The 133,204-nt window shown below is 47.8% G+C and overlaps 2 protein-coding genes across 22 annotated transcripts; both read left to right on the top strand.

Annotated features, from left to right (window-relative positions):
- Positions 1-4,257: 4,257 nt before the first annotated feature.
- Positions 4,258-25,702, top strand: PSMD2 (proteasome 26S subunit ubiquitin receptor, non-ATPase 2). Its single transcript, XM_079977747.1, has 21 exons — positions 4,258-4,447; positions 6,047-6,103; positions 6,949-7,113; positions 7,557-7,678; positions 8,404-8,628; positions 9,963-10,121; positions 10,777-10,921; positions 12,710-12,770; positions 14,660-14,806; positions 15,898-16,004; positions 16,352-16,479; positions 16,562-16,649; positions 17,918-18,080; positions 18,201-18,302; positions 18,397-18,542; positions 19,821-19,904; positions 21,435-21,603; positions 22,575-22,669; positions 24,033-24,159; positions 25,057-25,175; positions 25,391-25,702. Exons 1-21 carry the CDS (start codon positions 4,289-4,291, stop codon positions 25,571-25,573), a joined length of 2,751 nt encoding a protein of 916 aa, XP_079833873.1. The 5' UTR covers positions 4,258-4,288; the 3' UTR covers positions 25,574-25,702.
- A 5,098-nt stretch (positions 25,703-30,800) lies between these two features.
- EIF4G1 (eukaryotic translation initiation factor 4 gamma 1) lies at positions 30,801-110,328 on the top strand. 21 transcript variants are annotated; one of them, XM_079977555.1, is made up of 35 exons: positions 30,869-30,958; positions 36,799-36,842; positions 50,367-50,475; positions 50,904-50,990; positions 51,419-51,451; positions 57,235-57,255; positions 58,540-58,713; positions 61,621-61,720; positions 69,826-69,926; positions 78,773-78,865; positions 79,799-79,865; positions 85,181-86,062; positions 86,960-87,045; positions 88,468-88,642; positions 90,155-90,288; positions 91,730-91,849; positions 92,158-92,331; positions 94,511-94,708; positions 95,630-95,776; positions 95,954-96,190; positions 97,153-97,257; positions 98,926-99,085; positions 99,931-100,031; positions 100,739-100,841; positions 100,943-101,045; positions 102,681-102,946; positions 103,055-103,170; positions 104,073-104,245; positions 104,388-104,513; positions 104,610-104,691; positions 105,715-105,813; positions 105,978-106,112; positions 107,221-107,302; positions 108,056-108,196; positions 109,151-110,328. In XM_079977555.1, exons 3-35 carry the CDS (start codon positions 50,401-50,403, stop codon positions 109,330-109,332), a joined length of 4,878 nt encoding a protein of 1,625 aa, XP_079833681.1. In that variant the 5' UTR covers positions 30,869-30,958; positions 36,799-36,842; positions 50,367-50,400; the 3' UTR covers positions 109,333-110,328. The 21 variants fall into 21 exon arrangements, with proteins under 21 accessions (XP_079833699.1, XP_079833680.1, XP_079833685.1 ...); XM_079977568.1 differs by having other exon boundaries at positions 50,901-50,990; XM_079977557.1 differs by lacking the exon at positions 30,869-30,958 and adding an exon at positions 38,820-38,887 and having other exon boundaries at positions 36,826-36,842.
- The last annotated feature ends 22,876 nt before the right edge of the window (positions 110,329-133,204 follow it).

Raw genomic sequence — 133,204 nt, 5'->3', positions numbered from 1 at the left:
AGAAGCAGGGGACTAGGGAGGTGTATGTGGAAAAGTACAGGCATTAGGCTTTAGAAATGCTTTTCGTTTTTTGCAAACCAGTAGGTAGGATGTTTATTAAATTATACACATATAATTCAGATTTTACTGAGCTACGCCATTTGGGGGGGGGAGGGAGAAGTTGCATTTTTTTAAAAAATAAATTTTTATTAAGATTTTAAAAATTACAGGGGAAAAAAGAGAAAATAATAACAATCAAAGAAAAAACGAAAAAACAATACATATAAAACACATATTAAAAAAATCATCAAAAACCAGAAAAAAACAGAAGAAAAAAGATAAAAAACAAGTCAAACCTGTACATCACTTGCTTACATTCACTTATTTCCTTGACCTCCTCATGCCTCCCATTTTTGTATTCTAATTCAATTTGTTATTTCAGCAAATCCTTCCAACCTTATTTTAATCTTAATAATTTGTCTTAATATGCTATAATTTTACATTCTCTCTTTCACCAACTCATTTTAACTTAATCCTTTATGTCATTTCTACTAAAACCACATAATTTTCTTTTCCCAACATCTTTCTAGCAGTCCTTAATTTTGCAATATTTTTGAAGATAAACTTTGAATTTTTTCCAATCTTCTTCCACCGACTCTTCTCCTTGGTCCCGGATTCTGCCAGTCATCTCAGCCAGTTCCATGTACTCCATCACCTTCATCTGCCATTCTTCCCGGGTGGGTAGATCTTGTGTCTTCCAATACTTTGCGATGAGTATTCTTGCTGCTGTTGTGGCATACATAAAAAAAGTTCTATCCTCCTTTCGCACCAATTGGCCGACCATGCCCAGAAGAAAGGCCTCTGGTTTCTTCTGGAAGGTATATTTAAATACCTTTTTCATTTCATTATAGATCATCTCCCAGAAGGTCTTAATCTTTGGGCATGTCCACCAAAGGTGAAAGAATGTACCTTCAATCTCTTTACATTGAGAAGCTGCATATTTTAATGCTCTGCAGTATATAAAACCTTGTGCACGTACAAAGGAGCATGTCAGAGAGAAAAGTCCTAGTCTAGCATTCTCACTGACATAATCACTTTTGTATGTACCGCTCTGGCATGCAAAATGCCACTGCAGATGTTAGTGGGCTTCAGATGCTGCCATCGCCAGCCAGCATGGTCAATAATTAGGGGAACTAGGAGATGAAGTCTAGCAAATCTGGAGGGCCATAGGTGCACCAGCCTGGCTTTATAAATAAGCCTCTTTCCTGATAAAAATTGGCTATCAGAGCCCATATGGAATATATTACCTCCCCCACCCCAACCAAGGCCATAGAAAGCATTCTGACTCCTGATGCTGATTATAGACCAGGGCTAGGGAACCTCTGGCCCTCCAGATGTTGCTCCATCATCCTCAGCTGGTCTGGCCAATGGGACTCAGGGCTGATGGGAGGTGTATTCCAACAATGCCTGGCCAACAGACCTGGCCTACAGGATCCTGCCTTGGAGCATTTAAAGGCACCAGGACGATTAACAATGGAGCGGTCAAGGAGAAGATGTGAATGGCCTTTGTCGGATCAAGGCCAGGAAAGTAAGCGTTTGCCAGATCTATTTCATGAGTCCATCAATACAAGCTGCCAAGGCTGGGGTGACAGCCAATTAATAAGTGCAGCAGAGCCAAACAGCCGAGCCAGCAGCAGAAAAAGAATGCCAGTGCTATGTAACAGTGTCTCGGGAAGCCAAGTCAAAAGTAAGGGCTTGCAAGGGAAGAGCTTGGGGAAACCAACTCCAGAAAGCAGGAGTTTGGGGTCAAAGAGTCATAGGATGGTGGACACAGAGGGATTATAAAGCAGACAGGGAGATTTGAACTTCAATATATAGAAGGTGAATCCTGGGATTCTTGGGGAGTAGCCTTGGGTAATCTGCTTTGCTTTTGCCTGCCTGAAATGTGTCATTGAACTCTGATGCCTCTTGCATATTTCAACCATGTCTTCGTGCACCATCCAGATTTTCCTGAAAAGTTTCTGTGGGAAGATTAAACTTGGCTGTCCAAAGTGGGAAGTTAACGCACACCAGTAGCTTCTCATGTACAATGGTTCCCAGACACTTCAATATCAATAATAGCTCTGTTTTAGGAGGAACACTCTGGGGGTCGATGCTGCCCCGACCCCAAAGCATCTGCCACCTGTGGCAGGTGCTGCTTTCTGGCTAACGGTAGGGCTGGCCCTGTACAGCTATAACATACAGCTCGGAACATATCCATGGCTTTGTGATAGCTGTATGCAGGGTGGGCTCACCCATGAGACAAGGCGAGGCAACTGTCTCAAGCAGCAGGATCTACAGGGGCAGCAAATCCTGTTGTTAATCTTTCTTTCCCCCCCATATTCTTGAAGTAAATCTTCTCTCACCCCTTCTTCCCTGGTGGGGAGGGGGATGCCATTTTGGGGTCTGCCTCAGGTGCCAAAATGTCTTGGGCCAGTCCTGGCTGTATGCTACCTCCAGGAATCAGTCTCTGGATACCAGTCACCTGTGGGCTTTCCAGGTGCACCTGACTGCCCTCTGGAGGTAACAGGATATTGGGATTGACATCATCACTGTAGTCCTTTGGCTACAATTAAACAAAGTATGGGCTTTAAAGCTGTGTGTGATTTACTCGGAAACTACAACTAATCCAGAATGCGGCAGCTAGACTGGTGACTGGGGGCGGCCGCCGAGACCATATAACACCGGTCTTGAAAGACCTACATTGACTCCCAGTACGTTTCCGAGCACAATTCAAAGTGTTGGTGCTGACCTTTAAAGCCCTAAACGGCCTCGGTCCAGTATACCTGAAGGAGCGTCTCCACCCCCATCATTCTGCCCGGACGCTGAGGTCCAGCGCCGAGGGCCTTCTGGCGGTTCCCTCATTGCGAGAGGCAAAGCTACAGGGAACCAGGCAGAGGGCCTTCACGGTAGTGGCGCCCGCCCTGTGGAACGCCCTTCCAGCAGATGTCAAAGCGATAAACAACTACCTGACATTCAGAAGACATCTTAAGGCAGCCCTGTTCAGGGAAGTTTTTAATGTGTGATTTTACTGTATTTTTGGTTTCTATGGAAGCCGCCCAGAGTGGCTGGGGAGGCCCAGCTAGATGGGCGGGGTATAAATATTAAATTATTATTATTATTATTATTATTATTACTGTTTCATTCATTAACAGTTTGGGGCCAGGTCCCCCACGAGATTGCCTTACCCCACATGTGCCCTCTCAACTTCTTCGATTGGCGAAATTGGCACTACTATAGGTGACACATAATACCCATTCCGTATTTGTAAGAACTCAGCTGCTTAGTGTGGCAGTGCCTACACCTTGGAACTCCCTGCCTATTGAGATCAAGCAGCTGCCCTTCACTGTACTTTTTCTGGCGCCCGTTAAAAACATTCTTGTTTAGACAAGCCTGTCCAGACGCTTAGAAAGTCAAGGCAATCTTAATCTGTTTTAGTATTTTAACGTTTGTGTATTTTAAAAAAGGGTTGTGAATTTTTTCTTGATTCTCTTGTATCTTTTTGTAAACCACTTTGAGAGTTTTCTTTGTTTACAAATGGTGTATAAATTTTATTAAATAAACACATGTGTTTTTATACTATACACTACCCTATGAGCCTCATTTCAAGGGCGACGTATTAATGTAATGAATGAGTATTTTTATGTCAAACTTCTTGTGGGCAAATATATACAGTATACATCTTTTATACCTTCTAAATGAAAGAATTTTTTCTTTGCACATATGCATAAGTACGCAAATAGGCTGCCGTACGTCGAGAATTTCCCGGACACATAAGGGATTCGCCCGTTGAAAACAGCGCCCGGGAGGATTTTCCGAAAGTCGCTTACAGTGTCCTTGAAAACCCGGGCGTATGGCAACCCACTTTTTTGGGCGAATTTCCTAAAAATTACGTATCTCAAAAACTTCATTTTTGAAACATGGCAACCCTGATTATACAAAACGCATCACGTGCTTAAAAAAAAATACTGTTCTCTAATTTTAGCCAATTGGAAGCGGGCAGCCCCCTGGAGGTACGGGACGATCTCCACGTGGTCTTCGCCGTCGCCCCGCCCCACTTCTCCGCTCGCCAGGCTCCTCCCCTTCCCCGCCTTCCTTCCCCCGGCTTTTCTGCCTCGTAACGTAACGCGTCACTCGGCGCGCGCGCCCCGCCGCTCTTTTTCATTTTTTTTTAACCTTACCGCGCCGCGGATTGGCCGGCCTAGGCCCCTCCCTCCTCCCTCGCGCCTGCGCAGCTCCCCTCCCGTCCCCTCAGAGGAAGCGTTCGGCGATGGAGGACGGTGGCGGCGGAGGGAGCAGCAGTTGCCAGAGGCGGTCTCAGTCGGGAGGAGGGTCGGGCCCCGGCGGCGGGGACGACAAGCCGGCGGCGCTGTGGAGCAAGGACAAGAAGGACCCCAACGCCTCGGCGGCGGACAAGGAGCAGGAGCTGGTGAGCGCTGCGCCGGAGGGAGCCGAGCTGAGTCACCGCCAGGCCCCGAGCCGGGAGTTAGCGGGGACGGCCGTCGCCTCGGCGGCGCGTGACGTCGGGCCCCGATCTCGCGAGGGGGCGGGTGGGCCACATGAAGCCCCCGCAACCCCCCCTCCCCCGCGCAGTTAATTCCCTTGTGGGCAGTGATTGATAGCCAGGGAAATGTCAGTTCCGGAATGTGGGAAGAGCCGAAGGAGCATGTGCAGAGAGAGCTCTCTGGCAAGCCTACTGCTTCTGAGCATGTGCAGAGCTCCTCACAGAGGCGAGTGCTTCTGAACATGTGCGGAATGCTTTTTTTTGGGGGGGGGGTTGCCTCTGACAGCCACAGCTGGGATGTGGATTTCATCCCTCTTTCCTCCCCTCTCCAGTTTTTAGTGTGAGTGGTTTATATTGTGCTTTTACGGCTTTTTTTGTTTTGTTTTGAGCTGCCTAGAGTGACTGGGCAACAAACAAACAAACAAACTAAAAATAATTACAGTGGTACTTCGGGTTACATATGCCTCAGGTTACAGACTCCGCTAACCCAGAAATAGTACCTCGGGTTAAGAACTTTGCTTCAGGATGAAAACAGAAATCGTGCTCCGGCTGTGCGGCGGCAGCAGGAGGCCCCATTAGCTAAAGTGGAGCTTCAGGTTAAGAACAGTTTCAGGTTAAGAACGGACCTCCGGAACGAATTCAGTACTTAACCTGAGGTACCACTGTAGTGTTGTTTCCGTGGGCACTCACAACCTGGGTTTTCCTGGTATGCCAAATGAGACCACTTGCTCAGTGGAGCTAGTAGGTGAGGTAATAAAAATGCTAATGACAATAATTAGTGGTACGTATTTGGCAATACTTTGGGATGGGTTATGTCTGCCACAGTAAGAAGTGGGCTTGCCCTCCCTCTGCTGAGAATATTATGATTGGGAGGCCCTCCTTCTGTTCCTAGGGGCAGGAAGGCTATTATCTGGACATATGAACCTGAGCAGGTATGTTAAGAGTTTGGGATCTGATGGTTTCTTCCTAGGTGAGCAAAATTAAAATGGGTTAGATATGGCATTATTCCTTAATAGGAAAGGGAATTGCACAGAATTAAGACTGGTCCCTCATCTAATTTAAATGAAAGTCTCCTCAAGTTGGTAGTCAGTCTAGTCCAGTGCTGGCAACAAATCTGTTTAACAACCTTCCTAGGTGTTTCAGGCAGTCTCAGTGCTTCCTGTCACTTCCCCCCATTTTCTGAAAGTGTTCATCAGCAGTTTTGCCCAGCAGCTGAGGATCTTTTGGGCTGGGAGAAACCGAGCACCCCCTCCCACTGCATATTGCTGCAAACATCAGTTGCACTTCAGAGCAACTGAAAGGTCTAGTTGATTTTCTAGTACAGGAGGAGAACATTTTGCATGGGGGTGTTGTTCCTGGCCCCTGCACGTGTTGGTAGAGCGTGCAGAAGCTCGCCCCTGTTCTGCCCTCTTCCGGGTCCAAAAGGATCCGCACATCGTCAATTGGACATGTGCAAAATGGTCTCCAACAGTACAGGTTTTCCAAGAGGCCTGAAGTTTCACATCTTTCCTTAATTCCTTACAGTCTGAAGAAGACAAACAGTTACAGGATGAGCTGGAGATGCTTGTGGAGCGCTTGGGGGTAAGTTCCCTGTTCTTGACTGGGAGCATGTGGAAGTTAAATAGTAAAGCATTATGCTTTTCTACATCAGTAGTATAGATCCCTGTGTGGTGCAGTCACACTCTGGAAAGGTAGAGTGCATGGTGGAGTCTTCAGGCTGTGTTGGTCACAGTCCTCATTCTCCCCACTCTACCTCCACCAGTCAAAACAATTTCTCTACTCTTCTCTTCTCCCAGGCCTTTGGCTAATTAAACAATGTATGGCCTTTGAAATTGTGTGTGGGGTTTGTTTGTTTCCTAGCTGCTATATTCTGTATTTTTATGTTTTGTAAACCACCCTGTGATCCTCAGATGAAGGGTGGCATAGAAATTTAATTAATAATAATAAAAAAGAAATATACAAATTAGTAGTAGCACTGAAAATGAAGCATCACACAATAAATGCTCAGGTAAGGAACAATCTATGTAGACGTCATCAGTAGAAAAAATTAGATTTTGCTGCATGTTGAAAGCTGCAGCAAATTAAAAGGTATAATCAACCTGTTACCTACAGTTTCAGATAAGGCACCTTGTAGTCCTTAAGTGTGGTATCGTTACCAAAAAAAAAAGCTTTCCCTGGTTGCCACCTGGATCACCAGGAGAGAGTCTGATGAAGATCTCAGGGCTTGGGCAGGTTCTTAAGAAGGTTATTGGCTGCAAAAAGTTAGCTGTGTCTGTTTCCAGTAACTGTATGTGGGTTTCTGGTGGCAAAGATGTGTGTTGACCCACATTGACACTATTACATATAAAGAGGCGGTCTTGGAAGTGGTGTTTGGGTGTTGTTGTTGGATCCCCTCCCACTCCTGATAGCAACTGATTTTATTGTAGGAGCATGACACCGCTCTCTATCGACCTGCACTGGAAGAGCTACGCAGGCAGATCCGCTCTTCCACAACCTCCATGACTTCTGTACCCAAACCCCTGAAGTTTCTGCGGCCACATTATGGCAAGCTGAAGGAGATCTATGAGGCTATGGCTGCTGGGGAGAACAAGGTATGTAATATTGTTTGGCCTGAGAAAGTGTTAGATGTCATCTCAAGTCTTGCTTTCATCTCTCCCAGTGCTGCACGAGCAAATGTGGATTGCAAGTGCATTAAATTTATTTGAAAAGAAAGAAGGAAGCCCTTCTGGTATGGATTGCAAGCCCACTTCCTATCTTTGCTGTGGGAGGACTAGTATTTAGTGGAGTTGGTGCTGTTGTTTGTTCTTTGGAAAGAAGTGAACAACCTTTACCTTGCCTTAGGTATTTGGTTGGCCCCTATGGGAACAGAGTAGTGGATTAGATGCAGCTTTGGTCTGATTCAGGGAGACATATTTTGAACTGGGGAAGATGCAAATTTTAATATTGTTTTCAATTCTGCCGTTCTTCAATTTATACCAACCATATTCATGGTTCACCATATGATGCATCTCTGACACTTGCTTTCTGCCCACAGCGATTTGCCGCTGACATAATATCAGTTTTGGCCATGACAATGAGTGGAGAGCGAGAGTGTCTAAAGTACCGGCTGGTAGGATCCCAGGAACCCTTGGCCTCGTGGGGGCATGAATATGTCAGGTAAGCAACAAATTGAGATATTTGACTTTACTGAAACTCTGGGGTGTATTTTTTTTGTATTTTAATTATTATTAACTGAAACACCACCTTCTGGGTAACCCCAGGAGGCATGCATAGGGTTCCCAGGTGATCTCCCATCCAGGAACTAGGTGGACCAGCTTAGCTTCCACAGAATTGCTTCATCAAATTCTTACAGCAGCTCAGTGCTGTTTTCCATTGCCAAGCTAATATGCTTTTATCAGCTCAAAGAGTTAATTATTTAATTATAAAATTTATACATTGCTTGATTGTAAAGCACACACAAAAGCAGTCTATGAAAAGATAAGACAATAAAATCAAGATAAATTTACACTTCTTTAAAACGTACAAAAGCTAAAATGCTAAAGCAGATTAAAATTACCTGAACTTTCTAAGCATCTGGGAATCTTTTTAGCAGGTGCCAGAAAGTGTAAAATGAAGGCACCTCCTTGATCTCAATAGGCAGGGAGTTCCAAAGAGTAGGTGTCACCACACTAAACAATATTTTTTTTTACAATAATATTTTTTTATTATTGTTGCTGTTGCTATAATTTTATTGGCAGTTTTGCTTCATTTGCAAACTGCTTTGAGAACAGCTGGTCAAACGTAGGTTATAAATCCTGCCAGAAACGAGATGAACCTGCCAGAAAAGAGATGAATAAATATTGCTTCTGTTGTGACTCTTCCTGCTGTTTTTCCCTCTACAGACACTTGGCTGGTGAGGTGGCCAAGGAATGGCAAGAAATAGATGAGGCAGACAAGACCCAGAAGGACACTCTTCTGACCCTAGTGAAGGAGATTGTGCCATACAACATGGCACACAATGCAGAGCACGAGGCCTGTGACTTGCTTATGGAGATTGAGCAGATGGACATGCTGGAGGAATATATTGATGACAACGCCTATGCCAAAGTCTGCCTCTATCTGACAAGGTGAGGGAACTGTGTTGTTTGGTTCTGTGGTCAGTGTGTCTGTGAGTTTGAGTCTGAGCTGCTCCCGGGGCTAGGATGCTAGGATGGAGACTTGGGCTTAAGGAAGTTGGTGTATTCAGAACCTTCTTGTCTCCACAGACTGGTTCAACTATTAAGTGGAGGACAGCAATAGTGAGATCTAGTTCTTTGGTTTGGTACCGCAGAGGATACCTAGTATTTTAAAAAAATCTGTGGAACTAAGAAAGCCAGCCTGTTGATCTTGAGGTGTAACTGCATGAGAGGCACCTGGTATGGCAACAAATAATTAGCCAAGACCCTGTAGGATCACACAGAAGGACTTGGAAAATGGAGGGGAGCAGCCTGATGAAGAGTGGTGGGTATGGCATATTTGCAGGTATAGAGGAGGCCAGAGAAGAGCATTCTGGAAAACAGCAGCTGAGGGCTAAAAGGAGATGAGCTTGTGCAGGGTGGGAAGTGCAAAGGTTTAAGAGAGTACAAGATGGAGAGCTTTGAAAGTGGAGGTATTGTTCTGTCACTTCACAGTCAGCTGATCTTTGCATTCCAGTTTTGATTCTGACACTGCAGTGCACTTCAAACGAAGGCTGGAACCACATGGGCTAACTTGTGTTTCCAAATGCCCACCCATCTCTCTACCTTTGCAATGAATCATTTGGTAGGGGACAATTTACAGGACTAAAAGGGCAATTGGAGGAGGGGGTTTAACCCTTGCTTACCTCTTTTCCTGTGCAGTTCATTCTATTCTCTACAGTTGAGCTTCCAAGTCTCTGTTGGTGATAAAATCCCACTGGGGGTCTTGTGGAAAGGTGATGGATGGAGGCAGGGTTAAATACATTTCTCCCATTCACTGCTTCACCCTCTTGTAAATTGTGCCATCACCACCTTGCAGTGGAAAATTTACAGTTAAACAATAGGAAATGTAAGTTGGCAAATAATGTGTAGCTTTGGCCTAAGAGTGTCTGCAGAGTGAATTGATCTCTTGTCTTGGCTCACAGAACTGAAGTTCTTGTTGAATATTCACTGTGGTGTAGCTAATCCATCTTTAAGTAAAGTGTTTTATTGTCACAATTTGAACTGGGATGCCCCTTGAGTCTGGTAACACTCATAAACATGGATCTTATTTACTAGCCATTGAGATTTCTGGCTACTTCAACAATGGGTGTGTGTGTGTGATGGCAAATATTTTGCTGTGCATACAGTTACGGTGTCCCCCCGAATGTTGTAGTGTTTGCCTTCTCATCCATTACTGAGGAAAGGGTTTGCCCACCATGTTGATACCACCCAAACTTCATTATCTTCCTCCCTGTCTCTTGCAGCTGTGTTAGCTATGTCCCTGAGCCGGAAAACTCTGCCCTCCTCCGCTGTGCCCTCAGCATCTTCCGAAAATTCAATCGCTACCCAGAAGCCCTGCGCCTGGCTCTTATGCTGAATGACATGGAACTGGCAGAGAACATCTTCATCTCCTGCAAAGATGTGTATGTGGGGACCTTGTCTAGGGCTGGGTGTTGTCACAGAGGTCCAGGTTGTTGGAGGAAAAGGAGAGCAGCAAAGTAGTAAGAAGGCCAGATGCAGTGAGCAAGGCTGGTGTGGTTATTCTCACTTAAATCACAGGTCAGGGCAGGGAATGGCCTTAGAACTGATAAGCAAGGAGTGGATGAACTGCATCCCACAGGCCACATCTTGGTTTCCAAAATGTTTTCTATGACCCTACCAAAGTTTTCATTTAGTTTTTTTAATTACCTTTATTTTTTGCTGACCGCTGACATTGGTCCCCTGCTGTGATTTTGTGATGCCAAAAGGTTTTTGTGAACCTTCCCCTCAAAGTTCTTCCAGAATTTGATTTTTTAAAAATTGGCCATGACCACTTAAATTGGCCATACCTGAAAGGTCCTAGTTTAATGGTAGAGCAACTGATTTGCATGCAGAAATTCACTCGTTCCATTCCTGGCATCTCCATGATGCCTTAAATACACAGATTGCTTGCTCTACACCTGATCTATAGTTCTTTTGTTGGCTGAAATCTAGGAAGATACTAGTGAGGTTTCCGCAAGCCTTGTTATGTGAGGAATGGAATGTTGCATGCACGGTTCCTTGTGCTCATATGCTTGCATTTTCTTCACTTTACTGCAGGGTTGTTCAAAAGCAAATGGCCTTCATGCTGGGTCGCCATGGAGTCTTTCTGGAGCTAAGTGAGGATGTAGAAGAGTATGAGGATCTCACAGAAATCATGTCTAACGTCCAACTCAACAGCAACTTTCTGGCCCTGGCCAGGGAGGTGAGTGCCCTGCAGACTGCTATGAGCTCACTCTCATGGATGGATTGGATCATGAGGGGAGCAGTTGTCTCTGGTGATTTGCAGAAGACACATTTAGAATGGAGTGGATTGGTGAACATTGATTGGAAATACCAAATTTATTAGAGATGTCTGGGAATGCTTACCGAAGCAGTGAGGTTTAATTCAACAGAAAACCATGTGAAACTTTGTTTCCTTTGTCTTTTGCAAACAAAAACTGAAATTTATTGTTCTAATAATAATAATAATAATAATAATTAATGATAATAATTTGTTATTTATACCCCACCCATCTGGCTGAGTTTCCCCAGCCACTCTGGGCAGCTCCCAATCAAATGTTAAAAACAGTACAGCATTAAATATTAAAAACTTCCTTGAACAGGGCTGCCTTCAGATGTCTTTTAAAGATAGGATAGCTGCTTATTTCCTTCACAGCTGAAGGGAGGGTGTTCCACAGGGTGGGCGCCACTACCGTGAAGGCCCTCTGTCTGGTTCCCTGTAACCTCACTTCTCGCACTGAGGGAACCGCCAGAACACCCTCGGCGCTGGATCTCAGTGTCTGGGCTGGATGATGGGGGTGGAGACGCTCCTTCAGGTATACAGGACCGAGGCCGTTTAGGGCTTTAAAGGTCAGCACCAACACTTTGAATTGTGCTCGGAAACATACTGAGAGCCAATGCAGATCTCTCAGGACCGGTGTTATGTGGTCCCGGCGGCCAGTCCCAGTCTGTTCTTGAGATGAAATGCCTCTTAATTAAGAGCCAAGTGCCTCATAGGCTATTCAGTTATCCCCTGTGACTAGGGTGTGTTACTTGAGAGACTACCTTATCCCTTAAACTCCCAATAGATTGCTGTGATCTGTGGGAGAGTTTCTCCTGCAAGTTTCAAAGGTCTCAGGAGCCTGTTCCGCAGTAACTCAGTGCAGGGCTTTTAGTGTGGCTTGTTCTGTGGAATAACATTATTTGTTTTATGTTTTTAGTTATTTTCAATGTACATCACCTTGAGATGGTTGTTTAGAAAGCAGTTAATAAATTGAGGATAATAATTATGGTAATGATAATAATGCAGCATGGGCTGCAGGGTTGTGTGGGCTGGGCTGGGATACAGAAGTCAACTTCAGGGACCCAAGCTCATTAGAGGCAGAAATTTTTCTTCTCAGTCCTTTTTTACATACTTTGGTCTCTGGATTGGAGGTTTTGCTGTGGTGTCTTGGGGAGGAAGAGAAGGCTAAGGCTTGCAAGTAGGTTGCTTGCACTGCAGAGTGACTGGGGTTAAAGGACTGACAACTTGGGAGGTCAAGTGAAAGTTTGCTTCGGTGGAGTGGGGTGGGTGGGTGGAGTGGGGTGGGCTGACCTGGAGCATGGCTTCTGAAAAATGGCATACAGCCTTTTTTGCAAAATGTGTATTATGGCAACTGATTGGTCCCCAGTGGAGATGAGCTATACAGTGGTACCTTGGTTCTCAAACATAATCCATTCCAGGAGTCTGTTCAACTCCCGAAACAGTTTGAAAACCAAGGCGCAGCTTCTGATTGGCTGCAGGAGCTTCCTGCACTCAATCAGAAGCCGTGTTGGGTGTTCAGCTTCCGAAAAACATTTGCAAACCAGAACACTTCTGGGTTTGCGGCATTCAGGAGCCGATTTGTTCGGGAGCCAAGCCATTCAAGTACCAAGGTACCACTGTAATGCTTTCCTGTAAAGTTAGGAAAGCCATGTTATGATGCTGCGGCATCATATGACTAAGAAGAATAACCTCTTCTTTTCCTTCCAGCTGGACATCATGGAGCCAAAAGTGCCAGATGATATTTACAAAACTCATCTAGAAAACAACCGTAAGTGTTCTACTCAGAGCAGTGGGGTAGCCATCCAGGCAGCTTCATCAGGGTCCTGATGGCAGAACCAAAGTTTATTCAAGTTACAGTAAAGGAATTTCACTTATAAAGTAAATAAAAATAGTTTCATGCTAAGTTACATTGATGCTTTTGAATTATGGTGCTGGAGGAGACTCTTGAGAGTCCCATGGACTGCAAGAAGATCAAACCTCTCCATTCTGAAGGAAATCAGCCCTGAGTGCTCACTGGAAGGACAGATTGTGAAGCTGAGGCTCCAGTACTTTGGCCACCTCATGAGAAGAGAAGACTCCCTGGAGAAGACCCTGATGTTGGGAAAGATGGAGGGCACAAGGAGAAGGGGGCGACAGAGGACGAGATGGTTGGATAGTGTTTTTGAGGTTACCAGCATGAGTCTGACCAAGCTGCGGGGGGCAGTGGAGGACAGGAGTGCCTGGCGTTCTCTGGTCCATGGGGTCACGAAGAGTCGGACACGACTAAACGACTAAACAACAACAACAAGTTACATATCTACAGTGATACCTCAGGTTACATACGCGTCAGGCTACAGACTCTGCTAACCCAGAAAGAGTACCTCGAGTTAAGAACTTTGCTTCAGGATGAGAACAGAAATCGTGCTCCAGCAGCGTGGCGGCAGGAGGCCCCATTAGCTAAAGTGGTGCTTCAGGTTAAGAACAGTTTCAGGTTAAGAACGGACCTCCGGAACGAATTAAGTACTTAACCCGAGGTACCACTGTATTAGATTTTGAATGAAAATAAACACATTAGCATGTACTTTATATGAATAAAGTACATGCTAATGTGTATATTTTCATTTGTATACTGCTATTGTCTTTAGGCACTCAAAGCAGCTTAGATACCAATATCTATAAAATATTGAGACTGATATCTCGATCATCATAGCAATTTCTAAAATTCACACATTGTAATATGTAGCACCTATTACACGGCATCAAATCAGTGAGCTTTTATCAGAGCTAGAAGAGACCTTATGAAATAGGCATGCTTCTAAAGCTCTTAGTAGAGTGGGCCTGGCAAACTTCCCTTGGGAGCGAATTCCACCACACAGATATCACTGCTGAAATGGCTCTGTTCTTAAGTAGATGCTAACTGTAAGCAGATGGTCTGGTTGAGTTTAGCTATTGCTACTGTTCATTGAGTTTGTATCCTGCCCTTCCTCCCAAAGAAGCCCAGGATGGCAAACACACCCACAATTTAAAAAGAAAAGCAGTCTACTCTACAACAGTTTAAAACATTTAAAAGCAGATTCAGTTAAAAACATAACTTTATCCAGTGATCTTGGGGTTGTCAGGAATAGTATGATTAAGCTGCCAACAGGTGCTTGCTGTAATTTTTGCACATTTATTTTGTGACGACTGTGGGTTTGGAATAAAAAAACTTAAGAATTAACTGCAGGCAGTGGTGGCACCTGGAGCAATGTCTTGCCTGCTTAGTTCATAGGGATGAACTGGTGTTATATGTAAGAGCTGGGGTATTCCAAACTTTTCAAGGGTTGTCCACGTGCAAGGTATTATGATAGTCCAAGTTGATAAATAAGTGGTTCTGCCCGAGCTCTTAGGCTCACCAAATCACTTGTGCTTTACTTCAAAATGCTGTGTCTTGTCTTCATTGTTGCATGCAGTTTTCTATATTAATCAAGCAATCATTCAGCTAGAAAGTGTAGGTGTCTTTAATAGCTGGTGACTGCTCATCCTGCAAAAATACTGTCTTTCCTTGACTGCCACGTGAGATGAATGGGAGAAGTGTGAATGGAGCGCTGGCTGAGAGGAGGACCTGTTTGAGTAGTTTTAGGCTGACGCTGGAGTCTGTCATCCTCAACTGGCTCCCTCTTGTGCGTTCTGCTCCTTCAGGGTTTGGCGGCAGCGGCTCTCAAGTGGATTCGGCTCGCATGAACTTGGCCTCGTCCTTTGTTAATGGTTTTGTGAATGCTGCTTTTGGGCAGGACAAGCTGCTGACAGACGATGGCAACAAGTGGCTGTACAAGAACAAGGACCATGGTGAGTCAGAAGAGGAGCAGGCAGCAGCTGGTCTGCTTGGGAGAACATTGTGGGGGTGGGGGGGATGGTGATCAGAGAGCTCTCCCCTACTATTTTTCTGTGGCAAAATTTGACTGAATGACCTTCTTGACAAGGGCCTTTTGTATGTTATACTTTCTAACTTGGTGCTCTTGACCAAGGACTTCATTCCTGAGTTTTGAATTCTTTTGGCTGTTATGGGCTTGGGACATTTCGTTCATTGGTACTGGGACTGCTGCGTGTGTGACATTTGCCCAGTTAAATTGGTTGTTTCAGGCCAAACTAGGGGTGAGGGGTTTATTTTCATATTTCATTTGTGGCATCTGCATGGATGATAGGTGGCCCAGGAATTGCTTTTAATTATAAAACGATCTGGCATAAAGCAGAGGGTGGGAAGCAAATTTTTACAAAGAAGTGTGTGCATAGGTGTGGAAGCATCCCCTGCTTTCTGTCCCCATCCTCTGTCACATCAGGCACTTTACTTCCCCAGTCTGGATCTCTGAACGTGGTACATGATGGTGCCTCACACCTTTTCATTTTAAGACTTAAGACCCCTCCCCCTACTTTATATGTGAACAGGAAAGGTATAAACGAATGAGATTGCTGCTGCCTTGCCAAGATTGCTCACTCCAACCCAGGCGTGAGCCATGTTTTCCTCTGGGTTAGTTCTTCAGAGTGTGAAACCCTCACCATTTGATGTGGGGTTGGTTTGACTTTGCACAGCTGAGAGTATTTGAGTTAGATCATGTCTCATCTGAAAGACATCTTATTACTGTGCCAAGCAGTGTCTTGATGTGAAACACCTAGCTTTGAAATAAGGGCTAGTCTCTTGACCTTTAAGGCTCTTTGACTTTAACACAAGGTGTTGTCTGAAAGCCTGGAATATTTTTGGTAACTGCTATCATCTGTTAAGCAGCCTTTGCCATAGCTGCTTGCCCCTCCTAGTTGTCCTGAACCCCTTTCTTCTTCCTTCCCAGTGTAAATTTCCATAACCCCAACGAGACATGCATCCTCTCATTCTCTTATAAGAGTGTCCATCTTCACCCTAAGAAGCTTTTACATTTATTTTATAGGGATGCTGAGTGCTGCAGCCTCGCTGGGGATGATCCTGTTGTGGGATGTGGATGGGGGGCTTACACAGATTGACAAGTACCTGTACTCCTCAGAAGACTACATCAAGGTGGGTGACCTTATGCTCAGCCTGAGTGTTAACTGCTCACAGCAATCCAGTCATATCAAAATAACAAGACAGACTCTTTTTAAGAGTATAGGAAGTTTCTTTACACTGAGACCACTAGTCCATCTATCTCCGCATTGACTCTTATTATCAGGTTGGCATGTGAGGCATCCGAGTGACAGATCATCTGCCCTGATTCATCCGGGCAAGGATTATATAACTTCAGTCTTTAACATAATGCCACCATCCTGTTGGTTTAGCCCTTTTGGCTTTCTAGGTGCTTTATAGGCTTTTCATGACATTCGTTGTACTTGACAGTGCCTCCCCACTTCCTATTTTGTGTCCTATAGTCGGGGGCTCTTCTGGCTTGCGGTATCGTGAACTCTGGCGTGAGGAACGAGTGTGACCCTGCCCTTGCATTGCTCTCGGACTATGTCCTCCACAATAGCAATACCATGAGGATCGGCGCCATCTTTGGGTGAGGACCTGCCTAGGCTTCCATTTCTTTCTCCGCAGAGCATCGCATATATCATTCTAAGTGACATGGTATTCTCTTGCAGGCTGGGGTTGGCGTATGCTGGTTCCAATCGAGAAGATGTCCTGACCTTGCTGCTTCCTGTAATGGGAGATTCCAAGTCCAACATGGAGGTGAGGGAACAGCGCCACAGCCATCTGGTGCTTCGGTCAGCTGCTTGCCCAGGGGTGGATGGATGGGGCTGTGTCTTTCATGGAGTGTAGATGGCAATTAGAAGCAGAGTTTCTGTGCTCTAGCTTGGAGTTTGTCTTTGTGTGAATGGCTGAGGGCCATTTAGTTGACTCAGACTTTTATGTTGTAATATTGGGGTGTGTTCTTCCCAGAGTCCAAAACAGAATGTTGGATCTAAAAAGTAAGTAACCTAGTAAAAGCCTGTTGGTCTGTCCTATTGATAATGAGAAGGCAGGTGGACCAAGACCTCTCCAAGTGACCTTGGGAAGGAGGAGGTTCATATCTCAGTGCCCTCAGCATGTTGCCCAGCAAAATCAAATTTTGATAGGAAGTTAGTACAACTTTAAAGATGCACAGGACTCCAAAAGCATCCATGTGGAGAGTCTTCTGCTTGACTCTTGGCTTGGGAGGATTAGTGAAAAGGTTTATCCATTTCTTTAGTTTGCAGAAACACAGACCCTGAAGTGTGAATGTCATCGCAAGCCACTTAAACATGTTTGCCATGCAGTAGGCAGTGGGCAAACAATGCTCAAGGCCAACCTAGGAGTTGTGTAACCTTGAGGTTCTGAATGTCAATATATGTCAAGTCTAGGTTTGGAAGATGATCTTGCCACTCTTCTTCTCACGTGGAATGTGTCAGAGTTCTTGGCTACCTGAAAATCCCATCTGTAGTGGTTTGTTCAGGGGCACAGCAAAACTATATAAACCTTGAGGAAACCAGGGAATGTTGAACCCGTGAAATGATGTGTTTCCTAGTTTCAGCTGCTCAGTCTAGTAAAGTGTGACTAGTTTTAATGGCTGCTTCAGACCTTACCCTGATAGATTGGTGGCTATCACTTGGAAAAAGGGGAAAGTTGCCATGCATATTCTTCCCTTTGTGTGCTGCAGGAAAATATCAATGAGCAGGTGTTTCAGTGATTTGACTCTTGGGAAGTAGCACCGTTTTGCAGGAATCTGGTGGATAACTTTCACTCTGTGGTCTCCTTCAGGATGCTGCTTACAATATGCCTCTGTCAGAAGCATTATGCATCTGAATTCCAGTTACTGAGAATCATAGGTGGGGGTAGGGCTGTCCTGCTTTGGGGCTTCCCACAGGCCACTGTGAAAACAGGATGCTGTAGGCCTAGTCGAGCCAGTGGCCTGATCTAGCAGGACCTTATTGTGTTTTCCAGCTGCAAGGATTTTGGTGTGACACTATTTTTCTCCCCAGGTGGCCGGTGTGACAGCCCTGGCTTGCGGAATGATTGCTGTGGGCTCATGCAATGGAGATGTTACCTCCACCATCCTCCAAACCATCATGGAGAAATCTGAGACGGAGCTGAAGGACACTTATGCCAGATGGCTACCTCTTGGCCTAGGCTTGAACCACCTTGGTAAGCACATTCACTATGGCCAGATCTGTGGGTGTCAGGCACACACTTGTGTAGGAGGAGGAAGGTCTCTGGTCAGTATTTTGGGCTTCTCTTGAGCTGCTGTTCTGATGTTTCCTACAGGAAAGGGTGAGGCCATTGAAGCAATCCTGGCAGCACTGCAGGTCGTGTCGGAGCCTTTCCGCAGCTTTGCCAACACGCTGGTAGACATCTGTGCCTATGCAGGTGAGTCTGGGCTCAGCATTGTTCTGGCTGCTTGTGAACTGGGTGTTGGAGGCCCCAGTCCCATTTTACTTGTGGTCTTGGGTTTTTCCTCCAGGATCCGGCAATGTGCTGAAGGTGCAACAGCTTCTCCACATCTGTAGTGAACATTTTGACTCCAAAGAGAAGGAAGAAGAGAAAGAGAAGAAAGAGAAAAAGGACAAGGAGAAAAAAGAGAACTCTGCCGACATGGGGGCCCATCAGGTAGGGTAAAGGTTCCAGGTCTAAGAAAAGGTGAGAGGTCTCTCTCTCTCTCTCTCTCTCTCTCTCCCCCCCCCCCCCCCCCCCCCGTCTTGGATGCTGTGAATGGGAGAACAGGAGCTTGTGGGCAAGGCAAACATGTGGCATGTGCTGTGTGTGCAGAGGTTCCCAGGCTCAATCCCTGGCATTTTTACTCGAAACATCAAATAGCCAATGATGGGAAAGAGCCTTTGCCTGAGACCCTGGAAAGCCACTGTCTGTCAGAACTGATTCTACTTGGTTGTTCAAACAGTTTGGCCTTGGTATACGGTTGATTCCTGTGATCCCAACCTAGACAGATGGGCTGAAAGCTGCATAGACAAAGGTGATTCTGCTCCTAGGCATTGGGATTGACTGTGCAACAAGACGACAACAAAAAAATGTTGCCTTGGGTTTGTGCTTGAAATGAAACCACCAGCTTAGTGATATGTTGAGAAATGATGAAAAAATAAATCCTGAACAAATGTCATTGGTTATTTGCTTGTAGGGTTGTATAATTGTATATGCATGGTAACAATCAACACCAAAAGCTGGTCTTAAAGTGTAGTATTGGTTGTACCAGCCCAGAAGTGTGGGCCCTTGTTCCTAACTGAGGAGAAATTGCTGATAATTTGCAGCATCAGCTGGTTGCAATGTCCTCAATTATGTCCTTTCCTCATCTTGAAATCAGCACAAGGGTGCTCTTTTACTTCATGGAGTATTTGAAAGCACTTGGTCATGGTTGTAGGAATATAGGAAGCTGCATTATACTGTGTGTTGACACACACTGGCAGTGACTCCAGGATTTGAAACTGGGGATACTACCAGCCCTAGTTGGGAGATACCATAGATTGAGCTTGTATGTAAACAGGTGCTTTACCACTGAGCCATAGCCTTTCTTCAAAATAATAGCTGCTAATATTTTATTGCCCAATTGGATGGTGTTGCCTTCCTGTTTGGCGAAATGTGAGTTAATTCTGCTAGTCATGGGGAGGGCCATACGGGGCACTGTGGAATAAAGAGTCCTGAACTAAACCAATGGACGGCAATCAGCCAGAATTGGACTGACAGATTTGAGTGTAAAGTTAGTACTAGCCTGGGAAACCTTTTTTCTTTCTTACTCTCACAATAAAAAGCTCTGAGGCAGTCTTAGGGAGGCCTTGCTTGAGGAAGTTGGGATGCCACATTTAGCTTTGGGGGAAATGTGTTTCATCCATATCACAAGGTATCCTGTGGTTTCAGAATTTGTATTTCCCTCTGCAGGGCGTAGCTGTACTGGGGATTGCACTCATTGCTATGGGGGAAGAGATTGGGGCCGAGATGGCTCTGCGCACCTTCGGTCACTTGGTGAGTAGGATGGTGTGGGGGAAATGTTCTCTCCATTTGGGGGCAAAGATTGCCACTTGGGATCCAGTGTGCAGCCAGGGATCGTTCTGTGTCATTGGCCAGCCCTGCCGTAGTCTGAACTGAAAAACAGAATAAACTTGCCTGCCGTTCCAACCCCTTGTCTGAATTCCTTTATCAGTGAATGCCACAATTTTGAAATAGTTTTGCAGGACTAATGGAAAAGAGAGAAGACCTTCCAGGATTACAAGCCATATTCTTCATTTAGCCCTACAAATAAGGGATTGGTCTGCTCTTAAATTTGAGCAGCACCTACCATTAAGTCATGACAAGGGAAATACTGTTTGTTGGAAGGGTGGGGTAGAGGAGAGCCTTTTGACTAAAAAAAAAAAAAATCTGTCTTGTGTGAATAATGCAGATCAGACTAGGTCTCTGGAATGTCCCTAGTTGCCTAGGAATGTGTTGCTTCAACATGCCTTTTTTTTGGTGTTTGTGTGTAATACAGCTAGATATATTAAGTCTACCCTGAGAGAAGAATTCTGAACTGGAAATGTGTCCCTAAGGGACTGCACTGACACTGGGGAACAAAGTGAAAGTCTGTTCTATCCCGTTCATTGCCTGCAAGTTCCAAGATCTACATTCCATGTATTCCAAAACATTTCTTGGCCCTGGTTCACATCACAGTTTATACAGGCTTGCTGGGTGGTCTGCACTCTGGTGCACCACTGTAAAGAGAGGGTGACTTCAGCCAAGGAAATGCTGCTGCTGCCGCCCCTGTGAGCTGCACTGCTCCCACCCCTAGTCTGCCAGCCGTATGCAGGGTGTGAGCTGTGAACCTAAATGAACATTGCATTCCTGAGAATTTAGGAGGGGCAGGAGTTTCAGTTTGAAACTACAGTGGTGCCTCGCAAGACGAAATTAATCCGTTCCGTGAGGCTCTTCGCATAGCGGTTTTTTCGTCTTGCGAAGCAAGCCCATTGACAGATTAGCGCATTAGCGCTATTAGCGGTTTAGCGGCTTTTAGCGATCAGCTGTTAAGCGGCTTATCAGTGGATCAGCTGATAAGCGGCTTAGCGGCTTAGGAAAAGGGGGGAAAAAGGGGAAAAAACCCGCAGGAACTCGCAAGACATTTTCGTCTTGCGAAGCAAGCCCATAGGGAAATTCGTTTTGCGAAGCGCCTCCAAAACGGAAAACCCTTTTGTCTAGCGGGTTTTCCGTCTTGCGAGGCGTTCGTCTTGCGGGGCACCACTGTACAAAGCTTTGCACTAACACATGTTGTTTTAGGGTTTGTTGAGACTTTAGCTTTGCTTTCTCTGTGGATAAACTGGGTGGTTGCTACATATTGTCTGTGTGAAGCCCTTCTGCTAAGAGTTTGGAGTTACTTTTTGTTACTCTGGCAGCTGGTGGATGCTCTGATGCCTCTTGGACTGCTGCTGCAACCCTCAGAAGAGCTGCATTTTTGTCTCTGGTTGCGTGTGTCAGAGTGTGCGTAGTGCTCTGCAATCCTGGCCTCACCTTCTCTTCCTTCTACAGTTGCGGTATGGGGAACCCACTCTTCGCCGAGCTGTCCCCTTAGCCCTGGCCCTCATCTCTGTCTCTAACCCCCGCCTCAACATACTTGACACCCTCAGCAAGTTTTCCCACGATGCTGACCCAGAAGTGTCCTACAACTCTATCTTTGCCATGGGCATGGTAGGCAGTGGTAAGCACGTTCAGAATCTTGGGTGACTGTGCAGGCCATGGGCCAATGAGGAATCCCTGCAGTTGGTCTGAAATGCCTTCTGACGATCCAGAATGCTCTGGTGTTTAGAATACAGCATTGACAAGTGCAGAGGAGAGGTTGGATTCATGCAGGCACAGTCTCCAGTTGCTTGGGGGAAAGCCCTGGAGAGGAGGGAATTTAGGTGGCTATAGGGAGGTGGGGACTTTCAGTCTTGGCAACTGATCCATGGGGCAAGACCTACCAGGGAGGAACCACTGTGTTCATTAGGCATGACAACCCGCCTAGTCTGTGCAGATTGTGTTCTTGCTGATAAAGAGTTAACTCCAACTTTGAATGGTGTGATTTACTGTTGGCTCGCTTCTGACACAGTGTTAAGTCTATTTAGGAGAAAGCGAGAGAAAGTATTTTGTGGCAGTTTAAAAACCCAAGAATTTATTTTGGCTCGGCATCATAGGAAGCTGCTGTACACGTGGTCAGACCATTGGCCTACCTGGCTTGGTCTTGTCTGCTCTGACTGGCAGTGACTCTGCAGGGTTTCAGGTGGGGGTCTCTCCTGGCCATACCTGCAGATGCTGGGCTCTTGCATGCGAAAACAAACTAAAATGAAAACTGAAAATATGTGGACCACAGTGCCCCTCTATACATTCACTTCCGTTTTTCTTCTCCCCCATTAAGCATGAGTTAAAATATGTGCAATAACAAAGCTAAAATCTTTTGGATCTTTCTGCGATGGGAGATTAAGGGCTGTACCACCCTGCAGGCTCCTTTACATGCCCTAAGTTGCACTCCCTGTGGAACCTCCCTGTTCATACCTTTTCATTTTGTCTAGTGGTAGGGGGAATCCCCATTGTTCGCAACAGCAGTCCCCTGTCCTACCCAGAAAGTGATTGTGGGAGCTTGGCCTTTTTCGGTTTAGTTGCTTCCTGATCCCTCCTTTCCGGACCCCACAGGTACCAATAATGCCCGCTTGGCTGCGATGCTTCGACAGTTGGCACAATATCATGCCAAGGATCCCAATAACCTCTTCATGGTGCGGTTGGCCCAGGTAAGTGGCTCAGCTTAAACTCTGCCCCAAGCTAGTGGATAGCATTGCTAACTTTAGAGTTGTTAAACAGCTAGATGAATATACCAAATATTATTATTAGGCTGTATCTGTGATTAACATTCTCAGCAGAAATAGTGACTTTTGATGAGACCTGAAATTTAGCATAGGTGGGTTTTTGCTCTGCTTTTGTACTGTGCCACTATTCCTAGGCAGAGATTTCACAGCAGCAGGACTATGTTAGGGTTGCTAATGGGCTTGCTTTGAAGTACGGCTGCAGGGTTTTGCAGCAGTGGCAGAAGGGGGGCTGCAGAGGTGTGTGTTCAGGGATGTCTGTATGGGATTGTTGTGTGTTTTGCTGTGCTGATGTTCATCCCCCTTGGTGTGCTTCCATCCCCACTAAATATTACCAGAAGACAGATGCATTTTTTTTCCTCAGAGGAGAGAAATGTATTTGAAAATCCCCCCATCTCAGTTTTGCCTCCATCCTGTTATTTTCCGAATAATATTTTTCCAATGCTGTCAGTGCCCATGGCATTTTAAAGAGTAACTGCAAGAAAAGGCAGTAAAATAATAATAATGCATCGAGGCAGTCTGTGACTTGTAAAAGATTGGGCAGATTTACAGTATTTTTGCACTGTGTAATCTGTTTATGTTCATAATTGGATGGAGCAAGGGGCTATGCAGAGCACCAAAGCCCCTGCTCTGAATCCTGGCGACCATATTCAGCTACACCCTTCAGTCTTTCAAGATTTCCACAAGCATTGCCCATGCATCAAGCACTTACAGGATCATGATGCATTTGCAACCCTGAATGGGAGTTTAGGGGGATGTATAGAAAAGAGCAATTAGAACTCAAGCAGCTTATCATCTTTCTGAGAAAGAAATGGGATTTGGGACTTTGTAAAAATAATAATAATGATGATGCACTATAGTACCGCATGGAAGCTTTTCAGTCTGTGAAAATTATTTGGAGTCTTGGGACTTGCATTTCCAAACAGTCCCTGCTGTGACCTGTATGTCTGTCATTGTGAGGAGGGTTGTCTTCCTGTAGAAGGAAGGAAAGCAAGAAGAGAGGGTGGAGGGAAAGGGAGCAGGTTTGCAAGGGTTGATGAAGCACCACCACCGGGTACTTGGAGCAGATCTATGGTAGCAATTTGGAATGATAATGCATACACGCTGCTGACTTCTTACACTCCTCACATAGTGACAACAAGTCCCGAATAGCCAAATGTTTGGTGTTTATTAAATGTTAGGTTTATATCCCACATTTCAGTTGAATGAACCTCAAGACTGCTTGCGAGTGGTCCTTTGGTCCCAGCCATGGATTTCCCCATCACCAATATATTTTCTGCTTGCTATGCAGGGCCTGACACACCTTGGGAAAGGGACCCTCACTCTCTGTCCTTACCACAGTGATCGGCAGCTCATGAGCCAGGTGGCCGTGGCAGGCTTGTTGACTGTGCTGGTGTCCTTCCTTGATGTCCGTAACAGTAAGTATTGGCCCCTGGAGTTGGGGAGTATAATTGGCTGGCCCCTCTAATGGTGAACTCTGGAATTAATTACTTTTCAGTGGTTAAGAGACTATTTCATTTTTACTGGAGGCAGGTGCCATCATTAAATGTTTTTGGCCCCTGTTTGCAGCCATCATTCAGATGTGAACAGTTGAGAGTAACTGGAGGAGTTCTAAGTGTCTAATTCTGGAACTCCTTTCCCCTAGAGATCCACATAGCTTCAAGGGAGAAGCTTTGGTACACAAGATCCTTAATTCAGTGCTCCTAGAATTCTCCTTTCTCTTTAGCCTGAGATGTTGGAGAGCTTTCGTAAGTCAGGCTTGACAGTTATCCAGTTCGGTGGGTCATTGTTCTGACATACATAAAGGATTCCTTCATATGTGTCTGAGCCTAGGCTTCTGGGCCATGATCCTGCTTCGGTTTTGTACTGGAGTATAGATGACAAAGTGCAAAATTCATGTACCCAGTGGCAGTAGAGAATAGCACATGCACATTTAAATTGCCACTTGGAAAAAGACAGAGAAATATGGTAAGTGCTCTCCTTTGTCTTTTGCTGAGAAGAGCTTGCTTGGCTGATGAGGACCATGTCCTTTTTGTGTTCTAGTTAAATAAAAAGTGAGAAAGTGCTGTTGATGATCAAAGGAAGATAATGATATTTCTGTTCTATATTACTGTGCATCAAAATGGTGGCTGAATCAAAAGACAGACAAGATTTTTTTTTTTAATGTGGTTCATTGATCCCTTGAATTCTGTCTCTGCCTTCTACTGGTGAACAGATTTAATCAAGTATGAGGGCACCTTTGGATTGGATAAGGGAAACTTCCTTAGTGGACCAGTCTCTGCAGGCCTTGACTTATGTTTTCCTTTCTCTCCTAGTAATTTTGGGGAAGTCCCACTATGTACTGTATGGCCTTGTGGCTGCCATGCAGCCACGCATGCTTGTGACCTTTGACGAGGAGTTGCGCCCCCTGCCAGTGTCTGTGAGAGTGGGGCAGGTAAGTAGGCTCTGAATAGTAGCTGGGAGGGTCCCTGCTTTGCTTGGGGATCCCATGGGGACTTTGGCTGTTCATGGGTTACTATGGGTAGCCTTAGTGGAGAATGGGGATCTGGGGCTCTTTTTGTTTCCTGGCTTCCCTGAAGGCTTGAGGACCAGAGGGTTGGGGAAACAACTTTCCTGTTCACTAGCACTAACCTCTGGCCTTCCTCTCAGGCGGTGGATGTGGTAGGCCAGGCAGGCAAACCGAAGACTATCACTGGCTTCCAGACCCACACAACACCAGTGCTGCTGGCCCATGGTGAGCGGGCAGAGCTGGCCACAGAGGAGCACTTGCCAGTGACACCCATCCTGGAGGGCTTTGTTATTCTTCGCAAGAATCCCAACTATGATGTCTGAATTGCCTGAGGTTTTGGGGTGGGGTGGGAGTGGGGAGTAGGATGCGGCACTGTGAGGAGGGACTAGCCTCCTCCATCTTTTTTGTTACAGAAGGAGCTCTTCTTAGGAAAATAAATTGACTGGAGTTAATTTGGCTTCCCGTTTGTTCTGTTCTGATCTTCCTATCTGTAGAACGGAGGTAACCAGAAATCCCTTGGCCTTTACGTAGGAATAGGGAAGGTAGACTGTAAACTGGTTGGGCTGTGCACAGGGCTGCCTGTAGTCTCCCAGGAGCAGCTGCAACCTGGACACTGTTATTAAGAGGTTTGTGTAGCTGACATCTATCATCGATGACTGAACAAAGTGTCTCATCTTCATCACTACACTTGAAAAGGGCAAGGAGAACTTGGGTGGTTTTTTCACAGATGGAAAACTATTTGGTGAACATTGTAATGCTTGAAAAGAAAGGATTTCCTCGAGAACACAGGCTACAGAGGTCTATAGATTACAACAAAACTGGGCAGAGGGCTGAAGGCCCCTCGCCATTGGAAGATTCCAAGTCTTATCTGTGTCCTATCCTGTCCCCCTGCTTTGATTACAGGGTCAGTCCACATTGCCAGCATGCCTTCTAGCTTGGTGGTAAGTGCAGGTATTTAAAAATGCAAGACTTGCAGAAATTGTTCTGCTGTGGCTCCCACACTACCCAGTATTAATTCACAGAATATTGTCAGATCCAGACCAATAAAGTGGCTGCATTTCTCTAGTAAAGAAAGGCAGCAGTTGAAGCGAAGGATGCAGTTTTTCAGTCATTTTGTTTTCTAACATGAATAATCAAAGAGATACAGAATGGCAGAATCACATTTCCAACCACAGAAAGGTATTTGGGGCTGAGGATCAGGAAGAAACAAGGGGAGACCATGTATGGGCGAGCTAGTAAACTGCTGTAATCTTTTGTGTGCTACATAGAAACTCAAGGGAAACTTGATTTGAAAGTCATATGGTGCTGCTGTCCTATCTTACATTTTTACAGAATCAGATGAAGTAGATTTGCCTGAAGAAATGTTTCTACTCAAAATGTGCTGGACTACAGCAGGGCTCCTGAGCACAAAGCCTAAAGGTCTTGCCTGGCCCTTGGTTGCCTCTGTAGCTTATGGCATCCCCATCTCCACATTAATTCATCAGAGAAGTGTTGAGGGGCTGATTTGGCATCGGCTTGTCCCAGCATTAGCAGCACAGGTGTCAAAATGAGGGCAGAGTGCTGTGGGTGGAAGCTGGCATCTTGGGAGGCTGATAAAGGCAAGATGATGCAAGATGGCACATCACATAAATACTTCTGTGCCCCCTGGACATTGGTTAGATGTGTGTTGGGTCCTCCAGCCCCTCTGAGGTTGAGACAGATGCAGTTTCTGAGTCTACAAGCATCATATAGCCATTTATAAAACTAATTTGGTGAGTTAGTTTTAAACAGATTGGCCAAACTTGGCCCTCCAGATGTTTTGGGACTACAACTCGCATCATCCCTAGCTAACAGGACCAGTGGTTTGGCCATGTCTGGATTAGACAATGTAAATGGGTGGATACCACCACATCTTTGAGAATACCATAGTTTAACTGCACCATGTGAAGAAGTACTTCCTTCGTCTGTCCTGCATCTCCCACCATTCTGCTGTATTGGATTCTAGCTTTGGAAGAGGGAGAAAAACCTACTTTCTCCATGCTATACGCTTCTATCGTGTCTCCCCCTCCCTTGCCTTTTTTTCTAAACAAAATAGCCCCCAAATGTTTTAAGTTCTCCTTGCAGGGGAAGTTGCTGCACAGCTTGTGAGTATTTTGGTTGTTCTTCCCTGCAACCTTTCCAGCTCTGCATCTTTCAAATTTAATTTGTTGTAGATTCATTTGATCAGGGAATACTATTTAAAACATGTATATATATCCCATTGTGGCTGTAAGTACTTTTCAGAAATCGCAATAGGATGCATTGCACCATTCTCCTAAATAGCCAAATTGTACCTTTATTTCACTATTAGAAATACACCAACTGAGGCATTTTTTTTTATAGCTGTAGGTCACAAGATAAGTCATCCTTGCTAACCACACAGCATTGTACTGATTAGAAAGTAAGCAGATGGAATCTCCTCTGTTATTCCCCTCATAGCTGTGGGGCTGGGGGACTTATTTCTGCTTCCTTTCCTTAAATCCTGATACTAACTATCTCAGTGCTATTATATATCTTGGGTGTCTACATTTCTTTTTTTCGTTTTTTAAAAAGTAAATTCAGGAGGACATCATGCCAAGGCTTAAAAATCACTTGCTATATAGCAATGCATGAGCCAGACATTCAGGGTGTAAGAAACCATATGTCGGGACAATTAAATGGTAGACACTCATTTTTTTGGGACCCTGGGGCGAGCTTATTCAGATTTACAGTCCACTGGCCAGGGAGGTGAAAAGAGGAGCAGGCAGTGCCTTATGAAGGCTCTTGATCCATAACTGCTAGAAATCTTACTTATTCCTTGTCTTTTGTTTGAAGAGTTCACCAGCCCGTCTGTATATTCTGAAATAGCCTGTGTTTTCTGTTTATCTCAGCTCTTAGGGGTCCTAATGCTGGTGAGTTTTCTTGAGTGTCTGTATACTGCAGCTTAGGTGATGAGTTCAGATCTTTTGCAAGAGCAATCTCTGGCAGCACTGCTAACAGGGAGGAAAGGAATGGTAGAAAAAAAGATACAAAGGTGGCAGAAAGAAAAGTCACATCTACTTCTGACGCTGCCTACCCGGCCCCTGTGGAAATGTGAACCCTCTATAGAAAAACCCCCCACCCCTCATGTTGTGAATGACAAAGGAGGAGTTTTTAGTGGTTGGGGACAGAACACAAACCTTACAAATTAAAAGGGAACAGAAAGGCACAGCAGAGGAGTGGGTTTCATATCTGACTCTGGGCTGTTTTTTGCAGAGGTAGTATGGGTGGCTGAAGGGAAGAAAAGGGATTTACGTGAGTCAGTGCTACAGGAAAGACTAACCGTCCCTCCTGACTTGAACACTGGGTGATGGTGAACAAGCATGATCTCATATGAAAGGAACACTTTAGCTCATTCATACTCAGGCTCATTTTGTGAGAGGATGGTGGGGTGAGATGACTACTGCAGAGAGTCTGCATAATTATCTGTCACCATAAGCAACACTTAACAATTATCTTGCTTGCTGACTAACCAACAGTGTGATTTTGTAGCATCTCTTGACAATTGGATTCAACTGCTGATCAAAGCCAGAATTCAATACGGATGTACTATGTTATTTAAAAAGTGTCCTTTCTGACTCTAGCTTGTTCAAATTCCAGAAGTGTCTAAAAGAACATTTGATGACTTTGGGTTCAGGCAGGTTCATGGCCTTTCCTTTCCTCTGCGTACAAACCTACGTCCAAGAGAGGGCACTTTTCAACATCTGCAAGCAAAGGCCAGCATAATATCTGCAGGGCACTTTCAGTTGATGTTTTTCATTACTGTCTGTTTCATTATGCCATTTTGACAGGTAGGTAGATTTTTCATATGGAACTCTCAATTATTATTTTTAAACCAACATAGTCATACATAGGATCTTCATCCAATCTTGTGGTCTTGGGTCAGTCAATCACCATGCAGTTTATTATTAGTTGGAGCTTAGTCCTTTTGAGCCTAAGTCATAGAGGTAAGTTGAGGGAAAAGTGAGGAAATGCCCCTTGAGATGATGTGTTTTTGAATAGGGCCAGGGACAGGTGGGAGAGGAACAAACTGATTTAGAAAGAAGCAATATTTGGAGGGAAGGTGTTAAGTGTGAACAGTTGGAAACAGAAGGAGATGGCCGCTCAGTCAGCATGCACTCAAGCCATTTAGAACTTTAGAAGTAATGACCAGCATGAATTAAGCTCATTTACAAACTGCCAACCAATGAGTGCAGCTGCTGTAGAGAGCCAGTGTGGTGTAGTGGTTAAGAGCGGTAGTCACGTAATCTGGGGAACTGGGTTCGCGTCTCCGCTCCTCCACATGCAGCTGCTGGGTGACCTTGGGCCAGTCACACTTCTCTGAAGTCTCTCAGCCCCACTCACCTCACAGAGTGTTTGTTGTGGGGGAGGAAGGGAAAGGAGAATGTTAGCCGCTTTGAGACTCCTTAAAGGGAGTGAAAGGCGGGATATCAAATCCAAACTCTTCTTCTTCTGCTGTAAGATAGGTATAATGAGCTCCCGTGCCCAAGCACCCACTTGCACCCTTGCTGCCACATTCTGTGCCAACTGAAGTTTTGAGACACACTTCAGAGGCATGCTCTATATGTTTTTGTCATCCAAGACCTGCAATCTGGGAGCAGAGTGCCTCTGAACCTGGAAGTTCAATTTAGCTCTTGTGGGTTAAACTTGATACAAAGGTGCCATGAGGAAATCCAGAGGCGGAGTGGAGGCTGTAAGGGAAGGGCAGGGACCACCGGCAGGGGCCTTACAGAATGTCAGTCAATCACTAGCTGGGAACGTCGCATTCTGAACCAGGTGGAAGAGAAGAATGAGCAGACGCCGCCCCTGGAAGCCTGAAGCCACCAGCACCTCCTGTTACTGCGTATGCTGGTAGGGCTAGTCCTAATGGAACACCGGTATATTTAGTATAATAATTATTGTGCATTTATTTATATCGCAGCTTTCCCCCAACAGGGTCTCGAGGCGGCGTGCAAATAAAATAGGAACAGCTAAAAACTTAAGGAGAAAAAATGATTAAAAACAACAAAGTATTAATAGAATAAAAACATTATTGCGCTCCGAAATTATTGTTGTATGTGTGTGTTTATAATATACATATGTACAAACACACTTATCTATATTGATTTCCCTGTGCTTATTCATGAAGAAGAGCGAGGAAACTACTCCGGGCCCGATCCCCTCCCCCACCACCCACACGTGTCACGAGCCATAGAGTGGCACCGGGCGGCGGCAAGAAGGCTTTTCGACAAGGAAAGGGGAAACGGAAGCTCCTCTCCCCGCCACGTGACGCAGGTGCGCGCGCCGGCCGGCCAGCCCGCCCGCCTGCCTGCCTCGCGTGGAGGTCACGTGCCCAAGAGGCCGCGCCGGCCGCGCGGGGGTCACCTGACCGCCTCTTTTCTTTCTCTCCCCTTCGTCCCCCAATACCAGAGCATGGCGCGAGCCACGTGACGAAGGCGGGGCGGCAGCTCACCCCACCCCCTCCCAATTCGCCCCACCTCCCTCCCTTCCCCCTGAGAGGCTTCAGGCGAGCCCCGCCCCCTGGCCGCCGTCCTCCCTCGCCCCGTGACCGACCCTCCTCCTCCCTTCCTCTTGCCCCGCCCCTCCCCTCGGAGAGCGGCTCCGGAAATGGTCGTGCTGGGCTGCGCTGCGGCTGCGTCGGGCCCCGCTCCCCGGACTGAAGGAGACTGAAGGTAACCGCGGTGGGGGGAGGGGGGGAAGGTGCGGCGGCGGCGGCGGCGGGGGGGGGGGCGAGAGAGAAAGCCAGAGTAGGCCGCGGTTGGCGCGGTGGGGGGTGGGTGGGAGGAGAGAGGCGGGGCCTCGCCGGTCTCCTCCCCCTGCTGCCCCCCTCCCGCGACGAGGGCATTCCCCCCCCCTCCCCCCACCCCCCTCGTCGCGCCCTGACTGGGCTCCGGCCGCCATTGCCCCCTCGCCTACCCGGCCGCCTGCCTGGCCCTCGGAGGCCTCGCCTGAGCACCACGTGGGGCGGGAGGAGGAAGGAAGGAGACGCCGGCCGGGCTAGGCCTCGTGGTCCCCGCGCCCGGGTGAAGGGCGGCTGCCGGGAGAGAGAAGAGACACCCGGCCTCTCCCCGGTTCCACCTCCCGCTGACTAGGCTTTCTCTGGGAGCGTGGAGCCGGCCTTTGTGCTCCCGCTTCCATCGGCCTGCGCAGGGTGCTCCTGGGCGCGTGCAGACGGCGCTTCTCTCTCGGCTTCCCCGCGTGCGTGCGCAGCGCAAGGTTACGGAAAGGGTGTTTCCGAGCAGGGGCGAAACGGGGCTTCCATTTCACCCGGGTCAAAGACCCAGCTTGGTATCTCTTCGCACGAGCATTTGGGTACACACACGCAGGCTGAGAGCCTCAGTGGCTCCCCGGGGGGGGGGGCTTCACCCGGGCCGAAAAAAGCCTGGCTAGCCCCCTCGTAGCTACGCCTCTCATTCTGAGGCTCTGTCTGCTCCACCAAACAAATCTTTCTTTCACATAACGCCAGTATCTTGTTTTTAAAACGACTCCGCACCTGGGACAGATGTGAGGTTTTTCGGTCCTGAATTCGAGCCCTTTCTCTCGCTCCCCACCCCAAATGCAGACTCCACAAGGCAGCCAAGCCTCCTGTAGGTCAAGCCTATGGTGCCTGTATTTTAATAAGCAGTAAATTTATTTTTTGCCCTGCATCTTACTCAAGCTGTGTTTTAAGGACGAGAGCTTTCCAAGCAAATATGCCCTTGGCACAGGCCAGTAGTGGGGGACAAAGGTCCACCCTCATAGCCAGCCTCCTTTCGGAGAAAGCCCTGAAACTTAGAGGAGCCTTTCCTTATCTATCCAGGTACTGAGGAGGATTTTGACCCTAAAACTTGAGCCCTTTATATGTGCTGCTGTTATAGGGCCTTAGTACAGGTACTAGGCCTCTCTCAAACTGCATATGAGCCCGGAAGAGAGGCCTGTGCTCTAGAAGTATAGCCAGTCTTGCATAAGTATCAGTAGGAACTCAAAACAGTGTCTTTCCAATGGGCAAACACTATAATAAAATATGTATAATAATTATGGAGCCCTAGCCCTTTCTATGCAAGCTTCTTCAGGGTTTTTGCTATACGTACAGTTAACTCTAGACTTATAACTGAACAAAGTCTGAAGCCAGTGTGCCATGAATAAAACATGACTTCCAAATAATTTTGCACTCTGAAAGTGTTAATCAAAATTACTGAAGAAACAGAATTTCCAGCTCCACAATCAGTTCTCTCCCACAAAGTATGGGGGTCAACAAATCCCTTCTTCCCATGAGTTGTGCACTGTTTAAGACATGAAATCACATTTTCTGAAAGGATACCTGAAACCAAAGAGGCCTTCTAGAGCTTAGTTGCATGACAACTTTGGCATGCTAGCGCAGTACTACAGTGTCTAAAGTTTAGACCAGCTGCTATCTCATATAATTCTATTTGCTGCTGAAACTATCAACTAACTCATTTCTGTACAGTTAGACCTTGTTAAAGTCCCCTCCCTGCTTATCTATAGAGCCCAGTATCTAGCACACACAGTATTTAGGGCACCATTTCCACAATTTAGAAGGAAGTGCGGAGCTTCTAAGGCCTCCAGCTACCCCTACATGCCATATTTATGATATTCGTAGCATTTGATGGAGATTGAGCTTTAATTTTTTGTGACTTGAGTTTAAATAGCTTGATGGTTCCCTTCTTGGCCAGTAGCCATGAGACAAACCAGGTCTATCCCAAAATGTTCTGGCAAGTTTGTATTTTATGAGGTTATGCTCTTCTGAGGCCTGAAATTTAATATCTTCAACTAGCCCCCACCCTATTTGGACTGTTAAAATACAAAACTGGACCTTTATAAGGTTCTTATAGGTTATTTCATTTCCTTATGTTTATTTCTCTTTGAGTTCCTTTACATCTGAGCCTTTTAGACTGCATCTGGAGGGTCCAATCCTGCTTTCCACTGAATTGTAACTTTGTCCCTGAAAAATCTTTTGTTAACACCCTCCTCTCATTCTTTCCACAATAGTTTTGTTGGTATCACTTATTAAAACGTTTCTACTCCACTTTTCCTTATAGAGTTCAAGGGGGTGTCCTTGGATTTACCACTATGCCTTTTTGGTAGTTTAATCCATAATCTAGCCCTTTTCTGAACTCTGTAAAGTAACATGGATTAAAATAACTTCATTAATGAACCTGGATAAAAGGGAGCTGAAAGCTGCATAACCTTGAGTGGACATCTGAAGATCTTCTGGCACATAAGCTTTTGTTCTCCTTAGTACATATAGGCAGGAATCAATTGTTTTGGTACATGCTTGTGACATTCCAGTCTCCTATTGTGCATGTATAGGACTGAATGTCCCCAGACAGAATACCTTTATTGAGAGGACCAGTCACCTCTTGGATGTTTTGGACTACAGTGATGTTTGTCCATGTTGGAGAAGGCTGATATTATGCAACAAAACAGCCACTCCTCTGAAATGCGCCTGCCCCATATAAGGCTGTGATGTGCCTGCTGTGATGTGTATACATTTCCTTGGAAGTAAAATCCATAGAACTCAAGTGATATACTTACAAGGCCTGCCTGCGTTCCTCTGCAGAGGTTTACCATGTGGTGGTGTATTTAGATTCCTGGATTCTGTACCCCGCTCCATATGCTTTGAAACTGGGGCTCAGATCTGCCGATAACTGCGACCCCCCCTCCCCGACCGCCTCCGGAGTTTCCAGTCCCAGTATACGACCTCCAGAAATGCGGCACTCCTCTCACCCTACCCCGCGTTTGAAACCTGCAGGGCTCTGGACCCCGCATCACCTGTGGTATCTAAGGTTACTGTTGTGCTTCGAAGGCAGTGTTTTGGTTCGTTTGGCATAGGTAAGCACCCCGCGCCGTTCAGAATGCTCCTGCCCTAAGTGCATAGGACCTGCGGGGTCTGCATTTATGGAACACGCTGGGAAATGTAGATCTTCGCTCTTGCATCCAAATATATCAGGGGTGCTGTGGGTGGGTGCACGCCTTAACGGGGCGCAGCAGCTGCCCGCTTTTAGGCGAAGCCGGGAAGCTTAGGATCGCCCCGTTCTGTAGTGGTATTGGGGCGTGGGTGCACCCTCCTCTAAAATTCCAAGCAGCCCCACCTGGTAGGGTCTCCCCTTCCGTGGCCTCTGCGCACGTGGGAACGGGGCGGAATCCGGGCGAGAGCTGCTCTGCAGCTGCGCGCCCACATCTGCGGAGCACTCGCCGCGCGCAGGGACCCTGCGGCGCCGGATCGGCCTTTCCCACCCCGCTTGTAGGCCCGAAGCCCGCCCGGTGCCTGCATCCCGCTGGGCCCACGTGTTCGCCTCTTCCTTGCTTGCTTGCTCGCTTCGCCCTGCCCTAGGCCGCCGTCGGGGCTGGCCCTGCTGCGGCTCCACCTCCTCCGCTCCCTCCACCTCCTCCCTCGCTGGCTGTGGCTGCTACCGCGCCGGTGCTTGGCGTCCGCCTCCGAGAACCGGGCCAGCCCCACGTGCTTGCGGCGCAACTCGGGTACGGTCGGAAGCGGCGGTGGGGGGACGGGGCCCCGGCCACGCTACGCCCGCCCGCCCGCCTGCCTTTCTCTCGCCGCCCGCCGCGGGCGCCCGGCAGTCGCCACCGCGTGGGCCGCGGCTCCCTCCCTCCCTCCCCTGCGGGGCCGCCCGGCTAGGACACGTGTCCTTGGAGCAGGCGGGCCGGGGCCTGGCTTCCTGCTTGCCATCCTGGCCGGCGCGACGCGCGGGGGAACCTCGGAGGGGAAGAAAGGCCACCCTCCCCCCCCCGGAGGAGGAAGGTCTCGAGGTTTGGGGTTCTCTTTTTTTGCGCCCATGTGCCACCGGCGGAGGTGCGTCCGGGTCCTTTCTCTCTCCAACCCCCGACCCAAATTCCCTTTACCCCTCGCTTTCCGGTTGTGGCTGGGTTTGGGGCTTTTGCTGAGCAGGAGAGGGGGAAAGGGGGCTTGGGGTGGTGGTGGGATCTTGGGGCTTTGTATTTAAGGCACCCCCTTCTCTGAAATATTTCCTGGCCCGCCCTTATTCGCCGGCTGCTGCCCTTTCCCCAGTGGATGGCTCTTCATGCTTGCCTTCCGGCCCTTTGTACAAAATAAAATAAATGCGGAGGGTAAATAAACCTTTGCATCTCCTTTGTCTTGTGCCCTCTGTTAGTTTTTGCGTGTGTTCCCCCCTCCCCACGCCCGCGCCCATTGGTTGTGCCTTCTTTCCCCCAAACATATGTTAGTCCTCTTACCGCCTAGAACAGACTTAAAAATTACTCAGCAATTTCTTAAGCAACCCAGTTTTACTTGTGCACATTTAAACTTTCAGATTTTGTTGTGTTGAGTTGTTGGGTTTTTATTTTGAAAACAACAACAACCCATATTAATCTGTTTGTTCAGTCCCTGAAAGGCTGCCACTTGTTTGCGCATTTTCCTTTTAGGAAGGCGGCTTGCTGTCATGGTGGGTTTGGATGGTGATTAAAGGAGATCTTACTGTGTGAAGTAACACCAACTGTCTCTGAAAGTGTGGGAGAGGGAGGACATCTTGAACCTCGATTGCACATTTCCTGGTTTTATGTAGTTTGCCCTACAGGGGAGGGTGGAAGGCTTGTATCTTAACAGTCCACGTTCGCATTTCATGCTAAACAGCGTTTCTTGGGTTGCTTCTGGCAATGGTGGTGGGTGGAATTTTCTGCTATTTTGTCTGGGAGTGTGTTTGTGTTAAGTGAAAGGGTGAGGGGAGTCAGGGAATAAGGGTGCTCAGTTCACATCTGAAGACTTGCTTCACTTTTCTTCATAGTTGAGTGTGGGGCCTTCTGTAATGGGGGAATACTGTGGCTCTTCTTTATAATTGCAGAACACATGGGTGTGTCCCTCAAAAGTAGGGCTAGGAAAATATTTCAAATTCCTAAGCTCTAGAATAAAAAATAAAAATAAAAAAATAGGAGCCAGCTCTGCCCAGGAGCAGGAAGTGTCAAAATGAAGAGGAACTACCACCATGTTTCCCTACCCTATCACTGGGCAAATGTGAGAATCACAAGTCAAACAGGGGTTTCCTAGTTTGATGCCTCCATTGTACTTCTGGGGCTATACTGTGGGGCAGCTGCTGGCCTTGCCCTCTGGGAAAGTGTCCCCTCTATCCAAAGCGGTTTCCCCTTGTTGTCTAGCATGTTACGTGTCCCCTGTGCTTATCTTCTTTCACTGTTGGCATTTGCAAGTGGTTACAGGATTAAGCTGTGACCCATGAAGCCCCTGGTTCAAATCTCACTCCACACAATCTTAAAGGCACAGGATGCCTTTCTGAAGGCAGGTCTGTATCAGTGCTTGGATGGAGGGCTACCTGAAAGTCCCTCATCTACTCTATTCCATGATGGATGAAAGGCAGAATATGAATATAATACATAGTTGCTTGCAGGGGAGGCCTTTGTCAAGCCTCAGACATTTGTGGGTAATGCTAACCTACCTTACATTGTTACTATTTTTGAAAAATACTGAGATAAAATGTGGAAAGGTGCTACATAAATACTAAATATTATTGTTTTCATTACGCAGTTTAGGAGCTGAGGCTGAGAGTGTGACTTCCCCAAGGCCATTTGGTGAGTTTGTGGCCAAGCTGGGTTTTCAGCCCAGGTCTGAATCCAAGGATACAAGTTTGTTCATTTTAACCACGCTACCTGTTATTCATCCGAGATAAAGATTTGTAATGGACAGTAGCTTCTGTGTAGAGAATCATATGTACCCCGGCACATAGTGGTGTGTGTGTGTTAGTTAGATGGTCAAGTTTTGTTTTTTATTGAGTCCACATGCAACTAAAAGCCTGAATTGGTTAGTCTGTATACTGGTGGAGTACACATGTGCTCATTGCATGCAGTGATGCCTGTAGAATTCCCTATACAGAAGTCCTAAAACACCCCTAAGCAGTTCAGAAGAGCAGTTTATATTCTCAAGACTTTCCCTTTCACCCGGAAAGGTCCTCCCTCAATTAACTTCCCTCAGAAATGGTGCCTGTTGCACTCTGTTCCATGTTCACTTCCTGTCACAGAGAAGAAGGAACAAAGTTCTGCCTTCAGGAGCAGTGCAAGGGACTAATGACAGGGTGGAGGTGCAAAATGCTTCCTCTTTCCCTTTCCCCACTTCGTCATCTGGAGAGAATCCTGCCTTTCCAGGTTTCTTTTATCTTCCCAAATCCCTTGTTGGAGAAGGCATTTCAGGAAAAGATGATACTGCCACAGGCAAGAGGCACAAGAGTGCTCCCTTGTAATTTGTGTTAATCTGGAATATTAACTTTAGCTACTTTGAGAAGTTGTGAAGCGTTGAGAGTAGAAGTGTGAGCCAGGAAGTCCCAGATTCAAAACTTACGCAAGCTAGTATTAGCCTCCCCTCAACCCCAAATGAGTGAACGATCTTCAAATCCAGCATTTTGTTCTCACCCTGGCCAACTGGATTCTTCCAGTGCCTACAAGTTTGACAGCCTTGAGTGTTCAGATGCAGGTTTCATATTGCAATGATAACTAATAGCCAGAGATAGGCACATCCTCCCTTAATTTGTGCCATCCTCTTGATTGTATATCTGCAATTTGCGGTGTGATAACTAACCTAACAGTTGTCAGGGTCACTTAAGGTAATGTATGAGAAGTGCCTAGATGTTTTTACATCAGTGCAGATAAAACAAGCAGCTTGAGGTTTCATATCTGCAGTCACCAGAACACAACAATACTCCTAGATCCTTGTTTTGCCCATAAACATTCTTTGAAAGGATGGGAGAATATCTGCTTTTGCTGGGAAAACAACAGCACAGTTGGCAGAGTAACTGAACTGCATTAAATGAACACGAGGACAGAGCATTGCTTTGGGATTCCCATACCATCATTCCCTTTTGAAATGGGGATCTAGGAGAAAGGACTTAGATGTTAGGAGATGGGACATAAGTCTGTTTAGATTTGGAGCAGGCTGCTTTTTGGAGTGCTTTTGTCGAAGGCCAGTTGGGCATCTGCTGAGAAGTTGCATAAAAGGGCACCATCTTGTTATACTTTTGTTAAGAGACGGAAGATATGAAAGGTTTAAGAATAATGGGTTGGAATTGTTGAATTGTAGAGTTGGAAGGGACTCCCAAGGGTCATCTAGTCCAATCCCCCCTACAGTGTAGGCATCTCAACTTCTTCATATGTGACAAATGGCCATCCAACCTCTCCTTAAAATCCTCCCAAGGAAGGAGAGTCCACCACCTCTCATGAGAGTCTGTTCCACTCTCAGACAGCTCTTACTCAGAGAGTTCTTCCTGAAGTTTAGTCAGAATCTCCTTTCTTGTAACTTGAAGCCATTGGTTTGGGTCCTACCTTCTGGAGCAGGAGAGAACAAGCTTGCTCCATCTTCCATGTGACAGCCTTTTAGATATTTGAAGATGGCTATCATATCGCCTCTCAGTCTCTTTGACACCCAGAATATGTGTGTGACTTCTGGTTTTGGTTGTAAGCAGCACTTAGACTTAGCATTAGAGAGCGCAATACCACAACTCTTAAGGACTAAATCATCCCCCTCCAGAATTAGGCAAAAAATTGTTGCTCCCTTAACAGGATTTACAAGCAAACAACGAAGGAGCAAAATAAGCAGGGTGCCTGTCTAGACATCGCAAGAACCCAAGGTAAATTGTTTCTTCCTGCCTTGTTTCTCTCAGTGGCAGCAGGGCACCATGCTGCTCATTCTCAATAAAGCACAGTAAGCTAGGAGCCCTTCCCTATCATGATGTGGTCGATCAAAAGTTTTAAGTTGGAGGCGTCAAAGGAAAGGGAGACAAGCAAGGTCTGAAAGGGAACAGTGGGGAGCAAATTTGATTAAATGTGCTTGGGCTTTATTTTTGTTAGGATAGGAGTTATGGTGTTAACCCAGCTTACTCCAACTTGTTGCCTTGTAGAGGTTTTGAACTGCAGCTCCCATCTGCTCCTGATAGCAGTGCACGTATCTCATATCTTACGCAGGGTTTAGGTTCTGGGGGTCCATGTATATAAATGCGTACTGCCAGGAATTTCCGGAACCAGGTTCCCTGCATGGTGGAGGACCCCTTGCCCAACTTCAGGAAATAGGCGGAAAGGGCTCTGGCAGTGTCCCAGAGCCCTTCCATGGCCGCTTTGTTGCGAGGGTTTTGGCAGGATCCTAGAGTCCTCCCACCTCCTTCTCAAAGCCTAGTAAGTGCTTGCCCAGCTTTGGGGAGGAGGCAGGAGGCATCTAGAATCATGCCAGAGACGTTGCACCACCTCCCCAAAGTCTGGAGCCTCCCTTTGCTGGCGAGGGCTCTGGGCTGCCTGGTGAGCCCATAATGGTGGGCAGGGAATAAATAAAATGAAGAATGGGTTTCCTCCGCTCTCCATTTTATTTTTAATTTCCCCCACCCACACAAAGCTAAAATACACAAGTAAAATAATGTAAGATTGTGAGTTACCTGTAGTCCTAAATATCTGGAGCACTCCAGGCTAAGGAAGGCTGTGTTAAGCAGTTGGCTTCAATGGAGAAAGGTATTTCTTTGAGAGGAGATTTGTAGGAAGATAGACTAGTCAGGGCAGTTGCAGTGCCTGCCTGAGCACCTGTGGAAGAAGTTTTATTGAACCAGTGAATAGGAAGCTGCTGTAAGCAGCCGCAAAACAAAGAGTACAATTCCTGCTTTGTCAAATGCTACTTACGAAGTCGTGGGCATCTTGCATTCTCCATCGGCCGTTTTCCATTTGTGGCATGTTCACCCACAAATGGAAATTCTGCAGTTGGATTAATTTCTGCAGCCTTGTTTCCTAAACTCCTATTGTACCAGTTCCTTATTGCCCATTTTCAGTGCTTTGAGGCAGAACTCTCAACATGCCAACGCCCATGTTAACCTACATTGCATGGGTTGCAACGCATGTAAGTGAAGCAAGATTGAATTTGCTGTCTGCTCGGTTTTAGCACAGCCCAGATGAGCCAAGCAAGTGAGCTAATTCAGTGTTCCCATGCAGCATCCTTGGGCAGCTGGCATGGGCCCCAGGGCCCTGGCATGGCCTGTCACCCTTAACGTCCCCAGGGACCCTCTTAATGCTCCCCCTTTTGTTCTATACTGGTGGCCACCATGTAAAATCCTTGGAATGGCCTGGAGTGATGCTAAATCAAGAGCATCATGAAAAATTGAAATGGTGGGAGCCTGGTGACAAATCAAAAGCGTGCCATCCCAGGCAGGAGGTGTTTATCAGAGTGCACCCTGTAAACAGATTATTCCCAAAATAAAACTTTCACCAGGGTAGAGGGTTGAGAAGGAAGCCATGCCATATCTCCTGAGCATTTGCAGTGCATTGGCGCCAATCCTCAGTAGATGGGTTGCTTGCTGTTTCTTACAGATCCTGGTGAAGCCAATTGCCCTGGACATCACAGTCCCCACCCCTTCCAAAAACTTAAGTCGTTTCTGAGGGAGCATCAGGACCTTCTGTCCGTCCTTGCTGTTAAAGATGGAATTCATTTCCTTGTTCCCCTCAGTCCTAGCGCAGAAACCTCCCCAAGTTTCGGGGTGGGCGTTGCAAGCTCTTGCAACACTACAGGCCTCCTTGGTGTGCTTTAGGTCATGTACTGTTCTCTCTGAGCCCCACTTTCCACCCGAGACTTCTTGCTTGTGCACCTGAAAATTTAGAAGGCTAGTGCAGCAGATGTGTTTCTCCCACGTAATGTTTATTGGGAGCCTGAGAGCTGTGTAACATGATGATGATATGATGATGATGATTTATTTATTTATTTATACCCCACCCATCTGGCTGGGTTTCCCCAGCCACTCTCAGTAACCCTGAGAAAGGAATTTAAAGTGGGGAAAGAGCAGAGAAATGTGCCCCTCTTTTTTATTTTTAAAAGGGAGGAGTCTGTATCCCTATTCCTAAACTTTTATGTTGACTGTGCTCTACCACCTTCATAGAGCCTTGCTCTCAGTTTCTGAAAACGTAAGTGGGAAATTCCCATACCATTTTACTGAAAATAGCCTTTTCTCCTGGGGATCATAGTTCTGTCCATTGAAGCATAAAGACAAGCCCCCTGGAGCAAGATCAGAGATGCCTTGCACCGCTTCCCCTCGATCGGCAAGTACTGATCATGATATATCAAGGTGAATTTTGGAACCTCACAGTTCATTTGGCAAAAGAAGATTCTAATGTGCCTGTCACCCATGCCCCCCCCCCCCATGGGGTGTAGTTTGTGATGGCTGCTGACCTAGTCCATGCAGACTGACCTGCTTTTGATTTGACAAGTTTGGGAGCGTTTGGGCAGCCTAAGGTCAGAGTGGCTATTGATTTTTGCCAGTGAAATAACCAGTGCCACTGTGGTCTCTTCCCAGAGGAGCTTGCAACATCGTTGGACCCCAACTCTGACAAACAGGTCGGGGAAGTTTCCTTTTCCCGCATGTGGGTGTTGTCTCACTTGCTGCTTTGCTTTGGTTGGCAATTAGGGTTTGGGTTTTTTTTTTTAAAGGAAGGGGATCTACACCAACAGCAAACCTTAGCATTTTTGTAAAAGTTTAGAATTTGGAAAAGGTGTTTTGCATTCAGCACCTCAGCAATTTTGCGGCAATCCTGTCAAGGTAGGCCAGAATTACTACCAATGCGTGGCTGATGGGAGGACTTGCAGAAAACGCAACAAATTCCTGGCACAGGTGTGATTTGGATCTGGTGGCAACAAGGTCCGCTGCTGCTTGGTCCCTGTGCTGCCCTTGCAGGGAAGGGCCAGCATCTGGAGACAGAAGAGGGGGAATCAGAGAATTGTAGAAGGCACCATGAGGGTCATCTAGTCCAACCCCCTGCAATGCCCAATGTGAGGCTCGAACCCACAACCCTGAGATTAAAGGGTCTCATGCTTGTGCCATACTGACTGAGCTATTGCTGGTCTTAACTGGACAGGAAGAGCCAGGATGTTGACAAGGAATAAAGAGGGGGGATGTGGCAAGTAGAGTTCTTAATTCCAAAGCTTGTTAGGAAGGAGGCGAAGCTCCAGTCATGGGTGTGGTGAAGCTGGGCGGAAAAAAGCATTCACAGCTGAGAAAAGGGGCTGGGGAGGGAATGGCTATCTGTTCCTCTCATTTGTTCCTTGATGTGCTAATGGACCCTGGAGCACAAGGGAGCTGCCTCTCTTAAGTCTCCGCCTCCCTGCTTTGGCACTCTTTAACCTTTGAGGTGTTTGTTTAATGGGCTTGGTCATGCTAATCGATATGCCAGCAGACCTTGAGTGGCTGAAGTCTTGGGTGCTTGTGAATTCGCCAGCAGCCAGCTGGCCGGCTTTTGTGGGGAGCAGTGTGTCTTTTCCTTCCAATACAGGAGAGAGGAGGACCCACTGCTTGGGGTAGCAGTTGGGTCAAAGTCCTGGAATAGCTCCCTTCAAAAATATGACCTGCGTATCCCTTTGACGGCAGTGATCTTTGTGAATTGGTGCTAACACCTTAATGGTTACCCTTGGTGATGGTAGTGGAGCCTTTTCTTCTCCTCCCAACCCTGCAATATTTTGGGCAACTTTTTCCATTTATATCTTGCCCTTCCTTCAAAGGATATCAGGGCTGCAAACACAGCAGCGATAAAACAGTTAAAAAAATAAAAGCATAGTTGAAAACGGTCGCCTAATCTCACAGCTGATAATTTCAGGGTTGCTGGGAATGTTATTTTTTAGCCATTAAATGCCTGAGTAGACTGGAGCGCTTTAAAATACCTCCTAGATGTGACTAATAAGGAATACCTACACTCCTCACCAGGAAGGGCACTCTCCAAATGGAGAAGTGCCACCGAGAAGGCCCTGCCACTGGTCAATGCCAACTGCATGCCACCACCAAGTTGGCTTCCCCTGCCAACTGTAGGGCCCCAAAGTGGGTGATACTGGGGCAGCCGCTCTTTAAAGAACTTGAGTCCAAAACCTTTTAGTGCTAACACGGTAGCTTATTGGTAGGCAGTGGAGGACTGGTGGCAAGGGTTCCCAACAGGCTGGACCGCTTGCCAACCTGGCAGTCACGCTCTATCCTGGCTGCAGTCTCTGGACGTGGGGCAGCCCCATATAGAGTGCAATGCAGTGGTTCAGGTGGGAGGTCACCTGAGATTGGGCTGGTCCAGGAACTTCCATAGCTGGTGAACCAACCTAAGTTGGGCATAAGCAGTCCTAGCCACAGAAGTCACTTGAGACTCCAGTAACATGTTGGAATCCATGAGTTCTCCCAGGCTACAAACCTGTTCCTTCAGGGTTGTGCAACTCCTCTCATAACTGGTTACCTACCTAATTCCCTGACACAGGAACCACCCACCCACAGAACCTCCATCTTCTTGGGTTTCTCCCAGACACAGGTCCTGATGTCCTCACTTTCCAAAATGTATTTAGTGTACTGTCTCTTGCTGCTCCTGAGTTTTTTGCCTTGCACCCTTCCATGTGGAGCTTGAATGCTCTAGACCTGAGATGTCTTAACAGGGACTCAGTGTAGTTGCAACCCAAACTGTAAAATACCTTAAGTCTTAAGTATTCAGATATGCTAATGAAGAACTGTGTTCTGAGTTAGGATCATCTGGTCCAACCCTCTGCAATGCAGGAATTTTTTTGCGCAATGTGGGGCTTAAACCCAGCACCCTGAGACGAAGAGACTCGTGCTTTATTGACTGAGCTACCTTCCCCACCTTCCCCAAACTCCCCTTCTTGGCCTCGGTTGAGAAACATTGGCCCATTCGATGGGACCAAAGAAAGAAGTGGTGACTGGCCATTGGGGAGAAAAAGAGCATTGTTGTCAATGCTTCAATTGTGGCTTGGGCTTTAGTTCTGTGCATGTGTGCAGTGTGTGGTGCTGTCTGTTTCATGCATTCTGTGTTGGGTTCAGGCCTAAAGCAGACTGATGTGATGTATTTGCAATGTTGATTCTGCTGTTTGCTTGTCCCTTTGTGTGTGTGTGTGTGTGTGTGTGTGAGAGAGAGAGAGAGAGAGAGAGAGAGAGAGGGGAGGTCTTTTGTCTCATGTGAAGAGAGTTTGCCTCTGTAAGGCATCGGGGTCTCAGGTTTTCTGTAGGAATTTGAGCATGGGAATGCGGCTTTCAGTCTTTCCTTGTGCATCTAATTATTATTATTATTATTGTTGTTGTTGTTGTTAATAATAATAATAATAATAATAATAATATGTTGCCCTTCTGACTGGGTTGTTCCAGCCATTCTGAACAGATTCCAACAAATCAAAACATCCAACAAAGTAAAAACTTCACTATGCAGTGATACCTCAATTTAAGAACAGCCCTGTTTATGAACTATTCAGTTTACAAACTGTGCAAAACCCGAAGTCCTTTCTTAAACTGAAACCGAGGCGCACTTTCCCTAATGAGGCCTCCTGCCGCTGGTGCTCTTCCACCGTTCATATTCCGTTCTTAGACTGAGGTAAAGTTTGCAAACTGGGACACCACTTCCAGTTTTGCGGAGTTTCCATAGGGAGGGCAATACTGCCGAGAAGCCCCTCTGCCTGGTTCCCTGTAACCTCACTTATCGCAGTGAGGGGACTGCCAGAAGGTCCTCGGAGGTGGACCTCAGTGTGATTCTGGGCTGAACAGTGGGGGTGGAGGTGCTGCTTCAGGTATACAAGGCCAAAGCCATTTAGGGATTTAAAGGTCAGCACCAATACTTTGAATTTTGCTCAGAAGCATACTGGGAGCCAGTGTAGATCTTTCAGGACTGGTGTTATATGGTCCCAGCGTCTGTTCCTAGTCACCAGTCTAGCTGTTGAATTCTGGATTAATTGTAGTTTTCAAATCGCCTTCAAGGGTAGCCCCGCATAGAGTGCATTGCAGTAGTCCAAACGAGGGATAGCCAGAGCATGCACCACTCTGGTGAGACAGTGCATAGGCAGGTAGGGTCTCTGGAGCTGGTAGACAGTGGCTCTGGACACAGAAGTGGACAGCTGTGAGTCCAAAATGATTCCTAGGCTACACACCTGGTCTTGAACTGTTGAAGCCTGCTTGGCTATGAGAAGCCATCTGTTGTTGGTGGGAGAAGGTTGTTTGAGAGAAGGCATTGAGAAAATGGTACCTTCTGGTAATTGCTTAAGTGATTCCTATAAGTTCCCAGAGCGTACGGCAGTCTTCTGTTGTGCAAGCCGGCGCATGGGTCGCTACTGTTCCCAGTTTTCAGATGGGGAACTGAGTCTGGGGGTGATCCTTGCCTGAAACCACGCTGTGTTAATAGTTGTCGTGGGACATGCAACCCCAAGTGTCCCAGGCCCAGCTAGTGAAGTACTGAGACAGGAGCTGCACCAGTCAACCCCCCGCCCCCCCAAAAAAACCCACTAGGGCTGCTGCTTTGCAAATTCCCTTAGCTGCTTTACTCCTCTCCCTCTTAAGGCAAGTGTGGCTGCCTCTTGCTGCCCCCTCCCCATTCCAGCCACTGCTGCTCTTCCTGATTTTGAAGGGCAGAGTCTGAAGGGTGTGAAGTTCTCTCTCCTTGGCCTGCGTCTTCTGCACTTCGGGATGGGGGTGAGGCAGGGCGCCTTCCCGGGCGCAGGGAGGCTTCCTGTGGGTGTAGGCACTGCGAAATGGCGCAGCACCCAGACTTCCTCTGCTGTCTGTCTCGTGCCTGCATTGGCAGCACAGGTGGGTGCCTGGTTGCTTGGTCCTGCCAAGAGGGAAGAGGCTGGGCTGGGCTGGGCCAGGAGCCTGCCTCCTTCCTCCTCTTGCCTGTGCAACGCGAGTGACTCAGGCGTGTAGGCGTGGGATTTTCTCCGACTGGTTTGGGCAGTGCTGGGGCCGAATGGCTGTGACTGTGGGTGGGGTTTTGGGTGCTCCCTGGTTCTCTTCAGCCTGCCTCTCTCCTCTCCCTGTCTCGGTGTCTCTGCAGTGCAGCAGACTCTGCGATCTGACACCACCGGCAGCTCCCTGCACTCATGTTCCTGGCCTTCCCAGGGTGGGGGTGGGGGGCTGTCCCCTGCCTTGCCCATGTTTGGCAAGCCCGACCCTCCATGCCGCTCCCCAGCAGGTTTGCAGGCTGATATTCTCCCCCCCACACTCCACCCCATCACCCTCTGTCGTTTTCTCAAAGTCTGGCAGATGAAAAGTCTCAGCTGCTTGCAAAACTGGCCTGGGGTTTTTCCTACTTAGGGGTGAGTATTTTGCATCTTTTCTGTGCATGTTTTGAGGATGGCGGGGTGAGGTGGGGAGGCTGTTCCACATTGAGACCTCGACTTTCTGCTTGCCCCCATTTTGGGAAGGGGGAGGCATGGAGCAGGGTGGGTGGAGGAAAGGAATTGCATAGCAAATATCTTTTCTTCGTTGCCGGCGTTGGTTTGGGTTGGGCCTGCTCTTCGAGAATGCCTCAGCCTGGGGAGGGAAGGGTGCTTGGCACGGGAGCTGGCCTGCCTAAAGAATTAACTGGGCATATTTGGAGCGCCGGGGAAACGACTCATGCTCGCAGTTGCCTCTCCCCAGACCTTGGGGTGGTGCTGACTGTCTGCAAAACTTCGCGTGGGCTTTTCAGGGGAGACTAGCTACTTCAGCTGGGCCTCCCCTAAAGCAACGATCTATCTTCCTGTACCTCCTCTGGGGCCTCTGGCTTCAGTTTTTTTGGGCTGGCCCCTTTTCTTTCTGGGAGCATGGCTGTCCCTGCAGTTTGGTTTTGCAATAGGTGTGGGGGTGCTTCTGTTTCCATGTCTGGAAAATTGAGAACCGTTTGGGGTGGTGTCTCCTGGTAGATGTGCCCCATCAGGCTGTGTGGAGCTGCTTCCTATAGGAAGGGCTGCTGCATGCTCCCTCCTTGCCTGTCTGCGTGATGCTGCACCACACTGTCTAGATGCTCAAAGGTGGGGGGGGGGATAATTGTTGCAAACTGTGCAGTTGTGGTCTGTGCAGCTTCAGCTGCTCCCCCGCTCCTAAATCTGCACACGCACACGCACACATACACAGAAAGGTAGTATGCACTAAATGCTGGTCCTTAAAAAAAACCAAAAGCGTATCCCGGTTTAGTAAGGGCTGAGGATACTGGGGAGAAGGGAATTATGAGAACTGGTGGCTCTAATTCCGAGCGGAGGTGAAGAAATTGGTGCTGATGTGCCACCCACACCCAGGACCACCACATATACTTAAGGGTTTTGTTGTTGTTGTTGTTGTTGTTGCTGTTGCTGTTGCTGTTGCCAATGCCCTGGGAAATTTTCAGAATCAAAAGGCTTGGGGAGTTAGGGTGCTCTCGGCGAGGCCCCCCACAAATATCTGGCCACACTGTTCTTGTGTGCTGAACTGGAGCCCTGCAGAAGCCTCCTGATCCTGTCTTGGTTTTTTGCCTCCTTTGCATTGCGTATGTTTCCTCCTCTCTCCCAAAGTCTTTAGTCGCCTGAAACGCTGACAGCAGCAGCCCAAGGGTCAGGTTACGTCAGGGCTCTGGGTCTGTTTGGGTAGAGTGGCTCTACCTTGCCTTGTGCTGGAGAGGGCACTGCCCCTGTCCAGACAAAAGGGATCCTATTCCCGTAAGGTTCCACAGGGCAGCTGTAGGACTGTTTACTGCCTGGCGTCCTGGAAGAAGTTCCCTCTGCCCTGCCAGCCTGGCCTATGCACCTTCGCCCATCTGCGTGTGCTTGTGAAAGCTGCAGCCAGTTAGCCCTTGCTTAGGCTGAGGCCTGTAGATCAGGGGTCAGCAAACTTTTTCAGCAGGGGGCCGGTCCACTGTCCCTCAGACCTTGTGGGGGGCTGGACTATATCTTTTTTGGGGGGGGAATGAACAAATTCCTATGCCCCACAAATAACCCAGAGATGCATTTTAAATAAAAGGACACATTCTACTCATGTAAAAACACACTGATTCCTGGACCATCTGTGCACCGGATTTAGAAGGCGGTTGGGCCGGATCTGGTCCCCGGGCCTTTGTTTGCCTACCCATGCTGTAAGGCGTCTAAACCCACCTTAGCCCAAGCAGGCACTTGGTGGAGCAAACCTGGGATGGGGCGGGGGTCTTTTCTTGTCCTGTGTTGGAGCTGGCTTCTCAGATGTTTGCTCCTCATTCCCACCCAGGTGAATTTGGCTGCTTTGTCATATAATACGATGCTGGGTGAGCTTGCAACATGGTTCATTTTTGACTTGGCCTATTGCACTAGGGAGCACAATATCGAGAAGAGCTGGCATAATACCTCTGCAGGAATGTGTGAGGGGCTCTCACTTGCCCCTTGTAGTGACCAAGAAAATGGGGAGGACGTGTTGCGAGGGGGTAGTGGGGATCACCATGGTGCATTAGATTTGTGTGTCTGGTTTGGAGGCAGAAAACGCTGTGGAAGTCCTTGGCTGGCCAGCCAAAATATCTAGAGTTGAAGCTCTGGGGTTGGCTGGAGGCCGTGTGGGGAAGTGGTGGGTGCTGCTGCACTACCCTGTGTGAGAGCTGTTGGACGGGGAGAATGAACAGTGTAAACAAAGTCTCTGTGTGCCTCCATTCTCCTTGGAGCTTCCCCCGTCCTCACTGGGCTCCAGAGAGGGTCTCCTGATGAACCCCGAGGACTCTCCTGCTCTCTCTCACCATTTCCTGGTATTCCATTTATTTATTTCCTGGCACCATGTGTGTATGCAATCACATGGGAGGTGGAGGGATGCCTGTATGGTGGAAGGCCCCAGAGCAAAGGCCAATGCCATGAAAATGGGTTGACTTCCTCGCATTATTTGTATACAGTCTAATGGCCAGCAAGAGTCGATAGTGAGTAGAGTTGGGGTCAATTCAGAGTCTGGGTCTTAGATGGGTGGTTCTCAAAATGGTTTCTTACTGTGGTCGCAAGTGGGGCCAGAGACATGCATGATAGCTGCCCTGATAGCCCCATGCATCCATATCCCATATAGATCAGTGGAACAAACGGCGGCACCTTAGCTGTTGCATTCAAGACATACGGGGGTCTTGGATAACCTCCATCCTTCAGCTTACCCGGAGACACTTGGCTCCGACGTTGGTCCAAAGGCATTCTACATACTGCACATCTCTAAATGTATCTTTTCATTGGGTGCCTCTTTGATGCGCTTTAATATGGATCTTTCATTGTGTGGTGCTGCTTTGCTTTCAAGGACTGGGTGGGATTGATCTCAGCTTCTCTGCTGGATGCCTTTCAGGTGAATTGGGATAGAAGAGTGCAGTTTACAGCCAATTTGAGACCCTTTTGACACTACCGCAGCAACTTTTCATCTGAAAGTTGTTGGGGTTTTTTGAGAGAGATGATTAACTTAGGGCTGAATGCAAGCTGGCAAGGTTCTGTGCCCAGAATTTTAAAAAAGTCAATATTTTCCCCGAGATACTGTGTTTGGGCAGGTGGGAGATAACTTTTTGAAAAAGCTTCTTAAGAAGCAGGAGACATAGAAGAAAGGAAGACATAAGCCATTCATCAGATAGCCCTATGTTTCTCTGGGAATTATGGGTACCCGCAGGGTTCAAAAGGTCCCCCTTCCTCATTCATAGTTGTTCCAGGCATGGTGGCTAGAAACTTGATTTTTAAAATAGATATATACATATATTATAATGTTTCAGTTGCAAATGGATACCTGCACTTCCTAGGTGCCCTCCAATCAGCCCCAAGTAGCACAACTGATGGAAGTTGTACACTAAAACAGATGGAGGAACCAGGTGTGTGGCTGCTGGAGGCCCATGTGGGTGTCTCTGTAGCAATACAGAGCATCTTCAGGTGAAATTTAAGCCAAGGTACTCTGCGCTAGATGAACATCAAGCTGCCTAAGGATGCACAGGCATAAGGTTAGGGAGCGAGTCTGCAGTGGGGGCTGCAGCACTAAAAAAGTGCGTACAAGCATAAAGGTACATGGGGTGGCTATTTATCTTGGTACCAAAAGATGCAGTTGCCTAGGAGTCCTCTGGGACTCTCATTGGCAACATCCATTATAGCCCCTCCCCTGAATTTTGCCTGAAGTTGCTGCTGTTTCATTTCTTCTCTGACCCAATCGTCATGCGGCGCCATGAGATCCGTCCGTGCAGTGGCACTCATGCTACTTGGAAGTGCGGTCTGGAGGGCTGACCATCCATCCTTGCTTGGGCTGCTTCCGTTTGCCCTTCCATTCTGCTGCGGGGTCCAGTTATAGCTTGGAATTTCCCCCTCCGCCTCTAGTTGTGTTGCGTTCCTTCCGTGCTCATTTTTGCCATGCCTCTTTTTCTCTATCTCAACAGGTAGCAAGGGGATCCTTATGCAGCACCACGTGAAATGAACAAAACTCCACAGCCCTCAGGAGGAACCCCATCAGCCCCACACCCCTCCCCCTCTCCTGGACTTCCACAGGTAAAAGGATTCTCCCTCCCAAGCTGCCATGTCCCCTTCTTTTCTACAATATGTAATAAAAACTATCATCTTTCCCTCATTCGCAACCTCCATTGGCTGCTCTGTCTTCTCTGGTGGCTCCTCTTCAACACAAGTTGTCCCCCCCCCACACACACATGCACACCTTTCTGCATTTCTCTTGCCTTTTGCTTGTGGGTCAGTTCTGCACTGTGGGTCCAAACAACCTTGCAAGGCAGGATTTGATTGGACGACCCTCTTGAGCCCCCTTTGCAAAGTTTGCCTTAGGCTCTCTGCGTGCGCCGAGTGTTCGCACAAATTTTCCACGCACCCCAATCTTGCTCTCTAGAGGGTGGGGTTTGGGTGTGGGTTGGGGGCAGCTACGGAAGCTGCTAACTTCCTCTTCCTCCCTTCTCCCCCTCCCCCAGCAGTCAGCATTTCCTCCTGGCCAGACGGCACCTGTGGTTTTTAACCCAGCGCAAGCTACCCAAATGAATACGCCTTCCCAGCCTCGACAGGTAAGGGGGTGGCTGCTCTTGCCACTGCTGCACTTCGGCCGTGAGATCTCTGGGGTGGCAGCCAGGCCTTCTCCAAGGGGCTGCCAAACAGGTTCTTCCATGTGGCTCGGGGATTGCTGGGCAAAGGGAGCCCTGGAGGCTGACTCCGTCTGCAGGCGCCGCTGACTCAGGAGTTCATCTGCAGCACATGCTGGGTGGATATGTCTGTTTGGGTGAGCGCAGTTGAGACAGCCATGAAGGCAGAGGTGTGGTGGAAATTGCCCTATCCTTGGTCCTCGCACAGTGGAGGGTTGTGGGGGTTCTGAGAAGGCAGGTAGGGTGACTAGATAACTCCGAGGAGTGAGTTGGTGGCGGGGGGGGGGGGATGCTTGTTTCTGTTAGTGATGTTCTGCTCTTGTCTCCTCTCCCCTCGCTCTTTCCTGTCTTAGTTTCCAGCAGGGCCTCGTGCTTTACATCAGCAGGTACTAACCCTTCTCTACTCCCTTCACCGCATGCTGTGTATGCGATCCGGGGCTGGGCTGGGGTGCATCTACGTTGGGGAGGGGGTTTCCTTGGACACTGCAGGGAACCTGGCTGGAGAAGTGTAGAGGCTGCTGGTCATTTGTCCTGGCTGGCAAGGCAAGAACAGCCTGAGATGTGTGGTGCACATGCTGTAAAAGACATAAGCTGTGAAGCCCCTGGTCCAAAATTTTTGGCTGCTGCCTGAGGTCGTCAGGTGGCCCAAGGCAAGCTGCACTCACTTGCCCTCAGCTCTCTGCCCCCAGTAAGAGGATAATGACACCAGCCACACCTTACAGGGGTGTTGCAGTGATCACACGATAATAGACGTGAGATGTTCCGGATGTTCTGAAGTGCTGGATGAATTGCATTCCTAAAGAGAAGCATTTTCAAGCACACAGAGAGGAAATGAATTAAGTCAAATAGGAAAATGAAACATGGGAAGGCAAATCTATATCTCAGGTGCTCGGCTGTGCCTGCTGATCCCAGGGGTGACCGGGCTGCTAGGGTCTGTTTGACTGCAGTGTCCAAGGCAGAGGACTCTCTCCCCTTCCCATGTGACTTGCATGACATGCTGACTCATGACAGCTGCTTCCCTGCTGCTACTTCTGCTTGCGTTTCTTCCTTGTTCTGTGCCACCCCTTCCCTTCCTGTGGAACAAGCTGCCTGTCTGTGCCCAGAGATTGGTTTTAGGACCATTTCAAAACGGCTTGCTTTCCTTTCTCGCCCCCCCCCCAGTTGCCCTTTGGGGTGCCATGGAGAGATGACGAGGCTTCATAGTGTTGCCCCCCAGACATTCTATCAAAAGCTTCAGTTACTGTTAACTTTAAGGGGATCTGACCCAAAAAAGGTTGGAGGTCTTATTCCAGGGGTGGGGAACCTCTGGACCACCAGACATAGTTGTAGTTCCCTCGTATCAGGGCCCATTCATTGGGGGTGATAGGAGTTTTAGTCCAGCAAAATATGTAGAGCCATAGATTCACTCATTCCCAGAAGTTACACATTCAGGAACTGTTTCCTGTAACCCTACATGCTTGGTTAGGAGTTTTTAAAAGGTGTCACCTAGGATTTTGAGTCTGGTCTCGTTCCTCCTCATTGGTTCACTCTGAAGAGCCCAATCCGCTTGTGGTCAAATAGCACCTGTAATGCTAACCGAAGAGATTTGTATCTTGGCTGCCCCTGTGCTAACCTTGCTGGACCTCAGATTGTATTCTCATTTGAAGCTGGTGTCCCAGTGCCTAGTCAGAACTCCTGACTCCTTGAGTCAGCCCTTGGCTGTGTGGGTGTCATACACACCCACAGTGGACAAAACATGGAGTATGGTTTTTCAGTAGAGAATCTGTGGGCCGCTTCAGATCCCCTACTACAGTGTTTCTCAAACTGCTGGACTACGGCTCCCATCATTCCTAGCTAGCAGGACCAGTGGTCAAGGATGCTTGGAGTTGTAGTTCAACAACAGCAGGAGACCCAAGAAACACTGGCCTACTGTGTCTCTTGCAAAGATACTGGGCTGGGAATGAGGAAATCTGGGCTTCAGGACTCACCTCTGCCATGATCTCTGTGTGTGACTTTAGGAAGTCACCACCTGTCAATATCAGAGAAGATGATATTGGCCTGTATTACAGTACTGTTGTCAGAGTGAGTGAGATTTTTAAAAAAATATTAGCTGGGAATACTTCTGTTCCACAGTTCAATTTCTGAAGATGACCTGTTAAGAATTATTGCTACTCTTTATCAACTCAATCCTGGTTCCCTTAGTTCAGAACTGATTCACTGTGTTAAATTACACCTTCTAGCAGTTTTCCAGTTTGCATGCCCAGTATCTTAAGGAACTGCAGAGTAAAGAGCACCTTCTGGGTGCATAGAGAGGATTGCCCCAAGGTGGCAAGTTGATGATGCAGGGGGAAGCAGCTCCACCTGACATCCATGTTGATGACTATCTAGAATAACCCTTGTCCTCAATGCTTGGATGGCTTTAGAGCAGATTGGACAAAATCCGTGGAGAACAAGGCTCTCAGTGGCTGCAAGTCTGGATGTCTGCATAGCAGCTCCAGTATCGGAGGCATTTTGCTCCTGAGTACCGGCTGCTAGGGATCAAGAGCTATCGTGCTCATGTTCTACTTGTGGCTTCCCAATGGTTGACCTCTTTGGGAAATTAGAGGGCAGGTTAGACTGGCCTTTGGTTTGATGCAGCAGGGCTGTTACTATTCTTCACGTCTGCCCCCTGCCCTCTGGGGACGTCATTATGGATCTGGCTGTTGCTAATGAAGCCCATGAGAAGTAGCTCGGCGAGAGGTTCCTTGTCACCGCGAGATGTGCTGGTGGGTCACTGGTAGCCCACTCCCATCTGTGATCTCCTCTTCTGCTACATTGCCCCTTGTCCCTTGGGGTTTGAATTCCCCTCTTTACCTATTCCAATTTGCACAGCACAGCCACTTTGCTAACCACTGAGGCCTCCAGCTGCTTTGGGTTCAAGGCTGTGCACATGCGCATGCAAGTACACATTTGCAGTTATGGCTCATTTGGGCTGTGCTTAGAAAGGGGTTGAGGGTGGCTTTGCCCTTCGTAACCACACATGGCCTCCTTTGTGATCCCAAAGCTTCCCCTCGCCCATCTTCCCATCTTTTGAGGGCCTGCCCAAGAGCTTAGAAAGCTGGAAAACTGAGATAGTGTTATGCACTGGCTCCCAGTTTGTTTCCAAGGACAATTCAAAGTGTTGGTGCTGACCTTTAAAGCCCTAAATGGCCTCGGTCCAGTATACCTGAAAGAGCGTCTTCACCCCATTGTTCTGCCTGGACACTGAGGTCCAGTGCCGAGGGCCTTCTGGCGGTTCCCTCGCTGCGAGAAGCCAGATTATAGGGAACCAGGCAGAGGGCCTTGTCGGTGGTGGCACCCGCCCTTTTGAACGCCCTCCCACCAGTTGTCAAAGAGAAAAACAACTACCAGACTTTTAGAATATATCTGATGGCAGTCCTGTTTAGGGAAGCTTTTAATGTTTAATAGATTATTGTATTTTAATATTCTGTTGGAAGCCGCCCAAAGTGGCTGGGGAAACCCAGCCAGATGGGCAGGGTATAAATAATAAGTTATGATGATGACGCAGGGAGCACGGCAGCTGAAAGGTGTTTCTTTCCTTCAGAAATGGAGCATGGGTTCCAGCAAGGAAAACCTGCTCATTCATGGAGGATAAGACTGCCAATGGTTATTGGGCTCATTGGCTGCATTCTGCCTACACTGTTGGAGGTAATATGCCTCTGAATCCTAGTTGCTGGTAAAGATTTTAGGGATAGTGCGATTCCACCTGGTTGCAGGTTTCCCATTGGTTGGCCAATGTAGGAACAGGATGCTGGACTAGATGGCTCTGTGGCCTGACCCTATAAGGCTCTTCCTATGTTCTTACATTTTAGTCATGGGGACACTTCAGGTAAAAGCAGTTAAGGCTTTTATTGGCTTCTCCTCTTTCTGCCCCCCTTCCCATTTGTTGGCATCCGTCTGTCTCAAGAGACAATGGAGTGCACCTATGGGGTGAAGTCAAACCACTGTGTTAGCAGCACCAAAATGACTTCCCTGGGGTGGAAGCCTGGGCAGAGTGTATGGAGTTCCTGGGCTGCCCAGATGACAAGACCCCTCTATTGGACTCTGATGTGGTTCAAAGGAAAGCAGAGCAAAATGTTTGGCACCAGCTTGGCTGCAGCAGTTGCTGGAAGGAGGCGTACAAGGTGCCATCATTTATTCCCATTTATTCATTACGAAATTGAAAGTATTCGTGCAAATATCGAATCATATACAAAGAAAAGAACCTTGCATTCAAATCTGTATACATCTATTTCCAGCAGTGCTGTCATTATATAATGCTCAGTTGAACTGCAAACATCTCCTTACGTTTTCATACTGTATCTGCTGGCCTAACCAAAATAAACAAATCCCATCACTTCCTTAAGCAATCACTTTTTCCTGGTGCAAAGATCACTTTCCAGTGTTGTGCAAATTCCAGTCAATGAGAGCAAACAGTGTTGGATCACATAAAGAGGAAAACCGTATTTGCACAGTTCAGCAGAAATAGAAAGTTCAAAAAATTAGATGAACCTTTCAGAGCAGTTCTACAAAAAGATTTTTAAAAAATCAAGAGAAATGTACAATACTTAAAAACATGCAAATGTTAAAATGCTAAAGCAGATGAAAATTGCCCAACTCATCTGTGTAGGCTTGTCTAAATAATGTTTTTTAGCAGGTGCCAAAAAGAGTACAGCAAAGGTATCAATAGGCAGTGAGTTCCAAAACATAGGTAATATCGCAGTAAACAATCAAGTTCTTACAAATGTGGAACAGATATTATGTGGCATTTGCAATAGTGCCAATCCCGCCCATCGAAGCGATCGAGTGGATATGTGGTGTAAGCCGATCACATAGACAAATTGGTCCCAAGTTGTTACGGGCTTTATATGCTGATACTAACACCTTGAACTTGGCTCAGTAGCAAATGGGCAGCCAGTGCAGGTTTCTGGACACAGTTGTTACGTGCTGACAAGGCCTCATTCTTGTCAACAATTGTGCTGCAGCACTCTGCACCAACTGCAGCTTCTGGATCAAGCACTAGGGAAGCCCCACATAGAGCGCTGTGCTGGGGTGCTACACCCAGATGCATATTCTTGTAGGACTTGTAAAGAACACTTTTGATTAATGTTTTCAGCAACTTCTATGACTCTTGAGTGCTGTCGGGCGCCCATCTTACACTGAAGTTCCCAAGGATGTGTTCCAAGTCAATTAACTGATGCCATTGGTGACATGTGCCATTTCCCCCTTCCTCTTTCCCGGTGTCTCCAATAAAGACATTATTATAAAATAGTTATTATTAGTGAATTCACACTGCCCTTCACCCAAACACCAGAGGGCAATTTAACAGCATTAAAAATCCAAAATGAAAACAAACCGTAATAAGAACAGCAAAAACTGCAATATTTTCTTTTCTAGGTTACAGGATTTGTTGCCTCTAGTATGGGAGATGCTGCGGATGAATCCCTAGTTCAGAGTTCTTACTCAGGGCCAACAGTGTTTTGGGTGCTGTGACAGTCTCTGCCCAAAGGCCAGAGCAGGAGATGCTAGGACGTGAGTGTGAGAAGGAGGCAGATTATATAGATGAGCTTGGCAGCCAGTGGGAAAGAGGCAAGGGGAAGGAAGACGAGTCAGAATGCAGAGATGGAGAAAGCTTTGCAAGTGAGGGCTGGACCACTTGCAAGTTAAATGCAGAGCATGGCAGTCAGTGTAAAGGAGGCCGGCACCATTTGTGACTCATGAGCTGATCTGAACGCGGTACAGCTGCACATTCTGGCCTGCCCAGCTGCTTGACAAACAACACCCTCCCCAAAACATACACACACACTTTTCTGCAGTCAGGTCCAGAGTTTCATTGAACCATTGGTGGAAAGTGCTGTAAGGACTTTGCAAGCAGAGTTGTTCCCCAGGATGGCATTTTCTTGCCTCTGGTCATGCATCCCAGCCTATTTCCCTTTTCTTCCTTGAGCCGCCTCCTCCTCCTCCTCCTCCTCCTCCTCCTCCTCCTCCCCCCCCCCCATTCCAGTTTCCTTCTCATGGCGCTGCTGTTGCTTTCCTGCTCAGCATTCAGCTGTTCCCCTGAGCCTGGTAACTTGTCTGGCTGTAGGTAACTCCTGTCTCTTTCTCTGTGTGTCTCTCTTCTCTCTCCCTTTTCTCCATGTGTGCGTGTGTGCGCGTGCGTGCTTGCTAACAGGGAGGATTCAGGTCTCTTCAGGTAATGCCTTTTCTATAACCCTACTCTGGTTGGGAGCGGGAGGGTCCGAGCATTGGTGCAAGTCACTTAGAGCCCACTCTAGTCTCCAATCCGTAGCTCAGTGCGCAACTAAAACAAAAATCAGTATATAGGGTCAGTCTTTGTGGGGATGGGGAGAAGCACAACTCCTTGGCTAGAGTACCACTTTCATTGTGCAGAGGGCTGAGAAAGAGAGTCACGTGAATCGGCGTGATCCATAATGGGCTTCCTTTGCATCCTGGCAAGGGGTGGAGATGTTCCGTACTGATCTGGCTGCCTCTGGAGCATCCTCTTGCTCTTGTTTAATTTCTTTAAAAATATTTGCTCTGTGGGTTGTAGAATTCACTGCTCTTGTCTTCTATTCCCCCGCTATCTTGCCTTGCCCATGTGATGTTGCATTGCATCCTGGGACTTGTATGCATATGCCGTAGCACCTCTAGAAACCCCCGGTTGGCTGCAGATGAGCTTCATGTGTTAGTTCTGTGAAATTCAGGAGAGGCAACCCAGGCCTGAAATTGCCTAGTGTTGCCAGTTCCTGTTGGATGTAGTCAACTATCATTTCATCTTGAGTTTTGAAGAAACTTGACCCATTTGTAGTCAAGGTAATTTGCATCATGTATCTTCTCTGCACATCTTGTATTGAGTTTGTTTTGTTGAGTTTTGGTTATGCTTATTTGATTAAGGAGGACCTACACACATAGAACAGTATAGCATTGAAGGTCTGCAACAGGAGACCCCAGGCTAAGTTGAACCATTTTCTCTGCCCCTTCAGCTATATTTGTTGACAAAGTTGTGGGCCACTCATAAGAGGTGGAAGTGCCAACCCACCACCATTCTCCTGTTTCTCACAGTGGTCCTTCAGGTAAACTAGGTTGCTGCCTAGGGCCACTGGAGGATTATGGTCTCTGCCATCTTATTATAGATACCCTGTAACCTTCCATCTGGAAGACCAGAGCAAGGAATGTGGAAATTGGCCATTTGTATTTCTTTGCAGCCTTCCAAGTCCCGAAACTTGCTTTCCTTCTTCAAAATAAAAACAAAAGCTTGGTTTCCAGAGAATCCATGTTTGGAATTGGCAGTCCCTGTGCCATGCTTTTATGGGTACAGGCAGATTCTTGTGTGCCACCTTCTCCACATAGCCACAGCCAGTGTCTTTGGGAGGTGGACACAGGACTGGCAGCTGTGTCTTTGGGGTTTCCTCAGGCCAGGCCTTGCTAACCAAGCATGCCCCTCTCTCTTCTCTCTCCCTCTCTCTCTTTCTTGAAGCATTTCTACCAGAACAGGGCCCAGCCTCCGACAAGTGCTTCCCGGGTGCAGAGTAATACGTCGGCTCGGCCTGGCCCACCCACTCATGTTTATCCAGCTGCTTCCCAGGTGATGATGATCCCCTCACAGATCTCCTACCCTGCTTCGCAAGGCTACTACATCCCTGGACAGCAGGTGAGGGCTAGAACGGGGCTGAGGGCAGACCTGGAGAGCTTTTTGCACTTTCCCAAGCGAGCCTTGTCTCCGGGAGCCTGCTGCTGGCTTGTTTTTCCTCGGGCCTCTTGATAAGAGTTGTGGGTCAGGCTTCGGACCCTCGCTCCTGGCGCCCTCACCTTGACTGCGTACCTGTTAACCCCCAGCACTCTCCTCCTGCCTCCAACGTTTCCTGTGGTTATTTATGGGCACTGCTGTCTTGTTTCGTAAAATAAGATTAATGGTAACCCCGCTTATGCATGTGCACACATTCCTGGCAGATGTGCTGGTCAGAAACAGGGCTCCGGCAAGCTCTGGGAGCAGCAGGGAAATGTCCACAGTCCTGATGAGAGGGGGCAGTTGCAGAGATTTGGCATGTCTGATGTGATCCATGTCCCGCTTATTGAGCGGTAGGAGCTTAAGAGGTAGCGAAACTGCTCTTGCAACCCTGCGTGTGAACTGTTTACTTCATGGGACGTGTAACCCACACTATCCCAAGGGCTTGGGGTGGGTAACCTGCTAATTATGCAGCCCTCTCCCTCCTCGTTCACCCCAAATGAGTTTGAATAAATATCATCTTGCACCATTTCAGGAAACCATGAAAGGCTGGGCTTGGGTGAGTCACCCAGAACTGAGGGATGACCACTGAGAACATTTTTGTGTGTGTGCACGCTTTCAGGCCAGTTTGATGCACCTATGAAGTCTGTATGGGCTGCGAAGTTTAATCAGTTTAAACCATTTTGATCAACTCAAAAAACAAAAAAGTGACCCCTGATTTTGTTAGGTAGCGGATCTAAAATGTAATGTTGGTTTCAGGGTGGATAAAAATCAATGATTAAAAAAATGGATTTTTAAAAAATTGGCTTTTTAAAATTTAAATCGAATTTTCAAAATAAAATGCTTTTGGAGGAAAAATCTTTCTAAAGATAGTTTTCTATTTAAGTTACGTTATAGTCCAAAGGCTGTTAATCAGGAAATAAGGATTTGTTTTAAGTTTTTCATGTGTGCTAAAACTCAGTCTAAGTTTTTTTTAAAAAAAGATTGTTTAACCACATCAGTTAACAAACATGGATACATATGCTATAATGTTATTGTTTGAGTTAAATAAATTGTTTAAATGGTTATTAATGAAATGATTATTTTTCTCCTTCCAATAAAGTACAGTAGAAAAGTTGTCCAAATATAAATAGTTAACTTACTAAACCTCACAATTTCCATAATTATCTATGTATTTCTAATAGTAAAACCAAATCAGTAATTTTTGATATAACTGTAAAAACTACCCTGAAATTTTATTATTCCAAAAATGAAACCTTCATCTGGTTGTAAATATTAAGATTATACCAGTAAGAATGAGTCTTTTTGTAAAAAAATGATTTAAATCAAGTCTTACTGATGTACTGGTTGGTTTTAATACAAGTCTTTTCAAAAGCTGCAAAGGGCAAGCCTTGTTTTTCAGAAAGCATTAACTTGTACAGGAAGGCGGGGGGGTGTCTCTCATTGGTGATGCCTGCAGCAACTCCTGGGCACACCATAAAACAAACAAACCGTGCTGCTGTTTTCTTTTGAACTGGTGTGTATTCTTGTGTGAAAATGTATACAGAGAGGATGTTGACAATTTATTTCACTCGTACTGTTTTTATCAATTTGAGATCTGATCCACTTGCAGCCCTAAGCTCTCCTGGGCTATGTGTCTACTATTTATTTAATTTCTATGCCGCCCTTCGTCCAGGGATCACAGGACGGTTTACAGTATAAAACCACAAAAAAACATAGGAACAAACGAAAACAACTCCTGCTCCCTCTACGTTTTAAAAGGCCATGGATCCTTCCACTCGCACATTTTCACCCCAGATGCTGGAGTGGAGAGGCTACTGATCTGGGGGTGTTGTTGTCGAATATGTGTGTGAGTAGGCTGCACATGTAATTCTTTCAGGTGATGGGTATCCAGCTACTGGATACCTTCCAGCCTCGCTTTATGCCAGCATCCATCATAAAAGTGGGAAGGAATCTCCCTGATTGCCTTGTCTCATGTCTAGGGTAAGGTACCCAGAGCATCAGTGCCATCTGAGCGTTTATTCAAAAGCAGATTCCACAATGCTAGACCACAGGTTCTTGATTTTCTGTCACTGTGAGCCTCCTGCTGCCCCAAAGTCAGGGGGTTGAGAGGGGTAATGATCTAGTTTTTAATATAGTACCCAGACATGGCTGGTGGAGCTCACTGCCACGGCACACAGATTAAATGCAGCATTATTTATTTCATTTCATTTCTATACTGCTTTATATTTTCAAGAAAAATCTCAAAAGTGGTTTATAGAATATTAAAATATCAATAAAACAATCTGAAGGAAGTCAAATGTAGAGTATAAAAATATAGAGAGAACATGAAAGCTGTGTGTCTATGGCTGCTTTTAAGCTCATGGGGAGAAGCTGCGGAGGATCAGAAAGGCTGTAGACAAATGGTATCAGGCGGCTTCTGTGTCAACCCTTATCTAGGATGGGGCATAGAGTTATGTAGTACTGGATAAGGGATGAATGAGCAGGTGCTTTGTGAATCATTAAAGCAGATGCAAAAGAGTCAGAATTTGGAAACGCCCCCTTTAGTTAGAAAATGCCTTCACCACCTCTAGGGAGGTTGGATGTAAGCTTTGGAAAGACACAGCTTGGTCTCTCCAGGTTCACGAGCCCCTTAGTGGGGTTGCTGGTGTCTTTTGTTCTCTGTGTTTATTGCGGCCTTGCTTATGGCCTGCCGGTTCCACTCCTTGATCTGGTGCACGTTACTGGGGCATTACTGCAACCCCTACCCCATTTGTGTCAAGTCTTCCTCCTTCAAGCTTAATCTCAGGCACTTACTTGCTACCCTTTTCTTCCTTTTCCTTTCTGACCCAGGGCCGCTCCACATACGTTGTTCCGACTCAGCAGTATCCTGTTCAGCCAGGTGCCCCCAGCTTTTACCCTGGAGCCAGCCCCACAGAATTTGGCACCTATGGTAAGGGGACGGGTATGACTGTCATTGTGTGGTGTGTGTGTGTGTTGGGGGGGGGAATATATCACTACATGTTCTGTTTGTAGCTTTGCAGGGGGTTGAACTTCCAGTTCCATTGGGGTCCCTTCCAGTTTTAAGATCCTGTGATTTTGGTGGTGCGCAAAATTGCAGGATGGGAGCAGCTTTTTCTTTGCCCGGCTGAGCGCTGATGGCATCCAGTGTGTTTCTGCTCTTGATCCTGTTCTGCAAGTTCCATCTATGTACAAGATTTCTCTGGGCTCGAGTCACCTTTGCAGTTTAGCCTTGAGCAGTGGCTTTACTTGCTGTGAAAGTGTGGAAGTCAACTGATGTTCTCCTTGCTTGATTAAGTTAGAATTCCTTTTGCCGCAGTCATTCTGTGTCACGCACAGTCAAGACAATCTGGGGTGGGGTGGCGTGGGGAGAGAGGATGTTGTGGGAGGGAGAGAAGTCTAGTTTGACTTGGATCTTAAACTACAAAATGAAAGGAGGGTCTCGATTGCAGAAAGCCTCAAATTGAGTGTGGTTAAGAATTTACTTCTACATCACTGTTTGTTACCCAGGTTAGGGACCAACTCTTAAATAAAACACAGAACCAAGGAAACTAATTCAAGTCCTGCATCTAGGAGGGACCTTCAATAAAAAGTATTTATTAAACATTTGGCCCAAAATTCTAGTTTTCTAGTTTTGCAAATTCACTGAATAGCAACCCAGTGTTCTGATTGGAAAATTATTATAAAACTAGTTCAGTTACAGCCCGATTCAAAATTGCTTCTGTTCTTTCTGATTGTTGATTTGCATGTGTGTGTGTGTGTTTTCCAAGTGATTCTCCTCTGCCCCTCACTCCGCTTCAGACTAAAATATGGAAGTGCAGGAGTATCTAATCACTGAGCAAAAGATGTTTTCAGAAGAGAAGGGGAGTCCCATGTAGTTGGATTCTTACCCCTGGACTGCTAGCCTCTATTCCCTTTCTGTGGCTGTGCTCTGGAAATCTAGCTAACAAACAAGCAAACTGAGTGGTGCAAGAGATTTTTGTTCCAGGAGGTTGAGCCTATGATTTTTGACAAGATTGTAGGCTGCGCACGATTGTAGGCTGTTCTCACTATCCCAATTAGTTGCAAGGTTAGACAAAGAGAGACGCTGTAGAAGGAGAGTATATTGGCTCAAGATTACACAGTAGATGCAGTTGCAAATAGGTGTGTCATTGTTCCACTTTCAGTAGGGGATGAGAATTAAGGGCCTTAAGAACAGGGTTCTGGGGAGGGCAGATGAAAACCTCCCTGTGTGTGTGTGTGTGTCAAAGAGACCTTTGCTAGTATGAAAGCAAAGACTGCAGCATAGTTATTAAGGGATTGAGCTATGAGACAGCAAGTTGCCCTGTTCAGATGTCGTCTCAGCCATAAACTAGCTAGATAGCCGATGGCCTGAGGCAAGCTGCTGTTTTTTGTTGTCAGCCTCTCTGCCTTTTTACAGGGCAAGGGGGAAGAATTGTGGCCTACGTTAAAGAGCCATTGTAAGGATCTCTGAGATATAATGTACGTGAATTGATGTAAAAGTTCAGAAAACTCTTAGCACTTTCCCTATAAAGCAGAGTTAACTGTGAGATGATCAGGTCTGTTGGAGTTCTGGACAGCACCATTTAAGATCACAAGAAGGTCTGAGCAAAGGGCTTTCTAGTCCAGCATCCTCTTACCTACAGCTGCTTGCCAGATGCACCTTGGGAGTCCTATCAGCTGGTATGAAGGCAGTGGCTCTCTCTTCCACAGTTGCCCCCCAGAAACTGGTATTCATTGTATGCTGGCTCTGATACCAGGACTTGAAAGAGTGCAGGGTGGGGCAGGTGTGTTTATGCAGTGCTTTTTTCCTAAAAACATTGTTTTGACTCAAGAAAAATCACCATTTTTATAGTTCAAATTGGGAAAAATAAATACAGTAAATGGACAAAAGTACAAAGATTCACAAAATGTTTAGGGGTATGCATCCCTCCAGAAAAAAACTTTTTAATGTGCTAGTTCTCACTACACAGAGGGAGCTCTTTGTATTGGAAGCGTGTTTGAAAAATGTATGATCTTCCACTGTGATTTTGAAGCGGTGTTTATAGGAGCAGGCCGCACGGAATTGGCACTACTACAGGTGCCGCAGAACACCCATTCCACATTTGTAAGAGCTCAGTCATTTAGTGTGGCAGCGGCTACGCTTTGACATCGAGCATTGACATCGAGCAGGTGACTTGATTTTACTCATTTTGGCGACTGCTAAAAATCTCCTTGTTTAGACGAGTCTACTCAGGTGCTTAGAAAGTTGAGACAGTTTTAATTTGTTTTCATATTCTGTATGTTCTAAAATGCAGTTGCCTTTTTTCTTGATTTTCTTGTTTATTGCTTGGGGGATTTTTGATTTTTTTTTCTTTTGTTTTACAATCAAGCAGTGTATAAATTTTATTAAATAAAGACGTGTTTGATAAAGATAAACATAAGCGGGGGGGGGGGGGGGGGGAGGGTTGCATGTGCTGGAAAGAGGCCTAGTCTAAAACTGATCGATTTCCAGTTTAATTTCCTCTCGCCCTCTTGCTTTTTACCAGATGTGCTGATTCTCACACTTCAAGGAAGGGAGCATGCAGTCCCAGTAATAAGATTTTTATTAAAGTTTTTCATAGTACAGTAAGATAACAGTGTGTGTGTGTGTGTGTGTGTGTGTGTGTGTGTGTGTGTGTGTGAGAAGTAGAGCCTTAGCTCTTGCTGGGGTGGCAAGCCTGTGTCTGGGCTGCGTCACTTCAGACTGCATGTGTGGGCTCAGGTGATCAGATGTTTGTTCTTACAAGATGTTGCATGCATTTTTGGGGCTGGTGGGAGATTTCATTGTATGGATGATTGTTAAATCATGGGAACCTTCACCTGCAGTCTAAAAATGTACAGCTGCTACCCAGGTTAGCTACCACAGCAAGAACTAGGCCAGAGAAATGGGTAGCAATGTGAGAATAAGAAACCCCACCACATGGGACTTCTCTGAGAGGCCTCCTGGTGGTACTGTTAAGAACAGGGGTGGCCTTAAAAATGTTCCACCACCCATCTGCTCACAAGATGGCTCAGCTGCCATGTAGGATGGCAACTGTAGACCAGCAACACCTGTGTGGATGCTCTCAGTTTCTCCATCTCTGGTCTAGAAACTCAGGGAGGTGTTTGGTTAATTGCAAAGCAGAGATTATTGGGAGAGTTATAGTGAGCAGGTAAGGAAATATATTTGGAGCGAGATGTAAAGGTGAAGCCTAACAGGAAGGAAGTGTTATGCCAGTCCTGAGCTGCACATTCAAATAAATAAAAGAAAACATGCAGTGGAATGGCAGAAGAATTGAAAAATCCAGAGCCAAGCTCCCAGGTCAATTTCCCCCTTGCCAGCTTTGTTGGTGTAGATTTTCTTTCCAATCCCACTATTGCCTTAGGGATACTTAAAGTCCTTAGGCACCCACCCACCCAAATGGTTTGGTCTAGATTTCCTCTGCTGATTCTGGACCGATGGCCGTTGTTAGTTATTGTCAAAGGATATAAGGCAGGGATGGGGACCTTGTGGCCTTCCAGGTGTTGTTGGACTCCAACTCCCATCAGCCCCAGTCAGCATGGCCAACGATCAGGGATGATGGGAGTTGGGAGTCCAGAAAATATCTGGATGGCTGCATGTGTCCCCGTTCATGGCGTAAGCCTGGGAGGTTCACACATTCGTCTCTTGTCTTGCTACCCCTAAATGGCACAGGAATGGGACATTTTTGAAGCCAGACTCCTGTTGGAAGTGATCCTGAGCTGCGAAACAATAGTTCTGATGGCAAACTGAGGCCGTGGTTGCCCTGGCAAGAGGGCATGGGAAGCAATCTTGCATGACATTCCCTCAGAGTGACTGAGAACTGTGCACACTTGTTCTCTTCAACTCCCGTTTGGTCTCAATACTTCTATTTGTTTTGAAATAATTTAGCCCGCGAAAATACAGTTCCAAGAGTGACTCGGCACTAGAGTGTTGGATCATGCCCCCTGTGTGCTTGGGCAGGTTGGGTGCAGGATCCGTCTCGTCTCATCTCTAGGGGCCCCTCTCCTCTTCTTTCTGGTTGGGTCAGTTTAATCTTTAACTGCCCTGCCAGTGGCTGTGCAGACTTTAGCCTCAGCCTGGCTTTGGATTGCTGCGGTAGCACAGTAAGAGAGCTGCGGGTTTGATAGCAGCCCCTGACCCAGTCACCCCTGAAGTGGCTTTTAGTCTTACGTTTCCAAGCCACAATGGTGGGTGGGTTTGCGCATGCGCAGCAGGGGGAGACAACACATTCTCAGCTCTGCCTTGCACAGATTTGCTGCTGTTGGAGTACACACACTCTCCTCACCACCCCAGGATTTAATATTTCCCCAAAGCTCTTCTGTCAAGTTGCCTTGAGTGTTTGGTCCTCCTCTTCCTCCCTCCTTCCCTCCCTCCTTCCCTTCCCCACATGGGGCTCACATGATCACTGAGCACTATTGCTATATTTAGCCTGGACCTGTCCCAGGCTGCTCCTGCAGACTCAGAAATGTGAGCTGAGGCCTCCATCCCATCCCAGTCCTGCATGTCATAGTTCTTTCAGTGCTGCAGAGGTTGCAAACCCCCCCCCCCTGCCCACACCCTTTCCCGAAAGGTAGGTGCATTCAGCTTCTTCTGAGGGCTGAGTTGCAGCGGGTGTGCTGAGCCTGATATGCTGCCTGCTCCTATCCCATCCCTTCCGTGCAGAGTTGGGGCCTCTAGGAGAGAAGCTTGTGTGTTCAGGACCCCAATCTGACTCCTGTGCCTTGAGACCTGGAGTAGCAGGAAGCAGTTGATCAGTGCGCAGTTTCTCCTCTTGCAAGCCTGCGGTGATTGGAGGAGGTGAGCTTGATGGTCCTCTCCCCTACTGCCCGTCTCCCACAGGCACTGGCAGCTTCCCTTTCCAGGATCGCTGCCTGCTTGGGCAGCCTCATGCCACGGCCGGCTTGCTGCGTGCTTCTGCGGCTGTTTGCTTCAGGGGTGACTGTCAGCTTGTGAAAGTGCCGCACTGCACTCCCCACCCATAAAGTTTATTAGGCCAGATGACTCAGCACAGGCAGCGAGCTGCTTCCATGTGCTCAGAACAGGCTAGACTAGTCAGTGCAGCAGCTCCTCTCTATGGTCTAGCACATGCAGGCAATGCGCAGGCTGCGGGGTTGGTGCTTAGGCGCACCTGTGGAACTTCGGGCATTCGGGGAGGAAACACCTTGACTATGGAGAGAGAGTCCCACAGGAGGTCTGGAAAGACACTTCCTCTGTAGCTCGTGATCATTTTTGCTTTGAATTTCTCCCACCCTTTAGAAATCCTTTGAATGCCTTCCTTTGTGCCTCCACTGGTCCAGGCTACCTTAGCTCTGACGATATGCATCACACCTCAAGGGTTTCTTGCTCCCACCCTCAATATTGTTCCTTATGATACCTGATTCACCTTGACCTGGTTGTTGGAAGGACTGAACCACGGTTGCCTGAAGGTGTGGGGAACCAGATGTTGCAGAACTACTGCTCATCTTAGCAAGCATGGCCAGTTGTCAGAAATGATGGGAGTTGTAGTTGAAGAACATCGGGGGGGGGGGCAAAGGTCCTCCACACTAGGGCTGGGAAATATCTGGTTTCCACCTTCATGATATATCACCAGTCAAACATTGTGATATACTGATACAGTGGTACCTCGGGATGCGAACGGGATCCGTTCCGGAGCCCCGCTCGCATCCAAGCAAACGCAACTAGTGATGGCACGTCTGCGCATGCGCGCGTTGCTTTTCGCCGCTTCTGTGCATGCACGTGACGTCATTTTGAGTGTCTGCACATGCGCGAGCGGCAAAACCCGGAAGTAACGCACCCTGTTACTTCCGGGTTGCCGCGGAGCACAACTTGAACACGCTCAACATGAAGCGTATTCAACCCAAGGTATGACTGTATATTACAATGTCTGAAATAAGGATGGAGCTATGTAAAGGCATTGGCTAGCTTCACAATTTTTTCCACATTGTGATTTTTGCATAGCACACATGCATGCGCACTCACACACACATACATCATGATTCACAGTATATTGTGAGGTCAAAAATTATGAAACCAGTATCGTGGTATGGGCTTGAAAATGGTTTTGGACACTATATTGATATATCACTCAGCCCTCCCCCATGCTGTGCTCCGTTGCTTCGGTTCTGTTTGAGGAAACCACAGCAATTAAACTGCTTTTGAAGTTTCCCTTGTAGCACAGTTGTAAATCGGAACGTTTTGTTCTGTTAATATTAATCAAGTTGGTAACCCCTTGGATGTGCAGGACAGCCAGGAGGTAAACACTAGCAGTGTCTGGTAGCTATGCCATCTGGAGTCTAGGTTCCTCCCAACCCAGATTGCCTGGATTGCACACAGCTGTAAGGGTGCTCAATGCCTAAGGAAGTGTGGGAAACATGACAAGAATCCCTGTCCCTGTTTTATTTTCCCCTTCTCTTCTCCATGGGCTCTGTTTTACCACAATCGTTAAAGGCTGTCCTCCCATCATTTTGCCCAAGCTCTGGTCAAGGCATAGTCCAGTTTCATGGTTGTCTCCCCTGCCAAAGGCACTCTGTCCATCATTACACCTTAGCATCACATTTATCTTGGGGCTTTCTGTCTGCTCAGCCCCAGAGGTCAACTAGGCGAAGCTTTTCCATTGCTTTCCTCACTTCGCATCAGCAGGTGAGATGTTTGGGAGAGCAACCTCGGAAATCCCTTGATAGTTCCTCTCAAGGCTTTGCTGCAAATGTCCATTGGGATTGGGTGGCCCACAGTTGAAATATCTCATTCTGCCAGGAAGATGTCTGTCTGGCAGATTTTGGGCGGCCAGTAAGAAAGTATATCTTCGTATGGTGCTTAATAACTTACGGATTTTTTTGCCATAAGCTGTAGGAGGTGAATCTGTCTGAAGTTGGCTATATGGTGCACCCTTTAGTAGTTCTGCTATTTGTTTGCTCCGGTTTTTCATGTTTTCTACGTATTGATGTTTTAAAATGTGTCGGTGAGTTTTTATGGCAACTTTTCTCCTTTTGAGTTTGCTCTAGGGCAGGAATGGCAAACCCAGTGCCTCCCAGATGTTCAGAGCCAGCAGGGCCAGAGGCTGGGGATGATGGGAAGTGTAGTTCAAGAGCACCAGCAGAGGTCACAGGTTCCACATCCCTTCTGTGGAACCTGTAATTCTCAACACGATTGCTTCTCCACTCATTTCTAGAACTCTTTGCCCTCCCCTAGACTCTCTTAAGTTTTGTCTCCCAGAGTCTTGGATTCAAAATAGTCTGCCCAATGGAGAGACTAGGTGGGTGCCATGCATGCTGGGCAGAAGATAAGGCCACGAAGCTTGGGAAGGTGGCTGGGGGAGGAGATGCCTAGAGCCAGTCCCTGCTTCTGTACAGTCTTCCTATCTCTCTTGTTTGCTGCTTACAGAGAGAGTTGGTTTGGAAGGAAGTTTGGAGAAGAGCTGAGGAGGTGGCCCAGGGAATTCTGGGGACACGCAGTTCTAGACCACAGCCATACTTTCATTCCTCCCCTCCTTGCTCCATGCAACCAGGCAAACAAGGCCACAGATTTAACTAGTTACAGCAGTAGCTCTTCAGCATGCCTTAATTTAAGATGGGGCAGCCTCAAAGCAAGGGGTTGCCCCAGGTGGGGAAGTGGGGTGGCTTAGGGACGCTCAGGATCATGGAGAAAGAATGCTGAGGTGTCGCTTGCTGAACAAGTTGGTCCGGATTTGACATTCCTGACCAGGTCTAGAGGCGAACGTGCCACCCTTGAGACTCCTGCCTCTTTGGGGAGTTCCTCCTGGGATATTCATTCTCTCTCTTCTTGTTCGTACGTGTGTGGAGGGGGAGCTGAGCAGTGACTTGCCCCAGCACTAGTCGGGGGATTATTTCCCCCACTGAAAAAGGTGCTTGGCAACATCACCTGATGGCTCTGCCCTGCGGTTCATTCCTTTAAGCTTGTGAGATGAGCTCAGGAACTACACCTGCAGATGCATGATTTGCCCCTTGCAATTCTGAGACAGCAGTTCCTTAACTTTCCTCCTTTCCTCCCCTCTCCAGCTGGTGCATATTACCCTGCCCAGAGTGTGCAGCAGTTCCCTGCTGCTCAGGTCATCATGAATCAGCAGCCACCGATCCCGCCAAAGCGAGAACGCAAGACGGTAAGATGGGAGTTGCGGGGAGGTGGCCGCTGGGCATGAGTTAAAAGTTTATGTTGTACAGAGACTGCATTTTGTTGGGTGGTTGATGCCTCTCATATCGCCCTCCCTCTAATTCTACCTAGTCTTGGGTTTGAGGCTGTTGAAAGAGAATCCCAGGCATTGTGGTTCTCCTGGAACCTAGGAATTTGATGCTGGCATCTAAAGTGCAAATTATAGACTTAGCCCGTGTCTGTGTGTTTATGTTCCAAGGGAAGTGGCTCAAAGTAAAGGTGAGCACAAGTATATGTGCCAGGCACTGGGATCTTGCATAGGTTTATTTAGAAGTAAGCTCCATTAAGGTCAATGAGACTTGGGCTCAAGTTGGGGCTCAGGGACTTGTGGCCTTCAGCTTCAAGATAAGAGAGTTGAGCAGCTTCTGCAAAATCGATATGTTACCGCAGTTAAACAGAAAACACACACAGCCTGTAGTATTACTGAGTAGGTCTGGGTGATACCTGGTTTTCAACACTGTGATACATTACCAGCTAAACATCACAATATACTGACATACCACAATGTCTGAAATAAGGATGAAGCTGTGTAGAGGCATTGGCTGGCTTCGTGGTTTTCCCCGCATTGTGATTTTTGCATGGTGCATGCACACACACATATTGTGATTCCCAATATATTGCCAAGTGAAGAATTCTGGTACTGATATCATGATATGGACTTAAAACCGGTTTGGGACAATATATCGATATATTGCCCAGCCTGATTACTGAGATTATGAGGGCCAGTTGGATCTTCTAAAAGGAGAATGCTGGAGTTCAGGTGCCAGAAAAGAACTGTAGCTCAGTAGAATAGCATGTGGTTACAGCATCCTGGCAAATCCAGCTGAAAAGATTTCAGCTAGCAGGTTTTGACCTGAGATTTGGAGAGCCACTGCCAATCAGGATAAAAAGGTAAAGGTAAAGGGACCCCTGACCATTAGGTCCAGTTGTGAACGACTCTGAGGTTGTGGCGCTCATCTCGCTTTATTGGCCAAGGGAGCCGGCGTACAGCTTCCGGGTCATGTGGCCACCATGACTAAGCCGCTTCTGGCGAACCAGAGCAGTGCACAGAAACGCCGTTTACCTTCCCACTGGAGCGGTACCTATTTATCTACTTGCACTTTGACGTGCTTTCGAACTGCTAGGTTGGCTGGAGCAGGGACCGAGCAACATGAGCTCACCCCGTCGTGGGGATTTGAACCGCCGACCTTCTGATGGGCAAGTCCTAGGCACCCACTTCGCCACCCGCGTCCCAATCAGGATAGGCGATCCCTATTTATATGGCTCAGTAAACTGACAGGGTCTGTGGCAGCATTTGATATGAGCCTATCAGGAAGCCATTCCCTCTGCCAAGAAAATCCTTCTTCTAGAAGGGTGCGGTAGTTGGCCTTGGTTGTTTAAGTGGTAAGGACATCTACTTGGAGCCATTTTATGGTTTCCTCTATTCTCTAGGTTTAGCCCTGGCACTGGCAAGAGGTTTCCTGTCTCAGCCAGGGAACAAATTTAATTCCTGGTTGACTTTCTCTTGGTAACTGTCTCCCTCCCTAGCTGGAGTCATGGCTGGCATTTTGAAATCTATTATGTTTTAGAAGTCTATCTAACCGTCCACACACACCCATTGCTGAGTTTTTGTCCAGTTATCTGAAGTTGCCTTCGTGTGGAGAGCTCGCTTCGCCTGTCCCCTGCCGCTGAATTACTTTTGCAAAACTCACGGCACCATAGGAAATAGACAGCTACACTCCCAGTTGGGTGCAAAAGACCTCCAGAATCTCTGTGAAGCCCGATGGAAAAGTGTAGCTGCTCACCTTTCCTCAATGGATTTTGTGTGTGTGGATTTGGCAGGGCAGGGGAGCAGGGCCCACCTCCGCATGCTCTTGTGTAATTTCCGGCCGAGGGGCATGTGGCAATCTGGGTCAGAGTTCAGCAGGGATCAGGAGTCCGGAATGCAGCTCGGCACAACGTTGAGAAATGGCAGGGGAGAGCAGGCTGGAGCTGTGCACAGGCTGAGGCTGTGGCTAGGTGTGGCTGCACGCACCCTGGGCTGGTTATCCTCCATTACTTGTGTGGTATGCTTCTACACGGTCCATTTCCACCCTGTGCCAGTTAATGTCTCTGGAGAAGAATCGGGTGAGAAGATTTCCTTTCTCCAAAGGAAGATGCTGGCTTAATAGTAGCTTTTGCAAGCGTCTCGTCCCTTCTCCCTGTGCTTCTGGATATCTTCTTTATGCCAAGCCAAGGTGATTGGGACGAGGGGTGGGGCCTTCTCTGTAGTGACACCCTCAGCACAGAACTCAGTCCCTAGACCAACCTCACAAGTAAATTCTTACTTTCTCTGTTTAGGAGGATGTCAAAGGGGATTTTCTTCTGGCAGGTGTGTTGGGACGTGGCATGACAGTTTCTCTTTCTCTTTTTCCTTTTAATCGAAAACTTTTGAGCTTACCGTAGTCCTGCCCATCTAATGCTATTGCTTTAGGTAGTTTGGTGGCAATATGATGATGCACTTTCATCACGTTTTTGAAGTTTGGTTTATTTCAAGCTGCCTCTCTGGAGCCATAATAGCAGGGTGAAAAATTGCAGCAGCTATAAATAAAAAGATGCATCACTGACAGGGGCTGTCAGCCATGCAGGAGCCACATCCGTGTCACTAGTAGACCCACCTGGTGCTCTCTAGATGTTTTGTACTACAATTCCCATCAGCTCCAAACAGCATGGATGTGTGATGCTGAGGCTGATGGGAATTGGAGTCTCAAAATATCTAGAGGGCACCAGGTAGGTGAAGGCAGCACTAGCATTAATACTTGATATTTTATTATGCTTTTATATGTGTTGGAAGCCTCCCAGAATGACTGGGGCAACCCAGCCAGATGGGAGGGTTATAAATAATAATATAAATTATTGTAGCATCATATGGATGGGATTGGAGCTTGCTTGTTCTCGGTGGACACCTTGCCTTCCTTCTCCATCGCACATTGCACAGAACATAACAGGTAGACCTAGAGGCACGGACCTTGTGCATGTAACTACATGTGGCTCGTCCTGTTTCAAGAGATGCATTCCATGTTCCTGGGGGGAGAGAAAGATGTCTTGTCGGAGGCGCACAGGCCATAGACCCACCTGGGCTTTTCCTCCTGTAAAAGTTTTGGGGAAGTGTGAAATGCGGGGATCTTCTGAAAATGTTCCACCCCCCCCCCATTTTGCTAGTCATTGTAACTGTCTTGTGAATCCTAGTCAGGCAGGGTGTCCAGCAAGCCCCTGAGCTGTTTATAGCTACTAAGGGAGGGGTTGTTAGAGCAGAGTGTTATGCTAGACACTTAAAATAGTAGCATTTGCGTGCAATGAGTTACGCCCGTGTAGGCGATTGGTTGTCGCGGCCTGTGTGCGTTGTGTTGACTGAGTCGGCTTTTCTTCCATCGGCTGATGATGGTTGTGTTTATGGGGATGTGAATGCGAACTTCACTTCTGAGGCTGTGTGATGTAGGCATGAAGCCCCTTTTTACGGGCTTTGGCAGCCGTTTTGCACACATCAGTGAAGGTGGCAACAGGGTGGGTCCCTCTCTCCCCATGTCATCCCTGCCTTTCAGTGTATACATATGTGTAGAGTCAAAGACCATCTTAGCTGGCTGCTGAGAAGCATTTACAAGCAGTGTTATGTATAAATCTCCTCCAGAACATGGATGTGGGAGCCTGAGACCTTCAAGAAGCAGCTGGACCACAATTTGTACCATTCCTGATGTTTGGGAGGGTCATTGCTCAGTTGAGAGGGTCATAAAGTAACTGAGACCATACCCTCCAACATTTCTATGATGAAAATCGGGACATCCTAAGGAAAAGCAGGACATTCTGGGATCAAATCAGAAACTGCGACGGCTTCTGTAAATCTGGAAATGTCCCTGGAAAATAGGAACACTAGGAGGGTCTGTGAGACCCGCCAGTCAGATAATGGTGGTGCAAGAGCAGAGCCAGTAACAAAATGGAGGCAGAGGTTGGCGTAACCAGCTGGCAATTGGAAAAGTAATTTTCTACTGATAATCTTCTCCTCTGATAGATCCTGCCATTCCCACCCCAACAGTTGTGGGGCAGCATACAAATGCCACTTAACAAATAACAAGCAAAATAACAAGCGAAATTTTTTATTTTTGAGTAAGCAAATTTGATTGGTGTGAGCTTGGTATAGCATCAATGTGCCTGGCATAGGTCACTGTGACTCTATTGCAACGTTTCTCAAACTTGGATCCCCAGCTGTTGTTGGACTACAGCTCCCACAATCCCTAAGCACTGGTCCTGCTAACTAGGAATTATGGGAGTTGTCCAACTTTGTGGCCATTGCTGCCTCCTGCAGCAGTGAATTCCGAAGGTTAACTATGTGTTGCAGGGGAAAGTACTTTATTTCGTCTTGTCACAAATCTTCCAACATTCAGATTCATTGGATGCCCCCAAGTTCTAGTATTTTATGCCCTTACCTTACTCAGCTTTTCTCTAAACCAAAAAACCCAAAACAAACCAAAACCCAAATGTTGTAAGCTTTCCTTGTAGGGGCGTGTGTTTGGTTGCTCTTTCCCAAACCTTTCCCAGCTCACCTTTTTGAAGCAATGTGACGAGAACTGTACACAGTATTCAAAGTGTGGCTGTGCTGTAGGTTGGTAGAACGACATTATAATATCAGCAGATTTATTTTCCTTTCCTTTGTTTATGATCCCTGTCAATGCATTTTTCACAAGTTGCCACACACTGGGTCAGCTAACCACCACAAACCAAGTGTCTCTTTGTTGGTCAGTTGCTGCCAATTCAGACGCTGCATATATATGTGAAATTTAGATATTTTGCCCCGAAATATCTCTTGTCTCCTCCCACCTCACCTCAGCTGACCCCTTATAAATGCTGGGTGCATTACTGTTAGGGTCTCTTTACGGACAGAGTCTGGGTTGCAGCCATCTGTTGAAGGAGCAGGAGAAAAACCGGCCCATTTAATCTTTCGTCAGCTCCTCTGCGAGCATTGAAAGGGTGTCTGAAGTGCCTCATTCATGTTGAGTCATCTGGAGTGCCATGCCCTGGTGTGAATTTGGCACATTGATGCTGCAGCCAAGAGTGTGCGCTCATTCAGAATCCAACTTGGTTGTGTGTGTTTTTTTAATTACTGTTTTATGTGTTAACTTCCTGGAGCTCTCTGTTGTTGCAAGTTGGGAAAATATCGCCATGGCACAGGCTGCAGGGGAAACGGGATCCTGTGTTGTCCAGGGCAAATGGACAGTCTGTCCTTAGTAGGCCAAAGTCCCTCCCCTGTACTCCCGGATGTTCCGTTCTACCAGAGGGAGATAATTCACTGCACGTAACCGCTTGCTTTGTGGGGAACTGTGCATTACTCTTGTGGCAAAGTGCCATTATCATTTGCAAGGCGTCATCAATGCTGCTGCCGAACTCTACACAGTGAATTAAACAAGCTGGTCCCTGCCCCAAGAAGACCGCAATTTAATTTCCAGGAGTGGAGCAGAAGCAAGCAGGAAAGGTGAAGGCAGCATTAGAAACTCAGATGTATAAGCTAATTGCCGAATGGCACTGTAAACCTGGGTTATGGAATGTCTAGGAGCCATTTTCCCCCTCATGGAATTTTTTATTATTCATTTCATTTATATAATGCTTTATATTTTAAAGGGGAATAAATCTCAAAGCAGTTTCAACTGACTAAGACATCAAATAAAACCAGAATAAAACAAATTGGAAGTTTTAGGGTTAATATTTCAGATCCTTTTGTAAGGGACATTTTTCTTGCCCCATATTTATTCACCTACTTAATTGGATATAGCTGCCCCATGGCAGAAAAACTCTAGGAAGCCAGTGTGGTGTCTTCCTAGGACCTGTGAGAAATCAAATCCCCACTCAGGAAGCTCACAGGGTTGTTGTAGGGATTAACTGAGGAAGGAGGAGAACCATGTACTCCTTGGAGGAAAAGGTGGGATATAAAGGCAGTGAATAAGCCCTTCTGCTTGCCTGCTTAAGAAAGCTGGAGGGGCCAGCCAGATGGATGATGTCACAGTCACCAATCTCGCATCCAGAGATCTCCATGTGGTTGCGACTGGACCGGTGCTAGTTGCAAAATGCGCCTGGCTAATGTCTAACACTGGGTAAAGGTTAACAGGAAAAAATGCCAGCTGCTGTAGGTACATCAAGGCAGGCTTTGTTTTGGTTGGAGACCTCACAGGAGGGGAAGGTTTTGGAAATTGAGGGGGGGGGGAGAGATGGTACTACAACTGTGTGCAGCAAATGTCCCCATTTTGGCCTAAAGTTGCATCCTTTTGTACATGTAGTTAGAAATAACAGTTGGTGCACTCTGGCTCCCTCACAGAAAAGGTATTTTTATTTTTCTGCATGGGAGCTATTAATTTCCCACCCCTCTTCCCTGAGCCTTAACAGACCTTTGGTTCATATGGAGTCTTAAGTGACTGTCTTCCTACTGCATTGAACCATTAGTAAACCAAACTCTGTGGTTTCCATTGTTGTCATTGTCATCTGTCTGTTTTGAGAGAGAATGGAGTATGCCTTCGGGAGTGAAGTCAAGCCATTGCATTAGCCTCTCTAAAGTGACCTCACTGGGGTTCAGACTGTGGGCAGTGTGTATGGAGGCCCTGGGCTGCCCAGGCGACTAGACCCCCCCCCCCTTATCCTCGCTGATTTGGTCCAAAGGAAAGCAGAGCAATATGTTTGGCACTGGCTTAGTTGCAGGAAGGAGGCATACAAGGCACTACTCAGCTGCCTTAGGGACTCTACTCTGGATTTGTGTAGGGTTTATTCCGTAGCTTTTTCTTCTTCTGAAGATACCCTGCAAGGCAGCAGAGATTTAAGACCAGTTTTCCTTCTCCTAGAGGGGCTACCTTCTCAGGTGGATGAGTTCTTGTCTTCTTTATCTGGTAGTGGCTGCTCAGCCTTGCTTTCTGAGGTGCAAAGGGCAGACCTTGCGAGGCTTATGCATGTAGAACAGAGGTGGTTAAACTCTGGGCCTCCAGGTGTTGGAATATCAACTCCCATTAGCCCCTATCATCATGGCCAGTAGTCAGGGATGTTGGGAGCTGGAGTCAAACAACATCTGGAGGACTGAAGGTCCCCCCCCCCCCCAATTTGAAGCATTTTCTCTAGCTGTGGACTATGGCACATTTTTAACAGCTTCGACACCGACTGAGCCGATGGGCTTGTGGTGCTTCTGCATATATACTGAATATACTCATAGCCACAAGAGGGAAGTATATGGATGCAACCTGAGAGTATTACGTAGCTGCTGCATCTAAGGGCAGAGCTAGCCAATGAGTGTGCACCTTTCTCAGAGCATTGTGACATGACTCAGGTCACGTCAGAATGCATGGACTGTCCTATTGGGAAAGGGGTGTGGAGGGTGGGGGGCGCTGTCCCATTGGGAAGAGGGCAGAGGGGGAGGGGCCCATGTCGTGTTCTCCCCCAGTGCTTCGTTTTGCTGCTCTGGGTTGCCTCTGCCTTGGCTGCAAGCTCAGGCCACTCTGGAAGAAGGGCTGGTGCCCAAGCCTTGCCCTTGCTCTCTCAGCTGCTGTGTCCAGAGCTGCCAAACAGAGCTTGCTTATGACCTCATCGGCTGCTGCTAAGGACCTGTCTTCCCTTTGCTCCCTCCAGCAGCCACCCACCCTGGGCGCTCAGGGCCAGGAGGAGGAGCCGGCTTCCTCCTGGCCTCAGCCCTGTGGTCGGGAGGTCGGAAGGGATATGCGCCAATCTTTGAACGGCATGGCAGCTGGCTTTAGCGAAGTTGCCCCCCTGACATGGGTAGTCTGAGGTCCTTGCCACGCACGAGTTTTTGCAGGGTGACTTTAGGCCTCCGCGTAGACCTCTGGAAGCTGGACTGACCCTTTTCTGGCTCTTTGCCTTTGAGGTTCCCTGCACCTGTGAGGTTTTGGATGGGCCAGGGATCTATAAGGTGTGAAGCTGGCTACAATCTCTGAGATTAGACAAATATGTGGAGATTTACATCCGAGTGTCATTTAACAATGCTTAATGGATGTTCAGCGGCAACGTATCTCTTGAGTACCAGGCGCTGGGGTCAAAGAAACTGAGAAATTAAAGCTTGGGAGCTTTAAACCTAAGTTATGGGCACAACGACGGAATGTCTAGATTTTTTATAACAAGAATACAAGGCTGAAAATGAATGAACTGCAGCTAAAATATTACGTTCATTTTCACACCCCTAATATTCTTAAGAGGGTCTCCTCTTCAGTCTTCAGAGAGTAGCTGGAAGTGGGGAGGCAGAAAAAGGTCCTCTGTTCCTTCCACTCTGCAGTTTTAATATGAAATCTTAGGCCCAGAGCTTAGAAACTGCTCGTGTTAATGAAATTCTCTGTTGCGAAATGCCTCCAGAGTAATGGGCGTTTCGAACACTGACAACAGGAGATGGTCATCAGCTGCTTAGGAGCTTCCGCTGGCCAATCTTGGAAGCAGAATTCGATTGAGCTCTGTCTGATCTTGCAAGGCAGGAGGCTGCTGCCTTCATGTCCTGCATGTGAGTTGGCTGGCCCTGTTGGAAACAGGAAATAGAACGAGGCAGACGAGGTTTTTTTGATCCAGCAGTTATTTTACGTTGTTAACCTAGTTGTGTGCATTGCTTGGGTGTGCTGGGCCAGACCATGCACTCGACTCCAAAATGAATTGTAGATGTCCTCCTGGGGTTATCTTGAGGGTGGGGAACCAGGCAGTCATTAGTGCCTAAGGAAAGTGACAGTGGAATGCCCTCTCTCCAAAAGCAGAACATATACGGTCTTTATACTTACAGTGCTAACAGCAAGTGCCTCTTTTCTTCCTGTCTGGCAGATCCGAATACGAGATCCAAATCAAGGTGGCAAGGATATCACAGAGGAAATAATGTCTGGCGCTAGAACTTCCTCTACCCCCACTCCTCCACAGGTAATGTTGATCTGCTTCTTTAGCTTTATTCCTCTTCATCTGCCCTTGTACCCTCGGAAGGCATGTAAGAAGCAACAAATCTGGGGCCAGTTCACGCGGCCAATTTCCTCTGCAGGTGAGCAGTTCTGGCCCCCTCCTCAGAGTGAAGTTTGTGCAGGAAGAGGATGTGAACATGTATGCACACAGCCTTTGTGATTCCTGTGATTGTGGTAGCTGGCAGCGGGGGGAATTGCTGCAAGCACAGAAAGCAGCTACTGGCCATTCCCAGTACATGCTGGTTCATGCCAGTATTTCCACAAACGAAGTTTATATGCCGTTTGATTGTAAGGAGAACTCCAAGCAATACTACCAAACGATTTAAAGCTAATTTTGAATCGCATACATAACCATTCTCTCTCATGAATGCAACCACAGTGCCTTGGAAATCTTTTCTGGAGGAGGGATGGGAATAATTTTGTCCCCTGGAATTGCAGAAATGAATTCCACAAGCTATATTTGTAGAGGTGTTGGGTCTTGCGTTAGAGGTTCTATCTGCGTTGACTGGGTTGCATTGCGTGAAGAAAACGTGACATATCTGAACTCAGTTTTTTAAGACTCCTTTCCTTAGAAGAAAACAAGGTCATGGCACAGTGATAATGGCACAAGCCATTTATTTATTTCCATCTCTTTATATATGTTGGTCTTTCATCTATTTGATGAAATGTTGAAATCTACATATCAGTTTTGAGCTGATATTTGAGAAAGATATAATTGGGAAGGGGAAATGGAAACTTTAATAATTCAACCCCTCGGTTTTGCGGGAAAGGCTTTGCAGCTAACATTTTTCACTGGAACTGAAACTTAAGCTAAAATATAGTCAGTTGAAGCAGACTTGGGCAGGTAATCCTATAATAAAATTGTTCTACTTTTTGTCGCCCCTCCCCTCTCTTACAGGCTGGAAGTGGTCCAGAACCACAAGCCAACGGAGAGACATCACATGTAGCAGTTATTGTCCGGCCAGGTATGAAATCCAATTCAGGGTTTGGGTTTGGCTAAATCAGACAAAGGGAATGCTGAGGTTTCTCTTTCTCTCTGTGTGTGTCTCTGTCCCACTTATGTGAGGTGGACAGAATGAGTGGTCGGGGGGGCGGGGGCGGTTTCAGTTTGCTTTCAGCCCAGATAAAACAACCTGAGGTCCAGCCTCATTTAACGTGGCTCCCAGCACCACCTGAAGCTGCCTTGCTCCATCAGAATGCCTTCCTGTTTTGTTTCCTTCTGATTTCTGCCTTTTAAATATGCTTTACTCTGTGTGTGACTTTATAATAAGGCAAAGGGGAACTATTTCATCTGTTAGTTTTGCTTGTTCATTTTTTACTCTTTTCCTGATTTGGATGGCTTGGAGGGTAGGTAAAGTTTGTCTGAGAACAAAATTAGTCACCTGCCATTTATGCCTTGCCTTATCTATAGCACACTAAAGTCAGAAAGCAATTATTTTCACTTGCTTTTCCAGAACAGTAGCTGTATTGGTCTTAAAAAAAATAATCTTCCTGCATAATTGTTTTGAGAGTAACCCCATCAAACCCAGCAAAGTATATGTCTGAGCTGACCTGTATAGGATTAGGAATTTTCATCTGAGGTGGCTGTAATGAAATTTTGAAGCGGGGCAGATTTGTCAGCCGCATTGAGCTACATTTATTATGCAGCATAGCCTGGTGCATGAAAAGTGCTTCCTTAGCATATTTCCTACAGGTGGCTAAATTCAGCTTTTTCTTTGGGTATATAATTTTGATGCCATGTTGGACTGATGCCAAATGGCATTCAGTTTTCAGACCAGCATCTGAGAAAAGTGGAGCTTAAAATGTACATCTTTGAATCTTGGCAGACGGCCTCAGAAACAATAACTGTGCAGTTGGCCTGACAGCTGGTTCTTTGAGAACCTTCCTGGCTCTGCCAATTTTGTTCTGCTTCTGTGATGGAATTATTTAAGGTTTTGAAAAATCTAAGCATCATCCGTTCGTTTGGCCAGCCAGAGGGGCCTGCCTTAAACCGAGCAAATGCTCTCGCGTGGTCCCATTTGCACCATTAGCAAATTAAATCTTTTAACTCTGTGTGCAAGAGTCTGTGTTTTGCTGTTGCCCTCCTGGTGTTCTTGGGCTGCAGTTCCTAATAATCTCTGAACGTGGGCCGGCTGGCAAGGACTGATGACAGCTCGAGTCCCAGCAGCAACGCAAGGGTCACTTCTTCCCTGTCAGCAATTACAGAAGTCAAAAGTGGATTCACAGCAGATGTAGATATCTCCATAGGTAATGAGTTCATTGCAAAAATGAGTAAATCAGTCACTGAGCAAGTTCAATATTGAAGCCAGTACTGTACAGCCATACCTCGGCTCCCGGACACCTTGGGAGTCAAACTTTCCGGCTCCTGAACGTTCTTTTGGAGGCTGAATGTCTGACGGGGCTTCCGATTGGCTGTAGGAACTTCCTGCAGCCAATCAGAAGCCGCACTTTGGAAGTCGACTGTTTCGGAAGTCGAATGGACTTCCGGAACGGATTCTGTTAGACTTCTGAGGTACAACTGTACTCTGTTCCTAAGAGTCCTTTACACTTTCGAGCCTGTCACTGAATTAGTTCATTCAGAATTTTGCCTTACTTAGCAGAAAACCCTTCTGGTTTGGAATTTTGCAGGCTGTTCCTTCGGATGAAGATACCCATATTAGAGCTACAAATTAAGATTAATAACAACAGCAACAATAACAATAATATTCAGGGACTTAAGCTCACTGTCCACCTTTTAGCAGAACTGAAAGCTTTAATTGTCCTTAATCAGTAGGTCAAGCAATTAATCATTGTGGGTTGGTTGATCTTTGAGGCTGGAATTTCATGATACAGTTCTTTGTGTGTTGGGGCTGAAACAACCAATGTGGTGGCCAACAGATGTCATAGAATCATAGAGTTGGAAGAGACCACAAGAGCCATCGAGTCCAACCCCCTGCCAAGCAGGAAACACCATCAGAGCACTCCTGACATTTGGTTATCAAGCCTCTGCTTAAAGACCTCCAAAGAAGGAGACTCCACCACACTCCTTGGCAGCAAATTCCACTGTCGAACAGCTCTTACTGTCAGGAAGTTCTTCCTAATGTTTAGGTGGACTCTTCTTTCTTGTAGTTTGGATCCATAGCTCCGTGTCCGCTTCTCTGGAGCAGCAGAAAACAACCTTTCTCCCTCCTCTATGTGACATCCTTTTATATATTTGAACATGGCTATCATATCACCCCTTAACCTCCTCATCTCCAGGCTAAACATGCCCAGCTCCCTTAGCCATTCCTCATAAGGCATCGTTTCCAGGCCTTTGACCATTTTGGTTGCCCTCCTCTGGACACGTTCCAGTTTGTCAGTGTCCTTCTTGAACTGTGGTGCCCAGAACTGGACACGGTACTCCAGGTGTGTACTGTCGTTGGACTACAACTCCCATCCCGCCCAGTAGTTACACATTGGCTAAACCTGTGATAGAGGGTTATCGTATATCAGCACTGGTGAAGTTGCGGCCTTTCATGTGCTGCTAGACTCCCAGCCACCGCCATCCCTGGCCATGCTGACTGGGGCTGAGGAGCGTTGTAGTCCGAAAACATCTATAGGGTTGGAGAGTTCCCATCCCTCACTTAGCACCTTCCATCAAGATCTCAAAAAATAGCTCACAGTTTTGCCCGGTAATGGCCTCAGATGCTAAATATCCTCTGTTCTGGGCACTGGGAGGCAGAATCTTTCAACAGAAGAGTAGATGGGTTTGAGTATGAGATTTGATTCTTAGGACCAGGTTCATCTTGCTGTTTTAGGAGGCCAGAGGTTGCTTTTGCTTTTGTTTCTTTCTTGATTTCCATATTTCAGACCAAGTCATCAGTAGAACTCCACCCCCTGCCCCAAAATACCTTCCTAAATATGCAGCTGTTGTGCAATCCAATTATCTTGCCATTTTCAGTGTGCTTCCTTCCAGTTGTAAATTGTGACTAAGCCGGGCTTTTTTACAGCTTCACATACAAGACCTTTATTAATTATGCACATTTATTACCTGTAAAACGTCCCAGGGCAGGTTGCATAACAAATGCAGTATATAGATCACTGATTCTCAAACTTGGGTCCCCAGCTGTTGTTGGACTACAGTGGTACCTTGGGTTAAGAACTTAATTTGTTCTGGAGGTCCGTTCTTAACCTGAAACTGTTCTTAACCTGAGGTAACACTTTAGCTAATGGGGCCTCCCATTGCTGCCATGCTGCCACTGCATGATTTCTGTTCTCATCCTGAAGCAAAGTTCTTAACCCAAGGTACTATTTCTGGGTTAGCGGAGTCTGTAACCTGAAACGTCTGTAAACCGAGGTACCACTGTATAGTATTTGTAGTTGTGTTTGCAGAGCATAAGATCTCAGATGAACCCACCACAGGAAAGATGCATCCTGGTTGCTCAGGGGGGAAAGTAAGGGGAAACTACAGGGGGTTTTAGGACTAGAAAATACCGTATTTTTCGCACCATAGGACGCACTTCCCCCTCCTAAATAGCAAGGGAAAATGTGTGTGTGTCCTATGGAGTGAATGCAGGGGGGAGGCAGGCGGGAAAAGCCCCCAAGAGCCGCACACAAGCTTCGTGCGCTCTTGCGGGCTTTTCCCCAGGAGGGAGAAGGGACTGACTGGCCGCATCAGTCCCTTCTCCCTCCTCGGGGAAAAGCCCCCAAGAGCGGCACCCTCTTTAAAGGCTGCGCGGGAATCCCCCCACCTCCCAGAAAAGCCAGGAGAAACCGTGCAGCCCCTTTAAAGAGCGTGCGGCTTCTGCGGGAGGTGGGGGAAGCTGCAGCAGATTCCCTCCTCCCGGGCTCCCTTTGAAGCGGCAATGTGGGAGGGGAGCAGCTTACACTCGTGTAAGCAGCTCCTCTCCCACTTTCCTGCTTCAAAGCAACTACGGAGGAGGGAAGGAAGGGGACCATGGATCCTCCGCTGCTGACGGCTGCAGCGGATTCCCTCCTCTGTGATTGCTTTGAAGCAGGAAAGTGGGAGGGGAGTAGCTTACACTTGTGTAAGCAACTCCTCTCCTACTTTCCTGCTTCAAAGCAATCACGAAGGAAAGCGACCATGGATCCTCCACTGCTTGCGGCTGCAGCGGATTCCCTCCTCCTGGGTTCCCTTTGAAGCAGCAAAGTGGGAGGGGAGCAGCTTACACTCGTGTAAGCAGCTCCTCTCCTACTTTCCTGCTTCAAAGTGGAGGGAATCCACTGCAGTTGCGAGCAGAGGATCCATGGCTCCGCTTCCTTCCCTCGAAGCAGGGGGTGGGGGTGCAGGGGGGAAAGACGGCAGGAAATAGATGCCGGGCAGGAAGACACAACCACACTTTGACCACTGAAAGTCCACCCTAGCCTCCCCAGATTTCCACTGAGACGGCCAGGCTAATCTCGATGGCCATAAGTCTGGCTCAGCATTATTAACTGGACTTAGATAAGCCATGGTTCCCCTTCCTACCCTCCTCTGAGGCTCGATTTAAAGCAGCAAAGCGGACAGGAGCTTTGCTGCTTTAAATAGTTTAGTGCAACATTTTATTCAGAATATTTTTTTTCGTATTTTCCTCCTCTAAAAACTAGGTGCGCCCTATGGAGCGAAAAATACGGTAAATGAAAATCAGGAAAAGTGCACTAAAGCGGAGGGGGAAACAACCACTCTTTAGGGCATATGGGATTCTTGTCACCTGGTGTCCATATAACTCACTCAATGATAACAGCTGTGGTTTTACTCATTGGCTAAAAACATTGACAGGTGGAAACAGCCAGGTTGGCTCATTTCACACAGATCACCTAGAAGGGTACTTACAGAGTTAACTTCATGGCTTTCTTACTTTCTAGGAGGGCTAGAGAAGTACTTTTTTGAAAAATGAAGGCTTAGCATCGGGGGGCCCTGCCTGGGTGGACCAGTGAAGGCCTTCATGGGTGCCAAGTTGGAGACCCCTGGCCTGAATAGAGTTGTATATAGGAATTTGCTGGAGCCAAGGCCCTGGTTCAGCCACAGTCCTATGGTGTGTGGAACGCTTCAAAAAAGAAATCCTCCTTTCTTCAGAATTGGTTATTTGCCTCTTTGTTTAAAGAGCAACTTTACAGGTCCAGAAAAGTTGCTGTGAGCAGATAAAAGTTCCCCCTGGGAAGTGTTTCTCCTTATGTGTGACCAGCCACGTGGTTATTTACAGGCCCGTCTTGTGGTTTCTGTTGCCCTCCCATCTTCTACAACCAGATGTTAGAAACATTCCTTTCCCCATTCACCTAAGCGCTAAATGCTGCCTTCTCTTCCTCTTGTTTCTGCATGCAGACGATCGTCCCAAGGCTGGCCCAGTAGTAGCTAAACCTGTTTCCTCGGAGGCGAGCAAATCGGCTTCCCCGTCTCCCCCTCCGCCGCTCATAGCAGAGGCCGAGTCCGTGCTGCCAGTCGTGCCACTGGTGCGCCCAGGGAGCCCCATTGCAGTGGACACTACAGAGGAGCCGCCTGAGGTCCCCGCCGATATATTTGAACCCGTTAGCGCCACCACTACAGTGCCAGGGGGCCCCGTGCTCCCCCAGGAAGCCCCCGTCTTGGACACAGAGTCACAGGAGGAGGCTGCTGCTAGCCCAATTTTGGAGCCTCCCCCCCAGCCGATTCCTGCAGAAATGCCGGTGGCCGAAGAGACGGTGCCGGCGGAGACAGTGACTGTCCAGCAGGAGACCCCTCAGCCAGAGGAACCGCTTCCTGCGGCTCCGCCAGGGGCTCCCCCGACCCCACCTCCTTCCCTGGAGGAGGTATCTGAGGGGGCTGTGGAGTCTAACGGGGTGCTGGAGGAGGAGACGCCGGAGCCCGTGCCCGAGGCTGCCACATGCCAGCCAGATTCCGCCGTGGAGTCCCCCATCGCTCAGCCGGAAGAGCTGGCAGTGATGTCCCATGGTCTGGATACCCCAGGGAAGCTGGCAGCCGAAGAATCCGAGGATCAGCCTGAGTCAGACATGAGCCCCATCTCCGAGCCCGAGGAGGTGAAAGCCGAGGAGCCCCTGGCCCCACTGGCCACACCTCCTGCCGAAGAGGAGGAGGAGGAGCCGGAGGAGGAGGAGGAGGAGGAGGAAGAAGAAGAAGAGGAGGAATGTGAGGAGCCGGCCGAGACCGCAGAGCAGAGCGCCCAGCCAGCAGCTGCGCCCTTGGAGGCCGCAGAGGTGGCCACACAAGGTGAGTGCGGCATTTCAGAGGGAGCCCAGTGGGGAAATGCAAGCAAATCTCCATCTGTGAGATGGGGAGGTCAGTGGTGTGCAGCAAGCCTTGACTGCTTGTTTGTAGCTCTTCAGTGCAGCTTTCTTCCTTAAGGAATCAGCGTTGGTTTTTCCCAGAGAGAGAGGGCCGTGTTTAGTAGCCAGCTCTCTGTAGCTCTTTCTCTCCAGAAATTCATTTTGAGTCAGTCAGTCTGTGGCCCTAGGTAGTAAAAAAAAATGTCTGGTTGGTGGATTATGGATTTTTGTCTGCATTTAGATGACAGTGAAATGGTAAGAGAAAACCCTAGGCTCCCGATAACTGGGTGTGAGCTTGCTCTATGTTCCCTGTTGAACCGTGTGTCCTTTGGGAAAAGACCCACGTTCTTTTCAGGAGCCTTCAAAGGGCACCAGCAATCAGTTCCAGAATGCCATTCTCTGGTTAGGTTCATTGCATTGGTGGGAAAACAGCAAAGGCTTCTGGGTTGTAGTTTCAGTACATTTAAAGGACCTGGAGTCTCCTGGAGCATTTTCTCCTTGGCTTCTTTGGAGTCTTCTGCCTTTGATGATGCCTTGGTTTGTCCCAGCCGTATTTTTCTACGATTCTTTCCTACCAACAGCATAGTATGTCTGCATGTGGCAAAGAAGCCAGGACATTTACCTGGCAGGTAACAGCAAACGTGTTTTGTCACAAGCATTAACATCCCACAACAAATCACTTAATTTGCTTTGTAAGATTAATTGGAACTTGTTCTGTGTTAACCTCCTCCCGCCGCCACCTTGGAGCAGTGGTGACTGTCACTCTGTGGCAGGGGCTGCTCTCCTGTGAGTCCCTGGCTAGTGTGGCTCATCCTCCCCAACCCTCTTTGCAACTCTCTAGTGGCTGTATCGGTGCCAAAGAAGAAGCGGAAGATGAAGGACCTAAACAAGAAGGAAGCTGTTGGAGACCTGCTGGATGCATTCAAGGTGGGTGGCCCCCACGGTCTAGTCAGGAGCTGAGAAACATAGCCTGATCCGTTACCCAGACTCAACTAGCTGGGTGCCACTTCTTCCCATCACTGACTATATGCCACAGGTTTAAAATAGTTTGACGATTCTTCCCCCCGCAGTCCCATGGAATCCTGGGGAACTGTTAACTCCGCAAGCAGCAGCATCAGTCTTGCACAGATAATACTTAAATATGTGGATTGTGAACTATGGTTTGGGGCAGGTGGCGTTGTGGAATCATAGAATTGTAGTGTTGGAAGGGACCCCTGAGGATTGTTAGTTCAGCCCCCTGCAATGCAGGAATCTTGCCCACAGGTGGGCTCAAACCTGCTTAGCACTCTGACCCACTGTACCAAGTAATAAGGAGTGAAGGGTGGATTCTGCAACATGACCATGAATTGCGCAGATTGGCATAGCCTTAAGATTTCAGCACCTTGAAAACCGCTTGTTCAAAAGGCTGCTAAGGAGGGCTTGAGACCCTGCTGGTCAGTACCCAGTGGGTGCAGAGCAGAGTGATCAGGGAGAAGAGTTACAGATAGGTAGCCGTGTTGGTCTGCCATAGTCAAAACAAAATAAAAAAAATTCCTTCCAGTAGCACCTTAAAGACCAACTAAGTTAGTTCTTGGTATGAGCTTTCGTGTGCATGCACACTTCTTCAGATACACAGGGAGAAGAGGTTTAAGTTGAACTGATTTATTCCCCCCTACCCCATCCCCCCAAAAAGAAGAGAAAAGAAAGCACAGCAGTATTAAACCCATTGTGCAAATCCCAAAAAAGTCAATACAAAATGACACCATTTGAAAACAACTAAAAAGTGGTTTCTCCCAAAGGAAATCCATCAACATTCCACATGGAATAGGCTGTGCTCATATTCGTTGATCACTTCAACATGCATGTTTGCTGCAACCTAATATAGTAATTTGAAGAAATCTATACAAGACTGGAAATGTGTTTCCACTTCCCCCATTGTTATTTATATATCCCTTTTGGGTTGTTACTTAAATCTCTCTTTGTTCTTCTTTTCTTGCTTAATCACCGTAATTGTAATTTTGTCACAACAACTACCTCCTTAGCTGTGATAAACTATTATGGCACCACAAATAAGCCATTGACAGTAAAATGATTCCTTCACTGGGGCTCAAAAGAGTTTGCTCAGATTGAAATAGAACAGAACAATAATTGATTGTCGACTAACCAGTCCAGCATGAAAATGTAGTATAACACTTCAGCTACCTTTTACAGACTAGACTAGTGGTAGTTAACTGTGCCCTCCCCAAAGCATTTTTTCCTGGTTTTCCCCTTCCCCAAAGAACCTCCCAGGTGGTATCCTTTGTAAATGTTTTCTGCTCAGAGCTGCAGCTTTAGCTTTTTTCTTGAGATCTTCTCTGTTTGCCCTCTTAGCCCAGTGAGGGTGGCTCAGAGATAGAGAACAAGCCTCCCGTGCCAGCCCCAGAGCCCGAGGAGCCTGCCCCCGTTCGCTCCCAGGAGGAGCCCGAGGAGACATGGGAAGAGAAAGAGGATAAGCTAGACCCTGAGAAGGTCAAGCAGGCTGACCAGAAGTACAGCTACACAGCAGGTGAGGCTCGTGCCAAATGGCTTTCTCTTTTCTCACCCCACCCCTGGCTGCTACCTATTGGAGCCTTCTGTGATGATCTCGTTTTTGAGCCATCGTGTCTGGGCCACTGACACACTGTGATGGAGCTGAGCATCTGAGCAGGCTTGTGACCCCGTGAACTGCTGGCTTGTCTTGGGCTGTTGGGGAAAGGCTTTTCAGGATTCCCCTCCACCGGGTGTCCAGTCACTTCAGGATTAAGCAATAGTTGCTCTCAGCAAGGGCCGGATCACTCATTCCCCTTTCGTGCTAAGTCACTGTGTTTACAGAAGCCTCTCTCTGACTGTAATGGTTGCAGCAGCAGGCACAGGCATTCGCGGCTACGCAGCCCCCTGCTAACTCACAGCAAGCCGCTCCCCTGCAGAGCAGCCCCCAGCTTTTCCTTGCTGAAGAGATCATGCAAATAACTGGGTGGTTTGTTCCTTTTGCTTTGTACTAGAATGGGACGAACGGAGATGCAGATCACCAGCACACAGAAATAGCTGCAGCTCTTACACTGACTTGCTTGTTTTCTCTGGCAAGGAAGAGCTGGGTCTGGTTGGAAACTGAAGTGCAGTGCCTTTGAACTAGCTCTTTGCTAATTATGTAGGGTGAGATGTGAGCCAGAAGACCTTGGAAGGCATGTGCTGACTCTTGGAACCAGAAGCAAGCATGGGCACAGAGAGCACCCCCTTCCACCTTTTGCATGCAAATATTGCAGTACCTTTAAGAGCTTAATCTTAAAGCAACAGCAGTTCTGCAGAGTTACTGAATGGGAGGAAAATGTCATTGCTCCATTAACAACAGTAACGTCTCATATGTTAAAAGAGCAACTGGGTCACTGCAACAAAGGAGATGCAAGGCAGTCCCAATTACAGATAGGTAGCCGTGTTGGTCTGCCATAGTCAAAACAAAATAAAAAAAATGGAATTTTTTTATTAAGGCAGTCCCAAGTTAGAGATCTGGCAGTCAGCATTTAGATAACCGGGGGGGGGGGGGGGGTGTTAGAAGATTGGGAACTCTGGGTAAGAAGACAGTGAAAGATGCAAGAAAATTTGAGTAGGAGCATTTGCCAGGCACCATGGTGGGAGGCACAATTTTGCATGCCATAGCAAGTGTCTGGGCTTCTGAAGCCCTCCATAGTTCAGCTCAGTTCTGGCATATGCCCCCCCCCCCCCGTTGAAGAGGAGGGCTGAGAACTGCTCCTTCCGAGCTCCAAGCTTACAGCAGGGGAAGTGGAGCAAGGAATTGTCTCTGGCCTCACTGTAAAGTTCATTGTGACGTAGGAGCAAGACCCAAGTCCTTGTGGAAGGGGTGATCTTGGCAACAACGCATTTTTGGTTGGCCAAGATTTATAAGCCCCACTCGATTCTTGCGGATGCACCATCACCCTTTGAAAATGCAGGTGCTTCTTGCCCTACTGTTGCTGGGAATTCTTGACCACCTGTTGTGAGTGTGATTTCAATTTGGTGCTTTCCACCTTCCTTTCCTTAACAGAGCAGTGGAAGCCATTGAACCCAGAAGAGAAGAAGAGATACGACCGGGAGTTCCTGTTGGGTTTCCAGTTCATCTTTGCCAGCATGCAGAAGCCCGAGGGTTTGCCCCATATCAGCGATGTGGTCTTGGAAAAGGTCAGTCCTCCATTTCCAGCTGGGATCACCAGATGTCCCGCAGACGTTTCCTTTTGTTTTACTTGGCATGGTGTGCCCAGAGAGTCTACCCTCTCTGGACAACTGCACAAGGTTGGGCATTGACCTTGTGGGTGGGGGGTGGGGGGTGTCGGTGCACATCCCAAAGGGCAAAGAAGGGGAACTGGCCATCTGGTCTGATTGAACTGGCTACTGATTAGAGTCTGGGCCCAATTCTGGTTTAGACCTATAAAGCCTTAAACGGTTCAGGACCGCAATACCTCAAGGACTGCCTCTTTCCATATGAACCTACCTGGATCCTGAGATCATCTTCTGAGGCCCTTCTTCGTGTGCCCCCTCCTCGAGAGGTTCGGAGGGTGGCAACGTGAGAATGGACCTTCTCTGCAGTGGCTCCCATCTGTGGCATGCTCTCCCCAGGGAAGTTTGCCTGGCGCCTTCATTCTACACTTTTCTTTCTTTCTTCTTTGGCAATCACTCGTAGCCGAGTAAGATTGTCTTCCATAAACACGGTTTTAACAATGAGTCCCTAAGCGACTCTGGAGGCCAATTCTGGATCTACATGTCCTTTCACAGTGCAGACATTGGTTTCCTGGTGGGAGTTGATCACGGTATGGATTAGCTAAGCATGCCTTCCTCTCCCTTTCATCCTGAATTCGAGTGTCTTCAAAACCCATGTCACCTTTGGTAAAAGCTGTTCTCCAATTGGAACACTTTCAGGCAAGTGTTCCCCAATTGTTGGTGTTTATATTACATTTTTAAAAATTTTCCATGAGACACTCTTTAAACCTCTTTTGTTGACCACCAGCATTACGCTTTCCATTTTTAAGTTCAGAATAGAATAGTTGCTTTGGAAGATGATAATCGGGCATCCGCACAACATGACCAGTTGAACGAAGTTGATGTTGAAGTTGATGTGGGTGGCGCTGTGGTCTAAACCACTGAGCCTCTTGGGCTTGCCAATCAGAAGGTTGGCGGTTCAAATCTGTACAACGGGGTGAGCTCCTGTTGCTCTGTCCCAGCTCCTGCCAAACTATACACCTTTAGGCGCCAGGCAAAAATGTTCCTTTTTAATCAGGCCTTTGCTTAACTGATCAACATCTTACACCCTTTAAAAGGTGGCTCTATTTGGGGGTGGATTATTGGATTATTTTTATTTTTGATGTTATATATTGTGATTTTTATTGTGATTTTTATACTGTATACCTCTGGGTATAGGGCGGTATATAAATTCAATAAATAAATGAATGAATGGGTCTCATTGGCATCAGCTCGTGTTAGGCCAAGACCTGTGGTGGTTTCTGAAAAGTAGAGTTTTAGGCATGTTCGGAGGCAAAACTTTGAAGATTTTAGCTGCACAACCTTAAGACTTTCAGAACCTGTCTTATCTTGTGTGTGTTTTTCTCCCTGCCCCTTGACATAACAGGCAAATAAGATGCCCTTGCGACCTCTGGACCCCGTGCGCCTGAGCACCATGAATTGTGGACCAGATTTCACACCCTCCTTTGCCAACCTGGGCCGCCCAACGCCACCTAACCGTGGACCGGTATGTACCATCACACCGTGTCTTGTCTTCTGGCTTGTATCCCCTGCCAGCTTTGTCTGCATGATGAACTCGAAGTTAGTGCCATCGTGTCTGGGCCACTGATGCTCTGTGATGGAACTGAGTATCTGAGCAGGCAGGCAGGCACACCTTCTGCTTGCTCCCCCATCTGTTGGAGCCAAGCATACTGGGAGGCAGGCTAGCATCATGCTGGCAGCGCCACCTCTATGCCAGTGCTTCTTTGTGCTGGGGGGCAGGTTGAGTGGCATCTGAAAAGTGCTGGCATCACTTCTCCCCCTTTGCTTCCACAGCCTGCAGGGCCAGGGCAGCGCCGTTCTCAGCAAAGCCTGAGGAAGGAGCCTCGGAAGATTATCGCTGTAGCGTCCCTGAACGAAGATGTCAAGCTCAACAAGGCTGAGAAGGCCTGGAAGCCCAGCAGCAAGCGGGCAAGTGAGCCAGAGGATCCTGAAAATTTAAAAACTCAGGTAAGGACTTGCATGACCTCATCTGTACCCTCACACTTTCCTGGTTGGTGAGTCTCCTACTAGCTGCTTATAGATTCACATGCTCTCTCACTTCTCATATGTAAAGTTCCCCTTTTTCCTTCCGTAGTTTGCTCAAACCCTAGCTTAGTGTGGCCACCCACCAACTGATTAGAGCTGAAGTCAATTACATGAAGCCCTGATTTGCATGCACCAATTTTTAACCAACATTTTAAACCTCAGCTTTAAACAATTGTAGTTAGCTCTAACTATAATTGGTCCCAATGCTGATGTACAGTGGAACTTTGGTTGTCGAATATAATCCGTTTCGGAAGACTGTTCGACTTCTGAAACGTTCGGCAGCTGAGGCTCAAAGGGTTATCGGCAATTCCCATTGAGAAAATGGAAAAACACACTGCGGAACCTGTTTGACGTCTGAGGCGCATTCGAAAATTGAAGCAATTTCTTCCGGGTTTTCGCCTTTCGGGTTCCGAAATGTTCGGTTTCCGAGACACTCGAAAACCGAGGTTCCACTGTACCACTAAATGAGGGTAACAGCAGGCCATAGAAAGGGCGTGTGTCTCTGTAATTTATGTGGTTGAGACTGTGAATTTTACATCTGAAATAGACCACCAGGGTACAAAAAAGAGGTGGGGAAATAACCTCTTGCTTTCTTTCCAAGTGCTTTACGTTTTGCATTTTATTTCTGAAGGGTACCCCTCCCCCCAAAAAAAGAAAGTGGTGAAAAACAGCTGGGTGGTGGTGGGTGTCATTCAGTAACTTGCATTTTAGCTCACCAACAACTTCATCTGGATACTGGTATTTTGGAAGATATTCCTTCTCCAGTCTCTGTGCTTGCCTCAGAGGAAAATGCGAGTGCTTGCTTTGCTCCCTGGAGGGAAGAAAGCCATGCCCTCCGTGGTTTTCTTCCAGGCTCCTTTCCCTGAACCTCTGGGACAGGGTTCATTCCTGCTGGAGTTCCAGCCTCCTTTACTTCCTTTGGGGTGTGAACTCTTCCTTTGAGGTGGCAGAGATTTCAAAAGCTCCCCCCCCCAATGTATTTTATTTTTCTGTGGAACATCGTCCATTTCTTAAGTTCATTAAGGAACAATGAATAGATGGCAATTTCAAATACAGTCTTTAGGCAAGTGTGGCAGTTTGAAAGGGTTTAGCTTTGCTTACTAAATACAAGTAAAACAAACATGCTAAATTGACACACTCTATAGAGAAGTGGTTGTGAACGCCCCTAGGGAGCAGTGGGATTACACAGGGGGTAGCTGTAATATAAATCAGGGATGCTGGAGGCGTAAACGACTCTCAAACTCCGAAAAGCTGGTATCAACAGGAACAAGTTAATCAGTCTTGTTGCAAATAGTTCCAATTGGATTTTGAATATATGTGCAAGTAATTGTTACTGTTTTGAATGTTATGTCTCAGTATCTTCCTTAGTGGGTTGTGTAGATCGCTATTCTGAATAATGCCTTTTATAGGGTAGGGGGCACTGGGGATGTGTTTATGGCACCCAGGGGGTGGTGGCCCAAAATTTTTACGGACCCACTGCTCTAGAGCAGGGTTTCTGAAACTTGGGCCTTGGGCTATTTTTTGGACTACAAAGCCCACCATCCCTAGCTAGCACCACCAGTGGTCAGGGATGATGGGAATTGTAGTCCAAAAACAGCTGGAGACCCCAAGCTTGGGAAACCCTTCTCTAGAGCATTGGGGGGAAATGTTAAAAGAAAACCCCAATTCAGAATTACTGGAAAACCCACGTGGCTGCTCCCAAGATTAAAACATAGAAGATAAAGGAAAATGATATGGTGGCCAAGATTCAGAAGGGGTGCATGCGTTTTCATGCCCTCAGCACTTGTGGGGAGACTCGTGGGGAAAGGAAAGATGGTTGCCACCTTCCAGCCCCTGTGGATTTGCTTTCCTCTTGGCTTGGGATGGGCTCGTGTGTGCTCTCCTTCGCTTGCCGAGTTCATTCCAGCAAACTCAGCCCTGGGCAGAGCAGAGCAGCCAGGAGCTGCTTGCCCTCGCTACCAGCTTGCTGGGCTGGCAGGTTTCTGAGCTCCCACGTCCACACCTACAGAAGGAAGGAACGGGTGGAGCAGGACAGGTGTCTCTGTGTGTGTTTATGCCAAGCTTACCTTGCTGACGGCGCCTGGGTGTTTCCTCCCCACAGGAGCTGTTCCGGCGTGTGCGCAGCATTCTGAACAAGCTGACGCCGCAGATGTTCCAGCAGCTGATGAAGCAAGTCACTGAGCTGTCCATCGACACCGAGGAGCGCCTCAAGGGCGTCATCGACCTCATCTTCGAGAAGGCCATCTCTGAGCCAAACTTCTCTGTTGCCTATGCCAACATGTGCCGTTGCCTTATGGGGGTGAGTGCTTCCACCTCTCTCTGGGCTGCCGAGGGCCTCGGATTCCTGCTCGGGATGGGAAGAGGCATGGAAATGCTGTTCACTCAGGGCCACGGCTTGGCTATCAAGCCTGTATCCTCACCACCCTTAAAGGACCTTTGGAGAGAGGCTGGCAGTGTGTCCCAAAAGCACCAGGCTAGAGGACACTGTCAGGCAGATCTTGCATCCAGTCTCCAAGAATGGTTGCCTTTGGTTGGGGGGAGGGCAGTCAGATCTCCGGTTACGAATCGGATGGGCCCCACAGCAGTTTGCTGGTTTAGAGCACGTGAGCTCATCCCTAACTGCTGCAGACACATGAATTTGCAAGCTGCATGCGAATATGAAACAGAGCTGTAGCATTAGAAAGCTGGGATAGCTCTGTTTCTTACTATGTTTGAACTATTTCATTTCTCATGGAAAGAAATTGTAGCCAAACTAGCACACCTTGATTTTATATATGTACAAGATAGGGTCAGAAATTGGCCCAAGGGGCCGCTTGCAAATAATGGTTGCATAGCTTACCATTTGAGCAGTACTTTATCTGTGGTTTTTGTAAAAAGAGGTGCCTGGGTGCAGATTTCAGTTCTCTCCCTTTGGCTCGTTGCCGTAAAGATGCGAAGAGTCTGGAATTCACTACCTTATCCACAATTACATGGCTGCAATGCATTGATACATTTATTTCTATTTGCTTACTATGCATTTTGTTCATGTATTTTCCTTTCGATCCTGTGCGTTTCCTCAGTGCACGTTGAAAGATGAGCTGTGGCTTGTGGAAAAGGCTTGTGGGTTGAGGTGGGGGAGATCAGAACTGGGGCTTCCAGCCCACTCTGCTGGCAGTAGAGGGCCAGTTGGAAACTGTCTGAAACCGCTTCCCATTGTGACTCGTGTCTGTCCCTCCTCTAGCTGAAAGTCCCCACTACTGACAAGCCGACTGTGATGGTCAACTTCCGCAAGGTACTCCTGAACCGGTGCCAGAAAGAGTTTGAGAAAGACAAGGACGATGACGAGATTTTTGAGAAGAAGCAAAAGGAGATGGATGACACAGCTGGTGTGAGTTGAGCTTGAAACTTGGGCAGGGTGTGTGCATGAGAAAAAGGTTCCCCACCCCTGGGTTCTAGTGATTTATGGAAGTAACAACTGTGAAATACGTATGCACAAATACAGAGATAGAGGTAATCAAGTTCAGCTCTCGGATCCTCCTGACCTCTACCCCTGTTCCGCCCGCAGCCCGAGGAGAGAGCTCGTCTGAAGGAGGAGCTGGATGACGCCCGGGACAAGGCCCGTCGGCGCTCCCTGGGCAACATCAAGTTCATCGGGGAGCTCTTTAAACTGAAGATGTTGACCGAAGCCATCATGCATGACTGTGTGGTGAAGCTGCTCAAGAACCACGACGAGGAATCGCTCGAGTGCTTATGCCGGCTGCTCACCACCATTGGCAAGGACCTGGACTTTGAAAAGGCCAAGGTATGGCCTTGCCCAATGTTCAGAAATGCAGCTTTTCATAGCACACGAGAATACACCTCCCAGATTGCACGGCCCTTTCGCTTCATGTTGGGCACCAGCAGAGCGGATTCTCTGCTGCTGCTTCTCCCCTGGCTTCACAGCTCTTGCTTAGAACCTACAGGGTTCTGCCCTCCATGCTTTGGTGCCAGATTGGAAATGCCAAGTATAGCTCTAGTCTGGAGGATCCTCCTGTTGTCATTGAACTATATCTCCCATCATTCCCCAGCATTGGCCAACTTAGCTGGGGCTGATGGGAGTTGGAGCCCCGATCATATTTAGAGGGTTGCAGGTTCCCAGTCCCTGGCATGGCACCACTGCTTAACCTGGCAGGCTTTCCTTGCATTTTCCGGGAAGGTTGAAATATGGTGCTCATAATCTGACATGGGAGAAGGGGAAAGGCAGGAATTGGCAGAGAGGCTTTAGCAGAGCTGGGAGATGGCTGCATGCCACTTGACAGCCATCTCCCAGCTCTGCTGCTAAAGCCTCTTGCTCAGGAAGAAATGTGCAGCCATTGCCCAACTATACAGCTCACTTTTTTCTGTAGCTACTTGTGATGCCTATTGGAGAGTTTCAAGGGAGCAGCCTCCCCCAGCCAAGCTACTTTGCAGGGTGGAGAGAACTGTGCCCAGGACTAGATATTTCCCAGACAGACAGAGGCCAGACAGCTGGGCTGAGGAAAATATGTCTCTTCTCCCCAGCCCACAAACATTCAAGGAACCGTCTACCCCAGCCCTGGCTTCTACAGGGAACTTGTATAGTGGCTGCTTGTTTCCTTACTTGAACCTCACCTTTCACCATGAGTTGGAAGCCCTCAAGGAGAACGTCTTGCCTTGGTTGCTCCCATCCCTCCCGCAGCACGTAGGCACATTGCTGCTCTGTTCGTTCATCGTCACTTCTCTCCTTTTCTCCTCCTCCCCACCCAGCCTCGGATGGATCAGTACTTCAACCAGATGGAGAAGATAATCAAGGAGAAGAAAACGTCCTCACGTATCCGCTTCATGCTGCAAGATGTGATTGACCTCAGACGGGTAAGGTGCAGACTGTTGTTCCCTTATGGCCCCCTCCGGGCTAGATGAGAGCCCTGCCCCCTTCCTGGGATAGGCCGGCCTGACTCCGGGTAAGGTGCCTTTCCATCCCAGGGCAACTTGAGTGGGAATGATGGCAGCACGAGCCAACACACACTTCTCTCCCCCCCCCCGCCCCCGCCCCCAGCCCCTTAGACACTGTTGCAGCCTGTAGCCCTTGGCTTGTGCGGCTTATGCAATGGGCTGACAATACCGCAAGCAGCTGTGTTTGGTGCAGGGAGGTTTCCAGCGCTGGCCCTTTTCTACACCAAAGGGTGCTATGTGCTCAATTGCACCCTGGGAGAAGGTGCTGCCCAGGAGCTGCTCGCCTGTGTTCAGGCATTGTTGGACTCCCGTTATACCTGGCCATTGACTATGCTGGCTGGGGTGTTGGAGTCCAACAATGCCTGGAGGGTCGCAGATTCTCTAATCCTGATTCACACCCAGCGGCCTTAAGATTGCAGTTCCAAGTGTCACACACAAATGGCTGCTTTGCTTCCAGCATGTGAATTACAGAAGCTGTAGGGGTGAGGGGTCAGGCTATTGGAAGCGCTGCAGGGGCTCTCAACTGTTGCAAGGGGAAGGGCTGCCTGCTTGGAAGGGGTCACACAAAAAGCCCCCATTGCGTGTTGGGCTGCTGAGCATTCCCCTTGCATGGGCCTCCTGCCAAGCAATGCTTTAATGCCTGGATAGCTCAGGACTCGCTTCCGTTCCATTCTCTCTTACTGCAATTACTGGACAAGTTCTCTTTCCAGAGGTTTGAAATAGAGCTGCCCTTGTCAGGCGTAGAGCTTAAGAGACATAACACATGAGAAACAGGGCAGCCTTCCCCAGATATTTGGGGTGGTGCTATCGCTTAGTTGGTGCTTTGAAAGCAGAAGGTCCCAAGGTCAATTGCTGACATCCCCAAGTAGAACTGGGAAAGATTCCCTGCCTGAAACCATGAAGAGCATCTGCAAGTCTGTGTAGACAACACTGAGCTGCATCACCACCACCAGTCATTATTATGCCACTGCCCATCTGACTTGGTTGTCCCAGACAGCTCCCAACAAAATACTAAAATAAAGCGTCAAACATTAAAAACTTCCCGATATGGGGCTGCTTTCAGATGTCTTCTAAAATTTGTGTAGTTGTTTATGCCCTTGACATCTAGTGAGAGGGCGTTCCACAGGGCGGGCGCCACTACCAAGAAGGCCCTCTGCCTGGTTCCCTGTAACCTCACTTCTCACAGGGAAGGAACTGCCAGAAGGCCCCCAGAGCTTGATGGTCTGACTTTGTAAAAGGCATCTTCTTGTCCTCTTACAATGTTGCTGGACTGCAAGTACCATCACTCCCGCTGGCTGGAGATGATGGAGGCTGTGGTCTTTAACAACACCTTCATCTGGCCAGATTAAGAGATGGTGGAGGGAAGGACAAAGGGTGTATGTTTAGAGGTCAGTTGCAAGAACAGCGACCAGGTGGACTGGCCACTGGTGCTGTGGGTCTGGAAGGGAACCTGAGCCCAGAGGCTGGTCCTGGCTAGACCAACAGAGAAGCTGGTGCTGCCTGTCTCTCGCTCCTCCCTTGCCTTCACATGCCAAGCGTTCTGGGTGCTGTAACCTCTCCCCTTGCTTTCCTCTTTGCCTCTTGCAGAACAGTTGGGTACCAAGGAGAGGGGACCAGGGCCCCAAGACCATTGACCAGATCCACAAAGAAGCTGAGATGGAGGAGCACCGTGAACACATCAAAGTTCAGCAGCTGATGTCCAAGGGATCAGATAAGAGGAGAGGGCCTCCAGGCCCATCGTCCGCAGGTGGGTGGGTTGGTCGCCTTCTCAGTTTCTGGATCCATTTCTGCCTTGTGGAGGCCACCCGCTTTTAATGCCCCTGGAAGAGAGAGCAGCTTTGGGACGCCCCAAGTTAATTGTGTGTCTATGTGCGTGATGCAGCCGGGCGCCACCGAAAGATGTGCCCCTGGCGTAGCTCGTCCTTAAAAATTAGGCGAAATTATTGATTTTATTCATTTTCATAAAATTTATACACCACTTGATTGGAAAAAGAAAAGTCAGAGTGGTGTACAAAAAGATGAAATAACAAAATTTATGGACTTCGGATCCATGGTGGTGGTTAAACAGAGCTTCCCAGTTTAGAAGCAGTATGCTACTGAACATCATAGAATCATAGAGTTTTGAAGGGAACCCAAAGCTCATCTAGTCCAACCCCCCCCCTGCAATGCAGGAATCTCAACTACAGCATCCGTGACAGTTGGGCGTCCAACCTCTGCCCACCTCCCAAGGGAAACCATTCCACTGTCAAACAGCTCTTGCTGTCAGAAAGTTCTTCCTGGTGTTTAGTCGCAATCTCCTTTCTTGTAACGTGAAGCCGTTGACTTGAGTCCGACCCTCCAGATCAGGAGAAAACAAGCTTGCTCCATCCTCGGTGTAACAGTCCTTGCTGAACTGAATAGGCTTTTGGGCTGATCCTGCCAGACTTTCTCTTTTTTTCTTTTTTTAAGCCAGCCCCAAGTTGCCACACCTTTTTGGCCTTTGATAGACTCTCTTGTTCCAATAGGAACAGTAGACACGTGTACCCATTCATGGGTGGCTTGCCATGGTTAGGCTGTTACAAATGATAGACCTTGACTCAGCTGTCTCTGCAGGTGGGCGGGGCAGCCAAGTTTCAGATGACGGCTGGAACACCGTCCCCATCAGCAAGGGCAACAGGCCGATTGACACCAGCAGGTTAACAAAAATCACCAAGGTAAGCTGCTGGGTTGGAGTGGGTTTTTTGGGGTAGGGGAAGGTGCTTGTTTTTTGTGCATTAGGGAATCGTGGCCTTTTTCAAGTTAAAGTGACAGTTTCTATTGGTTGCGAAAGACGAGAGAATTTTAAAAACCCACTTAGGATAAGGCTACCTGCCTGAGTCAGCTCAATTCATGTGCTTGATCTGTGTCTCTCTGATGGGAATTGTAGTCTAAAATATCTGTAGGGCACCAGATTGGGGGAAGACTGTATTTAAGCTCTGGGCAACAAAGGACTGAATGCAGGCGAGCACATAGAATTGCACACATGAGTGGGTGGACTGGCTGGCTGAGGAGCAGCAGATTGTTTGTGCACTCTATCTAGCATAGAAAGCAAACAGGTTACCAGATGTGGGGTGGAATCCTGTACCTCTCCTACCAGCCCTGCATCAGGCTAGTGGCATTTGTGGGCTGATTTACAAGCCTGTACTAACTAACTTGTTTATCCTTGCAAAATTGAGTTTTTTATGACTTCTGTGGTGGTTGATGGCGCTATTGTTGACATGGAGGGATAGGGAAGGAGGAATACATATGGAGGCTGACATCTAGTAGGGGTTGGGCAATCCAGAAAGCATTCTGTCATTGTTAAGTAGATGGGTTGGGTGCTTCTTTGGCTGCCTCTGATGGTGAATGAATTGCCTCCTCCTCTCTCCTTGCCCCCTCCCAGCCAGGTTCAATCGACTCCAACAACCAGCTCTTTGCACCCGGCGGGCGTCTGAGCTGGGGGAAGGGCAGCAGTGGTGGTTCGGGTGCCAAGCCTGCCGAACCAGGTAAGTGCAGCTGGCGCAACGAAGGGTTTGCAAAGTGGGCGGTGCTTCTGCAGCTCCTTGGTCCTCTAACCCGCTGTCTTACCTGTCCTTTCTTTGCCCAGCGCCTGACTCCAACCGGCCAGCCACAAGTACCTTGAATCGCTTCTCAGCCTTACAGCAGTCGGCTCCTGCAGAGAGCCAGGACGTGCGGCGTGTGGTGCAAAGGTCCGTCTCATTCCCACTCTTACTTAGATTCCCCCCCCCCCCACTCTTGCCTCTCAGGCCTGCCAGGTCCATCCTGCTGTTCCAAGCACCTTAGGTGCATTTTTGGATTTTGCATTTGCTCAAGGGGAGGGAAGTATTTGAGGAGGCGCTTTTGCCAACGCATGAGCTCCTAAACCTCCTTACGTGCAAATAGGACATGGCTGGCTGCAGATGTTGGGTAGGAATACCAAAAACAGATACAGTGGTACCTTGGGTTACATACGCTTCAGGTTACAGAACTGCTAACCAAGAAATAGTACCTCGGGTTAAGAACTTTGCTTCAGGATGAGAACAGAAATCGTGCTCTGGCGGTGCGGCAGCAGCAGGAGGCCCCATTAGCTAAAGTGGTGCTTCAGGTTAAGAACAGTTTCAGGTTAAGTACAGACCCCCAGAACGAAGTACTTGACCCGAGATACCACTGTAGATCAGAGTGGGGGAATAAATCCCCACCTTGCAACTTGAATAAAGTATTCTAATAAGTTTGCGTAGTTTGATACATGTACTTTATCCTGACTTTCCCTCCTGCCTCCCCATTTTATGTAATTTGGAACTGCATGGGACACTTGAGCATCCAGGGAGAATGCAGGGAAGCAAGATAGAAATTGATGTGGAGGTTTCTTCCTTCAACCTTCCAGCCTCTGTGCCACTTGCCTCATCACCCTCTGCCACCAGCAGTGCCAGTGGTCAGGGATGATGGGAGTTGTAGCCCAACAATGCCTGAAGGGCCACAGACTCCCCATCCTTCCTTTGTTTTTGTAGTCTTGGGACACATTGATGGCATTATGGGAAGGACCATAAATCTGCTAGAGTGCTCTCCGAACAGAGGGTCACAGGCTCAACTCTGCCCATCTCCGGTTAAAGAATCATAGAGTTGGGAGGGACCCCAAGAGTCATCTAATCCAACCCCCTGCAAGGCAGAAATCTCAACTAAAGCAGTCATGTCAAATGGCCATCCAACCTCTGTTTAAAAACCTCCAAGGAAGGAGAGTCCACAACCTCCTGAGGGAGTCCAGTAAGAGTTCAACAGCTCTTACTGTCAGAAACTTTCTCCTGATGTTTAGTCGGAATCTCCTTTCTTGTAACTTGAAACCATTGGTGCGAGTCCTACCCTCCGGAGCAAGAGAAAACAAGCCTGTTCCCTCTTCCATGTGACAACCCTTGAGGTACCTGATATCGTATCTCCTCCCAGTCTCCTCTTTTCCAGGATAAGCATGGCCAGCTCCTTCATCCATTCCTCATCAGGCTTGGTTTCCAGAGAATCATAGGCCTGGCAAGAGCCTCTACATAAGACCTCTTGAGTAGGCAGAACCAGGCTGGATTAGACGAATAGTCAGCATAGGGCAGCCTTCCCTAACCTGCTGCCCTCCAGCTGCTACAACCTGCAATTTCCAGCTGTGCTAGCTGGAACTTTTAATCCACTACATCAGGAGGGCAACGGGTTGAGGGAGGGTATTATAGAACTTTGCCCTTTTCTTCCCTTCCCATCTTTCTGTTTTTCCTTCTGTGCTGGTCCTGAGTGAGACCCCAGCCGCCTGGCAAGTGTTTGTCTGGCATTCAGTGCAGTTTCACCTGAACTCTTGTGTGGTCTCCTTGCAGAAGCAGCAGTAGCCGCGACCGCTCAGAAAAGGGCGGTGAACGAGGGGACCGCTTGGAGCGTGAGCGGCCAGAGAGGGGCGATCGCCTCGAGCGGTCAGAGAGGCCGGAGCGGTCGGACCGGAACAGGACCCCTGTCACCAAGCGTAGCTTCAGCAAGGAGATGGATGACAGGAGCCGGGAGCGAGAACGAGAGCGGCAAGGGGTCCTCGAGACAGTGCGCAAAGTGGCCAGCATGACCGAGGAGCGGGACCGAAGCAGGGAACCTGGTGAGTGGCGGAAAAGTGGGCGGGGTTGAATGGGCGGTGGCCTCCCCCCGCCGCTTTCCCATTTGGTCCAGGACAAGTGCTGACCTCTCGCTCCCTCCGTCTCTGCAGCAAAGCGTGAGCCAGTGGCCCCTGAGCCCCCCGCCAAGCCTGCCTTGTCTGAGGAGGAGCTGGAGAAGAAAGCCAAGGCCATCACTGAGGAATACCTGCACATCAACGACATGAAGGTTTGTGCTGCAGAGAAGTGGCAGGAGCAGGGCATTTAACGGAAACTGTGGAGTGGGACGCAGCACATGGATATTATACTTGATATTTTATGAGAGGGCAGTAGATAAATACGGGTTCGTGGTTTGGCACTAGGATTGGGGGGGGGGGGAGGATTCTGAAGAGCAGGTTGGAATCCCTGCTCAGCTGCTAAGAGTCTTGTATAATGAGCAATTTTCTTAGATAGGAAGCATAGCAGATTAAAGAACTTTCAGGTGGCAAATCATTTGCCTTTTCAATTCCAAAACTGCTTCTGTGACCCACCCCCCTTGAACTCCTGGAAGCTTACCAGTGGTTCATTGATGCTTGGAGGGCAACATGGATGCACAGCCATGGTGGAGGGGAATGCTGAGCACCGTCCGCTGGGTCTAACAGGCTGCATTGATGTCTCCTGTTAACAGAGAGGCCCCTGGAAGGACCTGTTCAGATTCACAAGTTAAGGGATTGGTTCGTTGGAGGGGGTCAGTCTTGGACCAAGGGAAGCTTGGGTTGAAATTGCTGCTTATCATGAAGCTCACTGAGCTATCATAGGCTGAGGGTGTTTTACTAGTCCAACATAGCCCACCGGTAAAGTTAGGGCAGATGGAGATGGAGAGGGAGAGCTAAGGGCGTAACAATATATCACTGCAACAAGCACGTGCTTAAATCAAAGGAGCAGTATTCTGCATGACATTCTCTTAAGGAGAGCGGCTCCCGTTTTGGGTTGTTGCCCTGAAATATTGCACGAGCTGAAACTCTCTAACAGGTCCTTGGATTCCTCCCTGCAGCAGGCTGGGCTTGGGCCAGATCTCACCAGCCCAAGGTGCAGCCTTTGCTATGAGATGTTTGCGCTAAGCTCTCCCCCTTCTCTGCCCGCTTCTTGCAGGAGGCTCAGCAGTGTGTCCAGGAACTGAACTGCCCCTCCCAGCTCTACATCTTTGTGCGGAACGGAATCGAGTCCACGCTGGAGCGGAGCACGATTGCCCGCGAGCACATGGGGCTGCTGCTCTACCACTTGGTCAAAGGAGGCATCCTCTCCAAGGAACAGTACTACAAAGGGTAATGGAGCCCCCACTATGAATTTTTTTTGGGGGGAGGGGGCATGCACAACACAAAGGTGGTCTCTGACAGCTGCACTATCCAGTCTCGGTCCTTTGCACACACTGACTGCCCCCTCCCCCCCTTCCTTTTCTACCCCTAGGCTGCATGAGATCCTGGAGATTGGTGAAGACATGGAGATTGATATCCCGCACATATGGCTGTACCTGGCGGAGATCATAACTCCCATTCTGAGAGAAGGTGGCATCCCCATGGAGGAGCTGTTCAGGTGAGCTGGAACCTCTTTCCTTCCCTCCCCATGGGCTTTCCTCTCTTTTCCAACCCCACCCCCCACCAGTGAATGACCTTCCTGTGGTGTTTTCAGGGAGATTGCCAAGCCTTTGGTACCTATTGGCAAGGCCACGACTCTGCTGCTGGAGATCCTGGGCCTGCTTTGCAAAGGGATGGTAAGTTGCTCTCCTTCATGCCATGGTTAACCTTGTCCGTTGGTCCCCGGGAGAGTGCATGTTGTGATTGGTGAGCAGCCATAAAATGTTATCGGTGCCTTTCTATGCTTGTTTACGGAAAAACAAGCTAATTCCGCCTCCCACCCTGATCAGGGGAGCTCAGCTGTGGACTGGAGCAATTGGCTCCTGTCGCCTCGAAGGCAAAGATGCAGAAATTCCGTGGGTCTCTCTGCTTTGGTACGGAGTGATGGAGACACTTTGCCTCTCAGCCAAGCAAAAAGCAGGTGACTGGTATGCCGGAGCTAAGGGAATTTGCCTCCTCTGTTTCTTCTCCTCTTCACGCTTGCTTCCAAATGTGGCCAGAGGAAAACTTGCACATCATGTATTTTTTAGGTGCAAAAAATAGCCACCCACAAGGAGTAGTTTGAATTAGAGTTCCAACATCAACAAACATTTCAAAATTAAAAAAAAAAGATCCAGGATGACTTTAGATAAGAGGCACCACAAAGCAGCATCTAGCCCTCCTCCTTTGGCTGTGCTTGTTTTAAGTAACTTTTACCCCTTTAATTAGTTCCTTCCTGTTCATTGGCATGTCTATTGAATTGCTGAATCAGCCTTTTGGAAGGAGTGTGTTAATTAGTGGTTTCTTCTTTGCTTGAGGCTGAGAATGGGGGTCTTGCCAGAACCTCCATGCACACTGCCCAGGCTTGCTCCCTTGGGGGGTCACTTCAGTGCTGCTAATGGAGCAGTTTAGTTTCACCCCTGGAGGTGCACTTGTATTGTTATAATTATGCATCTTAAAAAAAAACATGTATGGCAAGCACTAGGTGGAGGGGTTCTTCTTGTTTTGTGTTTTTATATTGTGATTTTACATTGTAACCACCCAGGCACCTGCAGTTATAGGGCGGTATACAAATTTAATAAACAATAATAGCTCCCTAATGAGGGTAGACGTAGTGGTGAAGCCAGGCTTGCAAGTGTCTTGGATGAAATGTTCCTAAGGTGGTCCCTGTTCCCCTGTAGAGCCACAAGAAGGCAGGGACTCTGTGGAGAGAAGGTGGCCTTAGCTGGAAGGAATTCCTGCCCGAGGACCAGGATGTCAATAAGTTCATCACAGAGCAGGTGAGCACAATGAGCTTTGTGGGGGAGGTTGGGGCAGCTCCTGGAGCCGGAAGGGGCTTCAGCTTGGCCCCACAAAGCATCCTCCGCAGAGGCAGCGGGATGCCTGCTTTTGGCATTGCCTCTGGCCCTGACTCTCGCCTCCCTGTTTCTCTCCTGCTGCTCAGAAAGTGGAATACACAATGGGTGACAACTCTGACGCACCCAGCCGCAAGGAGCTCACGTCGGAAGAGCTGTGCAAGCAGCTAGACAAATTATTGAAAGAAAATGCAAATAACCAAAGAATATATGACTGGATTGAGGTGAGTCGGGAAGGGCGAGTGCTGCTGTGCAGAAGAGCATGGAAGGTGGGCCTGGGAGGTACCAGGAGGAAGAGGAGGAGGAGGAGACATTTGGAGGGGCAAGTTCTTTCAGCAACTTGGACGGTTTGGAAAAGGGCCCAGACAAATCCATGGTGCACAAGGCTATCGGCGTCTTCTAACCACTGTAGCTGGGGTTTCCCTCTTCTGTTGCAGGCAGTATGCCTCTGCATGTCAGTTATTGGGGAGAGTGCTGCTGCTGCTGTCAGGTCCTGCTTCTGGGCTTCCCACGGGCATCTGATAGGCTATGCTGAGGAAAGGATGTTTGACTAGATGGGCCAGACTCTTCTTAGGTTCTTATAAAGAATCCCTGGAGAAAAGAGGCCTGCCGAGTGGATTCCCATCCCCCACCCCCGCTTTTATTGCATTTTATATCCCACTTTTTTCTCACAAGTCGCTCAAGGTGTCTCCCCCCCATTTAATCCGCACAACAACCCTGTGAGGTGGGTAAGGCTGAGAGGCAGTGATTGGCCTCAGCCCCCCCCCCCTTGAGCTTCATGGCCAAGTGGAGATTTGAACCCTGGTCTCTCAGCCCCTTAGTCTGACACACTAGCCGCTCTGCCACACTGGAAGTTGCTGCTTCCTGAATTGGGAGTCTTGCTGCCAAGCTACTTCTGACTTGTCTGGAGAGTTGTGCCCCACAGTCATAAAAGTCCATTTCACTTGGGACTTGACAACAGCTTCTTTGAACTGAGCATGCCATCAGATGCTCTGTGAAGCACACCGTTTTATATTCTCAGGAAGCTTTGCCCCTCTTCCTTCTCCAGCAGTTTGCTCGGAGAATGGGATTGCTGCCTCCCCGTCCCCCTTTTTTGATTAGATGATGGTTGGGGAAATCTGGGTATATCGCTAAACCGGCAGGCCTTCGTGGGGTTGGCTCCCTTGCTGGCACATAGAAGGAGCAGCTTCAGTCAGGTGGGGAAATCTGCAGATGGAGTTCTGTCTCTGTGTGTGGTTGGTATGGATGTTTTTTAAGTGGATTCCCAGATACTTAGGTTGGCAACTGCAAGCGCTTCCAACCTCTGATCCTTGGCCTCTTCTTTCCCACCAGGCAAACCTGAGTGAGCAGCAAGTCTCGTCCAATATGTTTGTCAGAGCCCTGATGACGTCGGCATGCCATTCCGCTGTTGTCTGTAAGTATTGGTGCAAGCCTGGAGTGGCAGGGACCAGGGTGGGGGTGGCTGCGTATTTGTGTGGTGGTTTAGTGGGAAGTGGGTGTCTCTTCTGTGAGCTGCATCTGGGAACTGATGTCTCAGATGAGAGCAGAGCCTAAAAATGCCTTTGGCCCACCATTTTAAGTGACCTGCCAAACCAAAAAACAGCCCCACAACATTGCAAGGCTTCTCTATGAACTCGTTTGTGACACCTGTGTGGAAACACAAAAACGTGGTGAAAACAACCTGTCAAACAGGGAGCAAGCCATGTGTGGTGGGCGTTGTTCAGCTTTCTAGCTCTCATTAGTTGATTACAGTGGATAAATAGGAGCATTGTTTATTACATTCAGGCCTGGTGGTTTGTCTGTTTTTACAGACTCCCAGTCTAGTTTATTTGGGATTTAATCTGTTTTACTTACCTTGTTGTAACCCACCCTGAGGCTTTAGGATTAAGGGCAGGTATTCAATCTTCCTTCCTTCCTGCCATCCATTTCCTTATTTGGGGGAGCTTGGTGGCCGCCATTGGGATGCCTGCTGAGGAATGGGACTTGTGGCAAAAGCCAACTCTCCTTGGGAGTAAACTGCCCTCTAGGATTCGGATGAGGCAACAGGCAGGGGACCAGGAGGCTGTTGTTGGCTGTTTTAGGGGTGCAGTGAGTCTTTGCACAACATCCTTAACTCTGAGCATCCTCCTTCCTTCCCTACCTCCCTGCCCTCTTCCTGCCGCTGCAGTCGAGAATCCTTACCGGATGGACAGTCCCGTGATCAAGAGCCGAGCCAAGCTGCTGCAGAAATACCTGAGCGATGAGAATAAGGAGCTGCAGGCCCTCTATGCTTTACAGGCCCTTGTGGTAAAGCTCGACCAGCCAGCAAGTGAGTGCTTTGCCTGGGAAGGTGACCTCCTAGCCTTGTGCCAAGGGGCTTTTCAGTTCAGGAAAATGGCAGATAAATGGGGGTGGGGGATGACAACACGGCAGAAATGTAATATCCACAGTTATCCGAGAAAGATAAACATGGGAAGATTCGGGATAGACAAAGTACTTTGTCACACAGAGCATGGTTAAACTGTGACATTCACTCCCTCTCTGTTGGATTGATTTAAAAAGAGGGTCAGGCAGAGTCATGGAGGGTCAGCTGTTATCGGTGGCTGATATCAGTGGATAGAGGCATTGCTCTTCCTTTCGTCATCTAGTGCTCTGCCTTACACAGAGTCAGACCACTGGCTCATCTAACTCAGCCTTGTCTCCACTGGGAGCATCTTGCAGCTCCACGGGGAGATGCCAGGGATAGAGCTCAGAAGCTCCTGCCTGTAACACAGATGCTCTGAGCTTATAGCCAGGATAGCTCAGTCGGTAGAGCATGAGACTCTCAATTTCAGGGTTGTGGGTTCGAGCCCCACATTGAGCAAAAGATTCCTGCATTGTAGGGGGTTGGATTACTCTACAATTCTCTGGTTCCCTTGATCATAGATAATAGAACTTGGGCTCAGCCAGTTACAGCAGTGTTTCCCAAACTTGGGTCTCCAGCTGTTTTTGGACTAAAATTGCCATTATCGTTGCTAGCTAGGGGCAGTGGAATTTGTCGTCCAAAAACAACTGGAGACCCAAGTTTGAGGAGCAGCGAGATGGGGGGCTGGTGAAAGAGTGCTTCCTTGTGCCTCCTGGATAGATCTTGCCTGTAGGAGTAGAGAGGAATCAATGATATGATGTTGGTCGTAAGACCCTTCTTCCAAGCATCCAGAGGGGCGAGTCGAGTCGGCTGGCGACCTGCATTTCCCCCCCCCCGTGTTATTTGACTCTCCTTCCCCCACCCTCCTGCCGCTTCCAGATCTGCTCCGAATGTTCTTTGATGCCTTGTACGATGAGGACGTGATTAAAGAGGAAGCCTTCTACAAGTGGGAGTCGAGCAAAGACCCGGCCGAACAGCAAGGGAAGGGAGTCGCGCTCAAGTCCGTTACAGCCTTCTACACTTGGCTGCGCGAAGCGGAGGACGAGTCTGACAACAACTGAGCACCCACGTTGTGGGAGGTGGGGCGGATGGACGGACGGAGCCTGCCTGCCTGCTCTGACCCCTCCTCAGAGCCTTGGACTCCCGTGGGGGTGGCAGCGTGGCGGGTTAAGGATACACAGGAACTGGGCGCCGCTCTCCGTACCCTCCTCCCACACAGGACTTCTCTCCCCCCCCCTTATTATTATTTTTTTTTTGGTTGGGATTTTTTTTTTTGTTCTTTTGTTTCTGTTTTAACAGCCTGTATTGGTTTGTGTCTGACGATAATAAATTGATGCTGAAGGAGGCGGTAAGTGTTGCTGCTCCGCTCAGCTCCCGAGGCCAATTGCCCCGGGGCGCACCCGGATGATGATTTTAATGAGCGGAGGCCCCCCCTCGAATCTTTGGCAGGTGCGAAGCACCCGAAACACATGTCTGTGGAAAGGGGTTGGGGGTTGGGAGAGCCTGATGCCTCTGCTGCTCCCCATCTCCCCTTCCTCCTCCTCCTCCTCCTCCTCCTCCCCAGTTATTGCTGAAATATAGAGAGATTATATAAATATATATATAAAATATAAATATAGACTTATTAAATCTTTTGAGGTTTGAGAGGATAGGACTCTGCTGTCCGCAAACTTTGCCCTCCTGTTCCCATCCGCCCCCCCATCCCACTGCCCCCCCCCCCACACCCTCGGATCACCGCCTGGAATTAACACAAAAGCCTCTTGACAGATGTTGTTGCTTTTTTAAAATAAAAGGGGGGGGTCATTTCAAACATCCGCCTTGCTTGGGAGCTGCTGGAGAGTTGCTGGCAGAGGGAATAATATGGGGGTGGGTGGTGTGTTTGCAGCTCTTCAGTTTTGAGGTGGGGGGAGGCTTCCTTCTTTGGGAGGGCCCTCCCACGTCCCCTCCCCCCCCCCACGCCCACACTGAGGCCACGGTTTTGCGACCTGCTTCGCCTGCGATGGATGGTTAGAAGGAGCTGCTCTTGTGATTGAGAGAGAGCGAGAAAGAAAACAAAACGAAAACGCGAAAGCGAAAATGAAAATGAAACGAGGATTCGGAATTATCGGTCACATGAATTTGTAAATACTTTTTTCTTTTCTTTTTCTTTTTTTCTTTATGGAGTATTTAATTGAAGATTCAAAAAAGCATCTTTTCACCGTAAACTGGAAATAAAAAAAAGAACATTGCTTAAAAAAGGTGACGTGTTGGCTGCTGTCGCGTCCCTGCCTCCCGCCTCGGCAGGTCTTGTCGGGAGAGTGAGAGAACCCAGGGTTCCTGTGCCCCTGCTCCCACCTGACCCTATGGAAAAGGTGCCAGGGAGGTTCCCTTAGCAGAAAACATGTGCTCTGGGGAAAGGGGGGGGGAGAGCTTATTGCGAGGAGAGGGTGTTTCAAACATTGGTGAAGGGCTAATTCAAATGGAGTGAGCTTTGGGTGAAGTGTGTAAACAGGCTCTCCAGGGTTTGTTGCCTTGCGGGCTTTGTAAAATGCAGGAAATTTTATTTGGAGGAGGAGAGTGGACAAAAGGCAGTCTGAGGTCCTGGAGAGCCCGTAGAAAATAAACCTGTCTCTCCCCCCCCCCCCGAAGATGTTGGACTACAACTCCTAATCATTGGTCAGGCTGCTTGGGCTGATGGGAGTTGGGAGCCTTTAACAGCTGGATGCATTTATCTGGTGGCAGAGTGTGGCCCAGTGGCAGAATTCTTGCCTAGGGTTCACCTTAACTTCCCCAGGAGTGAATTTGAATCTTTAATTCAGCGTTTGGAATTTCTCAAGATGATTTTTAAGCATGGGCAGTGTTAGCAGGGAAAGGGCTTTGCTGCGGGTGGAAAGGTCAGGATTCGTGGACTCCTTGAGGTGCTGGAGGAGATGGGGAAGGGCAGAGCATCATGACGTTCTTGTGACTGAGCCCTCGTGGTTTTCCACACTGAGGCAGAAACTTTGCATGAACTGAGATTCCCAAGAAGCCAAACGCTGGACCTGCACCCAGTGTTGTCGCTCGCAGGGTTCCCTGCTCTACAGTTCTCCAGGGCTGGAATGGGGGAGACAGCAGAACAGCTGCTTCCTCCTGCAACTTCCATCTCTTCTCTTGAAACGGTGGTGTTGGGGGCATTGTGGATCTTCTTTGCAAATGTTGAACCGCTGTGTGTCCCAAAGCGATGCCTGTTGTTTTCACCTTCGGTGCCAGAGGGTGTATCATGAACAGAGTGTCCCACTTGCTCCAGGTGTCGCCACCCGCTCTTCTGGGCAAAAGGCAAGTTTCTGCACTTTGTCCTGGTAGATAAGATTTTTAAAGTGCATATGAGCAAGAACTGCCAGAGTCAGGAACTTTACCAAGTAAACCTTTTACTCAGGAAATGAGGATTATTTTCGCCCTGCGTGACTTCTGGCACCTAAATTAAAAATCCTTGTTAACCCTTCTCCAAAATCTTATGGGATGTAGAATTATCTGGCACCCTTAATATCACCAGATGGTGAGCTGATCTGCTCACACGACACTACAAGGTGGTAGACACCATTGTAGAATTCTGGAGAGTAGCATCTCACGACTGCAGAATATGGAGAAAGAGAAGGGACATTATGCTGCTCATTTATTTAACAAGAAATATGTACCACTTAGTTAAAACCTCTAAGCAGTATACATAAAACTCTACAATATATTTATTTATTGATAACAAAATAATATTGTGGCACACGAAGACAAATGTGTTTGTCAGGATGCTTTCCAGTTAGGGATGATTCCCGATGACATCATTCCAGTTAGGGAATTTAAATTTAAAACTCCCTTTCGGGGTTTTAAATTTATTTTTTGCATATTTATCCTACTAAAACACAACCTGGAAGCCCTTAATTAGCACAGTGTTTCCCGCATGACAACTACATTGAGCCCAGTTTAACCAGGGATGGGATCAAGGAGGGATTTCCATGGGCTGTCGACTTCTAGCTCATTCGAGCTCCCTAGGAAGGGGACAAAACAAGAAATGGCAGAAACTGGAACAGGTCTGCCCACTGACTCAAAGTAAAAACGAGTGTTTGGAAACAGCTGCAGAAGGATGTTCCTCCACAAGGAAATATTTGGGGGCTTTTTTTTGTTCAGGAGGAAAAGAGCAAACAGGCTGACCAGAATTGTCCTATGAAGATGATTTTGGTGAGTTGGGAGGAGAGTAAAGGTAGAGGACCCCTGGATGGTTAGGTCCAGATAAAGGCAACTATGGGGTTGCGGCGCTCCTCTCGCTTTCAGGCCAAGGGAGCCAGTGTTTGTCCACAGCTGTCTGGGTCATGTGGCCAGCATGGCTAAACCACTTCTGGCACAACGGAACACTAACAGAAACCGGAGCACACGGAAACACCATTTACCTTCCCACCGCTGTGGTACCTATTCACTTGCACTGGCATGCTTTCAATCTGCTAGGTTGGCAGGAGCTGGGACAGAGAGGCAGGAGCTCACCCTGTCACGGGGATTTGAACTTTCAACCTGATGGGCAAGCCCAAGAGGCCCAGTGGCTTAGACCACAGCGCCACCCACGTCCCTTCCTGGGAGGAGAGTGAAGATATTCAGGCCAGGCAAAAGGACATGCTTCACACAGCACATACAGTGGCACCTCTGGATGCGAACAGGATCCGTTCTGGAGCCCCGTTCGCATCCAGAAGCGAACGCAACCCACGTCTGCTGGTCGCGATTCACCGCTTCTGCGCATGCACGTGATGTCATTTTGACCGTCTGTGCATGCGCAAGCGGCGAAACCCGGAAGTAACGCACTCCATTACTTCCGGGTCGCCACAGCGCGCAACCTGAAAATATTTATGATGAAGCTACTTCAACCCGAGGTATGACTATAGTTAAACTATGGAACTCTCTCCCACAAGATGTAAAAATTTGGACAGCTTACTAAACGGTTTGACAAATCAAAGTTTTGATATCCTTTATTAGGGAATATCGGTGGCGGAGAGGGGGCTGTGGTCTTCTGCTTGGGGGCTTCCCAGTGTCATCTGGTTGGGCTCTTTGGGGAATGGGGTGCTGGACTAGACAAGTCTTTGGCCACTTCTTAGATCTTAAAAGGAGCAGCAGTAGCAGATTAGGAATTCCAGTCCTGGCTTGCTGGTTTCATTTCAGGTTCTCATATGTATTCTTCCTAAATGCATGTAAAAGGTAAAGGTAAAGGTACCCCTGCCCGTACGGGCCAGTCTTGACAGACTCTGGGGTTGTGCGCCCATCTCACTTAAGAGGCCAGGGGCCAGCGCTGTCCGGAGACACTTCCGGGTCACGTGGCCAGCGTGACATCGCTGCTCTGGCGAGCCAGAGCCGCACACGGAAATGCCGTTTACCTTCCCGCTGGTAAGCGGTCCCTATTTATCTACTTGCACCCGGAGGTGCTTTCGAACTGCTAGGTTGGCAGGCGCTGGGACCGAGCAGCGGGAGCGCACCCCGCCGCAGGGATTCGAACCGCCGACCTTTCGATCGGCAAGCCCTAGGCGCTGAGGCTTTAACCCACAGCGCCACCTGCGTCCCATTCCTAAATGCATGAGGCTGCTTTAAATGCAGTCTCAGGTTCAGTCCCCAAGTCTCCAGGCAGGGCTTGTAATTACTGAGATACGTGGAGTAATGGCCTTGCCTGGTATTTACACAAACTAAAAATAGGCCTATGTTATTAAGCTGGAGATCTTTCTGTCTTTCTCTGCCCATGATAAGGACTTGTAATGTACTAAGCAGCCCTCCATGCTCCTCCTGGGTAAGAAGAACCATAGCTCCAGCGATGCCCTTGGTTAAACCATCAGCAAATGCTGATAGGTTAAAAAGATAATTCATACTGCCTTTCGCTCCCGTCCATAAACAATACAGTTTTCGAAAGGCACCTGAACAAAGGCTGGTTCCTTCCAAACTTCTGGTGGCAGGGAGTTCCACAGGGCCAGGCCTGCCACACTAAAGACTTAGTCCCTGGTGAGGGCCAAGCAAACCACAGGCGAGATGGGAAGGCAGCAGGTGGGGACCACCAGAAGTGCATTATCACAGGATTTGGGTGATGGAGGTGAAGCATAAGAAATCTACCATCCTTAAGGTACTTTGGGGCAGTTCCAGGCTTTGTAGGTTAATGCAAGAACCTTGGAGCTGGCTCCGTGGCTGAAGCTTGTGGAAGTTTGTTTACTTGCAGCATTTTAGCAAAAAGAAGACCCTCAGAGCAGCTTCAAAAAATTTCACTTTTTGAACAAGCCCTGCCCTCAGGGTCTCAAAAGTCATATAACACATGAGGAAAAAGGAAGGGGGGGGCAGGTTCAAACTGCAAGTTCTTCATGTTACAGTTACTAGAACACATTTACATCAGTCTGTGCGGATTCCTGCTGACTAGAAGAGCAGCAATTCCTCATCGGTGAGTTGCTGTCAGAAAGTTGCAGCCCCTTGAAGCCTCTCACTTTTATAAGAAAGAGCTTCATTAGATGCACAAAGTGGGAAGCAAAGGTGTTAAGTGCCCAGTATTTATTCTTACAAAACCTAAGCATTGTTCCTTGACAGACTGGAGTCACTGGTGCAAGTGATTAGGCAAATTAAGCCCATCTGCATCATTTTAGCTGGCCATGGAGCAGAGCAAGGAGCCGCCACACTGCCTGTCCTTGCCCATCAGAAGCCTTTCGTATTGTAGGGCTGGAAAGGGACCTGAGGGTCATCTAGTCCACCCCGCTGCAGTGCTGGAATATGCAGCTCTCCCTTGTGGGGATTGAACCTGCAACCTTTGCATTATCTGCACCAACTGAGCTATCCTGATTTTGTCAGGTATTGCCACATTTAAGCATGTATACACAGCCTTAATAAGGACTAGCAACTTATTTTGTGGTGTATGACAGAATCTTGGGAAGAAGCTCAGCTCTGCTGCATCCAGTGTCTGCTCTGTCCTTAAGCCCGTTCTCTCTTTCCTGCAGTCCTATGGTATTGCAATGTGCACATATCCCCACATAGATATTCTTGCGCATAAATGGTGTGTGTGTGTGTGTGTGTGTGTGTGTGTGTGGATAAAGGGTGCATGGTTTGAATTCTCTCAGGAGAGCCAAGAGTCCATTTCCCCTCTGTATGTCTTTATGACATTGGGATGACGGGTGTATGCAGTTAGCAACATCTCTCACAGAAGTAAGTGCGCATGTAGATTCGTGTGAGAATGCAGTTTGCACCTAGTGCCACCAGGGAGCAGCAGAGGACCAGCTCTTAATGCAACTTAGACACACTTAGAAGTTCCTTTGGCTTGTGGCTGGGGAACATTCACAAACTGGCTAAACAGTCCTAGGTACACACACAAAGATTCTTAATACCAAGCACATCCCACAAGTAAAAGGTGGATGATTCTGTTAATCTCGATTTCTCATTTCTCCAGCCTTAAGTTCTCCATATTTTCACGATACGCAAATTCTTTTTTCCTAGTCCTCATGAGAATTCATCAGCATCGTAAATCGGATTTCTCCTAATGTACATCCTTTTGGAAGTAATTCTGCTTAACATACAAATTTGGCCAGCAATTTCCCCTAATAATAATGCATTTTGGTATATTGTTGGTAATGTATACATTTTTAATGTATGCTTTACCCGACATAGGCATTTTTGGACATATTACTTGGAGAATTGCATTGCAATATTTGGGGAATTGTGAATGTTGAAAGCTGGCTGCCACTTGGCTTTGCGTGTTGTTTCAGGAAGTGCAGCTTCACCTCACATGTGAGCAGAATTGCCTTTGCGTCCCACCCCTGCCTACAACCTAGTCTATTGGTTACAATAGAGTGCCTGCTTCAAGCCCAATTTCATTGTGGCCTCCATGCTGCTGACCCCCTGGATCTTTGGAGTGTGGGGGGATGTCTGCTGACAGGTGTCTCCAGGCAGACCACCAGACTGCCCTCACTGCAAGAAGCAAAGCTACAGGGAACCAGGCAGAGGGCCTTCTTGGTAGTGGCGCCCGCCCTGTGGAACGCCCTCCCATCAGATGTCAAAGAGATAAAGAACTACCTGACATTTAGAAGACATCTGAAGGCAGCCCTGTTCAGGGAAGTTTTTAATATGTGACATTTTAATGTATTTTTTACCTTTGTTGGAAGCCGCTCAGAGTGGCTGGGGAAGCCCAGCCAGATGGGCGGGGTACAAATATAATAATAATAATAATAATAATAATAATAATAATAATAATAATTAGGACTCATTTCTCACCACTCAAGGAGTCTTATTCAATGTTAGTGTCTTGATCAAGGGAAGTTATAGTGGTCAGACTACATCTGGAATATTGTGTCCATTCTGGGCAACCCAATTTAAGAAGAATGTTGACAAGCTGGAATGTGTGCAGAGGAGGGCGACCAAGATGATCAAGGGCCTGGAAACCAAGCCTGATGAGGAATGGTTGAAGGAACTGGATACGTTTAGCCTGGGAAAGAGGAGACTGCACAGAGACAGGATAGCCATCTTCAAATATCTCCAGGGCTGTCACATGGAAGAGGGAACAAGCTTGTTTTCTCCTGCTCTGGAGGGCAGAACTCGACCCAAAGGCCTCAAGTTACAAAGGAGGAGATTCTGACAAAACATCAGGAAGAATTTTCTGACAGCAAGAGCTATTCAACAGTGGAACAGTCTTCCTCAGGACGTGGTGGACTCTCTTTCATTGGAGGCTTTTACGCAGAGGTTGGATGGTCATCTGTCATAGATGATGTAGTTGAGATTTCTGCATTGCAGGGGGTTGGACTTGATGATCTTTGGGGGGTCCCTCCCAACCCTACAGTTCCATGAAACTTTACTGAGCTGTGTCCAGTTCGGTTGCCTGCCACTAGCAACCAGTGGGCCAAATCCTGTTCAAGATGCGTGACTCATTTAGTTTCCATCGCAAGACGTCAGAGGAATGCCCCACAGCTGCTCAGCCCCCCAGAGCTATGGCAACAGGTCTTTGAGTCATAAATTAGGCTCATTTAGAATTCCAAGAACTTTGATGGGGTTTCAAAGCACACAAGTAAATTCAAAGGAAGGTAATTGGTTACAAAGGTGAACTTCAAAGGAAGATAATTGGCATTGGCAGCAGTTCCAGGTACAAGAAACTGAGTGTTGGGACAAAACAACAGTTCCTGTGAATCACTTTTAACCTAACGGGAAACCAGGGCGGGGGGAGGAAAAATGGGATTACGCAAGGAAATCAACGCAAACTTGAATGATTAATAGCCTAAACCTAAATTAACTGTTCTTTGGTTGCAACATTCCTGTTGACGTCATACTAGCAATTAGCCAAATAAAAAGGTTGCATTCAAATAGGCTTCTGAGTGAAATAAGAGATTCCAAAACATCATTTTATGTGCGAGGCTGAAGAGCGTGAAAGCTGAGCTGGGGATGTCCAGGACTTCATTGTAGTGGTTCCCATCTTGCTTAAGTTTCCAATTTCAGGTGGTTGCTTGGGAACTTTGTTTGGCCCTGTGGAGTCTCCACCAAGGGGTTCCACTCCAATCTTATCCTCCGTGCTGTTTAGCGCCTTCATGAAACCGCAGCATGGAGTTGTTCATAGTTCTGGAATACTGTACGTTGTTGTCAACAATGGCTCTGCTTCCTTGCATCTGCAGGCAAGCTGAACCATCATCACTTTGAGCTCTTTAGAGGAAAGGGGAAGTGTTGGACTATATTAAGAAATAGAGCTGAAGCCGTGTGTGTGCTATCGGGTGGGTGCCCTGCCCTCTTTCCTCCATCACTTCCACTGCCCCATATATCACAGGCAGCTAACATGTGGCCCTCTGGGTACTGCTGAACTACACCTCCCAGCTTCTCTGGCCAGGCTGTCTGTGGTGGATGAGAACTGTTGCTCAGTAACTTCTAGGGGAGGAGTCAGCAAACTTTTTCAGCAGGGGGCCGGTCCACTGCCCCTCAGACCTTGTGAGGGGCCAGACTATATTTTGAAAATGAATGAATTCCTATGCCCCACAAATAACCCAGAGATGCATTTTAAATAAAAGGGCACATTCTACTCATGTAAAAACATGCTGATTCCCAGACTGTCTGCAGGCTGGATTTAGAAGGCGATTGGGCCAGATCCGTGAGCCTTAGTTTGCCTACCCATGCTCTAGGGAGCCTCAGGTAACCACCCAGCCATACAAAAAGTGTTTCCCATTCTGAGTGTGTTTGAAGCAGCCTTCTGCCTGGGTCCCACAGCCTGTATTTTTCCACAGCATCCAGCAGAGGTGGAGCAGCAAGATCCCTCGCCTGAGAAGCATTTAGGGGGTTAAGACTGGCTAGCAGGCTGAACATGAGTCAACAAAGCGACGTGTTAGGAAAGGCCAGCACTATTTTTCGCTCATATTAACAGAAGGCTTGTACCCAGAAGGGTCGGGAACAAACAGTGACTCTCCTTGCAGCGCCACAAAGGCCTGTTTTGCTTTCGGTTCAGGGTGCCACATTTCAGGGGGAAGTGCATAGGCTTTGAGGTTGCAACTAGTTTTTGACAAAGGCCATTTTAGGGCTGACAGCCCAGCTCCAGCAGCCTTGGCGTGCCTCCATTGGGGCGGGGGCCCTGAAGGTAGAATTGATATGGGGCCCCTTCCTAACCACTGTTATCTTATTCAGTTGGGTTGTTCCATGACAAACACCCCAAAAAATATTTTTAAAAATAGCTGCTACATCTCAGATTTTGATTAAAATTGCTGTACTGGATTTTCCCACATGTCAAAGTTGCTGGTGTGAATAAAAATTTCCTATGCCTTATAGTTTTTGAGTTATTGGGGGCGGTGTGTGTGTGGAAATGAAAATTAGGGGAAATTAGGGAAATGTTCTATAAATGCATGGTGCACATTTTAAAGCAAAAATTTTAAAGCAATGTGCATAACTCAGATTACAGTCATAGAATTGTAGAGTTAAAAAGGACCACAAAACTCATCTAGTCCAATGCAGAAATCCTCTGCCCAACATGGGGCTCGAACCCACAACCCTGAGATCACGAGTCTCATGCTTTACCGACTGAGCTATCCCTCATGCAGGGCTGTGCCGCACATGTTTCCCAGGCAAGGACTTTAAGCTCAAGATGTTGTGGGGAAAGGAAGCCAGAGTAGGCCATGGTTCAGTGACAGAGCAACTGTCTTGCAAGTAGAAGGTTCAATCTCCAGCTTCTCCAGGTAGGGTTGAGAAAGACTGCTGCCTGAAATCCCAGAGAGATGCTGCCAGCCAGTGTAGACAATATTGAGCTAGATGGGCCAGTGGACTGGCTCAGTATGAGGCAGCTTCCAATGTCCCTATCTGACCCCAAGGTGGAATGTCCCTTTGCACTGAGGACCAGCACTGAACTTATTGTAAAATGAATAAATAAATGCTGCACCTTGAGTCCCCCTTCCTGGTGTGCATGCTAGACCAACGTGTGCCATTGGGAGAGGAATAATAGGATCATAGAATTCTAGAGTAGGAAGGGAACCTGAGGGCATCTAGTCCAACCCCCTGCAATGCACGGATCTCAACGAAAGCATCCATTCCATTTCTCAGAGGCAGATGATACAGAAGACACTGCAAGTTACAGAGCTGAGTACATATCAGTGAGCCTAACTACATTTTATGCCGCTGCATGTCCTCTTTTCCTTTTGCTTACCTAACTGCAAGCGGCTTATGTCTCATCCACCTACTCTATCTTCTACTCTGCTGCCTGCAATGGTGCACGAAACCCACGACTGCCTGGGGCAGTTGACACCTCTTGCCTTATGGTCAGGCTGGCCCCTGCCTCTGCAGGTTTCAGATCTTGCACCCTATCCCTGTTCTGTGCAGACCGAGGTAGCAGGGTTAGCCTATAGGGGTCTTGCAGGTCCTTCTCACTCCACCCAGGTCAGTGTGAGTGTCTCAGCTGGGAAGTGGGGTCTTGCAACTTCTGCAGCAGCCTTACTTTATGCTTTCCCCCATTTCTTGGAAACTTCCCCCAGATTATTGGTGTTTTTGTAAAAACAAGGCTTACAATGATCAGCAGTATTTGTTTCAGCCTAGTTTGGCTATATTGTTCGCTTAGCAGCTGCATCCTAAAATTCACCAATGAGCGTAATTTCTGTAAATAGATCGTTGGCTAAGCTACCAGAATTGGTAATGTCCCCTTGTCCTAATCTGCGGATCCAAGGGCTCGACGATTTGGAGCTGATCCTTACAAGATGATGGCAAACCAAAATTTTAGCAGAAGGAGGGACAAGGAAATGTACTGGGGGAAAGAGCGATAGAAGCGGTGACCTAAGGCTTTGCAGTTTCTTTTACCTCATGAGTATTGGGATGGGTGCTTTGGTGTGTGTTTTTAAACTTGTTCATAAATGATTTTGAGTTAGGGGTGAGCCGTGAGATGGCCAAGTTTGCTGATGAAACCAAATGAGTCAAGAGGATGGTTAGGGCAAAAAGGGACTGCTATGAGCTCTTAAAAGGATCTCTCCAAAGCGGGCGAATGGGCATCAAACTGGCAAGTGCAATTCAATGAAAGCAAAGGTAAAGTGAGACACATTGGGGCAAAATTTCCTAATTTCACTAATACCCTAAATGGGCTCCGAACTGGAAGGACGAGACCTTGGGGTCCTAGGGCATAACTCAGCAAAGATGTCGACCAGATGTGTGGGGCAGATGTGAAAAAAACAGATTCCATGTTAGGGACCATTGGGGGGCAGGGCTGAGAAATAAAACTGCAAAGATCATTATACAAATCTACGGTGAGACTTCGGGGACCATCTACAATTCTGGCTGGCAGACATCAAAAAGGATGTTGTAGGGCTGGGAAATGTTCAGAAAAGAGCTTTGAGCTTTCAGATGTTCTCAGAAGAGGGTGGATTTTGCAAGCACTTCTCTCTCCTGTTTATTTCCCACCCCCAGAAAGCATTTGGCTCAACCACGGCAGATTCTCCCCCTCCTCCATAAACACACATACGTACATACACATCATCTGCACGGTGTGCAGTTTTGCCCTCCTCTCCCACCCACCCCATGTTTGCTATTGAAAAGTCAAGCCTCTTGCTTGTGTGTCGTGGCTCCCAACATCTGCTCAGTGCTGTTGTTCAGGGCAACGCAGATGATGCTATTAAGGTCCCTTTGTGTATGGCTGAGGGTGTTTATTTTTATTTTTTATTAAAAAACCCTAATGCTTCTTCGCTGCCGCTGCCTAATGCCAGGAAATCAAATTGGGCATGGGAGCACATCCAAAATGCCAGCCCATTGCCCCTTTGTGCCTTCTCCCGTTCTCCCCGCCTCACTCCCAGTTGTGGCAGCTTTGCAGCCCTCCCTGTCTTCCCCAATACATTACAACAGGGGCTGAACCCAGTCCTCAAACCCTCTCTGTCTGGCTCTCAGAACTCTCTAAAGCATGGGTAGGCAAACTAAGGCCTGGGGGCCGGATCCGGCCCAATCGTCTTCTAAATCTGGCCCACGGACAGACCAGGAATCAGCCTATTTTTACATGAGTAGAATGTGTCCTTTTTAAAATGCATCTCTGGGTTATTTGTGGGGCCTGCCTGGTGTTTTTACATGAGTAGAATGTGTGCTTTTATTTGTTATTTGTGGGTCAGAGGAATTCATTCTCCCCCCCCCTTCTAGTCCGCCCCCCCACAAGGTCTGAGGGGCAGTGGACCAGCCCCCTGCTGAAAAAGTTTGCTGACCCCTGCTCTAAAGCCCCAGGTCAGGGCTACTCAGCTGACCTCCCTTCTCCTCATTCTACCTTAAGAACTTTATAGCATAAGAAGAGCTTGCTTTCTGGCTCAGACAAAAGAAACGCCCATCCACTTCAGTCCCCTGTTCTCACTGGGGCCAACCAAATTGCTATGGGAAGCCCAGAAGAAAGAAGACAGGAGCGCAACAGCCACTTGTGAGCCCCAGCAATGGGTAAGCAGAAGCATGCTGCCTCTGACAGTGTCAGGAGCATAGAATCGCAGAATTGTAGAGTTGGAAGGGACTCCCATGGGGTCATCTAGTCCAACCCCTGCATTCCAGGAATCACAGCTAAAGAATCCCTGGCACATAGCCATCCAAACACTCTTTGAAAACCTCAGATGAAAGAGAGTCCACCACCTTCTGAGGCTGTCTGTTCCACTGTCAAACAGCTCTTGGCTAGGAGGCAAATTTGTGGAGGCTAGAGCTATCAAAGCCGTGTAAGATGCTGGCCCTCACTGAACATTATAACCTTATGTTTTAGCATCAGGATCAAAATCTGGAATCTGGAGCAGGTAGCTGTCCAGGAAGAGGTGGAGAAAGCTTGCAGCATAATGGAAAACTTAGCAGTGGCGCTGTCAGAGTTGCTTAATTTGTTCAGGTCTAGAGTGTGGTGCTTTGGGGAGGGGGACAAAAACCCACCATCCTCAATCCCAGGATCCCCTGCATAAAAAGAATGCCCTCTGCCGCTAATCTTTGGGCCCCCTTGCTCTCCCCCTTGTCAAACATTCACCTATCAACCATATATTCGATTTCCATCTTCGACAGCTGCTCATTTTTCCAAGCGGACATGCAGACGTGTTCTGCATTTGGCAGTGTTTTACAGGTTCAGCTGCCACAAACTTAAGACCACTGCATGGTAGCTTATGGAACTTCAAATCTGCACACACCCAAATATCCCAGGTTCAAAGGATTTCTGTAGGTAGGTCAAGGACAGCAGGAGAGTGAAAGGCCTCCTGCCCCCTTCTAGGTTGGGCAATACCAGGTTGGTGAGGGTGGCAGAGGTCTGGCTCCCTATAAGGCAGCGCCTCTTGTTCATTTGAAGGATGGTCTTGATGAAAAGATCATTGCACCCAACAATGGCTGTGAGCCTGCTCACTGTTAGGCTTCTCAACTGCTGTCAAAGTTAATGAGGTTTAAGCAAGCTAATTGTAAGCAGGATGGCTGCCCAGATCGGTCCAGGCAGACAGTTGTCATTTACTCTCCTCCAGAGCCTTCCACATTCTCTTCTTTGGAAAGATAAATGAATTCCTGCAGTCAACTGTGATTGGGAAGACCTCTGGAAGCAGCTGTGCCTGCTGTTAAGTCCCTCCCCCAATGGGGAATCTGTGGTCTTCCAGATGTTTTTGGATCACAGCTGCGATCAGCTCCAGCCATCAGGGTCAAGAGAAGGCCTCAGTCCTTTCTGCCTCCTCCCCAGCCAAGCCCCAGAGCAGGGGTTGTCAACCTGGTCCCTACTGCCTGTTAGGATATTGATGTTTTCTTCCACCTAAACAGATGTGTGGAGCTGTTGTATGTCACATGTCTGTTTACATTCCAGCACAGCTTGCTGGGAACTTCCGTTGTGTGTATAGCTTTTGCTTTATGCTTTTTGCTCTTGGACATGAAAGACATGAAGCTGCTTGTAAATATGCTTTACATATGCCTCTGTCTGCCCTTCCACCACGAAGAGTTTGTTATCTCTGCTGGCTTGCATGCTCAGCTTCTGAAAGGCTTCTGAAGCTCCGAGTTGCAGATTGATGCAGAACCGAGGACTGGAGTTCGACCGGCAAATGACCAGTGGGCTGGAGCCAGCTGGGGGCCTGCCAATTGCCCCTGTTCCCTTGGATGCATCGCAACACCACCCACTAGTGGGTGTTTCAGGATTCTAGATGGGCGGGAGTGGGTTCTACGGCACAAGCTGAATCCTCCTTCCATCGAGCACTGGTGGGCGGTAAGGAAATGCTACCACCAAGAAAGATGCATTAGTGGGCGGTAGGTATAAAAAGGTTGACTTCCCCTGTCCGAGAGGAACAGAATATGGGGAGGGGCTCAGGGTTGCATTTGTGCTGGGGCTCAACCCTGTAGGTCCCAAGCAGAGATGAGGAACCGGTGGCCTTTCAGGTGTTGTTGGGCTGCCATCTTCCATTGCCCCTGATGCTGTGTTCATGCCCTGCTTGTGGAGAGCCAGTGTGGTGTAGTGGTTAAGAGCGGTGGACTCGTAATCTGGTGAACCAGGTTCGATTCCCCACTCCTCCATATGCAGCTGCTGGGTGACCTTGGGCTAGTCACGCTTCTCAGAAGTCTCTCAGCCTCACTCACCTCACAGAGTGTTTGTTGTGGGGGAGGAAGGGAAAGGAGATTGTTAGCCACTTTGAGACTCCTTAAAGGAGTGAAAGGTGGGATAAAAAGTCCAAACTCTGGGCCTTGGGTGGCAAATCTCGCTTTCAGACTTGCTCTGATCTCCCAGGGCTCTTCTACAAACCCCGGCCAGGCTGCCTGGAGCTGGTGGGAGTTGGAATCCATCAGGAACTACAGAGCTGGAGGTTTCCCATCCATGACATAAAAGGACACACACTCTGCAATACCAATTAAGCTCTTAAGGGCTTATTCTCCCACAGAACCCCTGTTGTGAGACAATAATTCCCTGTTAAATTTCTCCAAGCCTTAAGATGCTTCAGACTTCTCCTTCTTCCAAGGCCCTCTGGGGAAACTACTATTAAAACCAGCTTATGGTTCAGAATTGCCCTCTGAACACATGAACGTACCCTTGAGCATGTGCAGAGTGCACCCCCTACACCGTCACTAGACAAGGCCATAGCGCACTATACATGCAAGTAGGTAAAAGGTAAAGGACCCCTGGACAGTTAAGTCCAGTCAAAGGCGACTATGCTGTTGCAGCGCTCAGGCCAAGGGAGCTGGCATTTGTCCGCAGACAGCTTTCAAGGTCATGTGGCCAGCATGACTAAACCGCTTCTGGTGCAACAGAACACCGTGACAGAAACCAAAGCACACAGAAACGCCATTTACTTTCCCGCCGCAGTGGTACCTATTTATCTACTTGTACTAGAGTGCTTTTGAACTGCTAGGTTGGCAGGAGCTGGGACAGAGCAATGGGAGCTCACCCCGTCGCAGGGATTCGAACCGCTGACCTTTTGATTGACAAGCCCAAGAGGCTCAGTGGTTTGGACCACAGTATGCATTTAGTGCATTATACATGCAAGTATGTGTTTATTAACAGCCACTCTCCCGCGAAAGTGGATGCTGTTTGTAGGGTAAGGATGGTCTTCTGTGGAGGGTATGCTGGTGAGAAAAGACCTCTGCAGCCAGCAGGGTTGCCCTCTCCACTCATCAGGTGGTGATTGGAGGGTTCAGACCTGTAGGGAAAATGCTGGCAAATCACACTCCCTCCCTCCATCCCGTTGGCCAACTTTGACAGCGGGTTGGGACTGCCCAGCTATCATTCATGTAACTGTTCTAACACCATCCTATATCAGGTATGGGGCTGGTAAGGGCGAGGGTTGGCTGAAAGGGGCTGTGCGCTGTTCTCCCCAAATGCCCATCAGCCAGCTGACTGACAACATCAGAGCATAGGAGGATCCTGCTGGATGAGTCCAATGGTCCACCAAGTCCAGCATCCTGTTCTCACAGTAGCCAATCTGATGCCTTTGGGAAACCAGCAAGCAGGATTCGAGCGCAAGAGCGACTCTCCCCTTCTGTGGTTTCCAGCAACTTGTATTCAGAAGCATCGCTGCCTCTGTGAAGGCATATAGATATCATGGCCCTTTCCCAAACGCCTGACAATCAGTTGAGGCACTGTGCAAAATGCTTACGCTACGTAACGTAACTTCCAATTCATAATAATAAGCAATATATATAATAAATATTTGATACATAATAAACGCCATCATCAGATTATTCACAGGGTCAACCCAGCACTAAATTCCACCACTGGACGCCCCTGGGAAGTACAAGAGTTGAATAATGTAAGTTACTAGAGATTTTCTGTCTCCATTAAGGGAGGGCTTTTCAGAGTAATTCCTTTGCAAACTTAATACTGGTTTAAATGAAGCCTAAAAGGGATGGGACTCCCCACTTCTCCACCTGGCAATAAAATACAGTTCCCAGGGTACATCAGAGGAAGCCATGTGCTTTAAACAACAACAACAACACACTCTTTACCCTAAGGTCCCAGGACAGGTTACAGCATATTATTATTATTATTATTATTATTATTATTATTATTATTATTAATACTTCTGTTATTTATACCCCGCCCATCTGGCTGGGTTTCCCACAGTATTTTTTTTTAATAAATTTTTATTAAAGTTTTAAAGATTAAATAACAATCAAAATAAAGAAAAAACAAAAAACAATACACCATCAAAAAACAGAAAAGAGAAAAAAGGATAAAGAACAAGTCAAACCTATACATCACTTGCTTACAATCACTTATTTCCTTGACCTCCTCATACCTCCCATTTCTGTATTCTAATTCAATTTGTTATTTCAGCAGATCCTTCCAACCTTGGGTTTCCCACAGTATTAAGAAGAGTTTAAAACAATTTGCAATCACAAAAGTAATGTGGGTCCTATCAGCTACATTAGTAAAGAAACAGCATTTTGAATGTGTTATAAACATGCAGCACTAGATGGCGGTGGAGAGTTAAAAAAAATTCTAAGCGGTTTTCCATAGCGTTTTTTTATTTTGTTATAACTATTTACCAGTAACTTCTGACTTATTTATAGCAATCCCCTCCCCCCTGTATGTAGGTCAACCCCTAGAAATAGGCACCTTGCCAAATGCATGGTGTGCATGCAGCAAAATTCTCAGCGCCCAGGTTCTGCTCATCTCAAGTTTGGATATCATCATCGTCATCAAACTGACCAATGTTCTTGTGCAGGTGTAGGGAAACTCAGCCCTCCAGATGTTTTGGGGCTACAACTCCCATCATCCCTGACCACTGGTCCTGTTAGCTAGGGGTGATGGGAGTTGTAGTCCCAAAACATCTGTGCCTGTTCTTGTGCCATTAACAGCAGCCTGACACACAAATTTAGCAGCTGCAGTTTGTTCCTGGCCTGGAAACCAAGCTTGATCTCCTTAGTTTCTGTTTGTCAGGCTGCTGCTAAAGGGTCAGGATCAGGGCCAGTAAATGCTGGCAGCCTCTTTCTGCACCTGCTGCAGTTAGAGCAGGTGGGACGGGAGTGTTGGGGGGGGCAGGCTGGCAGAGAAGCACAGCAGTGTCTTGGGCACTTGAATCTAAACGGCCTCGGCCCAGTATACCTGAAGGAGCATCTCCACCCCCATTGTTCTGCCCGGACACTGAGGTCCAGCGCCGAGGACCTTCTGGCGGTTCCCTCACTACGAGAAGCCAAGTTACAGGGAACCAGGCAGAGGGCCTTCTCAGTAGTGGCACCCGCCCTGTGGAACGCCCTCCCACCAGATGTCAAAGAGAAAAACAACTACCAGACTTTTAGAAGACATCTGAAGGCAGCCCTGTTTAGGGAAACTATTAATGTTTAATAGATTATTGAATTTTAATATTCTGTTGAAAGCCATCCAGAGTGGCTGGGGAAACCCAGCCAGATGGGCGGGGTATAAATAAATTATTATTATTATTATTATTATTGAATCTGTCACCTAGGAAGTGGCCTTATACTGAGTCAGACCATCGGTCCATCTAGGTCAGTACACTACTGACAGGCAGCGTCTCTCAAAGGTTTCAGTCTTTTCTGAAAATGCCAGGAGCTGAACCTGGGATGCTTTGCATGCAAAGCAGATGCTCTCCTTGTCACTCAGACCATGGATGAGGTTCAGTTCTCCCGCTTGGCAGAGGCTTTCCCTGCCAACATTTCACGGCTGCAGAATAGGGATGCTTCCGTGTACTCGGAACTTCCAGCTCGCTGCAAACTGTCTTAATTTGGTACTCTGCAAGTGTTTTGGCCCATGCTGATTTAATAGCAGAGGGAGTTTGCTCTTTGGGTTCACGTACGGCCCATCTAGTCCAGCATCCTGTTCTCACAGTGGCCAACCAGATGCCTCTGGGAAACCAGTAAGAAGCATCCGAGCGCAAGAGTGACTCTCCCCTCCTGTGGCTTCCAGCAACTGGTATTTGGAAACATTGCTGGCTAGTAACCCTTGATAGCTCCCTCCTCTTCCATGAATTTACCTAATCATCTTCCAAAGCCATCCAGGTTGGTGGCCCTCACTTCCTCCTGTGGCAGGGAGTTCCATAGTTAACTCTGCACCACACGAAGTCCTGCTCTGGATTCTCTGCAGATTTTAAAAAAGAAACCAAGCAAAAATTGCATTGAAATGGTTCACATTTTGCACATGTGAGCCATGGAACATTTTCCTTTGTGTGCTTTTTTTTCACAGAAAGCTTATTTTTGCATGCATTTTTTTTGAACCCGTCATTGTCAGTAATAATATTGACTCCAAAGTCATGTAGGCACCAAGAGTCCAGAGTAGCCTTTCTTAGCCTTGGGCCCCCAGGTGTTGTTGGACTACAACTCCCATCATTCTGGGCCGGTGGCCAGGGATGATGGGAGTTGTAGTCCAACAGACCTAGGGATCCGAGGTTGAGAAAGGCTGCTCTAGAGTATGTAAATCTCTCAGATGGGGGTCTGAACCATGAGCTGCAATGTGGGACCCAGACCGAGACGGTGCTACATATTGGCCAGCTGAAGTCTCTCCATCATTGTTCTCTCCATCATTGTTCTCTGGAGCTCCCAATGACAAAATGAAGGAAGTAGTTTATCTTGTTCATGCTGTGTTATTTGCTTAAAGGCTGTTTCGCTTTTTTCTTTTTCTTTTTGGTGCTGTCTATTTAATGAAAGCACTGAACTTCCTTCCACTTGCGGTTTGTTTGTTTGTTTTTTTTTTTGCCACTGGATTCAGAAGAATTCTTGCGTTTGGCAAAACAGGTTCCCTGCAACCAAAGCAAAGGATGCAAGATAATTGCAATGCTCTGTGGATTTCTTTTAGCTGTTAAATGAAACCTTTAACCTTCATCTTATGTGTGTGTTCATTGCATTTCTGAATCCCAAAAGCACCTCTGTCCCTTGGCAGAACAGGGTAGCTAGTCAAAATCATGGAGAATACATCACTTAGTGACTACTAGGCGTGATGGATCTGTTGTGATGATGTTGTTGCTGGTAGCATTCCTCAAAATACCTGATTCTGGGAATCACAGGCGTGAAGAGTGCAGTTCTGGGCTTCCCATGGGTATCTGGTTGGCCACTTTGCAAACAGCATGCTGGACCCTTGGTATGGCCCGCCCAGCCTCTTCTTATGTCTTTAAGAACCACCAGCGATTTACAGGGGTTAAGTATCAGAAAACCAGCTTTCTCTGGCAATCTGCTGCGGTGCATTAAAAGCTCCATTGCATCTGAGTTCATTTGCTCTGCTATTCAAAAGCAAGGACCTGCATTCCCTCCAGCCTTATTGCATAAGAGGGAATTGTTCTAAGGTGCCTGTCAATTCAAAAGACCCATCCAATTAAAGGCCCTCCACCGCTAAGTGGGTATTGCTAAGTTTTCTCCTCCGAGGCAACGCTTCAGAGGCAGGCGAAGCCCTGCAAAGGATTTACAAAGGTGTTTTCCTTGTTTGAATTCATTTCATCAAGGCTGAGTAATGGCCTCCCCCTGGAGGAAAAGTACATTTGACGGGGCAGCTGTTTGTGTGCAGTGAACAAAAGCTGGAGCTTGGTTTGGAAGCCGCTTGCTCCCCCAAGGGCAAGCGGAGGGGGGGGTGCACACACAGTTAATGAATTACTGTATTTTTTGCTCTATAAGATGCATGAGACCATAAGATGCACCTAGTTTTTGAAGGAGGAAAACAAGAAAAAAAAATATTCTGAATCTCAGAAGCCAGAACAACAAGAGGGATCGCTGTGCAGCTGTTCTGGCTTCTGGGATAGCTGCGCAGCCTGCATTCGCTCCATAAGACGCACACACATTTCCCCTTACTTTTTAGGAGGGGAAAAAGTGAGTCTTATAGAGCAAAAAATAAGGTAATGGCAGGGAGTCAGCCTCGTGATGAAGGCGCTGCTGATCCCATGATTGGCTCTTCCTTAGGAAAAGAGGCCTCAGTTTGCAGACAGACTGAAGCAGACAACTGGTCACAATAGCATCTGGTTGCCCACCGTGAGAACAGCATGCTGGACTAGGTGGGCTACTGGCCTCATCCAACAACCAGGGGCTTCTGACTTTCTTAAGCAGGGGAGAGGGGAAAGGTCAAAAAGAGAAAGGGAAAGAAAGGCTGTGGCGTGCAAAAGGTCCCAGGTCAGTGGCTCAATTTCAGAGGTGCCCTGTGCAACATCAGAATTTGGTACCCACTGCCGCTTGCCTTCCATCCTACATAAGAGTTGCGGTACCCCCAAAGTTCCACACCCAGTGCAACCAAACTGGTTGAGCTCCCCTAAATCCTCCTCTGTCCAGGTCCAATCCTCTGCATCTCCAGGTGGTCTGGAAAAGACCCCTGAGTCTGAAACCTTGGAGAGCCATTGCCAGTAGACAACTGTCAAGCAAGTGACTGGCAGCAATGAGGAGCAGCAGCAGCAGCAGCAGGAGGAGGAGGAGCTGGTGATGATGGAATTGAGGCAGTTGAGTCAATAGAGTGGGATAGGAGAGCTGGGGGTGGGTGGGGAATAACATCTGGCAATCAATGCTCTAGGAGGCTTAGTTCGGTCATAATTTATTATACACTTCCAGAGTTTATGCTAAATCCATTACTTCTGGTTAACGAGTCACCATAGTTGCTAGAGGGCCATGAAAATGTGTGCCCTGGGCTTTTTAGATTTGTCTACATGTGTACTATCTGAAACCAAAAAGGGTGCATTGCTTGCCAGATGTGAAATATATTGACATTATTTTCAGCTCCCCTACCCCACTAATAGGGACGCGGGTGGCGCTGTGGGTTAAACCAGAGCCTAGGACTTGCCGATCAGAAGGTTGGCGGTTCGAATCCCGGCAATTGGGTGAGCTCCCATTGCTCATTCCCTGCTCCTGCCAATCTAGCAGTTTGAAAGCACATCAAAGTGCAAGTAGATAAATAGGTACCACTCTGGCGGGAAGGTAAATGGTGTTTTCTGTGCGCTGCTCTGGTTCCCCAGAAGCGGCTTAGTCATGCTGGCCACATGACCCGGAAGCTGTACGCTGGCTCCCTTGGCCAATAAAGCGAGATGAGCGCCACAACCCCAGAGTCAGCCACGACTGGACTTAATGGTCAGGGGTCCCTTTACCTTTACCTTTACCTTTACCTTTACCTTTACCTTTACCCCACTAATAAGGGTTAGGGCCTCCAGTGAAGGGTTCCTTGCCTGGTGACCCTCTAAAACCTGGAGCTCACATAGACCTGACTGACTGACCACTGCTGGAGAAAGAATGCTGAGCTGGTTAGGCCTTGCTCTGGTCCAGCTTGTTCTGCATTGCTGCATCTCTTCTTCACACACATCATCTACAGAAGTCTCCACCAAGCTGGTGCCCTACAGATGTTTCAGATAGTAGTTGTAGTCCAAAACATTTGGAGAGCACCAGTTTGGTGAAGTCTCATGTGCATCTTCTTCTATAGCATAAGGGAGAGATGTTTAATATGGAACACACACCAGACATCACAACTAGCCTTGCGTGCTTTGCTTTTAATGTCACTGGGAGGCATATATTTTGATCATCCAAAGAGCCAATTTTCCTGGGTCACGTTGTCCTGCTGGTTGGGCATGCAGAGCTGGGAGCGAGGGGGGGGGGAGAACCGGAGCACACCTTGCCTGCCTCTGTCCTTCATCGACTTCATTACTGGCGTCTGCCAGCATTCCCTCCTGGACTTCCTCTGACCGGACGCATTTGTCATTGTCTTTCATCATGTGACATTTTTGTCACGAGCGCGTCACCCCTGTCACCAGCGCCCAGACGAGGGCTGGAGTTGGCGGCTACTGCCAAATGTGGGATGAAGCGTCTTCAAAGCCTCAAGTCACTCATTTCATCTGGAGAAGGGCAAGGATGAGAGGAGATGGATGAAGGAGAATGATCTCCCTTCGGGACAGTACCTTAGCTGGGGCAGTCATGTCAGAAAATTGCATCATCAAGAGGAATCAAAAGTTCACCCAATGCATAATTAACCTGTGGAACTCATTAGCACATCCTCTCTCCCCCCCTCTGCTTTTAAGGATTAGACAGATTTGTGGATGAAAGGGCTACTGCTAGATAGGCTAAACGAAGCACTTCGATTAGAGGCAAGATCTGTGAAATTGTTGGAAGCAAACAGCAGAGTTATTATCAAGGCTTGCCTATAATTTCCTGAGGCATCTTGCCTACTGCTGGCGGAAGATGAAAGCTGGATTTGATGGATCTAGCAAGGCAGTACCAGCCCTGTGATGGGGTATCTGCCCCAAACCAGACCACAATTTCATGCGGTTGGAGAGTATGGAGAGAAGATGCCAGCAACAAACTGCAATGGATCCAGATGTGCACAGATTAAATCAATGGTTCCCAAACCTTTTCCCCTGGGTCACACTTTAAGAATAAAAAATTGCATGCACCACACCACATTTTTATTGATAACAAATGCAATGGAAAACAGAAAGAAACAACTCCAAGCAGTGCTTGATTTATAACATAGAACATGACTACTTTATAATAATTATGAAGAAAGTATAAAACAATGCAGCTACATAAGAACATGAATCATTCCTAAAATATAATATTGATCCTGAATCTTATTGCCATGCTTGCCATCCTCTCCTGCCACACGAATGTGGTGTACTACACCCTTTGAGAACCACTGGATTAAATGAAGCCTCCATTGCAGAATTGCCATAAGAAGGTCCTGGCTGTTGGATCAGACCAAAGGCCCATTTGTCCACCTACCAGATGCCAGGGAGAAGCTCCCAAGCCAGACCTGAGTGCAACAGTCTTCTCCACACCTGCTATTCTCAGCAACTAGCAGTGGCGGACCTACAGTTTTGGAGTCTGAGTTATCATTGTTAACTTCAGCTCAGGACTGCAATACCTCAAGGACCGCCTCTTTCCATATGAACCTACTTGGACCCTGAGATCATCTTCTGAGGCCCTCCATCATGTGCCTCCTCCACAAGAGGTCCAGAGGGTAGCAACACAAGAACAGGCCTTCTCTGCAGTGGCCCCCCCATCTGTGGAATGCTCTCCCCAGGGAAGTTTGCCTGGCGCCTTCATTATATACCTTTAGGTGCCAGGCAAAAACGTTCCTTTTTAACCAGGCCTTTGGTTGACCTGATCAACATCCCATACTCTTTTAAA

This window comes from Podarcis cretensis (assembly GCF_951804945.1).
Source record: "Podarcis cretensis genome assembly, chromosome: 5".
Taxonomy (NCBI): Eukaryota; Metazoa; Chordata; class Lepidosauria; order Squamata; family Lacertidae; genus Podarcis; species Podarcis cretensis.
The sequence above is the reverse complement of the archived record's forward strand: the minus strand, read 5'-3'. Positions and strand labels throughout refer to the sequence as shown.

Bases quoted from the DNA above. Each gene is read 5' to 3' on its own strand.
- EIF4G1 (XM_079977554.1), top strand. From the start codon at position 50,401: ATGAACAAAACTCCACAGCCCTCAGGAGGAACCCCATCAGCCCCACAC. The intron at 87,046-88,467 runs GTGGGTGGCCCC...TTGCCCTCTTAG, and splicing joins ACCTGCTGGATGCATTCAAG to CCCAGTGAGGGTGGCTCAGA. The intron at 106,113-107,220 runs GTGAGTCGGGAA...CTTTCCCACCAG, and splicing joins GAATATATGACTGGATTGAG to GCAAACCTGAGTGAGCAGCA.
- PSMD2 (XM_079977747.1), top strand. From the start codon at position 4,289: ATGGAGGACGGTGGCGGCGGAGGGAGCAGCAGTTGCCAGAGGCGGTCT. The intron at 19,905-21,434 runs GTGAGTAGGATG...TTCCTTCTACAG, and splicing joins TGCGCACCTTCGGTCACTTG to TTGCGGTATGGGGAACCCAC. The intron at 24,160-25,056 runs GTAAGTATTGGC...TTTCTCTCCTAG, and splicing joins CTTCCTTGATGTCCGTAACA to TAATTTTGGGGAAGTCCCAC.